We start from the raw sequence: 144,179 nt of genomic DNA, 5'->3' as shown, positions 1-144,179 counted from the left end.
GTCTAGTCAGGAGGATGCTGACCACACAGGATGCCAATGGCCTGGATGTTTAGGCTAATTCAGCATTTGACCTTAGAGGAAAGGGAGGGTCTTCCTGTTGGACCTCAGTTTGCTCACCTACAAGATAAGGTTGTTGAATCAAATAACCTCTAAGATACTTTCCACGCTTGCATTTTATTGCTTCTATTGCTGAAATCCTGTCAAGACCCAAAGGAATTAATTTTAACAATTGAATTTCAGGCACTGTGTGACTGTGGGAGGGATAATTGGGGGCATGGTCAGTGCCTTTCAAATCAATTTACTTGGTGACCCCTAACTCTGCCTAATTGTCAAGAAGGGCCCTTCAACCAATCTTTGAATATACTGAATCATAAGTTAGACATGTCCATATCCAGAGGTACATATTAAATAGAGATGTTTTATAGACCATAATTGTACATGGACAATACAGTAAAAGCTAGTTCACCTGCCATTCTATAACCAAAACCCTTTATTATCTGGCAAGTTTGAATATGCCCTGTCTACATTTTGCTTTTATGCAAAAGTGAAAAGAAAAATATTATGAGTCAACAAGCTGATATCCTGGATTTATCTTGAGAAAATACATTCCTTGACATGTCTTGGGGTCAGTATATATTTAATTCAATTCTATACACCTTCAGTAGTCACTTCCATAGGATAGTAATGCTATAGAAAGAGACTAAAGGAACTGAAAAATTCTGGAGTGCTGTTGATTCACCAAGAAAAAAGTAAAAAGGCTCAGCTCTAGTGGATATCTACAAAATAATAGCATAAAAATTAGGATCAAGGCTTCACCATTTCTTTAAAAATTATTTAAAAATTTATATGTAGTCACTTTGGGGACCTTTATAACAACTCACAGAAGTGGGAAAAGCATTACTATCTTTAGCATGCAAATGAGGAAATAAAACTTTAGAGAAAAACAATTGCTAGAGGTAAGTTGTTTGACACTTTACATGTGTGATTTCACTTAATTGCTGTAATCATCATGTGAAGTTGGTATTTTTATCTCCATTTCACAGATGAGGCTGGAAAGTCTTGAGGAGGTTAAGAAGAAGGCTCAAGTTCACAGTTTACTAATATCAGAGCAGGGTTTCACGTGAGGCATCCTTTGACTCTGTTAATTCATGTTCTTAACTACTTTCTTACCCTGTCTGGTGACTTGTCCAAGGCTTCACCTCCAGTACCACGGTAAAAGTTAAATTCCAGCCCAGTCACTTTGTCTCTTATTACTGTTTTCCATCTCATTTAATACATTGTGCTCTCTCTTACATATTGTGTGCTAAGTCTTTGAAAAGCAGTAAGAGTTATATGGCATGCTTTGCATTTCTCTTGTAACCAGAACATTTTTTTATTCCTTGGTCATTCCTGATAGCAGAGAGCTTACTTTTAATTTTGTACCAACCAGTAAAGGCAAAAGAAAATAGAAAGTGCATTAGTATTCAGTGTGTTAAGTGTCTGCCTCCTGGTATGTTGTGGTTCCAGGCACGCAGAATAACTTAGCTAGGAGAAATTCTGGGTAAAATTCATCAATATACTTAGTTTAGCCAAATTAGAAGGAAAGCTTACTTGTATTTTTGGGAGAATGGAGCAGGTTTGGAGGTAGGGGGTTTTCTTTGCCTTCTCTAGCATCAGGCCCTTCATCACTTGTAACATCTCTCCCATCCTTCTACTTATTTCCTTCCCATTGCCATTTTCTCTGGCCATGTCACCATTGTCTCTTTCTTGAACTGCGCAACAGCCTTCTAACCAGCTTTTCTGTAACAGCTATTACCCCCTTTGATGCATTATTTGCACTGTAACCAACGAGCTCTTTTCAAAATACAAATATGATCATGTCTATCTCCTGCTTAAATCCCTCCAAAGTCTCCCCAATGCTGGCCCAAATCCCTATTTTGACTGACTTATAGGGCTTTGCATTTTTAAACCCTGCCTCCCTTTTAGACCACTTCTCATCCCACTCTCTCCCTTCACTTTCTTCCATCTTCTGAATTTTCCATATTCAAAGTTCCTTTCTGCCCCAGTACCTTTGCATGGATCTCTCTTTCCCTGGAGCTTTCAGATTATCTTTCCGTTTTAGCCACAACCCTTTCCAACCCTTTTAACCCTCAACCTCCATACATATACCCATTCATTCAGTCATACTTAAGAACCTCACAAGCTCAAATTTCACATCCCTTTATCAAGGAATTCCTCCTGATCTCCTTGATTGGACCTTATACAGTTCTTACACAGTTCATTTCTTCTCTGCAGCATTCATCCTAATTTTTATTATTTTATTGTGTATTTAGTTACTTGTTTAGTTTCTGTGATCCTCTCTATACTGTAAATTCTAGGGGAACAAGGGACCACATCTTTCTTCCCTAGTGAAATATCCTTTGTGTGTCTGGCACAAGGCTTAGCATACACCAGCTATTTGATGATGCTGCATTTATTTGTTGGTGGAATAAACAAGTACTCAGGATTATGCAGCTTTACCTTCAACTTGATTAATTCCAACCCAGGACCCAGAGATCATCTGACTGCCTCTATTGCCCCATCTTTGCTCACCATGGCTTCTTCTTTTCTAGTATATACACACTCAGTTCTAAGACTCTATTGATTTGAACTTAGCTTTAGTTCTTCTAAAGGTTGCTATGCAAAAATAAAGTCACTTTTATTTTTTCATCCACTTACTTTCTTTCTCCCTTTTCAATCCACAGTATTCTCCTTTACCAAACCACCATTAGCATAATGTATCTGACCTATGGAAAAAAAATAACGTATGACTAAAAAAAAAGCAATCCTGTCAGTAAGTATCTGGACTCTCAGGTTAATTTATGCCTAGGTAGGAAATAAATCAAAAAGGTCATGCCTCCAGAAAAGTGCTGCATTTTGAGAAGGTGCAAACATTTACAAAAGCCTCAGTGAAAGACAGAATATTCCCTAATTGAATAGTTGAAGTTTTTCTCTATTTTTTTCCTTTACAAAGGAAAATATTTTCAAAACATTTTTACCTTCCTAACAGTCAAAAGGTTGTTAAGCGGCTTCACACATTTTTCCCTCTGGGGTGTTCATATCCACCAAAGTTAATGGATGGAAAATTAATGTTTCTCTCCAAATGTTTCCACAATCACAAAGCAAATAGTTGATTCTGCCAAGATGAGAGTGTAAATCTGACCTCAGGAAATGGCTTCTGCCACCATTACCCACATCATTCAGTCTCAATCCAGAGACTGTCCTAATTATCATGATAATTTAGGAAATGTGGATTAAGATTCCTCAAAGGCCATACTAAGGATACAACTGACCACACCCTTTGATCAATTGTCCATCCCTCTGTTGTTTTAATGCCAGGTAGACTTAGTTTCACTTGCATACAACAAAATTTTTTTCAGTAGTGCTTTCCAAATATTGCGACTCAAGTCAACACTAGCTGAAATATTTTCTAGGCAAGTAGAATGGTTTAATTATAAATCACTGTCCAAGAGCTAGATTGCAACTAAAGCCCATATGTCCACAGAATGAATGGACTGTTACCAATTTATGCATTAGTGTCCTGTTTATGCTTCTGTTTCCAAGGATCATCATTTAATTGGTGTTGATTACAAGGGAGAGCACATCAACATGTCCCTTGAGTAAAATGCAAGATATGAAGAGTCTAAAATTAGCAAATAGGCCGCTTGCGGTGGCTCAGGCCTGTAATCCCAGCACTTTGGGAGGCTGAGGCGGGTGGATTGAGAGGTCGGAAATTCCAGACTACCCTGGCCAACATGGTGAAACCCTGTCTCTACCAAAAAAAATACAAAAGTTAGCCAGGTGTGGTGGTGCGCGCCTGTAGTCCCAGCTACTCAGAAGGCTACGGTAACAGAATTGCTTGAACCCGAGAGGTAGAGGTTGCAGTGAGCTGAGATTGTGCCTCTGCACTCCAGCCTGTGTGACTGAGTGAAACTCCATCTCAAAAAATAAAATAAAGTAAAATAAATTAGCAAATATATTCTGATTTACTGATTGACTAAACCTATAGAAAATCCATACTCACACAAATGGTCATAAGGATAATTCAAGTGTAATAAAGATTTTTGCTGGAGGATTATGTTGTTCCTTAGTCTTTTTTCAATTCTTAAAATTACTACTATTTTTAATTGACAGATCATAGTTGTATATATTTACAGAGTACAATGTGGTATTTTGATACATGTATATAATATGGAATGATTAAATCAGGCTAATTAACATATCCATCATATAATTTACATATCATTTTTATGTTGAGACATCTGAAATTTACTCTTAATTATATGGAAATATATAATCCATTATTATTGACTGTGATCACCGTCCTGTGCAATCAATCTCAAAACTTGTTTCTTCTGTCTGAAATGTTTTACCTTTTGCTCAACAACTCCTCTTTGCCTTCCTCCCACCTCTCCGGCTGCCCTGCCTCTGGTAAACATCATTCTCCTCTCTACTTCTGTGACTTCAACTTTTTTAGACTCCACATGTAAGTGCGATCACGTGGAATTCATCTTTCTGTGCCTGGGTTATTTTACTTAGTGTAATGTCCTCCAGGTTCGTCCACCTTGTCCCAAAGGAAAAAAATTCCTTCTTTTTAAAGGCTGAATAGTATTCCATTGGATATGTTTACCACATTTTCTTCATTCTTCTGTTGGTAGACATGGGTTTATTCTACATCTTAGTTATCGAGAATAATGCTGCAATAAATATGGGAGTGCAGATATCTCTTTGACATACAGACTTCCATTCCTTTGAATATATACCCAGAATTGGGGTTACTGAATCATGTGATAGTTCTGTTTTCTGAGAAGCTTCCATATCATTTTTCATAATGGCTGTACTGGTTTACATTCCTGCCCCAAAGTTATAACTTTGTTTTTTGAATTTTAGAGACAAGGTCTCACCCTGTCACCCAGGCTAAAGTGCCATGGCATGATGGTGGCTCACTGCAGCCTCGACCTCTTTGACTCAAGTAATTCTTCTGCCTCAGCCTTCTGAGTAGCTAAGACTACAGGCACATACCATCATGTCAAGCTCTTTTTAAATTTTTTTTTGTAGAGATAGAATCCTGCTATGGTACTCAGGCTGGTCTTGAACTCCTAGCCTCAAGCAATCCTCCTGGCTTGGCCTCCCAAAGTGTTGGGATTACAGGTGTAAGCCACACTGCCCAGCCTCATCTTTTTTATAAAAGTCATTTTAACAGATGTAGGATATCTCACTGTGGTTTTCATTTGCATTTCTCTAATGATTGGTGATGCTGAGCATTTTTTCATGTACCTGTTGTACTCTTGCATACCTGTTTTTGAAAAATATCTGTTCAAGTTCTTTGCTAGGGTGATTTGTTTTCTTGCCATTGAGTTGTCTGGGTTTTTTTCTATTTTGAGTATTAACTCCTTATCAGGTGTATGTTTTGCAAATATTTTCTCCCATTCCGTGGGTTGTCTCTTCACTTTGTTAATTGTTTCCTTTGCTGTGCAGAAGCCTTTTAGTTTGATGCCATCCCATTTGTCTATTTCTGCCTTTGTTGCTTGTGCTCATATAAAAAAAATGTTGCCCAAATCAATGTTGTGAATCTTTTCCCTATTTATTTTTTTCTAGTAATTTCACAGTTTCAGATCTTATATTGAATTCTTTAATCCATTTGAGGTGATTATTTTGTTTGCCTTGAGAGAGGATTGAATTTCATTATTATGCATGTGGATATCCAGTTTTCCCAGGGCCATTTATTGAAGAGACTATCTTTTCCATATTGTGTGTTCTTGGAACCATTGTTGAAAATCAACTGATCACAGATATGTGGGTTTATTTCTGGGCAATCTATTCTATCCTATTTGTCAATGTGTCTGCTTTTATGCCAGTATCATGCTGTTTTGATTATAATAGCTTTATAATATGTTTGGAAATCAGGTGACCTTATCCTTTTGAACTCCAACCAACTACTATCAAGGAACAGTGAGCATGGAAATAACTAAAAAAGCAAACATTTAATGGAACTTCCTGAGAATTACACACTGTTCCTAGTAATTTGTGTAAATTAACTTATTTAATCCTCACAATAACTCACAGAATTAGGTGGCTAGTATTATTTCCATGTTACAGCTGCAGAAACTGAAGCTCAGAGAGGTTAAATGACTTGACCAAGGCCACACAGCTATTTAGTGATTCAAAAAACATGGCAGGATTCCTTTTGAACCTATCTATTAACCATTAGTCTATAGTGACAGATAAGTTCTAGAAAAATGAAATGGTAATAGTTCTTGTTGGAGGATCTGCCTTGAATTCTGGTTTCATTTCCTGCCCTAGGAATAGGCCTGGGCCACCTAGAAAAAGCCCAATAACATGGTCCTCTCTATCTTTGGCCCACTTAAGTCCAGTGTGCAGATCTTCTCTAACCAGGCCTGCATTGTCTCTACCCATCCCTGAGATAAATGCATATCCTAAACAGAAGGTGATTCCTGGACCAAAATAAGGCAACACAAAGAAAAGGAAAAGACTTGTTTGATAATCTAGTGACCTTTAGGAACCATGGGATATTGAGCTGGCTCCCGCTTATACGTGAAAGCTAAATGGTAGGAACTTATAAACACAAAGAAGGAAACAGCAGACACTGGGGTCTACCTCAAAAAAGTGTTTCAGCGAAAGTATTTTCAAACTTCTCACACACTTCTGAATTTCTCATGCTGTCAATCACTGTTCCGTAGGCTTTGCCTCTTAGTCACTGCTATCTGTACGTCAACAGAAAAGCAAATAAGATTGGCCAAGCCTTATTGCAGGGGTAAGGTAATTTTCTCCTCCTTATCTTTCTCCAGCTCTAAACACCACCCTGCGCTGACTTAATGTATACTTGTACCTTTCTTAATGCCTTCTGCTACAGCAACCAAACCCTCATGTCCATACCTGTGGACCTTTGGCTGCTTGGGGTTACATGAAAATATGGACCAATCAGAATTCTAGGGTATTTTATTGCTCATATAATATATCCTTTCTATAGAGCCAGACTAAGTTTCAGTCCAACTTTCTCTCAAGAGAGATTGTCTTACCAAAATTTCATAAATAAAACTTACCAGTCCCCTTTCTCAATTCAATCTTATTCCCACAAAAATACTGTCACCACCCTTATGACAAAGGGATACATGTGGAGAAGGAATATTACCAGGAGAGTTGGAATTATGAATTTAATAACTTGATATTCCATCTATAGAGCTTTTTGATTCCATTGTGTCTAATGACATTTCAAAAACAAAAGCAATAATAAGACTGCCCATGCTAAGCAAAGCAATTCATTATTTACCTGTATTTCATTCCCCACAGGAGAAAGTAAACATACTTCCCCTTTATGACATTTTTATCATGCACTAGGGTTTACATCTGGCTCCTAGGTTAGGAAACACATCTATTTAACAGAATAAGTCTAATTCAATTACCCAGGAAAGGAAGGAGCAGAAGGAAGGTCATATATATATATATGTATATATGTATATACATATATATACACACACATACATGCATATATATGTATACATACATACATATATACATACATACATACATAAAACCAATCAGAGTCAGGACCATAATGACTTCAGAAGGGCAGCAGTCAAAAATTCATTGCTTAAATTACTGGACTTCTTTATAGCGAATGAGTCTTTGTAGGTATAATAGACATTATACCTCAAATGTTTCATCATTTGTACTATTTCTTGATTGCAAGGGTTTCTTGCTAACGAGGTAGCTATGCACATGTAATGATAACTGACAGGATATTCATGTTATAACAAATATTTATTGAATACTTACAATGCAGAAAACATTATATTAGGTACTGTTGGTAATATGAATATGGTTTTCATGTGCTTCCTATGTCTAAAAAGCATGTAGTTCAGCAAGGAATATAAAACAAATACCATAAATATGTAGTTAACAAACTGAAGTGTAATCAGTACTATATGAAAAATATATTTAAGTCGCTATGGAAATTTGGAATAAAATGAAATCTTATTTAGCTGAGGGATCTTCAATATAATAATAAAAGAGACAGTTTTTAGCTAGAATTTAAAACATGTATTTGGAGATGTGAAAGGTATCCCTCCTTTAAAAAAACAAAAAACAAACCAAAAAGAAAAAAAAAAAACGAAACAGCTTGAACAAGTCTGATGTCAGGAAATGCAAGGTCCAGGGTAGTATTCCCTGTAGTTTCAATAAAGTAGAATGGGAAATTATGTTGGAAGTGTAGATTGGGGGCAGTTAAATGATAGTTTTGAATGCTGAGTTAAGGAATGTGAGCTTTCTGCAATCAGTGGAACAGTAATAGAACTATTAGAAGAGCAGTATGAAAAAATCAATTAAGCAATATTATTTAATATGGATTAGAATGGAAGGACTGGTAACAGAGATCCATGTTAGGATGAGAAAGGGAAGGTAACTAATATTTGTTGAAGTCCTACTCTGTGCTAGGAGCATGGCTAATCACTTTGCACATGTAAACTCATTTTATTTTCACAACAAATCTGTGACAGTTTTATACTCACCCTCATTTTTATATCTAGGACAACTTAGATGCCATCAGAATTCACACAGTGGTAGTTAGTGTAAGAGGCAATGTTGAAACTCACACTAGTGGGGCTTCTTGGCTTGCGTTCCTTCTATTATACTGATTTACTTCAAAAGAACAGGCAAGAGGCAAGAGAAAATGAACCCTGACATAGGGTAGCAGCACTGAAATGGGCGTATGGAACTTCTTTTGTGAAGTAGAGATGCTCTCCAGCCTTGGAGCCAGACACAACAGTGCGATTATGGCGACTAAAATCTGGGTAAGTAATGAATTGTTTTGGTTAACACAGAGTCTTATTACAGGGTCACATGAAAAGAACTTGACACTTGTTTAGTTGTGGGAGAAAGAAGTAAAGAATAACTTCTAGGTGCTAAAATTAGTTTATCTAAAGGAGGAAAGCACTACAAAAAAATGTAATTAAGAGACAAAGAGTTGCAGAATTTTAAAGGGAATATGAATAAGTTTCATTTCAGACATATTTGAGGTACCAGCCACACCTGATTTAAAGGATCTAGCAGGTGGTTGGAAATATGAAAACTTATAGCTAGGAGGATCGTCAGAAATAGAAAAAGAGATTTCAGTGTCACCTCTACAGAGGTAATGGTCCTAGAAGAGATTTTCTCTGTAAAAAAAAATTTTGTGTGGGTACATAGTAGGTGTATATATTTATAGGTTTCATGAAATATTTTGATACAAGCAGGTAGTGCATAATAATTATATCAGGGAAAATAAGGTATCTATCACCTCAAGAATTTATCCTTTGTGTTTCAAATAATCCAGTTATACTCTTTTAGTTATTTTAAATTGAATAATTAATTAAATTCTTTTTTTACTATAGTCACTCTATTGTGCCAACACATGCTATATCTTATTTATTCTTTACCTATTTTTGTACCCATTAACCATCCCCTCTTTCCCATACCCCCCATGCCCAATTATGCTTCCCAGCCTCAGATAACTACTCTGCTACTCTCTATCTCCATTAATTCAATTGTTATAATTTTCAGCTCTCATGGATAAGTGAGAACATGTAATGTTTGTCTTTCTGTGCCTGGCTTATTTCACTTAACAAAATGAAGGGATTTTCAAAGAAAAGAATATTAGTGTAATTTTAAGAAATTAATGCAAACAATGTGCTTTGTGGAAGACAAATGCATTTAAAAGGTAAAAATAAGCAAAACAGGACTGAGCAAGGTGGCTCACGCCTGTAATCCCAGCACTCTGGGAGGCTGAGGCAGGTGGATCACTTGAGGTCAGGAGTTCAAGACCAGCCTGGGCAACATGGTGAAACCCCGTCTACTAAAAATACAAAAATTAGCCAGGCATGGTGGTGCAAGTCTGTAAACTCAGGTACTCAGAAGACTGAGGCAGGAGAATCACTTGAGCCTGAGAGGCAGAGGTTGCAGTGAGCTGAGATCATGTGACTGCACTTTAGCCTGGGAGTGACAGAGAGAGATCCTGTCTAAAAAAATAAATTAATTAAAGGCAAGAGAATAAAAGGAGAAAAGGAAGGACTTGGGAAAAGGCTATAGATTAACAATAATATGTTATGATGGTGGGGGAAAAAAGAGAAAGAGAAAAAATTCTGCCCTATAGGGCATAATCACTAGTCCAAATTTTCAGAGAAGTCACAGAACTTAAAGACTGAGAAAATGATTGCTGGTGTTGCAATTGGATGACTCTTGAAAGATCTTTTTCAGTGTTCAATGATGTCATGTAGCAATGTAGAAATCCAGATTTCTGGAGAGTAAACATAATAAAATACTTTTTAAAACTTCTTATTAAAAATCTCTAATTGCTTAGCATGAATATGAGGAGTGTGCCATTCAATAGACTTCAAATACTAGCCAAATTTCTATTGGAAAGAGATAGCATTGCATTCATTTTTAGACATTCCTGATGGAAGGCCAGCTGTTGTCCACGGTGCTAAATGAGTCATCTGGCATTATAATATTACAGCAATGTGACCAGTATAGTTGGAGTGAATTAGGTGTTTCATTACATGCCTCTATTTGGGGGATTTATTTTTCATTGAGATGAGATTTTTCATATATATATCCCATCTGGAAGGTTTTTTCAAACTCCCCAATGGTTAACGTCTAGAAAGCAATTGCTTTTTTTTTTCTTCTTTTTTAAAGAAATCCCTTGAAACATGAATATAAGAAATCAAGAAGAGGGAAAAATAGAAAATAGAAGACATGTTGAAAAGGTTATACAATTTCTTCTTTCAAAATATCTGAAACCATAAACTGTCTACTCAATTCTACTCCTCCCAGAAACATTCTAATTAAAGCTATTTGGAATTTAGGCATTCTATTGAAGATCACAATTAAAAAGTGAAATGGAAGAAATAGAGTATGGTTGCTATGAATAATCACAAAGTATTAAAGTGGTTGATAAGGGAGCCACAGTCGTACTTCTTTGATGTTCCTCCCCAAAATGCATTTTTGAATCATCAGAAAAACAGGCAATACAACAATACTATTTCCATAATATTCCCAATGAAGTCAACATAGCTACTATTCAAGGCCACATAGGTAGGAAGCACTTGGTAGAGTTGCCGATGAATTTGTGAGCTTGAGTTGAGTAAATTACCAAAATATGTTTTTCTGCTCAAATATTTAGTAACTTGACTGATTGGAAGACCAAGTTAATTAGGAAACAAAAGGTCTGACTCTCATCAAGAAATTTGTATTCAACCAAATGTAATCAGTAAGTCCATGATGTGTCACAATAGAGAAAGAAGGGTAAATAGAATTCACTATGAAGAGCTGAATGATGCATTCTTGGTTTGTTTAGGAAATAAGACTTTTAGAGAATGGTATAACCATCTACAGTTGTTCAGTCAGTACCGGGAACTGGGTGTTTTTGATGCTGTGAGTAGCTGCAGTAAGAAAAACTAGGCATGGCCGTTTAGAAAGATAAGTACTTAATATTATACTTACATAAATCATTACAATGTTAAGGTGGTATGCTATGGGGTGCTATGGGAGCATATGAAGAGATAATTACCTAATTCCATGGATTACTGGGAGACTTCTCTGGGAAGTGATGTCTACATTAAGACCTGAAGAATTCACAAACTGACAAAAGTAATATTTGGGGCAGAAAGAAAATCATGTGTATAAATATGGAAGCTGTTGAGTGGATACACTTAAGGACAAAGAAAATAAAAGGTCATTGTGGCTGAAGAGAGGAGAAGAGTGTGAGAAGGAGAGAAGTCTGTAATGAGTCAAAAAGGGCAAGTAGATCCTATCATGCAGCCACTTCTCTAGACGATATTCATGCACATAAGGCATTGATCTTTATGCATTAAGGGAAACCATTGAGGGGTACATTAGTCATGGTTTGGTCAGAGAAGCAGAGTATTTATTATAGGGACTTGACCTTATGCAATTGTGGGAGCTGGTTATATAGTCATGTGCAGTGAGGTCTTGCTTCTGTGACTGCAGATGAAGCCTGAAGTCAGCAGAGTGGGCAGTTGGGAAGGGAAGATGGAGATGAGATAGAGAAGGCAAGAATAAACTGAAACCTGTGAGGATGAACTGCCATCCACGGGTACTGGCTGAGAATCACGTCCGTCTCTCATTGCCTCCAGTCTTCAACTATGACAAGGGAGTGTCTGGCAAGAGAAGCTGGCATCCTTTGTCCTGGCCAAGCACACCTGTTCCAGGCATGGGAGAAGCTAAAGGAGGAGATTTATGAAAGCTGGAGGAGCTTGTAGGCCTGGCTGTGACCCCACAACAACGACGTGAGTCAACAGACAAACACAACATGCATGAGATGTGTTTTAGTCCAAGTTCTTTAAGGAAACAGAACCAACAAGATGAATATGTATATATAGAAAGAGATTTATTATAAGAAATTGGCTCATGTGATTATGGAGGCTGACAGGGGCCAAGATCTGCAGTGAGAAAACTGGAGACCGAGGGAACTGATGGTGTAGTTTCAATCTGAAGGTTGGCAGGCTGGAGATCCAGGAATAGCTGAAGCATCAGTTAGTCTGATAGCAGGAAAAAAAAAATGCCCCATCTTGAAGGCATTTGGGCAGGAGGAGTTCCCTCTTACTAGAGGGAGAGTCGGCCTGTTGTTCTATTCAGTTCTTCAACTGATTGAGTGGGGCCCACCCGTGGGGCCCACCCGCATTAGAGAGGGCAATCCACTTTACTCAGTCTACCGATTCAAAAATGTTAATCTCACCCAGAGTCACCCTCACAGAATCATCTAGAGTAACGTTTGACCAAATGTCTGGACAACCTATGCTCCAAGTCAAGTCAACACATAAAATTAACCACCAAGAATACCTTGGGCCCTGTAATAATCTTCCAAATGTAAAATGAATATGAATGCTTCTTCAGTTCTGCCTTCCAAACTGTACAAAATATGTCTTCTGGCTCTGCTCATTCTAAAGTATTTAGTAAAAAATATTCTGGAAAATGTAGTGCCAACTCGCCAATTAAGTTGGTATAGGCATCTACCACTAAAGGGCTTAAAACAGAGGTGTTCAATCTTTGGCTTCCCTGGGCCGCATTGGAAGAATAAGAATTGTCTTGGGCCACACACAAAATACGCTAACACTAAGGATAGCTGATGAGCTAAGAAAGAAAAAAATTGCAAAAAAACTCACGATGTTTTAAGGACTTTTACAAATTTTCACTGGGCTAGATTCAAAGCCATCCTAGGCCACATGCAGTTGCGGGCCATAGGTTGGACAAGCTTGGTTTAAAAAGAAGTATGTTGTTACCAGAGCTGAATTTAAGAAAGATTACACTACGGACAGTATGAAGAAAGGGTTAGAGTGAGTCAAAAGTGGATATCTTCATCTTCCAGTGAGAAAAGGAATTAGGATGGCATTATGTGATAGCAGTCTTCAATTGCATCATATGACAGAAATAGTCTTAAGTGGAGTGTTTCAGTCAGAGATATCAGAGATAGGAGGTGTCCCATCACTGAGAAATATTCAAGTACAAAAAAAGATAATGTCTTCTCACAGATGCTTCAAGGTCATTTTTTAGTTGCATGGATATTTGGGCTACGTTATTGCTAGGTTGTTTTCTAACTTTGAGCCTGTGATTCCTGTTCTTAAGGCATTTTCGCATATCACAAACAAGTAAGGCTATCACACTGAAAAAAAGTATAGAATACTTTAAACTAATGGGTTGTGAAGCAAAAAAAAAAGTGGGGGGGATTGGTAGATACCATGGACAGTGAGAGAGCTGAGATATGTGTATGAGGAACAGCTTCAGGGATTTACTAAGGAGGTGGAATTCAAGTTGAGCATTTGTATATCGATAGGACCTTGTTAGGTAGAACATTTGAAATGCAAATTCTGACCACATCATCCTCCAGCTTAATTGCTCTAAGTGCTCTCAGGATAAAGTCCACAATCATTAACATGGTCTATAAGGCCTTGATGGATATGGTCTCTACCCCACTACCAACCTCAGCTCACACCACTCTATACCCAACACCCGCTGTTATTGCTATACTGATTTTCTCTTATTTCTTGAAGTTGTCAAACTCCTTTCCACCTAAGAGTTTGTCTGGAAGTTTCTGTTGTGGCCCAAAATGCTCTTGCCCTGCTCTTTATCTGCATGAATCTATTCATGGTTCAATCTCAGGTTCACTATCCTTTCCCAGGGAGGTTGTTCCTGTTTCTTTCTCCCCACCTCTCAACTAGGTTAACCCCCTAGTTATATAATATTGTTGCTTCCTTTGCCTCTATTTCATCCCACTGATCATAATTGCAACTCCATAGTTATTTTGAAATCATTAATTTCCTTACACTAAATTGTAAAGAAAGTGAGGTCAAGTGCTGCCCCTCCATCACCTCACATGACATTTTAGGGTCGTTAGGAATTTTTTGAAGGAGTAAGAGAAGGGAGAAGATAGACTTTTTGAATAGTGAAATACTGGGATCAATATCTATGTATATTAGTCATTTAATTTAAGGGGAAAGGTGATATCAGCTCTTGATGCTGAAAACATCATCTTGTACTCCTTTCAGCTCTCTCTCTATTGAAGCCAAAGCAGTTTTTATTTTGGATCTACCAAACACAGTCTAAGCGTCTGCAGCATCAGAATAAACTGAGCACGTCGCTCGGCATTTCATATCTTCCTTGGATTGCCCAGGAATAGTTCATCATTTTCCTGCTCTCATACTTGAACATTGCTTTGCAAACATCTGCTCTGAGTCCAAATTCCTAAGGAAACAGGATTTAAGACAACATTGTGTCTCTATTTCTATGTTTATCTCATTTCCTCTCTGAAGACTTTTTCCCTTGAGTTCCCACAAGCTAAGAACATTCTGCAAATCCTCATCTGGGAGTTGGTTGTAGAAGGAGTTCAGAGTAAAAAAAATATCTTGTCTGGGGTGTTGAGAGTTTGGCCTCATCCCAAATACTTATGCCTTCTCTGTAAGAAATAGGAGAAGCACTCTGCATCTCTTTGGTTTAATCTGAAGAAAGAAAGTTAGGGAGTAAATCAAGCAATTAGTTGGTGAATAGAAATGTCTGTCTGAGTTTTTCAGTCTATAATTCCTCTTGCAACTAAATATAAATATAACATGGACAAAGAACAAGGCAGGCAGTTTTTGATTCTGCATGATAGAGCCAGGGAAGGCTTTTGCAGAGAAGGTGTCATTTGAGATAGCGCTTGAAAGGTAAGGAAGATTTTGCCATACAGTGGAGAGGTAGAGGCATTCCTTTCAGAGAAAAAAATATCATGCTAAGAAAGAGGACACTGGATGCGTGCAGGATGGATAGGGTGAGATTAGGGGGATAGTAAAAGCAATGGGTTAAAAAAATGTGCATTTTTTGTTATGACTTCTGCATTGGGGATGGTGAGGACAGTTTCCTCACCAGGAATGGGGCTTGCCTACATTACTTGTCTGTAAACAGCCTCGGGAGTGAGGTGCCATGTAAGCCCACTTGAACCTCCCTTTTCTATCTCTACGGAGTAAGGTAGAGCACCTAGCTTTCAGACATTATCCTTTCTCTCTTTCCACCTCCTAGTTTGACTCATTCTCTAACCTTGTAGAAAGAGAGTCTTCCTTCATCTTTCTGACATGGACAGGTCAATTTCTCTTTCTCCTTTTTGTTATGTCATCACATCGATTATTGCAAGAGTGAAGAGGCACTATTTATCCCTCTAGGTTGATGTATCAAGAAACTTTGCAGAGCTCTTTTGTTATCAGTTCCAGTGGCTAGGCTATTAAATCTTTTGAATTTTTCATGTAAATTATGATAGCTTTATGAAAAATTATGTTGTCTGAGTAACAGCAAATGATTATGTAGAAGTTATGTTTTCTAAGCATTTTACAAATATTAACTCATTTAGTCTTTACAACAATAGCTCATTGCTATTTACCATAATCACTGAAATCTTAATTTTATAGGTGGAGAAATGGAAGCATAGATGAAGAAACTTGCCCAGGATTTCTCAGATAGTAAACATGAAAGCCAAAGTTTAAACCTGTGTGTGGCTTCATCATCTGTTCTCTTTGCCGTTAAGTCACCTGCCTCTCTGTTACTATTTTGTCTCCTTTCCAGGATATGACTCTTAGGCCTTTTCTTATACTTTTGCATTGGTTAATATCCTTTATGATAATGTTGAACATTAGGGGTACATCTAAACTTAAGGGTGATTCTTACAGTTTCATCATTAAGTGGAACGTTCACTCTCCCAGTAGGAATTGCATGCATGCTGAGACTTTCCTTGAAAAATGAAAACAAAACAAGCCATGATAGTGATTTCAACTAGTCACTGAAAAATCAGACTCATGCAGGAACTGCCATAGTTAAATCCACTTCTTATATGCCTTGTGCCTTTTTCTTTCCTCTATGCCTTTAATACTTTCTTTCATAGTAAGTGAATAATTTTTAGTGTAACATTTTAGTTGCTTTAATTTTTCCCAATGTATATTTTTGTTATTTTCTGAGTGTTTGCTCTAGGGCTTACCATATATATCTGATAGATGGCCTATTTTTTAAAGCCCCTTCTTGATTTAACATTCTCTTATTTTAAGACTAGAAGCAGCAGGCCTGCTGGGCACACAATCACAAGTGCTGAAGGATGACGGAGGTTCATTTTGTGTGCAAAATCACCCTGATTTTGACGGAGAATATAGTCATCTGCATTTATGAGGTATAAAATTCCTTATTTTAGGTTGGACCTTTAGGTCTTACCTACAATCCTCAAGTAGGGCAGGGGATCCAATATCAGTGTTACAACAAGCTTGCTGTCGATATAGTAAAATTTCCTTAGTTTTTGTGTTGGTAATTCTGAATTTATAATTTTCTTACACTCTCTATGAGTGAAAGGATTTGCTAAGCAAATGTATAAAGAAGTAGCAAGGGAGACAATTTACTTACTTACCTAAACCAACAGCTTTTAAGAAATTGAGTACATGGTTGGAAAGTAAGTGGATGCTCTTTATGAAAAATGAACTATATCTATTCATTAAAACAGAGTTGAGGCTAGGGATGCTATCTTCATAGGCAATCCTTCAAGGGTCTTCTCCAATGACATCTCTTCTGGAAAATCTACCTCAATTACTAAGAGTAAAGAACAGAACATAGACTCTGGAGTCAGAGAGAACTGAATTAAATTGTGTCTCTGCTCCTTGAAAATTGAGTGAGTTTGGGTAAGTTATTTAAGCCCTTTTTACCCAAAGTATGGCCCTCAGACCATCTGCATCATCTGGAAGATTGTTAGAGACTTCGAGTCTCAGGTCCCATAGACCTGTTGCATTTTAAAAAGATCCTCAGGTGATCCATTTGCACACTGAGGTTTGAGAAGCATTGGCTTAAGCTCTCTAATCCTTAGATTTTCATAGGGTTGTTGGGGAAGGTGAAATGGTACAGTTATGTATGGCGCCTATAACAGGCTGGTACAGAGAGGGTTCTCCAGAAGTGCTGGTTTTTTATAACTACTGTTGTCATTAATGTTTCTGTTGCAGTCATTGCTCAGTTCTCTTCCTCCCCAGCCCCCATCACCTGAAGGCATGCACTGCCTTTACTCTGTAGAGTGCAACCTTGCCAAATCCATGGCAAGGGAATTTACAACTTCCTCTGAGCCTGCTTCCTAGTCTGTAAAATGGGATGAACATTCCCACTGAGAGGGTTGCTGTGAGGATTAAGTGAGGTGGTGCACAACATGGTTTCCAGATGCCAGGTGCCATGCTCAGCACTTTACATCCATTCTTAATTACATTTCATTAAATCTTCACACTGCTCTTACGCAGTGGAAAAACATTCAGAGAGGTGACAGCATGTGTTCAAGGAAACACAGCTAGTAAGTGGCAGCACTTTGTACTCAAATCTGGAGCAAGTCTGAGTCCAAAACCTTTACCTACTTGGTTCTGGGCATTTCCTGTGGCATGAAAATTGTGATGCTCATCATCCAGATGTCCTACAAATTATCAGGTGTCCCCTACCATGAGGAATTATCAACAACCACTGAGTGGTGGGCTTTGACTTTCCACCCTGTTGTGCCTACCCCAGTTGGAGGCAGCTATTTTGCTCCCCTGCCGACTTGGCTGACACCCTCTGACCAACCCAATTCCCTCCATCACTACCCTATTTTTTTCTCCAATGGCTCAGACGGCCAGATTCAGAGTCAGTTGCCACAGGGAGTCAGGTGTGACCGCTCTTGTTAAGGAGCCAGCGCCTGAGCTAATTATAGTGATTAAAGCTTCCTATTTACATAACACCTCTCAGGCAGAAGGAACACAGAGCTCTTTTCCAGGGCTCTGTAGAAGAAGCTGTCCAGCTCCTCACACTGTTGTGTTTCTTCTTCCCTGGAGACCTGGAGCAGAGACTTGGAAGTAGCATATGTCTCTGCCACATTGAAACACCTCAAATACAGGATAGGAGGAAGCACTGCAGATCCAGATAAGCAACAAACAGGCCTCTAAAGTATCTACAAAGTGGATTCCTTGCGGGGTCCAACAAATCCATAGCCTGAACCTACTCACTGCCATGTTATTCAGCGGCCCTTGTATAATGAGTGTCTTGCATTACAAGGACAACCTTCTATCAAGTTTTCTATCATTGCTATGTATCTTATGTCCATAACATTTAACTTTTATGAGAGCCAGATGAGGTAGGAACTACTATTTCCATTTTACAGACAAGAAAAATAAGGTTTAGAAAAGATAGGTAATTTAATCAGTGTCATACAACTAGTGAGTGGGGTAGTTTATTTTTCCACCCAAAATATGTGGAATTGCAAAGCCCATGAGTGATCCACACACCATAACGCTTTCTGAAGTTCACCAATCACCAAGTGCTTTCATCAGTACTTACTGTATATAATCTTATGATGTGGATGGATATCACCTCCATTTTATAGACTAAACACGCACATATGCACCTGCACTCATACACACACTGGATTCAGAGAGACCTCACCTCTCTTCCCTGTTCATAACTCTAGAGAGTGGTAGACAATGCTTCCAAGCCTAGGTTGTTTTTTTCCACCACAGCTTGCCGTTTCCCTTGGTCTAGAAGTTTTATTCAACTAGTATGGTCTTTTAAAAAATCAATAAATGGTTAGTGATGCCTTTAATAGATATTGAATGAGTACAAATCTCATGTTATTTATCACAGAAGTGATACTTTAAATATTTATTCCCATCCCAGTAACACTGGCTATATCCAACATGCATGATTGTTGTAAGTGGAACCCTACTACCTGATGTCTGGTGTTGAGGTCAGTCCATGGTAATCACTCATCAGATAAGTTATTTCTCCTCTGCCATGAGTGAATCATTACCTGTTAACATAAACCTACTTGTTCAGAACCACACAAATAGCAAATGGCAAAGCTAGATGTCTGAATCAATGATTTTTCTATTTACCTATATCTGAAATAAATGTAAGACTCCATGTTGGCCTTCACTTAGTCAATAAGTAGTTATAGAGAGTCTATTGTATGTCAGGCACTGTGCCAGAGTTTGGTATACAGCCCTAAAGGAATTTGTCAGAGTTTGGACCCTCCTTGGAAAGAGAAACAATAAGCAAGTAACCAAACACATATACAAATCCAAGCTGAAATTGAGACTGAGAAGCAACAAAGGAGGGTGCAAGGGAATGATGGGGGAGGTTATTACGTACAGTAGGAGAAAATGTTTCTAAGGAAACGAACATTTAAGCTGAGACATAACACGTAAGAGGAGTCAGCCTAGCAAAGATTAGAGGTTAAAACATGCCAGACTTATGGAACTGTATATATGAATTTCCCAAGAAGAGGAAGAATTTGGAAAGTTCAAGGAGCTGACATGAGGCCATGGTGGCTGGGGCTCAGTAAGAGAAGGACTGAGTAGGAGAAGATGAGGGAGGGTGGAAAGATGTGCAAGGGAAAATGATGTAGGGTCCCGGAGAACATGGCAAGGACTGAGATTCTACTTCAAAGTAAATGTAAATTACATTTTGAAAAAAGATTACTCTGGCTCCTTTTCTCAGGATGAATATGAATTTCTTTATATTTTACATTTCACAGTGGAGAAAATACTGGACTTTGGAGTCAGAATGATCCAGGTTTAATCCTGCCTTAGCCAATTATTTGCTGTAAATCCTTGGTGAGTTACTCATTCCCTGCTGAGCCTCAGTTTCCTCATTAGTGAGGTCAGGCTAAGTACGACTGCAGTGGCAACAGCAACCAAATTCCCAGCATCTCAGTGGTTTAATACAACAGAAACTGATTTTTGCTTAAAGTCTACTGCAGATGTCGAACAGCTAGCCAGGGCAGGCTCATCTGTGTGTTGGCCCAGCATTCCAGATGCTTCCATCGGTGGCATCTCCAGTTTGGTACGTGCTCCCACCACTAGCTGTGCAGAGTTTGTCACCATGATAAAAAATTTCCTCCCAGTAATGAAACCCATCACATGTGCTCACTCCTGACCAAGGGACTGGGTAGAGGTTATTTATTCACTGGAAGACAAGTGGTTCCAGATTTCATGACATAGTGACTATAATACACTTTTTTACCCATAGAGTGGCAAATGTTAGAAATGATATGTGCAAAGTGCCTATTCCATGTCTGACATAATGTAAGCTCAATGCATGGTTATGATTGAATTCCTGGTGCTGTTCCTCCTTGGGATCTCTTCCAGAGAGCTTCATTTTGGGTGCTGTGATGGTCTAAACATGATAGAATAGCCTAGTATGGTAGGAGGGAAATATGGAGTCATCACACACTTTAAATTAAGGATCAACAAACCATGGCCTGTGGGCCAGACCTGGCTGGCACCTGTTTTTGTAAAGTTTTATTGGAACACATTCATGACCATTCACTTATGTATTATCTGTACCCACTTTTCACACACAATGGCAGAGCTGAGTAGATGCAGCAGAGGCCATTTGGCCTGCAACATCCAAGATATTTACTATCTGGACCTTTACAGAGAAATTTTGCTGACTGCTGCCTTAGATGATCTTTCTAATTGCCTGCCCCATCCCATCCCTACACCTACCCATCATTCAAACTTCCCTTCTCTGAAATATTCTCAATTTGCTCCTTAATTAAACACACTATAACATTTTAACCTGCAGCACACACTCTTGTCTTAATCCTGACTGCATTTTCATGTTGTTTTCCCCACATAATTAAAAGAGAAAGAAATCAATGAGGAACTTGAATTCACCCTGTACTTCTCAGTTTTCTTCTCTTTTCAGTGGCGCTGGCTATAATGTGAGCATTGAAAGCTAAACAGTAAACTTCCTCCAGAACCAAATTTCTGATCCCCCATGGGGGTGGGTGCTGATAGCTGCCACTCCCTCTTTCTTCTTTATCTATGACACCAGTTTCACACTACAATTAGGATGCCACTTTTCACCTGTTTATCTCTTGATGTGAGCACCGTCTAATGGGGAATGGATCCTGAAAAGATCAGGGGAGCTTGTCAGCAACTGTTGAATTTTTTATTTTTTTAAACCATGTTAGGTGGGGAAAATCTGCCATAAATCCTGTCCAAAAATACTTTATAGAGTCCATCTGTCCACAATGGATAAATCAATTGCTCTAAATTAAATTCTCTAAACCTGAAAGGTCTGGGTCTGGTACTGGATTTATTCAGACTCTAGGAAAACAGTAATTTTCTAAGTCAACATCCTGACCCCACTTGAGTCAGCTACTGATCATGATAAAACCTTTCCTCACCACTTACAACTCCTTTGAAGGAGTGAGACACACGTCCCAGGGAGAAACGTACCCAAGTCCAAGGGATAGAAACTAATCAAGATGTGTCAGCCGAGGCAGGAGGCACACTGTGTCACAGACATCTACTGCCAGGTTCAGCGGCTGCTGGCCCCTGCCTGGTGTGAGCATGTCACAGCCAGGAAGCTGCAGCTGGCCCGTTAGCTCCTCTGCTCATCAGTGCTGATGGGTCATTAATTAAGCTTCCTTTCTTCACCTTCCACTGGTTTCAAGGGCATAATCGTTTGTCCTGTGGATCCCCTTGTGTCCTGCTGTTCATTCTCTCCCATAAACTTCACACAATCCAGGATCTGAGACAGGTGTGGCAGCATTATCTGGTGCCAACTCTGAGCTGTGACTCCAGAGGGAAACTTTGACAGTCATAGCCACCCATGTGAAATCACTTTAGCCTTCTAAATGCCCCTACCTCCCATACAAATCCACTTTTCCAGCTAAGAATCAGAGCTTAGTTGGTAGATTTGATGTGTGATCATCTGTTTCTACAGCTGGAAGAAAAGAACATTCCATATTGATATGGTTTGGCTCTGTGTCTCCCACAAATCTCATCTTGAATTGTAATCTCCACATGTTGAGGGAGGGACCTGGGGGGAGGTGATTGGATCATGGAGGCAATTTCCCCCATGCTGTTCTCCTGATAGTGAGTGAGTTCTCACAATAGCTGATGGTTTTAAAGTGTGGCACTTCCTTGCACGCTGTCTTCCTCTCCTGCTGCCATGAAGACGTGCGTTGTTCTTCACCTTCTGCCATGATTGTAAGTTTCCTGAGGCCTCTCCAGCTATGCAGAACTGTGAGTCAATTAAGCCACTTTTGTTTATAAATTACCCAGTCTCAGGTAGTATCTTTATAGCAGTGTGAGAATGGACTAATACAAATACCATGTGGCCTGAGTTTTTTTTTTTTTTTTTTTTTTTTTTTTTTTTTTTTTTTTTTTTTTTTTTGAGACGGAGTCTTGCTCTCTTACCCAGGTTGGAGTGCAGTGGCGTGATCTCAGCTCACTGCAACCCCTACATCCCCGGTTCAAGCAATTCTCCTGCCTCAGCCTCCTGGCTTGAGTTCTTTATAGGAGAGAGGCTGAAACTCTGAGCACTAAGGTCACACAGCCAGTCAGGGGTGGAACCGTTTGTTGCCTCTTTTATGCTTCTTCATCCCAGTAAGCTAAAGTGTAACTGCTCCCCCAGGAATAAGACGGTTTTTGTTAGCTTGAGGATTTTGAAAAGTGAAAGGCTTTCACAGTGATAGGGAATCAAAACACTGCAAGGAATGTTTAAGACCATCTGGGGTTAAGCTCCTCCAGCTGGGAGGTGTGCTCCCAGTAGGAGTCCTTGTGATGCCCCAGGGTACAAGTAGGATCTGCACCTTATGCTTGGGCTTCTAGGAGCTTCAGTGAGACCTGGGAAGATTTCATAGGTTTATTTTTTAACTTTTAAAGTTTGTATAAACTTATGGGATACAAGTGCAATTTTATTGCATGCATAGATTGTGTAGTGGTGAAGTCAAGGCTTTTAGGCTATCCGTCACCCAAATAAAATACATCGTACCCATTAAGTAATTTATCTTCCACCTTTCTCCCACCTCTTCATTCTTCTGAGTCTCCATTGCCTATCATTCTATACTCTATTCCCTGTGTACAAATTATTTAGGTCAATAGATGGTTGGATAAAGAAAATGTGGTATATATACACCATGAAATACTATTTAGCCATAAAAAGAATGAAATGATGCCTTTTGCAGCAACATGGTGAGATTGGAGGCCACTACCTTAACTGAAACAAGACAGACACAGAAAACCAAGTGTTGCATCTTCTCACTTATAAGATTTTGTATTTTTAAAGCCCTCTCTCAGGGCCATTCTAGTCTCCCATGCTGTGATCAAAGTAGTTCCAAGGATTGAGGAATTTCCTTTAGGAGACACTCTTGGGATGAGGACTCACCTTACTCCCTTGCAAAAATTTGCCATTACATTGTAATCACAATTTGAGGCTCCCTGGAACTTGAAGTCTAACATGAAATGATTTTGCTCTTCTTTCTCCCCACCTTTATAGATCCTGGACACCACTTCCTGAAGCATTAGTTTTATTGAGCGCTTTAGGAAGAAAAATTAAGTAATTTAGCTAATGTGGAATTTAAGACTTGTATATTCAAGCAAGGATATAGTATAAAGAAGACTGCAAGAATTTTAAACATAAAACATATGACTTCAAATAAGTATCTGTGGCAGGCCACTTTATTCACTAAGCCCTTCCCCAGATCTCCACCTCACTTATTCTCTGCAGTTTAGCTGCATTGTAGGAAAAAAAGTAAAAACTTTAGACTGATATAACGATTCTGTTTACAGATGAGAAATCAAAGACTTGGAGTTTAGTTGATTTGTCTCACAGGCTACATCAGACACTGGGGAAAGCTTGGACTTTGGGATCCAGAAGAATGGATCTTGCTTTTGACTCGTGCCTTTTTCTACTGAGTGACTTTGGGCAACGTTTTGAACCTCTTCCGGATGGTTTCTGCAACTGTGAAATGACTTAAGACAAGATTGTGTAGATTTTTTTATAATCCAATAATGTAATTAAATAGTATTTTTAATTACATGCAAAATATCTAACACTTAGAAGTTTCCCAATAAATGCTAGGTACGTTTCCCATGTGGCAGAGGAAAGACTACAACTGAGCTCTTTAACTTTTTTTTCCTTTCAATAAGTCAACTCACTGGGTACATTTTTCTATATTTTTATGTATTACTGTTTATTCTTACATTTAGTTTGTCTTGATTTTTAGAGGTGGTAGAGTTTCTATTTTTATTTTCCACATAAATTAATTCCCTCATCCTAAGAATTCTACCACTGGTAGAGTAGATTTCTACTCATTCATCTTTTAAATTGCAGCTCACATTCTAACTTCCTTACAAAATGTGCCCCTGCTTTGTCCCCTGCCCCAAATCTCTATCATCACTCACCTTCTCAGAGCATTTTGTAAGTTTAACACTTACATGTTGTGTTGCAGTGATCTCTTGTAGGTCTATCCACCTGACTATGAACTCACACAAAGCAGGGACTGAGCCCACTTCCCTTCTGGATCTCTGCCCCTAGCATTGAGTTTGGGGTGTGTAGGTGCTCAATAAACAGATGAATGTATGAACAGATAATAGAGTTTATCACTTTGCTCTGCTCCCTTGAAGGGAGAAATTAAAGTCTAAACTTCCCCTCAGTGTCTATGAGAAGGTAGACCCTTAATTGTAGGGGAAAACCTGAGACTAAAAAGTGAATGTGCCTGTGACTGGCCTCCCTGTCACCTTAGTAAAGAGCAGCTCCACCCCCACTACTGCCATGACTGATCCAGCCCTAAGTTCATTTCTATCCCACCGCACACTGACCTTTAAGGTTGTGATTCCCTGTCTCCTTCCCTTCTGTGTAACCCGCCCGCCCGCCAGTTCACCTCCCCTGCAATTAGCACCGCCAACTCTGTCTTAAAAGCCAGGCCAGGACCTGGAGTAATTGCTGCTCAAGATTCCTCCTGACACAAATGTTGACATTCTGTTGGCATAACTTGCAATAATGTATGCAGATTGCATCCTTCCAGGGCCATAATTATTACTTCTCGGCAAGAAATAGTCAGGTTATTCCCTGGCTTGATTTCTAGGAGCCAATTTCACTTTCAGAGCCAACTTGTTTAGAGAAATGAGAAAGAAAAGGAGAAGGAGTCACTGGGATGCACCCTCAGAGAGCAGAGATGCAGGGTGGCCAGGTCTGGGCTGCAGGAGGTAGCTGGATGGTGGAGAACTAGGGCAAGGGGTCTTGGACGACTCTGCTACCAACTTGCTGTATCTTTTGTAACATCTAAAGCTGGGTCCCAGGAATATGTGTTTTGTAAAATCCTCAGATTATTCTAAAACACAGTAAAGTATCCCAAAAATTGAAGGCTCCCTCAACCCCTCTTCACTACCATGAGTAAGGAATTCTGATAAGGGATGGAGGCATAGTGAAATCCATAGGGACAATGGGTTGGCTCACAGTACTAATGTAGAGATTTTCATGGACCAGGTAAAAAAATTAGAAGCTATTGGTTTTCATCACTTACTTTGTATTCTATCATTGAGAAAATGTATTATCATGGGTTGGAAAATATTGTCAGCTCTTAATCTTTCCTTGTTCCAGTTAAATCACCAGCTCTTTGCATCTTTAGGGTGGAGAATTCTTGACTCTTGTACTCTGTAACTAGAAACTGGCCCAGTTTCTATATTAAAATAAAAAGACTGAAACAGATCCCAATACTCTAACAAAGTCTATCAGCATGTAAAGTTCTTTTTAGTCTATTTTATAACATTTACAATTAATATATTCTAGAATTGGAATTTATTATATTTGAGCTCAACTTCAGATTCACTGAGATCTCAGGATCTTTTTTTAATTTCTTTGTACTCGGTTATCTTTTTCTTTATGGATGAAAAGGTATGTGATGACGTCTAGCTTGATACCTGGCATGTAATAGGTGCTCAAATATAAAACCGTTAGTTGAAATGGAAAAAACTTCAGCAGGATTGAATGATCATACCCCTCAAGAATGAGATTGCTTTGCATTCTTTAATTTTTGTCCCATCTTCAAGCCTCAGAGGAAACAATCTGTGTAGGAAACAGTGGCCAAATCCTGAATTACTGCCAGAAAAAGAGATCATCTGTCACCTATTTGTGCTTTCCCCCTTGGGTCTTTGGAGAAAGAAGTGGAATCAGAGAAGTGAGAATGACAAACAGCACCTGGCCTGGATACCCATTCTGGAGAAAATTGTTCCCAGCTGAATGTTCAGGACACTCTTGTCTAATAAAGACTCATGGGTTCACCCATAATGTGTATGGTTTTTCACAAATGAGGACTGAAGGGTGGAAGTATGTCAAGTGTTCTCTTCTCCCCCTCTTTTCTTCTCATTTTACAGAAACCTCACCACATCATAAACTCTGCAGGATGTCTCCCTTGGGGCCTCTTCTCTTCCCACCTCCATCTTCACTGCAGCCTCCTAGTTTCTGGCTGCCACTGCTGCATATCTGTTGTTTAAATGTGTGAGGTGGCAGAGCCAAAAGCCCTCACTAAATCTGCTCATTATTTTGCCTCATGGCTAACTCCAGATGCAGCCAGACCCATCATGAGATGACGTTTTATTTGGTACATCGGCCATTTCACAATGAAGGGAGAATCTTTGGGGTCTCATGGCTACCTAGGCCAAGAACAGGGAATAGACAGCGCCTCCCTCCACTCCCTAGGGTTTAGCTCTCTCAGTGAAATGGAGATTGAACCAAAGGGACCAAACACCACCTTTCTCAGAATTATGTACATCAGATTTCCAGAAATGGATATTTCCACCATCCTTTTCTCATGTCAGTCCCATACTTGGAAATATCTGGTGGATCTTCAGCAATTCTGCTGCTGAGTATCTACACAAAGGAAAATAAGTGGTTATATCAAAAATACACCTTCATGCACATTTTTATCATGTTCATGAAGCACAATTCACAATTGGAAAGAGTGCCCACCAACCAATGAGTGGATAAAGAAAATGTGGTATATGTATGTATGTGTGTGTGTGTATATATATACATACACACACACACACACACACACACAATCATGGAATACTACTCAGCCATAAGAAAGAATGAAATACTGTCCTCTGCAACAACTTGGATAAAACTGGAGGCCATTATCCTAGGTGAAATAACTCAGGAATGGAAAACCAAATAGAGCATGTTCTCAGTTATATGTGGCAGCTAAGCTATAGGTATGCAAAGGCATACACAATAGTATAATGGAAACTGGGGACTCAGAAGAGGAGATGGTGAGTAAGGGGTGAAGGATAAAAAAAAATCACCTATTATGTACAATGTACACTAGTCAGGTGACAGGTACACTAAAAGCCTAGACTTTACCACTTTACAATTCATTTATGTAACCAAAAACCACTTGTACCCCTAAAGCTATTCAAATAAAAAAAGGGAAAAAAAGAAACATCTGGTGTCTCCTCATACCAGCCACAGAATAAAATCTGCACTACTGAGCATAAGCTGCAAGAACCTTTATGTCTGACTGCAAACTTTTCTTCCAACCTCATTTGCCTTTAGCTTCTGTTCTTACTCCCTACATTACAGTCAAATCAGACCCCCTTCTTACACTAACATGTGCCCTTTGCGTTCTCAACCACATGCCTTTGCAAACCTAATTTCCTCAACCCAGAATGCCCTCCCTAGACCTTACCATTTAAGTCTATCAAAATCCTACATAAAAGACCCAGGAAAATGTCATGTCCTCACTATAAAACATTCTTATTTTCTCTAATAGAAAGTAATTCCCTGTTATTATTTTTTCTCTTATCCTATTCAACCTGGACTTGGAATTGTTTAATTGTGTTTCTAAAAAGTCTATCAATACAGGACTGTAAACTGAAATGGAACCACTTCTTATTTTTCTCTCTTCTCCATGGTGCCTAATATGGAATCTTTGAGGTGTTCATGAAATACTTAAATTAAATACCATTATCTGCTCTTGTAGGGACCTAATCTATATGATAGGCCATGCCAGGACTACTCCAATGACTAACTCTAAAAAAAAAAAAAATGTGTTTTTCTTAGGGTCACCATCTTGGAGGTTTGAAATAGGTTCAAGGTCTTTCCAATTTTTCCAGAATAACTTAATATGAATCATCAAATTGTCTTGGATTTTTCTGGCAGATACCAACTGAACTATCCTGCAGGGGGGTTTACACCTCATTTTCCACCATCTTTGTGTCCCATATACCTAGAATACTGCTTCTTAATGATTGATTTATAAGGTAGCAGACGAGGCCTTTTAGTTTATCCTCTGGCCTCTAGCCTGAGCAGCAATGAAGCCATCCCTGAAAAATGACCCAGTCATATTTACCTTCTAGAGCTTAAGCTGCACCATCCATCCTCCCCTTTCCTTCCTGTCCCAGTAAGTAGATAATAACATCAAACATACTTTATTAGAAAAAAAAAATTCCTGGAACCTCACTTTTTAGAGATTCATTTACTCATTCTTACATTCAATAAATATTAATTGAATGTATACCGTGTGGTTATTAAATATTCTACTCCGCAGTTTTCTGAAGAAAGCCATTTGGTGACTTTGGATTGTCTCCAGGATAAAATTAAAATTTCTTGTCTTGCCACCTCTCTCATAGTAAATACATTGCCTCCTCTACAATCCACCATAGACAACTCTCTACGCTCATATTTTCTTGCCTATAAGCCATTGTGTCTGACATTTCCCCTTCCCCCAATTTTCCTCACCGCATCTCTCTCCAGTTTCACCATTCTTATGGCTGAATCCTACACTTTTAACATATAGGACAAAGCCTTTACTGAGTCCAAGAACTGGGGTAGTGGCTCCTTCTTTGTGTTTCTATAGCCCCGGTTATTTTTCTTTATTTTGTAACACTTAATCACAAAATATTATAATTTCTGTTTGCTTGATTTTCTCACCCATTAGATTGCAAATCCATGAGGAGAGTAATCAAGTTTTGTTTTTTCTGGTATGCTTAGATTGAATACCCTACCTGTAAATAGTAGGTGCTTAGAACATTTACTTAACAGATGAATAGTGGTTTCAGTGCTATTCTAACAAAGCAAATATAAATCATATCCCCTGCTTCAGGAAGTTCACATCTAGTGGGAGAAGCAGAATTTAAGCAGAATAATTATAATACATTGTGATAAGTGCTACAACGGAGGCTAAATAAATGGAAGGCTAGTATGTACCTGGCAACTTCTCAGGAAGGAGAAGGAGAATGGTGAGTGGGTTGTGTTTCAGCTCAGGATGAAAATTCAGCACCACGAACAGCAACATTGCATTAGTTAATAGGTGTGTGCAGAATAGCCCGGCTTCCTATAGCAATCTATGCATTGATCCCCATCTACAGCTTTTGTTCCTGTAACCCAAGTGTCCTTATGAGGTTGTGTATGTTTTTATGAGAATCCTACATTGAAAGATGCAATGCTTATCCCTAAATAGTTGAGCCTCTCGCTTCCTAGTTGCTTAGTTTTATTCTGAGCATCCTCACTCCTGCAATGTTCAGATACACAGAGTTCATCCTTCCACCTCATCCTGGTACCAAATATTATCTTGGCATTTCGGCATTGTGTGCTACCCACCTGGTTGTATGCCTATGGTGTATTTCAGTTCTCTAGGTTGTTGAATGGGCATAGGAGAAGGTCTGGGAAAAGGGATTAATCTCTGAAGTAACAGCCAGGGTTTTAAAAACACAGTTTTATTTCATGCCTCTGAAGGCCTGATGGACAGAGCAGCTCCTGGGTCATGAAAGGGGATCCCAAAGGCACCCCAGATCTCAGTGACTTTGAAAAAGATGATTCTTATAGTAATTGAGAGTTAGCTTTTTTTTAGTGTTACCTGTCATGTATTTAGCATCTCCGGACCATTTTCTGTGCCAGGGACTATATATAGGAAGTTCAAAAGCCAAAGAGACCTAATTTCTGCCACATAAAATTATCATTAAAGTATAACATATTTATGAGAATTCTGAGTTCTGCACAAGACATCATGAAGCATGTGTCAATTTTATGTGTAGGAGTATATGTTTGCAGAAAAGCCTTGCTGGAAAATGAAGGTAGAGCTCTGTCTTAAGGGATAAAAAGTCATACAGGTGAAGAGCAGGTAAAAGTTGCTCCATGAAGCAGGAAGTACAAAAATAAAGTGACAGAGGAAGGGAGCAGTGAGGTGTATGTTGTGTGTGTGAGTGTGTGTGTGTGTGTAAAATACAAGGAACTCTATCATATTGGACAGTACTATATGGTCAAGAAATGGAAAGAAATGAGTCTGAAGAGGATGCTGGGAGCCATTTAATGAAGGATCTATAAAATCAAGCTAATTAGTTTGTAATTTACAACAAGAGTAATGGGGACACACTGAAGCATTGTAAACACAGGGATACCTGGCCAGATTTTTTTAATAAAGGTAACTAGAGAGTGAGCCTGGTGCTAAGTCCATGTCTCTTTCTTTCTTCTGTGCCTCTTAAAAGTCACATCTCTCCAGAATTGATATAATTTCTCCTACACCTAGTCCCTAAACCCCCATGGTAGTTCTCCCCCTTTCTGGGTAGAAAGGGAGAACAGCTGGTCACCATCCCACTTGAAAACTATTCTTGAGATGTTTCCCAAAATGTGCTATATGTCTCATTCAAATTGGATTTATTCTGGTTTCCACAAGCAGCGCCCTAGTTAGCTGTTCCATCAGAGGTTCCTTGATAGATGCATTACAGTCTCAGGAATTCGAGACGCATTATATGATGACATGTATAGGATTATTTTTTCCTTAAGCACTGAATGCAGCCATCCCTCCAGCTAATCAATTAAAACTATCACCATCATTGCATCTTTAAATTCTTATGTAAACATTGGAATTTGTTCATTTTACAAGAAACTTTCTTATGATCCATATAAAAGAGCTTCTCAGGGAAGGCAATTTAGGAATATTATACCCATTTAACAAATGAAGAAAGCAGACATATGAGGTCACTGGAGACAATGGAAAGAAGACTGGATTGGGAAGCAGGGTTCCTAAGTCCCTGTCCTGACTTAAGTATCAGCTAGCTGTGAAATCTTGTTAAAATGAGAGCATATGTTTATTCTAAGACTACAAAATAAAGGACTTTTGTTTTATTCATATATTTAACATTAATTTCTTGACTACCCTCTTTGTGTCTATAACAAATTGTTATAGACAGAAGTAAAAGAAAAAGAACTATCCCAATGAAACATACATTTTAGCAAAAGGAATTAGACAAGAAACAAATAAAAAAAGTAAATACATAACACAATATCAGACATAAGCACAAAAGAAATCACAAAGCATGGTGATAAGACATTAAACTAGAGAGTGGTATCTTCGATACAGTGATAAGAAATTGTCTCTCTGAAGAGGTAATTTTTAACAGAGAATTAAGACATTAAAATTCTTAAAATTTAAGAATTTTAAACTGAATTAAGACAAAGGATGAGCCATGCATAGACCCAGAGAAAATAACTTCAGACTGAGCAAACTACAATTTCAAAGTTCCCGAGGTAGGCATGTGCTTGACATGCTCTTAAAACAGCAAGGAGGTCAGCATGGCAGAGGCCAGATCATGTAAGGTCTAGCAGGTCAGGGTGGGGACTTGGATTATGCACTAGGGTGATAGGAAGCCATCAGAGGGATTTGAGAAGGGAGTGACCTGATCAGATTTCGCTTTTAAAAACACCACTCCGGCTGCTGTTGGATAGTGGGATATTCATTGGAAAGGGGTAAGAGTGATAGCTTTGCAAAGAGACACTCTTCAGAGGCTGTGCCTTTATAAATGATTGAGCCTATGGGAATAATGAGGGTTGTGGTCCTGGGAAATCCTAAATTTCTCTATGTTTTCACAAGCTATACATGATCAAGTAAATAGTGGAATTCAGCTATTTTGAATTGTGGTCTCGTGTGCTCTCCTTTCCAATAAACTAGATATGGTTCAGATGAGCCAGTTTCACCCTCTGACCTATCCTAAGCCATCCAAGGGGATTCTTGTTACCATACTGTAACTGAGTATTTCAGAAAAAAAAAAATTGTGAATATATTTTGGAGTCCTCATATGTCTTTTCTGAAAGTGGGATATGAACGACGGGGCACATCACCATTATTACACCTTTGCTCACGCTGTTTACCCTGCCCAGAATGTTTATTCTAATCCTGCTTATCCTTCAAACCTCCGATAAAATAAATTATGCAACTTTAAGGGTGGATTTTGCAATTACCAGGGCCCACAGTCACCTCATTATATATCAAGTGCCTACTCTGTGCCATGTTTTAGGTGCTGGAGATTTAGCAGTGAAGGAAACAGACATAGTCCCTGCCCTCAAATAATTTCTTATAATAAAACTGATCATTAATATGCAAACAAATAAGCCAGATAATATCAGACAGTGATATATCAGGAAGGAAGAGTGTGCCATGAAAGAGAGTTCCTGTAAGAATACTTTAGATAGATTGATCAGGTAAGGTCTGTGTCTGTCCAGGTTTCTTATCTGTTTAATGAAAGTAATAGTCACAAGATTGCATTGAATGAAGGAAGCCACATGAAAGTTCTTAATCTATTTTTATGAATCATATGTGATTAACAAATGTTACTAGAATCTGAATGAGTGGGGATCAATAGCAGGTAGTGGTAGAGGGAAGAAAAGAAGGAACGAGAGAGAAAGAAAACAAGTGCTATATTGGTGCCAGAGGTATCTGTGAGAGCACATATTGTCACGCGAGTGTGTCCTATTTCTGCTTCTACAAAATGTGTTTCTGCAGCAGAGTGATGGTGGGATGCAGAATAGCCTCTGTCAATGGAGCTATGGAGCAGGTTTTCAGTGTGTCCCCACAGAAGTAGTCTTCCTGCATACCACAGAGGACCCACATTGCTCATTGGTGATGGGAAGCAGGGGAGGTGAAGAGGTTAAGTGTTGTCTCCTCTGTCACCTCAAATTATCTGGGGTTTTATATTCTATGGACAAAGTTGTGAGGAGGAGACTCTAATTTCCTCCAACAATGATTCCAGTTTCCAATTAATATGCTAGGAAGAGAAAATAGAGATGCTCCTCTGGGGAAACTGTCATTACTTGGTGGCATTTGTTAAAATTAGCAGATGGGCAGCCTTCTTTTTCCCTATAGAGACCATGAGAATCACATCTGCCTTCTTCCCTCTACCCACCCCCCACCCCATCATGTTCCATGGCTGAATAAAATGTGGCTTTTCTCCTAACTGATGGATGCTCTGTCTCAATCTCCAAAGCAGTATAGGCTTAGCAAACGAGATGGTGTTTCATCTTCCCTGCTATTGGTTCTAATGAAATATCCCCAGATAGGCTGATAATTTTTTAAAAGGAGGGTGGTTAAGATGGGGCCCAGTGTACCTTATGCTTACTAGGCCTGAACCTCTATCTCTGGTAGCTCCTAGTTAGAGAGGGAAAATGAAGGAAAGAAGGATGGATGGGGAGAGAAGCCAGGCCGTGGCCATATTCATTCACTCACTCACTTTCTCACCCACCCGTCACTCACCTATCCACCTGCCTATTTATCTTTTTTTGTTTTGTTTTATGAACTGACCTATTCATTTATTTACTCATTTAGTCACCTGCTTTATCTATCAAGGTTTTTTGGTTGTAAGTGACCCAACTTTGAATAATTTAAGAAGACAAAAGAGGGGCTATTGAAGTAATGCTGAAACAGCTTATAGTCTGTAAAAGCTGAAATGACGGATATGGGTTGGATTTTGTCCCCCTTGCTCCTAAGTTATACAATCTTATTTGGAAATAGTATCATTGCAGATGTGATTAGTGAAGATAAGATGCAGTTATACTGAAGTCTGCTGGGCCCCTACTCAATTATGACTGGTGTCATTTTAGCAAGGGAAAATTAGGACATGCATAGAGAGAAGTTGATGTGAAGAGACACAAGAAGAAGACGGCCATCTACAAGCAAAGGGGAGAGGTCCAGATCATATCCCTTCCTCACATTCCTCAAAAGGAAAATCTCTGCTGACAACTAGATCTTGGACTTCCAGCTTCCAAAATGGTGAGACAATAAACTTCTGTTGTTTGAGCCACCTAGTTTGTGGTACTTTGTTATGGAAGCCTTAGCAAAGCAACCCAATGCTACATGTATAAGAATTAGCAAAAGCAAACAAACAAACTCCAAACCCATGAAACTAATAGGACAGCTCCAGGAACCTCAGCAATTAGGCCTCTGTGATCTTCCTTGCAGAGCTCACCATGAAAGGACTCAGCTCCCACTGTCTTCTGTCTCATGTGTCTTCAACGTAATTCCCACAGCAAGCAAGAATCTGAGTGGCTTAACTTTAGTCCAGGGGGGGTCTCTGCTTTTGTGTCAATTAGCCTTGGCCAGTGCAGAATGGAGTGGCACACATGTAGCCACTGAGGAATCTCCAATAAGTTGGCAGAAACCCAAGTAAGATCTATTAATCTCACACGAGGCACCTGCTCTGGGCCTAGGTCTAAGCGGAGTTCTAGGAAAACTGTTCTCAGGGAAATTTTCTTGTGTCTGTGTCTGATGGAAGAGATAAAATATGTATACTTTAACTAGATAGAAATGGAACTGTGATCTATAAGTGATGCAGGCATAGGAATAGAAGTTCACAGATGACTTTTACAGGAGTTCAAGTCAAAGTTTTATTAAGAAGTGGTACCAAATTAAGACCTTGGGGCCAGGCGCTGTGGCTCACGCCTGTAATCCCAGCACTTCGGGAGGCCAAGGTTGGTGGATCACTTGAGATCATGAATTTGAGACCAGTCTGGCCAATATAGCGAAACCCAATCTCTCTTAAAAATACCAAAATTATCCAGGTGTGATGGTGCATACCTGTAATCCCAGCCACTCCGGAAGCTGAGGCATGAGAATTTCTTGAACCCAGGGAGGCGATGGCTTCAGTGAGTCAAGATTGCGCCACTGCACTCCAGCCAGGGTGACAGAATGAGACTCTGTAGTAAAAATAACAAACAAACAACCAAACAAAAAACCTTGAGGTGTGGGTGGGTACAATTTGGATGTGAAGGTATTAAGAGAAGGATTTTCATATGGAAAGAAGACCACAAATTAGACATGGAAACAACCAAAGGATTACTCATGATGGAGGGAGGGAAAGTCTACCTAGCAGGGACTAAGTGACACAGAGCAGTGATAAGTTTATTCATTCAGAAACACTGTAGCCAGATCACAAAGGCTTAGGTTGCTTGACTTTGGGGCTTTAACTTTATTCAGCTGATAGTGAAGAGTCAGCGTATGCTTCTGACAAGGGCAATGCCATGATTATAACTGTGCTTTAGGAAGATGAGGCCAGCAGTAGTGGGTAGAATAGATCTGCTTGGGGGAAACCAAAGCCAGTGACACTAATTAGGAGTCAGCCTAGCTTAGGTAAATAGGCTAGAAGAGAGGATGAGGCGCTCAGAAAGAGGTCTGTGCACTTCACTAACACCTTCCTGCCTCCGTGACATCGGCCTTGCTGAAACTACCATGCAGAATGTCCTATTCTCATCTTCTCCCCTCTCCCTACTCCATGGGTCAACCTTATCCATGAAGAATTCTCTGAGTTTCTCAGCTAACATACATTTCTTCCTCCTCTGGACTCCTGGTGTTTTAACTGCACTGCACAGCTCTTCATGGGGTATAGAAAACTTTCATTCACAAATTTATTCATGAAATAATTAGCAAATGTTTACTGTATGCCACACACAGCACTGGGCACTGGGGATCCAGAGTTGACTGGCCAGCCTCTGTTAATGTCCAGAAGCTATTTTTGTCCAACTTCAACCTCTCCATCTAGACTGTAAGATCTTTGAAGAGAGAAACCATACCTACTTCTAACCTCGGTGACTCACGGTGGCTTGCACAGTGCCCCAAACACAGTGTCAACTCCTCATGTATGGACTAAATAAATGACTAATAGCAAGGCCTTTTTATTTCAATTGAGAGTTTTATTTCATCTTAAACATACAAATGCACAAATATATACTCTGTGACCTTGAATGTAGCCACTTGCCACTTGCTTGGGCTTAGTTTATAAAATAGAAAGGGTAGGTTGATTGATTCTTTATCTTAATTACAAATCTTTTTATGCTTTTCTATGCCTATAATATCATATTATGTACCTGAAATGTCTGCATACAAGTACCTCTCAATGGTGATTGAACATTCAGCACTGAGCTCGGAGGAGCGACAAATAGCCTCATTATTCCTTTCGGCATCTTGGAGAGGCAGTTTAGAGACTGGCATAATTTTCTATGCTTCCTAAGTGAAGAAATAGAGGCCCAGCTAGATCTGGTGGTGGACTGAGGTCACAGAGCTGCTTTCACTTTAGAATCCAGAATTATTTCATGGTAGATCTAGAAAGGTCCTGAAAGACCATGCATAGCTCCCTCTTTACAGATGGGGAAGTTAAGGGCCAGGATGATAAAATAACTCTATATCCAGAGTGAGTTAGTGAAAGTTTTAGGACCAAAGCTGTTTCTTCTCTTCTGGTCATCAAGAAAATCTCACTCCACACCCTTCCTACTCAACAACCAGAAGTTAATAACTTCCTTTGCCTATGGTTTTAGTTATCTACACTCCTACTTTATGTACATATTTTTATCCTTCTCCCCACCTCCAGGTCCCTAGGGGTCTCTGATCAACCCTAGCTTCTAGTGCCAGGGAAAGACATAGAATCAACTAATTTTTACTAAAGTGTTAATGACCTCAAATTTATAGACCTTTAAACACTTCAAACTCTTTCACTCAGCCTTGCACTTAGTGAAGGGATTTCTCCACTGTATCTTTAACAGGTGATCATCCAGGTTCTGCTTGCTTACCTCTAAGACAGTGAACTCACTACCTTTTGAGTCAGCTTATTTCATTCACGGATGACTTTTACCTTTTGATGGATACATAGAAGGGAACAACACACACTGAGGCCTTTCAGAGGGTGGAGGGTAGGAGGAGGGAGAGGATTGGGCCAAATGACTATGGGTACTAGGCTTAATACCTGGGTGATGAAATAATCAGTACAATAAACCACCATGAGGCTGGGCATGGCGGCTCACATCTGTAATCCCAGCACTTTAGCAGGCTGAGGTGGGTAGATCACCTGAGCTCAGGAGTTCAAGACCAGCCTGGTCAACATGGCAAAACCCTGTCTCTACTAAACAATAGAAAATTAGCCAGCGTGGTAGCGCATGCTTGTAGTCCCAGCTACTGGGGAGGCTGAGGCAGGAGATTCACTTGAACCCGGGAGGTGGAGGTTGCAGTAAGCAGAGTTGCACCACTGCACTCCAGTCTGGGTGACAGAGTGAGTCTCCATTTCAAAACAACAACAAGAGCAACAACAACAACAACAAAACCCATGATATAAGTTTGCCTATGTAAGAAATCTGCACTTGTACCTCTGAACTAAAAAGTTAAAAACACAAAAATTGTAAAGCTAAAACTTGCCAAGAGGCCTCTATCCATCGGACACACAGAATAAATTTGCTTCCTATCCACATGGAAACTTTTACAGTATTTGAAGACAACTATCAAGCTACTTAGTCTTTGCTTTTCCAGGCTAAACATTCTCACTTCTTTCAAAAGACTTTCCAGTGACATGGGTTCTATCCTTTCATGATCCAATGCACTTCTCAAGAGCTCAGTCTAGCCTTTCAATACTCTTTTCAAAATATGATCACCCAGAACTGAATCTGCAATTCCAGTTGAGAAATAGAGGCCCAGCTAGATCTGGTGGTGGACTGAGGTCACAGAGCTACCAGTTGAGGTGTGCCTGTGGCTTCACTTCCTTTGTTCTGGTCCTTATGACATATTATTACTGCCCACTGTGCACTTACTTTGTTGGCCTATGAACTCATGTTGATCTGGTGGCTAAAACTGCCAGCTCTTTTTCATAAAGGCTATTACAAAGTTGACTTTTTCCATTTAGCTGTAAGAACTTCTTCCAGGGTTGTTTGCTTTCGGAGGGACATCTGCATAGTTTGAATAACATTCTACTCTAAGGAATGGCTTTCTAATGGCGCCATTTAGACACTGTGACCCTGAGGAGAGGTACTTTTGACAGCAGTTGTCCTATACCATTTTTTCTTCTGTTTCTCCTCTTTTCTATCCCCCAGTCTCCTTTCATTCACCTCCTTTGTGCACCAGAGGAATGATGGGAGAGTCCACAGAGGCTTTGAAGCCTTTTATTCAAGTCATCTTTTCAAACATGGCAATACTGGTTCCAAAAAATATATATAATTAGCCATAAATCCATGTAACTGTCTCCCAAGTGGCCTCGAGTCCTGCATTGCTCACAGTCATGGATTTTTACGGATATTTCATTAACACTGGAAGATGGCACTTCCTTGCTAATGATTGCCTAACATTTAATAAACACAGCCCAAGAGTTTTACAACCTGTTAACTTGCAAGTGGCAGTAATTAACCAAAAATGATAAATAATTAAGGCCTAATTACATGGTATCAGTCATTTCATTTTCCAGCCTGTGCAGTAAGTGGGTTTGAACTGCCTACCAGGGCTCCTTCTCCATCTCTCTGACATCGTCTGAGTAGGGCAGGGGAACACTGGGGCTGCACATGCCTTTATGAGGAGATGAGAGGAAAATTGGCTCATTAAATCAGTAATTGGACTGTTTCCCTCTCCAAAGCCCCTTCCCATGGAATTGGTTGTGTGCCCTGGGTTTGGAAGAAGAACAAACGGCCACACATGAGATCCCTGGCTTCTATGAGTGGGGCTGAGGAAGAAAGGGGCTGTTTGGAGAATGCAGTCTATGAGGCATAGAAGAAAATCATGGCCATGAGAGGCAGGCTATTGAAGCTCTCATTTAATAGTGTGTGGGGCTGCAGCAAGATACCTCCCCTCTCTGGGCCTCTTATGTGTGTGTGTGTGAAAGCACAAAAAGTTAGGGGATGACTAATTGAAACATCCAGAAGTTAAACATTTTCTCATGTGGCTAGTACAGTTGCCTCCAAAATATCATCAGAATCTCTCTTTATCTCTCAATTAGGCTTATTTTGTGTTGACTTCCTTGACAGATTGAATGTCCCCTTGTATTCACAAGTTGCTTCCATCACATTTTGGGGCCGCTTTATTGCAGGTTCATGTCCGGGGGAAAGGTGGGGAACTAGATCTGTTTTCTCAAAATGAATAACAATTGAAATAAATATGACAGTGGTGATGAAGACAATGGAGAAGAAGAGATTAAAGCAAACATTTGTGAACACTTCCTACAGCCCAGGCAATTAGAAAAAAATGTGTTATACATGTTATCTGATCTAAGCCTCACAGTAAGGCTGGGAGATAGGTGCCATTATGATTCTCATTTTGTAAATAAATAAACTGGTCTAGAGAGATTCATTCACTTAGTTACAGAGTAGTGGAACTGGGGTTTAAACACCACTGTGCTGGTGCACAGATATGCATGGTAGTTAGAATGCTTTGGTATTTGGGAGTTCTTCAGGCACTCAACAAGAATCCTGTAGAATGGGCATGAGCATATCCATCCTCATTTCATAGATGGATCTGTAGGCCCAGAGATGAAAAGACATTTGCAAGAGGTTATATGCAGACACATGGCACAACTGCTTCTATAAAATGAGGCATTAGATCAGATCAGCAATTTTCCAACTGTCATCCTTGGCTCCTAAAGTACCTCAAAGAATTGTCCCCAGGGAAAGGCGCCTGGATAGAGGTGGCCCTTAAAGCCCTCATTCTTCAAGTAAGTCAGGGCAGCTTAACTTTTGTCAACTTTACATGTCAGTGTTTTACTTCTGACTTCTCTAGCAAAATAGCTTGGTGTTGTTAAAAGAAGAAAAGGTATGATGAATATTCCAACTGATTAAGGTACCTTCAGGCTCTTGAATGCTGAGAGTCCATAAACATTTCTTGGGCCTGTTCATCAGGGCCAACTCCCTAAGTCCTTATTCCACCTTCAGAAGTGGCAGGGGAGAAACACCTAGCATCTGTGGTTTCATTGTTAAATAAATGGTAGGTAAGCAGGAGAGCGGATTTTGAACTTTTCCATGGCAAGCACTACAGATGGAGGAGGACCGGACTCAGGGAATTCCTGTAACTGGCATAGAAGTCTTCTTCCAGGTGTTAGCCTAAGTTATCAAATATGTAGTCACAGACAACAACCCCGAATCCTGGCTCTGTTACAGATTTACTCGAGGACACCAAAGGCATCACGCTGTCTCTTTAGGTTTCAGTTACATCACATTTAATTAGTTATTATAATAGTTTCATTTAATGCATCTCTTCCTCTCCTAGACTTTAAGTCCCACGATGGGGAGGGAGGCCTGGCAGTCCTGGTGTTCTGTGCAGGGCCCACACTTATCTGCTCAATAGATATTTGTTGAGGATTCATCTAAAAGGAAGGGGTTGTACCATGATTTGTGGGGCACTTCTCAGCTTCAAATCCTCCAGGACAGTGTGGACTCTAGTGAGTATGGATAAGTCTTGGGAGTTTTGTTGATACTGTTAAGTTGGGGTGAAGCCAAACAACATTGAAGGAAAGACTGGGTGCTGCACTCCATCCTCAATGGATGAAGGAAGCAAGTAGAACCCAGACATAGCCTGTGGTGCTGTTGCTGACAGTCCTCAGGGGTGGGGTGGGGGTGCGAGAGGATCAGGGTTCCAGTTCAGAAAGGAGCAAGTTCTGGGTGCCTCTGAGACTGATCCCTACCACCTCTCACCAAGTTCTAGCTCAAGCTCAAGACTGGGTGAAAAAAATTAGATGATAATGGGTCTCCAGAGGATGAGGCAGGACATCCGTCTGTCCACCTGCCTCCCTGGGGTCCTGAGGCCCCAGAGGTGAAAGGCTTAGTTGCATATTATGCATGAGGGGTTGGAAGAAATTGTGCTGCTTGAAGTAAACAGCATCTGTTGCTGAGTTCATGTGAGGACTGCAGCTTGTCCTTGGGAAGGAGGTTAGGAAATATTTTGCTTACCGTGAAGTGGGGGGAAACCTACCACAAAGATTGACCCTAGTTTGCTTCTCCAAAACAGACACCTCCTCATCCCTTCAGGAGAGGAAGGTTGGACAGTGGTATGGTTAGAATCTGTGCAGAGAATTCCAGATGGTCCTGGAATCTGGCTCTGCCTTTGTTGTGAAGGTGCTAGGTGACCTTGGGTGGGCTGTTATCACTCTCTGGTGCAATATTTGTCAAGCGAGAAGACTAAAGCACAGTGTTCCTCTACCTTCCAGGAAGCTAATTAATAACTCAGCCTGGTAGAAAAAATAAAATTCTCCCACCCACACCCCTGTTTCCTCACTCTGCTACTGTCAGCCTTAGCTTCTCTCTAGGGGAGTGGGACTGACAGATGGTGGAAAGAAACAGGGAGCAAAGGGGGCTTAAGTCTATTTTTGGTTCCTCTTTTTAAGTTCTTTAAGGAACTTCAGGAACAGCACTCTCTGCTCTGCTTTCTACTTGCTCTATATTTCACACAACTGGAAAGATGTACATTCTCAAATGCTAGAAATACATGCGCACCTACATTCACACATAGCGTTTCCCAATGCACGTGTATGTTGGCTCTAATTATCATTTATTAATCCCTTACCTTGACATCCAAGACCCTTTGAATTATCACCTTGTGGATTCCTTCCTGATGCCTCTGGGTCTCTCTATTCATAAGACTTTCCATTGAATGAGAAGAGCCAGACAAATAAATAAGTGATGACAATGTCAGCAAACCACCCTTCATGACATGACCCAGAAACTGTTCCCTCTAGGAAGTCATCTCTGGTTTATCTTCATGTTTCCATAACTCTCTCCTGGTCCTGTGATACTGCTAATTACACTGTATGGTGATTTCTGCTATAATCTCTACTGCCAATGGTAAGCTCTGTAATTGCAGGGACACATCTATCCTTATTCACTAGCACTAACATAATCTTGGCCACATCCTGGGCTCAAGAAAAATGAAATCTGTTCTTAGGCTATCCTGCCAAGTGCAGTGGCTCTTGCCTGCAATCGTAGCACTCTGGGAGGCCAAGGTGGGCAATTGCTTGCACCCAGGAGTTTGAGATGAGTCTGGGCAACATGTCAAAATTCTGCCTCTAAAAAAATACCAAAAAATTAGCTGGGTGTGGTGGCACACACATGTAGTCCCAGCTGCTCAGGAGGCTAAGGTGGGAGGATCATTTGAGACCAGGGAGGTCAAGACTGCAGGGAGCCATGATTGTGCCACCGAATTCCAGCGTAGGCAACAGAGTGAGACACTGTTTAAAAAAAAAAACAAAAAACAAAAAACTCACAAGAGCTGTACCATCTACTTCTCTTTTTGAATAGGTACCCCTCTCCCAAGTCAGAACACCCACAAAAATAACTGTGACCTCTGAAAGGAATGCCCATCTGATCCTACCTAGGTTTTTTGTTTTGTTTGTATTAATTCACTCAATGGTTATCATCTTCCAAGTAAACAATCTAATGCTATCTTTCAAATAAATAATAAAGGTAGTGATAATAAAAATACTACCTCCAGTCATTTCCACAGCAGTTCACATTTTGAAAAGAAGCTCATCTATTCTGTTATTGAAACAACCAACCTGGTTTCAAAGGAGATCCAGCACCCCTTAGAGAGACTGATACTTGTTGGACTTACCTCCTACTCAAGTTCCAACTCGATTGTCTTACTGTCTAAAGCCTCTTTCTCTCAGCACAACACTCACCCTGTATACCTTGATATTGCCCCATTAAATATTTATGCCAAGATTCATTATTTTTCCATTAAATATTTATCTGCTTGTGAGCCTATATCAGACGATATATATTTCCTTCTCCAGCAATAGTCTGATAATGAAATCCAAAGTCCAAGAGTTTCAAGGCAGCCTATATTGTTTACTTTCTGTCCTATCCCCAGAAATCTAGCCCATTATTCACAAAGCCATTTGACTACCTGCCCCTGCTGTTCCTCTTTGTCAGGTGATTCCTGCCACCTGTGGATTCTTCAACCAAGGCAGATTGGTTTCTTCTCCAAGGTGGAGTGTTGGAATAGGCAGATAGCCTACGCTGCAATCCCAGATGTTCTCTGGGAAAGGCTGGCAGTGAGCTCCCTTTTTAAGTGAGATTTATGGTCTGAGCATGCACTGAATTCTGTGACATTTAAGGACAGAATCCAAAGACAGAGGGGACTTTTTTGGGGGGGGGTTGGGGGAGCGGTCCATGAAAGTAAAATATCGACATGCCCATGGATGGACATTACAGGGAAACAGGATTTCTCTCAACAGAAGCCTTTTGGGTCCCTATAATGACCAGGATGGACCAGAAGCCATTATTTCAATTAGAGGGTTATGGGACTCAATCTTCACATCACCTTTTTCCCCCAAGCCTCCCTTCCTCCATAAAGCCTCTCTAGGTTACTTGGAGAGAGGTGACCTGGGCAAAAATCCTCTTCTGAGTGTACCGCAGTAGCACTGTGGGCTGTGCATTGGGAATGGAAGTAGGATCGTGAGGACATTTGCAGTGTGGATTCGGGGTCAAAGATGCTGGGTTTGGTACCCATTTTTCCCCTTTACTGACTCCATGACCTCTGTCAAGCTATTGACTTTCTCTGACCTGCAGATTGGGGGCTTACTATGTGCTGGGCACTCCGATAATCACTTCACTTATATTATCTTATGGAATCTTCACAACAAGATGTCTCTTATCTCTTTTTCACAGATGACAAAACAGATGCTTAGACTTTATATGACTCTCCCCAATGTCAAGCGGCTTGTCAGAGGCAGAGTTGAGGTTTGAACCTAAGCACTCTGATTCCAGATCTCCCATATCAACCAGACTCTGAGCCTGAGTTTGCTGATCTGAAAGTCAAGGTACTCATACCACCTCGTGGTTGTGGGGGTTGAATGAGATAGTTTACTTGCCACAGGTAACCCCAAAGCTGAGGCAGAGTTCCCAAGAAATGCTTGCTGGTGCTAGTAGCATAAATCATCACTGGTATAACAATGTTTTAACTGAGTGATTTGTCCCTAGATGAAATGGATTCCTGAGCTATGAACTTGTTCAGGAATGCTACAATCAAGTTAGTCACAGTAATTGATGGAAGTTCAGTAAAAGATATATAAGTATTAATCAGGGGAACTTTAAGATCCCTCAGGCTCTGTAGTCCCAGCACTTTGGGAGGCCGAGGAGGGTGGATCACAAGGTCAGGAGATCGAGACCATCCTGGCTAACATGGTGAGACCCCATGTCGGCTAAAAACACAAAAAAGTTGGCCAGGTGTGGTGGCGGGCACCTGTGGTCCCAGCTACTCTGGAGGCTGAGGCAGGAGAATGGTGTGAACCTGGGAGGCAGAGCTTGCAGTGAGCCAAGGTCGTGCCACTGCACCCCAGCCTGGGCGACAGAGCAAGACTCCGTCTCAAAACAAACAACAACAAGAAAACATCCCTCAGGCTCATTGCTCTATGATTCTAAGAATGAAGCCCTAGGAAAGTAAAACAGCACTTAAGTCATTTTACCTTGGGTCTCCTCCAGCATAAGGCAGTACTCTGGGAGGAAATTTGGCTCCAGAGACCTCTTCTCCTCTTCTGCTGCAGCTGACCTGAGCATTCAAGTGGCCCTTTTCTGACCCAGGACTGTCTTTTTCTGTCCTAACTAGCTCTGCCCTTTCTAGCATTCTGTATGCAGGACTCTACTTTCACACCCCCAATTCTAATAAAGCAAAGTCCTTCTGGTTGGAAGTAGAGCCTGTACCCTGAAGCCCATCTGATTTTAGAGTAATTGATATAAGGATGTTGAGGAAGTAGCACGATTCCTCACAGGTGCTATGTTGGGTTTTAAAGAGGGCTGCGTAAACATAAAGAGAATCTTTTGTATAGAGGACCTTTAGGCTACTTTAATCACATGTAAACATTTGCCCTATTTTGAGTGTGTGAAGGATCAATTTATTAAGTAAAAGTTATTGAGCATGTACAGTGTAGCAAATGAATGAGGCTACAAAATCATACGTGATTTCCATTGAATCACATGTAAAGTTTATAGTCTGAAGAAAAAAAATTTTTGGCCGAGTGCGGTGGCTCACGCCTGTAATCTCAGCACTTTGGGAGGCCAAGGCGGGCAGATCACAAGGTCAGGAGGTTGAGACCATCCTAGCTAACATGGTGAAACCCCACCTCTACTAAAAATACAAAAAATTAGCTGGGCGTGGTGGCAGCGCTTGTAGTCCCAGCTACTCAGGAGGCTGAGGCAGGAGAATGGCGTGAACCCGGGAGGTGGAGCTTGCAATGAGTTGAGATGATGCCACTGCACTCCAGCCTGGGTGACAGAGCGAGACTCCATCTCAAAAAAATAAATAAACAAATAAAAAATTTAAAAAAAAATTTAATCATAGAACCTTAGATTGTAATAATCATGACATCCACTTTGAGTAGGCATCTGTAGAGGAACTTCAAATGTATTAAATCTAATTCTTTCAAAAGCAAAGTTGTTTTATGTGGTGACTCTTATCTCACAAGAAAAGCTAGCCTCCTTTAATTACTTAGAGTTAAATCTCAAGACACATTTAAAGTGTACCTGTGTTAAAAACAAGAGGAAATTATATATTCTCACGTAAATGGATAACCAGCTTATGATATTTAGCTCTTTAGAGAAGAAAACATCTCTTTTTTGTCCCTTGGTGAATGAGTTGATTTTTACTTTGACACGTGCTAACTGGCCAGGTGTGCAGTGGGATAAATGAGACAATGTATATAAAACTCCTGGCACTATGAGTAAGTTCTCAAAAATACCAGTTCTATTTAATCTAGCCAACTCCTCCATCCTCCCACCCTGGAATCCGTGTCCTAAATATTTTTACTTTCTAGTTGCCCTGCAGTTGGAGCAACTTGAGTGCTGAGAACTTCCACATCCGGGAAGAATACATGTCCTTGGATCAGCATTAGAAGCACCTGGGACCTTATTAAAAATGTACATTTTAGGGCTCCACTCCAGACTTACTGAATCAGAAAATCTGGGGGTGAACCCCAGGAAACTGTTGTAATAAGCCTGCCAGGAAATTTTGGTGCATATTCAGGGTAGACAACTACTGATCTACATTATGAGAGAACCCTTTCTTTCCTTTGTATATTTTTTAAAGTTATAGGGTACATTAGTCAGACACTGCATGTTCTCACTTACAAGTGGGAGCTGAACAATGAGAACACATGGACACAGGGAGGGGAACAACACACACTGGGGCCTGTCAGGGGTGGGGTTGGGGAGGGAGAGCATTAGGAAAAGCAGCTAATGCATGCTGGGCTTAACACATAGGTGATGGGTTGATGGGTGCAGCAAACCACCACGGCGCATGTTTACCTATGTAACAAACCTGCACATCCTGCACATGTACTCCAGAACTTAAAATAAAAATAATTTTTTAAAAAAATTATAGGGTGCATGTGTAGTTTTGTTACATGGATATATTGGGTAGTGGTGATGTCTGGGCTTTTAGTGTAGCCATCACTCAAATAGTGTACCCTGTACCCCTTTAAAAATAAGTCTTTTTAGTGCACCCCTTTTCCCCCATCCCATATCAACTACTAAAACACCTTAAATAAACCAAACTGGCAGTAACATTACTGTACTTTGCAGAGGCTTCTAGAAGGCACCAAAGTCATGAAGGCTTCTCCATGATTACACGAAAGAGAGCAGTTCATAGCATTCGGAACTATCTGGCAACCCACTGTTCTTTTCTCTCTTATAGGCTGACAAGGAGGCAGTTATCACTCAGACCTATTGTGTTTTCATTAGCTCCTCTGGACCCACAAAAATTTGAACTGCAATTTTAACACCATTTACTTTTCTTGGGACTTGGAGTCAGGAGAGGAGGAGAGGAGAAGGCAGAGAAAGGGCCTCTTTCTATGTCGCCAAATTTGTGTAATTCCTCAGGCACACTCTTCAGTCATGTTTCAGCATAAACAACCCTCTCATCTAAACACACAGACAACTAAGCACTGTTCTGATTGCCATTTATACCCCACGCCTCTAGCATGGTGTCAGGTACATAGTAGGTGCTCAACAAATACTTTTGAATAAATGAATTATGCTATACTTTTAATTATTATCTTCAAGAAAAGACCGGAAGAGCATATCAAGAAGCTGGTAAAATCGTTCTTTTTTTTTTCCCCCTCAGGCAAGGTCTTACTCTGTTACCCACGCTGGAGTGCGATGGCATGATCTTGGCTCACTGCAGCCTTGACCTCCTGGGCTCAAGTGATCCTTCCTCCTCAGCCTCCTGAGTAGCTGGGACTACAGGCATGTACCGCTATGCCTGGCTAATTTTGTTTTCAGAGAAGGGGGTCTCACTATGTTGCCCAGGCTGGTCTCGAAATTTTGGGCTCAAGTGATTCCCTCACCTCAGCCTCTCAAAGTTCTGGGATTGCAGGTGCAAGCCACTGCCTATGATCTTTTGAGAACAAAGAGATCCATCACCAGTAGCTGACCTCTTCAAACAAGTCAATTGCTTTTAATAAATTGAGCAGATGTCTATCCTCCAAATAAAATGCCAATTCCTAAATAGAAATGTCAGCATAGAATTCCATTTGCCAAATGTTGACTTATATAACTTATTGTACCTTCATTCTGATAGAGGGAATTTTTTTAAAAAAAAGATGATTATTTTTCATTATTATTTTTAGGGGTACATAGTAAGTGTATATGTAGTACATGTAATATTCTGGTACAATCATACAATGAGTAGCCATCACATGAGGGTAAATTGAGTATACGTCACCTCATTTATCATTTCCATGTGTTAGGAACATTCCAATTCCACTCTTTCAGTAACTTTAAAATATATAATAAATTATTGTTTGCTATAGTAAACAATAGTTGTGCTATCAAATACTGTCTAACTATATTTTTGTTCCCATTAAGCATCTTCACTTTCCACACTCCTCCATGCAACCCTTCCCAGCCTTTGGTAACTACTCTTCTATGCTCTATTTCCATGGTTCATTTAAAAAAATTTAGCTCCCATGAACGAATGAGAACATGTGATATTTGTCTTTTTGTGCTTGACTTGTTTCAATCAACATAATGTTATCCAGTTTCATCCATGTTGTTGCAAATGACAGATGTACCACATTTGTTTATTTATCAGTCTGTTGATGAGCACTTAGATTGGTTCCAAATCCTGGCTATTGTAAATCATGCTACAATAAACAGGAGAGTGCAGACCTATCTTTGATACACTGATATCCCATCTTTTGGGTATGTACCCAGTAGTAGGAATGCTGGATCATATGGTAGGTCTGGTTTTAGTTTTTTGAAGACTTCCAAACTGTTCTCCATAGTAGTTGTACTAATTTGAATTCCCACTAACAGTGTATATGAGGGTTCCCCTTTCTCCACATCCTCATCAGCATTTGTTATTGCTTGTTTTTTGGATAAAAGCCATTCTAACTGGGATGAGATAATATCTCACTGTGGTTTTGATTGCATTTCGCTAATGGTTAGTGATATTGAACATTTTTTTCATATATTAGTTGGCCATTCTTGTTTGAGAAATATCTATTCAGATCTTTTATCCATTTTAAATTGGATTATTAGATTTTTTCCTTTCAAGATGTTTGAGCTCCTTATATATTCTAGGTTTTAATCCCTTGTCTGATGGATAGTTTACAAATATTTTCTCCCATTCTGTGGGTTGTCTGTTAACTCTGTTGATTGTTTTCTTTGCTGTGTAGAAGCTTTCTAACTTAATGTGATCCTATTTGTCTGTTTTTGCTTTGGTTGCCTGTGCTTCTGAGGTTTTACTCAAGAAATCTTTGCCTAGATCAATGTTCTGGAGAGTTTACCCAATATTTTTAGTACTTTCATAGTGATAGGTGTAATTTTATCAAAATGAAGAATTTAACAAAGAACTATAGATTCTGTTATCATAAGAATATGTTTTTTAGGTTCACGAAGAGCATAATTGTTTAGAAAATATAATCTCTCATATTTTAAAAAGAGGAAATGAGTGGGAATAAATGGAAATTTTTCTAGCTTAAGGAGTAAAATAAAGCATCCAACACACACACACACACACTCTCTTTTTTTTTTTTTTTTAAGAGATAGCTGCTAGAATTAACTTTGTTAAACAATTTAGAAATCATGTACATTCATAATGGAGTCTCCAGTTGTGATGCCACCAAGCCCTTCTAGTTAGTGAAATGGCAAGGTTTTGAGACCTACTGCAGGAAGGCCCTGTGAGATGGGAAGAATTTGCTTAAGAAGTCAGATAGGCACCAGTGTAAGTATAAGTAAATAAAATGAGAGGAAACATTCTAGGAACATTCTTGAGATGATGGGCTCACCCTTTACCCAGGACAGAGCAGATCAGCATTGTCCTTAAGTATATTCCTGGGAGAAGCTCATTCTTCTTGAAATAATCTGCAGCAAAAGAATTTCTGTTTGATTGGATTTGGAAGACTTTCCCCATGTTGGATAGCCACAACTTGTGCACGTGCTTAATGAAAGCTTATAGAAGCCCTGCAGGAAAGACTTTTTCCTACCCAGTGATTTTCAAATGTAATCGATCAGTGAAACCTTTTGCACATGTACCACCTACTAATAGTCTGCAGAACTGGTTAAATCCACTCAACACACTTTGGCAAACAAACTATATCCTGATGTCATTGATCTATGTTAATATCCTTGGGAAAAACCACTTGTACCCGGAAAAGTGATAGGATTGCAGTTTCACCTGTTTGGATTCTTCACATAGAGTCAGGGCTGCACTCTATCCTCTTTGTGTTGGGAATTTCAGAATCTATCTCACAGCGCCTGACAAGCTATAGTTACACAACAGAACTTGAGATGAGTTTGGTAAGCACCGGTCACGAGACAGAGACCATGAAGTCCTCCTCAGCACAGGGGGCAGGTGTGTTTCCTGAGCTCTGGCTGCTGCTCCTCAAAATGAATTTATTTTAGAGAACAGTGATTAAAATGGCCAAAGGGAAGGAAGGGATTAATTACATCCTCTGGAGGGAGAGTAACACTTTGTTTCAGAATGGTGAAGATTTATAGGAAATAATGATTAATGAATTTGGACAGCACTGAGTACATACTTTGTGTGAAGTACTGGGAGCAATATCTAGATGAATGTTTGAGTTCCTCCTGTCATGCGCGTCCGTGTGAAGAGACCACCAAACAGGCTTTGTGTGAGCAACATGGCTGTTTATTTCATCTGGGTGCAGGCGGGTTGAGTCCAAAAAGAGAGTCAGCGAAGGGAGATAAGAGTGGGGCCGTTTTATAGGATTTGGGTAGGTAAAGGAAAATTACAGTCAAAGGGGGGTTGTTGTCCGGCGGGCAGGAGTGGGGGTCACAAGATGCTCAGTGGGGGAGCTTTTTGAGCCAGGATGAGCCAGGAAAAGGGATTTCACAAGATAATATCATTGCTTAAGGCAAGAACCAGCCATTTTCACTTCTTTTGTGGTGGAATGTCATCAGTTAAGTCGAGGCAGGGCATTTGCTCTTCTTTTGTGATTCTTCAGTTACTTCAGGCCATCTGGGCATATACGTGCAAGTCACAGGGGATGCGATGGCTTGGCTTGGGCTCAGAGGCCTGACACCTCCATTCTCTATCTCATGTGCTGCCCGGTGTCTATAAGATTGTCAGGATAACCAAACACCACATGTTCTCACTCATAAATGGCAGTTGAACAATGAGAACACGTGGACACAGGGAGGGGAACATCACACACTGGGGCCTGTCGGGGAGTGGGGAGCTAGGGGAGGGATAGCATTAGGAGAAATACCTAACGTAGATGATGGGTTGATGGGTGCAGCAAACCACCATGGCAAGTGTGTACCTATGTAACAAACCTGCATGTTCTGCACATGTATCCTGGAACTTAAAGTATATATATATATATATATATAAAGAAAAAGATTGTCAAGATGAACAGAGAATCATGCTTCACATCTTATATTATAGAACCTGCATAAATTTGCCTGAAACAAAAGCTTTGATTTAATAAAAGGATAACTGCCACCATGCGTAATACACACATTGACTTTATTTCTCCAACAAATAGACCGAGAAAAAAAGGAGGTTCACTAGCAGTTCATAGCAGATAGAAGTTGGTAAAAGAGTTCCGGTATCAGACAGCACTAAGCTATTATCCCCTCTTTGTGGACTCATCAAAAACTAATCCTAAAATTAGAAAAAAACACAGAACAAGACTCATGTTCTTCTCACTATTTGTTTAACAATGGAAGCAGTTGTAATGGTATACCCTCATTAAAACTTCCTGTTACCATGAGTAAAAGACATACAAGGCTCTTCACTTAATTCTCAGAACCATTTCCTGTCTCTTCCCCTTTTTGCTGCTCTCTTTGCATCCAAGATTCATTGAGTTAACTCTATTTTCATTACAAGAGACACTCTTCTTCGTCTTGAAGCATGGTATATGCTTTGCTTGTAAAGCCCATGTGATAGTTAATACTGAGTGTCAACTTGATAGGATTGAAGGATGTGAAGTATTGTTCCTGGTGTGTCTGTGAGGGTGTTGTCAAAGGAGATTACCATTTGAGTCAGTGGGTTAGGAGAGGTAGACCCACCCTCAATCTGGGTGGGCACCATCTAATCAGCTGCCAGCACAGCTAGGATAAAAGCAGGCAGAGGAAAGTGTAAGGACTAGACTGGATAAGGCTGGCCTCCATCTTTCTCTTGTGCTGGAGGCTTTGGACTCCAAGTTCTTCAGCTTTTGGACTCTTGGACTTACACCAGTGGTTTGCCAGGGGCTCTAGGGCCTTTGCCTTCAGATTCGGCCTCAGACTGAAGGCTGCACTGTCAGCTTCCCTACTTTTGAGGTTTTGGGACTTGGACTGGCTTCCTTGCTCCTCAGCCTGCAGACGGCCTATTGTGTGACTTTACTTTGTGGTTGTGTGAGTCAATACTCCTTAATAAACTCCTTTTCATATATACATCTATCCTATTATTCCTGTCCCTCTAGAGAACCCTGACTAATACAGCTCATCTGGTGAACTCCTTGTCAGTCTTCAAGACTTCGCTCCAGTGCCCCCTCCTCTTCAAGTTATATGTATTTTGTAAGACTCACACTCTTCTAGCTAAAGGGGATTTTCTCTTCTCTATCATACTATAGTACTTTGTATATATCTCCACTCAGGGGTCATCCCAAGCACTGACTCATTAGAATGGATACCAACTGTTGATCTAGAATAGGGTCCTGGTAACCTCTGCTGGACCCTGAAGTCTGAGGTGGGGAGAAGGTAGGGTTGGCAGGGACAGTGGGTGAGACTGGAGGCTACTGATGGGCTCCAGAAAGCATGTATTTATAAAAGCATTTCAGTATTTTATCAACTTGTATGGTCATACCAGTGCTCACTATCTCAATATCAGCTCTGCTTCTACTGTTTCTCATCACACAGATTTAGAATTATTTACTTGTCTGCCTTCCCCATTAGACCAGGACAGAGACTTCGGGTCTTATTTATCTTTGTGTCTCCAGAGTCTAGCATGGCGCCTGGCATGGAGCAGGCCTATTGATCTCTGAGAAGAACTTAAGGGCTTTCCCTAATCAATCAAGAGGAAAAGCATTTCCCTCCACCCCTGACTGAACTCAATTGGTCTTATATAAACTCACTGATTGTGCTGGGATTGTTGTTGTTGTTGTTGTTGTTTGTTTTGCTTTGTTTTGAGTAGACTTTTATTTTTGGTTTTTTTTTTTTTTTTTTTTTTTTAAAGACAGGGTCTTGCTCTGTTGCCCAGACTGGAGTGCAGTGGCAAGATCTTGGCTCATTGCAACCTCCACCCCCTGGGTTCAAGCGATTCTCCTGCCTCAGCCTGCAGAGTAGCTGGAACTACAGGCACAAGCCACCACATCTGGCTAATTTTTGTATTTTTAGTAGAGACAGGAGTTTTGCCGTGTTGGCAAAGCTGGTCTTGAACTCCTGACCTCAGGTGATCCGCCTGCCTCAGCCTCCCAAAGTGCTGGGATTACAGGCATGAACCACCACACCCAGCTAATGTGATTTTTAAAAAATGAGTTATTATGGTGATAGTCACTGTTTAATTCATCTTCCTACTTATTGGAGGGGTGGGTTGGACGAACTTTTTTCTTACCTCTTAGTGGTAAGATCCAAGGATTAGCTTCAGCTGTTACAGGTAATAAAATAGAGTGGACCCCATAATCTGCTTTTATCTAAAACTCTTTAAGACTAATAAGATTAGGATAAAAGAAATTATTGGGTTTAGCTTCCTAGAGTTTTCAACATTGAGGTTTTGGGGTAGAGCCAGAGTTAACAGTAGTGTCACTTTGCCTTATATTTTATCAGACATTTTGTGATCGTGGATTTGGTGCAGCATTTGAAGGTTCTCAAGTTTCCTCGTCATAATACTGGTTTCACACTACCTTAATAGCACCCAAATATTACCCTAATATCTGATGCAAAATAATATATATTAAAAAAACAAAGGAAGAAAGGAAGGAAGGAAAGTAGGAAGGAAGAAAAGGAAAAAAAGGACAAGTTGAAGAAGCAAGTCATCTGTCAGGCATCAATGAGCTAATGAACAGACTGAAATGGGGGTGCCATCTGAGAGTGTTCTAACAGCCACTAAGCCAGGTCTGATTTTGGAAAACAATAAAATTTGTAGTGGGGAAAAAATAAATCTTGTTTTCTCTGAGAGACAGAATATTGGTATTCCTTTCAGAATCTAGGAGCTTTAGTTCTGTTACAGGGTAGTGTTTTTCTCCCAAATAATATTTTCAACATCATAGCCCTTGGCTAACATTGACTGGCCCAGATATCTCATTTTCAGGTTGGCAATGCACCCCCTCCCATGCAGAACTAAATGCAAGACTATTGAAGGGACATTGCACCACAAACCTGGTCCTGTGGAGTCCAGTTAATCAGTTTGCTTTGTAAGGTTGGCTGTGGGACATGGGAACGCCACAGTTTTGTGGAGCTGCAAATGAGCAGAATTCACTTGTTGAGTCATTAATAATGGACCAAAGTGGGAGAGAACCCAGGGATCTGACAGACGGTAAAGTTAGAGGCTGGATTTGTGCTTAAGTAGTTTAAAGTTTAGCAGAAAAAGTAGCCAGACACATATGTAATTCAAGGCAGGAAGAGATAAGAGGCACAGAAAAAAATTCAAATAATCTACTAGGGGGATTCCAAGAAGGGGAAGAGGGGCCTCAAATCTTCAAAAGGTAGAGAGTGAGATTGAAAAGGGAGTTCAGAAAGGTAGACACATTTGAATAGACTTAGGGGAGTAAAAGAGATTGAAATAAGTGATTATTGGTTAAAAAAAAAAAAAGGGCACCCAGATGAAGGGAAAAGCATGAGCTAATGCATGAACTACGAAAAGTGTAAAATATGTTTAAAATGTTGTAATATGACTGAAGAGCCAGAGCTATTCTGAATGACTTTTTCTCAGAAGAGTGATAAGATAAGAACTGTATGTTGGAAAGTGTTCTTTAATTCCAGTCAATGTATGCATCTGGAAACCAAGATGAATCTAAGGGAATTACTTTAGATAATGAGGAGATGATGGATCAGTAGATTCATAGATACATAGATAGATAGTCAATTACAACATAGAGAGGTAGAATATTGAGAAAAATGGTGGTTCGCCATAGTGTAGCAGAAAAAGCTGTGACTCGAGGAAATTTATAGTTAAAATTACAGTTCACATTAACTTCTTGAGGTTTGGTTTTCTCATTAATAAAACAAGGATATTTAAAAAGATTATTCTTACGGTTATTTTGAGAATTTTGGTGTGTGTTAAAGGATGAAACACGTAACGTAAGTAATTAATATATTTTTGCTTAATCCCAGTCTAAATATCAGATGCTTAAAGTTTAGACATCAAGAATGTCAGCATTAGTAAGAGTTACACAAGAATTGTTCAGCATCCAACTCATTCCATTCATTCTCTGCAAACTAATTGAAGACAAAGTGTTGAGTTTAGTTCTTCAAAGACTAAAAATATTTCATTAAAAAGACCACCTGAAGGAAGATAGAGTTATTGAAGGTAAATAAACTCATGGGAAGAAGAGACCTGGCAAATCCCTTGGTTATGTCTGTACAGTCAAGATTAGGTAGGCAGGCATTCTTCTTTTTGAAATAACCAAACTTAGGCAGACACCCAAGGGCCCATGACTCCACAATTAACATGATATGTGGCCCTTTTAATATTACTCCAAATTTCTTTGATGGGATGAGTCCGGTTGATTCCATTTTCAGGTCCAGACTTGAAACTTCTGAGCTCTCAACCAACAAAGACCCAAATGCATCTTTCCTTAGTATAATGAGGCTTTTGGCTTCTGCTTTATGACAAGTAAGTGAATTTGCCCTTTTGGTGACAAGTCCTTCAAGGAGTGATCTGAAGAGTTGTGCAACAATGCCTTCAAGGTAGTAGGTCATTAAAAACAGTTGTCCAACTATTAAATTAGTTATCGATTAATATTCCAACAAGAAGATCATTACGTTATGAAGGAAAGGGAAGTAACATTTATGTTCTTGGCCACATCTTACTGAGGGCTTTCAAGGTAGAACATATAGAATTATTGCTACTTGACAAGAAGAATGATAGTTAGAATGTTCACATGCATTTAGGAGAACTAAATGGCCATCTCCAAGAATGATCATCTGTAATCTTAAAGAGATATGTGAGTGTGTATGTGTGTGAGCCTGTGTGTAAAGTAACTAGTCCCATTCTGCCCTAGTCTGGAGTTAGATATTGACATTTATTTTAGTACCAAATTATTTTAGAACCTGAGTTTTGCCATCATTCTCTGCATCACCACGAAAATAGTATATCTGCCTGGGGTACATTGTGAAATGTTTTCTGGAACAAAGTTCTAACTTTTAGTAATAAAATGCATTGTGACCAAGAAGACTCTGTAGGAATTTCCACGACAGCACTGAAGAGGGAGTGAGAAGTAACCTGGTGGAATTAGAAAGACTTTTCCCAAGGTAGTAACATTGGAGCTGGGCTTTGACAACAAGTAGAAATTTGCCCAGGAAAGGGGACTAAAAGACAATTAAGTAAAGGAAATAGCATTAGCTAACAGATAGTTGCAAAAAGATGATGGTGTTACAATAGGAAAAGAACCTGATTACAAACAGCTAAGAAACTTAATCTCATCTTGGTGTGAGGGGAGACCTTCCTTTGTAGAAGTAAGTCAGGCAAAGAGTAGTGAGAGAGTTAGATTGCAGACAGAGGAACCAGCAGATGGGGCAGGGTAAAGGAGAAGTCATCTTGTCTGAGAAAGGGAAATTCTGTCAGCTAGCCTGAAGCATGCTGTGCAGAAAAGTGAATGATGCAGGATGAGCTGAGAACAGTAGTTAAATGATCACGAAAGGTCTTGCAAACCCTATTGAATAATTTAGATTTTGTGTTAAAGGCAATTAAAAATCTTTAAAGAATTTTAAGCAAGACAAATATGATTGAAGATACATGATTAAGAAAAGTACTCTGGTCGTAAGGACAATGGATCAGAGTGAACCGAGACTAGGGGTGGGTTGACTAGTCAAGAAACCCTCTGAGTAATCCTATGAGGTGAGTGATGAGGAATTGGAATAGATGATGACAGTGAGATGGAGCAACGTGAAATATGGAGGTGGAAGCAACAGAATTTGTATGCATATAGCACAGAAGAGCCTGCTGCATATGGAGAATGTCAAATGGCTCATTATGGATTGAACACAGGGTCCATGAGGGTGTGTGAGGGGAGATGAGCTTGCAAAGGCAAGTTGGAATCAGACTATAAAAGGCTTTGAATGTTCTGAGGAGTTTGGCCTTATCATCAGGATTTATGAGCTATGCTCTCTAACTTCTTGTGTCTTGGTAACCTAAACTGTTCTAAACATCTATTATAGGATTCCAATTTCATTAGCATTTTAACACATTACCACATTTTCACCCTTGAGCGGCCAAGCATAGTTATATCTTCATATTGGAGAGTAAGTCATCATCAGACAATCCAATACTTTCCACTCCATAAGGTTATTTTCTCGACATTTCCCATTGTGTAATCACCAGCTATCTGCACAGTTCATGTTGAGGTTTCACTTACCCACACTGGCAATTTCCATATTGTATCACTGCACAACAGAGCACTCGACGTGGGATTACAGAGTGTCGGAGCTGCAGGTGATCACAGAGAACAGTCTAGTCCAATCTCTTTATTTTATAGTTGGGGTTCAGAGACTTGAAATGATTGGTGCAGGCAAATGCAACTATGCAGGTTCAGGTAAGATTCACTTGAACCTTTCTCCCAGCCACAATTCCTGGGAAATACAATGTCTGCTAGGCCCTGCTTGGGTCAGCTGTCCCACCTTTGTCTATCTGGGACCATGGAATAATAATTCTGGCTGAATAATCTTTGGGAAGTTTCCTACCAATCTACTTTGTTGCCTACCTTTCTGTTCAAAGTGCATAGCTTTCAAACTATTCTCCACTCTCTAGTGTTGGGGAAGTTTTAAGTGAACCATTGAACCCTTTGGGGAGAGTATGAGCAGAGTCCTTGAGAAGTAACCATGATCATTAATATTTAGTAGGGCTCTAAATGTGCCAGCCACTGAACTAAGTGCTTTTAGCTGCGATTAACACATATAGTTCTTATAACCACCCTACAAAGTAGGTACTATTATTTATCCACTTTATAATGTGGATACTAAGGCATTACCAATCTGCACAATGTAAAATTGTGACTACATGGTGGTGCCAGAATTTGCACCTAGGCAGTTGGATAATCCAGTCTTATACACTCTTCACACCACAAGATAGTGCTGATAACCACTATGCAACAAAACATTTAAAGCTGAAATGGTGATGCCATCTCATCACACATTTGTATTAACATTTGCATTGCCAGCTAACTTCTTTAGAAGCTTATTAGAACAATATTTATTATCTCCAATATTTCTGCCTTTGGAATAGTTGACTTCTATGAGCTTATGATAATAAATGGACAGTCTTGTGGAGTTGGAGCTGGGTAGCTGTGCCTGGGTCATTTAGAAGCCAAGGAGATGAAAGTAGCCTGCGATAAAAGAGGAGAGTGAAGCTAATCTGAAGCCGTGACCTCAGGGAGAGAAGTGGCCCTAATTTCTGATGGCTTTTCAGTCTATGAGTACACTCCTTTGTGAAGGCCAGTTAAAATTTATCTTCATAGCTTCTGTGGGCCACCTTAGTATCTTGCCTCTTTGTTCTAGAAACTTTAACCAACTCATCTGCAACATTCTCATTTCAGAACAGTGGAGTCACATGGGACCAAAATTGGCATCAGGAGCCTTTCTTAGTGATGTAGGAAAGAGACTAGTTCTCAGAAAAGGGATTTTGAATTGGAGCATTCCTCAGATGTATCTATCACACAGCATACATAGTGACTGTCCCACCTCACATAAGAGTAGAAGCGGAAAAGCACTGACATTTAGCTTACTGCCAACTGCTGCTGGAAATACAGATAGGGATAATTTATCTACGGATAACGTTAAAAAGGCAGGCTTTCTCTTGAGGCAATACTCTGGAAATGAGGGAGATGTATAACAATATTAATCAATTATCCTTCATATCAGTGTAGTATTTTTTGATGATTTTTTTCAGGCATTGCTGTCTTTCACAATGATCTTATAATATAGTATTTTTATTTTGTGCACAAAGCCTTATAGAGATGAAATAAACATTCAAAAGACATGCAAATATTGGGAATAATGAATACTATCCTAATAAGCTTCAAATATCAGAAAATTGATAGGCAGTGCCAATGTGAATGCAAATGTGTAATGCCAACGGTATTTCAGTTTTGGATACTTTGTTCTTGGGAATTAGCAGCATGGTAAATTTTCTCAATGCTTTATTTGTGAAGATCAAATAGTCCTTTATATTGTGATATTAACCTCTAATTTGTTTTTATTTAGGGAAATAGAGTTAGTAGATTGGAAGTAGATGCTTTAGGGAGTCACATCATTCATGGTCTAGCCATGACTACAAGCATTCCAGTCCTATCTAGTAATCCGTTACCTCCAGATCTTATGCCCATTAGATAGGAACAACAATAACTGAACATGTACAGCGTATTAATTTTGTGCCAGTCACTCTCCTTGAGTTCTTTATGTGTCTCAAGCTGATCTAATCCCCTTGCCCCTGAAATTGCCCTTTCAAATTCCTTCCCAGGGCCATCTAATACTCCTTATCTATGCCTCACAATCTCCTCTCTATCTATTATCCGTTTTACTGACACACTGTAATTATGCATATTTATGGGGTGTAACTTGATGTTTCAAAGCATATACATATACAATCAGGGTATTTAGTGTATCTATCATCGCATGCATTTACCATTTACTTGTGGTAATATATCTATTATTTCATTTTGAAGCATACTGCTTTCACCCCCTTGCCTTACCTGAAATGTGTCTGTCCTGAAGGTGTTGTGTCTCTTACAACCCTTTGAGGAGGGCAGTTTTTCTCTCCTATGTTACATACTCCCAGACCAGTAGTTGGAGCAGCTGGATTTCTTCCATGTATTGCTCCTTCTCTGCCTTTTGCAACAGTTTGTGTTCTTTAAGATACACAAACTGCTTTCTGTTTTCTTATTGTTGTCCACCAACATTCTCATCATTCTTCAATTTACTTCTTGGGTCACAGTCTATCTGTCTATGCCCTTATCTATACTCGTTCTTGGAAATGTCAAAAAGCCACATGGCCAGCTCATCCAGCATTCACAATGATCTGTTTCTTGACCTCCTTACTTCACATGAACTTCTCTTCCATTCCACCTCAGTCACTTACTCCCATGGCCATACTTTAGATCCACATCACTTAAAACCACACTATCTTCACAGCCTCCCTTGCAAACATCCAGTTTCCATGGTTCTCAGTTCATTGACACCACCACTTTAACTTTCCATCAATACCTCCCCCTTTGTTCTTTTCTCATCCCACTTGGATTCTGCAGGTCATCGTAATACCTAAAATATCATAAAAATACTCAATGCTGGTGTTCCTCACTCCTTTGTATTATCTCACATCTAGATGGAACTCATAATAAATACCTCTTCAGTGCCTGTGCACAGGCATCTGACAAATTCTAGAAGAAACCGCAGTCCTCAAACCTCAAAGGTGCTACAAATTCTGGACCAGATCCCTTCTACATTTCTCTGGTCATCTTGCTTCTGAAGACATGGAGATCACTACATTCAGCCTTCTAATCTTTGAGATATGGTCACCATCCACTCCTTCTCAACTTCATCAATACTTCATTAATAAAGTACACAACCTCCACAAAATATTTAAGCCTGCATTTGTACTTTCTCCTTGCCTCCCGCTACAACCGAGGAAGGCTTTTCTTTTTTCACATCAGAGGTACCTCCCTCCACAAAGATCTCTGATTCAACCTCCTCTCACTTCCTCACTTCTTTCTGTCCCTTACCCATCTCGCTCCTATATTATCAGCCTCTCCTTGCTAGAGATCTCTTCTCTCCCCATACAAACATACTCTGCCATTTCCTCTCTCAGTTCACTTTCTTCCTGAGTTCTGCATCTCTCACTAGTTATCACCTTACTTCATATCTTACCATTACAGCCAACTTCATGAAAATGTTTCTACTCAAGTCAACTCTCCTTGAACTCCCAAGTATTCCTCAATCCACTCCAATCTGGCTTTTCCCCAACAGTCCACCAAACCTGCTCTTGTCAGGGTCAATACTAATAACCTCATTTGTGTCAAATCTAATGGTCATTTTTTTCTGTTCATATCTTATTCAATGTCTTAGCAGCTTTAATCAAAGTTGTTCACTTTGTTCTCAAAATAATACATTTTCTCTCTTTCTGGATGTTCTTTCTTGATTTTCTTTGTATGGTTTATTCCTTCTATCTGATGTGTAAATGCTAGAACTTCCCAGGGTCCATCCACCTTCCTTCTCCATACACCTCCCTTTGCAAATATCCAAGGGCCGGGCGCAGCGGCTCATGCCTGTAATCCCAGCACTTTGGGAGGCTGAGGCAAGTGGATCACGAGATCAGGAGTTTGAGACCAACCTGGCCAATATAGTGAAACTTCGTCTGTACTAAAAATACAAAAATTAGCGGAGCATGGTGGTAGGCGCTTATAGTCCCAGCTACTCAGGACGCTGAGGCAGGAGAATCACTTGAACCTGGGAGGTGGAGGTTGCGGTGAGCAGAGATCGCACCATTGCATTCCAGCCTGGGCAACAAGAGTGAAACTCCATCTCAAATAAAGAAAAAGAAAAAGCTATCCATTTTAATTTCTTTAAACACCATCTGTATGCTAATAACTCCTAAACGCAAAACTCCAGCACAAATTGCTCCTTGAATTTGCTCCAGATTTATATATCTGTCTACCTGATGTGTCTTTTTCATGTCCCAAAACTGAATAATCTTGCTCTTTCTCTGTCTTTCCATCTCATTAATGTCACTACTATTATCCAGTTGCTGAAATCCAGAACCTTAAAGTTATGCTTGACTCTGCTTTCTCCTCAACACTCAAATACTTATCAAGTTTTCTGTCATTTCTACTTATAAAATGATTTCAGGTCTTTCCTTCGTGCTATCCCAGGCCCCCATCATCTCTCTCTTGGAACACTGCAATGGACACTCCTACTCTGATCTTTAACTAATCCCTTCCTCATAGAATGGTCAGAGGAATACTTTAGATACATAAGCATACCAAGTCAGTCTTCTACTTTAAATGCTCCAGTGGCCTCTCTTCATACTTAAAATAAAGCTCTCTACCTTCCACCCTACATAATCTGGCTTCCACTGACTTATCTCACATTATCTTGTGCATTTCCTCTCACTTCAAGACCACAGAGAAAGGACTGGGCCCCAGAATAAACTGTAGGGTATCTATCTGGCAAAGGTGAACTCTTTTGTTAATCCTCTTCACAAATCTTTGTTCATTTTCATCATAGTACTTACAAGTTATGATCAGAAATTAAATATTTGTTTATCTCCTTCATGTTTTCCCTCTCATTAAATTGTAAGCTCCATGGCTGCAGGGTTTATGTTTGTTTTTGTCACTAAGATGTCCCAATAGACGGACAGTTGATATTTTATAAATAATCATTGAGTGAGTAAATGTTGATGGAGAATAATGATAAGAGATAGAAGTAGATAAATGGCATATTTGATGCCCAGAAAAATCAATTTTTAGACTGTACTTTGCCTCAGAACACATTTTGAGTTAATTCTAAGTTTCATGCCACACACACTACTTTAAACCACCTAATATATTAAAAGGACAAACATGATTACTGGCGGTTTAGTATAATCATCATCGCTGTCATTGTTGCGGTTCCCATCACAATCATCAGCAGTTTATGGAGCATATTTATTGAATTCTAAGAACTGTGCTAGGTATAAAGGTGAAAAAAAGGAGGTGACACATTCCTTGTCTCGAGTATATTTATGAAAGAGAAAAGAGAGAGACGTTAAAAGCCACACAAGTACATACAGAAATGTGTTTCTGTGAGTTGGACTTTAAATCAGGTTCCCTTTGATGAAATAGAAATGAGGACAAGTGGATCCAGGTACTTTGGCATGCAAATATTATCTTCATGTACTAAAAGCAGCACTTTAAAACCAGAAAACAAAAAATTAAGTCACGGTCTCTTGTCTCAAGGAATTCATATCCTGGAGAAATTAACTCCAGCATTCTTATTATATTAATCTACACTCCAAATAGAGGATGTATTTCTGTTTTTATCCGTAACATTGCTGCCAGATTAATAAGAATTTTCAAGATGTTAATGGATTGATTTCAGCATAATTGTAACTATATTAATTCAGTGCAATTACCTCTCAGTAAAATTTAAATGAAGCTAAATTGAAGAAATTAGAAATATTTGAAATCTCTAGTTGGAAGCCTGAAGGCATTGTAACCTTGCCTATTTTCATCTCAGAGCATCCATAGGCAAGCTCTAGGACGATAGCAAGTACTTTTCTTGCAAGTTTCAAACCCTACCAGCACTTTAGAACTTAGATTGAGCAAACCAATCAAGAGGGAGTAAAAAGTCCCTGAACTGCCCAAGGGTTGAACAAATGTGCCCAATCACTCAACACATGTTTGAGTGCTATACTGCAAGCAGATGCCACAAGAAAATACCTCGACATAGAGAAGTTAATATATGAGCATAGTTCAGGCTGAGGCTATAGAAAAATTGAAAAAAGAATCTCAAATGGTAACATCTTAACAAATAACTTTATTAGAAGGATCAAGATAATGTGGTAAAAAAATATCCTGAGCCCAGACTTAGAGGATCAGCTCTGCCGTTTATTGGTTGTTCAACTGCAGACAGGTCACTGTGTCTCTTGTTTCTGTTTTCTAATGATTCCTGCTCTTCTTACTTTGAGGTGCAATGGTGAAGATCAAATAAATGTTGAAGCACTTTGTCAACTATTGAAAACTTTACAAATGCATCTAAAGGGGATGATTGGAAAAGCACTTCAAATTGTAATTAAATAAGTGGAAAGAATCTGGTAGCAAAGGCTTCTTAAAGACAATGTCAAATTTATGAAGACAGGCTCAAATATATTCCAGAATCTTCTGGCATTGTAAATACATGTACTTAATAAAGAATGTTGACTCAACTCTTTTATTGCAAATCTACCATGTGCAAGTCTTTATGCTAGTGTCCATGACAGCTGGTAAAATACAGAACGTTGATGTTTCATGTTCTGTGCAAGTTCAGAATCAAATTGGAAAAGCAAGGAAGGAAAAGTATTATTTAAATGCTTGCATTATGGTAGATGTTCTGCATACTAAATTTCACATAAATGTGATAAATTAGAGAGGATTTTTTCTATTTTACAGATGCAAATAAAGTCAACAGATATTAAGTGAATGTCTAAGTGTGAAGTTTAATAAAAAATCAGAGTAATTTTTAAAGCCATATGCTTCCTGCTATACTCAGTGCCCTCCACAAGTTAAAAAAAGTTATAAGCAAAAATATTTAAAGTAGATATTAACTATCAAATCAGTGTTAAAAGTAATAAGCTCTTCCCCTATCTTGCACTGTATGCCTGGCTTGCACCTTGCATGGCTGTTTTCCAGGTTTCTGTTCAAATATGACATTCTCAGGCAGAACTTCCAGCCCATCATATGTAATGTCAGGTCCACCTCCACCCACTTATTCACATGTCCTATTATATCACTGTGTTATTAATACCAGAATGTCCATCACTCTCCTCAGTTTTCTTTTTATATGTTTCCCTTTATTAGAGGGTAATATAATCATTAGGAGTACAAAGTATAGACCAGTGCTATCTAATAGAAATGTAATGCATGTTACATGCAACTTAAAATTTTCCAGTACCTGTATCTTTTAAAGGTAAAAAGAAAAAGGTAAAATTCATTTTAATAATATAAATTTTTTGAAACTCTGCAAGTACAAAATATTATTATTTCAACATGTAATCAATATATACAGAAAATCAATAAGATATTTACATCTTTTTTTTATACTAAGCCTTCAGAATTTTGTGTGATTTTACACTTACGGCACATATCCATTTGGACTAGCCATTAGCCAAGTACTCAATAGTCAGATGTAGCCAGTAGCTATCACATTGACAGTCCAGCTATAGAGTAAGGCTGCCTGGCTTTCATCCCATCTCTGACACTCACTAAGTATTTAACCTAGAAATTAAGCTCCACTAGAAAAGCGACCTCATCTGCTTTATACATCTCTCTAACCCAAACACCTCTGTAACAGATACAGTCAATGCAGTAGAAGATATCAATTGCAGCCAATGCTCATGGTGAGCATCCTGGAACAGGTAAGCTTTCAGCCTAGTCTTGAAGTGTGAGTTAGATTCAGACACGCATAGAGGAGGCAGGGAGCAGATTTAGAAGTTTCAGGGGCATGGGCAAGATTAATGACAAATGACCTTGTTCATATTTAACAAACAATACACAGAATCATCTTTTGTATGAGGAGATGGATAGGCAGAATGCTTTGCATCTATTTATAATTCGCTGCTTTTAATTGATTGACACTGCAAATTTTGCAGAGTGATTGTGATTCTGAGCAGGGAATTTGGAATCAGGACTAAGTTTGAATCCCAATTCCATCTGTGTGGTCTTGGTGGACAACATATTTGATCTGTCTGTGCCTGAGTTTCCTTATGTATAAAATAAAGACTGTTAATCTTTAAACATCTAAGGATGAAATAAGATATCACAGGCAAAGCATCCAACATATAGCATACATTTAGCAATGCTAATCAGTATTGCTGATCCAACTGTCATTGTTATTTAACTAATATTATTATGCGAATGAAAAGAGAATTTGAAGCCTTCAATGTGAAGCTACAGAATCTGGTCTTCATGTGCTAAAGCTTCCACAGTCATGTTTTGATCAATGCCAATCTGCCCTCAACCCTTCCTCAACTCCTCATCACTTGTTGATTAAAACCTAAACTACTTCCCAATGAACTTAAGATTCTCCACATCTTGGACTTCACCAGCACCATTTTTCCTTTAACTCTTTACATACTACAGTCTAACCATACTGAACTGCTTAGAATCTCCTGAATAGCCTATACTATTTCACACAACTTCGCTTTTGCATGTCATTCCTCTCCTTTGGTCATTCAGCTGTCTGTATGGAAATCTCTTGCATGCACTCCCAAATCCACATCAAATTTTCCATCTCTGAAGGAATACAGGAATATTGGGCCACATGTTCCATAGAAAACATTTTGTAATGCAATTTCTTATTCATATGTCAATCTCCCATCCCTGCCACTGGATTGCTATACATTTGAGGGGAAAAACCAAGTTCTACTTACCTATGCATTGTCAGCATGCAGCACAAAATATATGTTAAATAAAGACAGTGTTTGTTAAATAGATGAATGTCTGTGCTTCAGGCAATTAGGAACTCTTGAAGACTGCTGGACTACTAAGGTATTTTTCTAAAAATATAGTGGGACTACTATAATTTAATTTTTTAATTTTTTGAATGGCTCTTGAATTGATTATCTAGGAATCCCATTCTTTCTGAAACAACTACTGCCAGTGTCTCACATATCAGAAAAAATTAAAACCAAATCCAGCTTTCCTGTTATTTATCTTCCTCAGCAAAGCATTAACTGCTTCTGGCTTATAAGGTGGGATTTCCTAATTGTGTTTAAATCTCCTATCTACTGCTGGTCATAGATGTGCTAACAAATGAAAGTTTCTGTATAGGGGAAAAAAGAAAGTTTTGCCTCTTATAGCAGGGAAATAGTTTGAGGCTATGTTTTAATTAAAATGAATATCTGCGCTATCTTAATGTTATTGCCAGTTAAGTGTAGCAGGGTGATTTAGAGTTCTATAACACAATTATACTCTGGTAATGAAGCTCTGCAGAATTATCCTCGGAATTTTGAATGCAGAAGGGAGCAGTAGCTCTCATTTGTAACCATGTTACAGCCTTTATTGTTACAGTATTTTCTGTTTTCTTCAAAGATTAACTCAATCGTATTTAAGTCTCTGGCTACATTACAGAGAGGGAGAAAACGGGCAGTGGGAACTGTTTTACTGTCTCTGCAGCCCTTCTTAATGCTCTACTGTCAGGACAAAGTAGCAGGGAAATTTCAACGTAGCATCACCATTCATATTGTTCTACCCCTGGCACTCCTGATTAAGCTCCCCTTAGGCTGGTCCATGCAGTTTTTGGCTGATTCACTAGGGATTGTGGGATATGGACACAGAGATTAGAAAGCAAGCCAGGGAAGGCTACATTCCAACCAGAAGAAAGGCAAGTGTGTGATCTGTGCTGTCTGTTCTTGGTTCTGAATCCTCCTAAGACATTTGAGGTGGGATGATGGCTGATCTGGCTCCAAATAAGTATCAATAATGATTAAAAATGTGAAATCTGGAAACAAATCCAAAATCTATCATATATCATTCATGGGACTCCAGGCAAGTTATGTAACCTATTCAGGTCTCAGTTTAATAGTGTATAACATGAGGTAGTGCTAGAAACGACCTCACCGCATTGTTTTACGAGCTAACCAAGAGATGGCAGACATGTAACTTACAAGAGCAACTAGTGCTTGATAAGTTCTTGATAAGTAATAGCCAACTTAATTACTAGAAAAAATACTCACTCTTGAGCAACTAGTTTAGAGCTTTGTTTTTCTCAGGTGGTATCATCTGAAGTCTGGGCAGAGACTAAATCATACATGTGTAACTTCTCTACAACTCACATTTCTTTGAAACACTCAAAAATAAATTTTAATTCAATTTAATTCAAATTTAACATCTATTATGTGCAAAACCTCATACTGTGCATTTCAAGTAAAACAGAGATGAGGTATATGTTGCTTTTGTCCTTAAGGATCGTATAGCATTATAGGGAAAGATAAGCATGCACAAAGACATTCTAAATAAAGGAATATGATGGACGATAATACAAGATAAGGATTCATTTGTCTTGGTTAGAGTGAATTTTAATGAAACAGCGACATGCAAATTTAGTCCTAGGGGAAAAATAAGATTTTTATAGGCAAAAGTATTGGGAAAGTGTTCCAGGTTGGGAAATAATCTGGACAAAATTTAGATCCATCAAAGTACAGGGGAGGATTAGAGAACAGGAGAAATCTATTGTGTTTGTAGCATGGAGTTTGTTGATTTGGAAAGAGAAGAGGAGGCCTGTGACATGGATGATTTTGCAGTGATCAAAGTCAAATCATTTTGGCAGGTGAAAAATGCAGGTGAAAGAGTTTTAACATAACTCTTAGGAAGTTGAATAATTTTTAGGAAAACCAGCGCATGTCCTGACCTCTTCTGTACTTGCTTCTGGACTGACTTAGGCTCAAGGACACAAGATGCCATATAATCCTTAATGCTCTCTCTACATCAGAAGTCTCAGCTTTGAACGATCTGGCAACCTTACTTTCCTCTTGCTTCCCAGAAGAACAGATGTTAACTTAAAGTTATTTTAAAAAGTTCCTTTCTTTTCTCTCCCCAAAACTTCTCTTTCTTCTTTCTCCTCCATCATAATAATTAACATTTATTGAGTATTAACTCTATTTGAAACATTGTACTTAGCTATTTACATATGAATAATAGATGACTCTGTGAGTTGGGGGAAAATAAAGTTTTCATAGGCAAAAATATTGGAAAAGGATTCCAAGTTGAGAGATAATCTGGACCAAGTTTAGATTCAGCAAAGTACAGGGAATGACTAGAGAACGAGGAAAAAACTGTGTGAGTTTTCTATATTATTGTACCTATTTTTCAGATAAGAAAATAGATGTTCATAAAAACCAACTGGCCTACTATTAACTCAACCAGTGAGTAGTAACACCCAAGTCAAGGTCTGATTTCAAGCCCCTTAGGCACTACTCTGTGCTACCACAAATGGGATCAGGTAGTTGGCAGGTCTTGAGGGTCACAAAGGTAGCACTTTGTTGGCTTCGACTTGAGAGCCAAGAGATGTGAGTTATGTAGCCAGACAATACCAACTGGCTCTGTGACATTTTTCAAGTCATTTGACTTCCCTAGGTCTTCACTTGTCCCAACAGTACAATTAGATAATGAATCTAAAACTTTTATGTTTTTATAGAACTTGGCTGTTTGTTCTTTCACACTTGTTGACCTATTGGCTTTGATTTCCGCCATAATCCATAATAATCCAATAATCTACAAGAAGCATTGCCTTCATTTTATATGTAATAGAACTCAGACTTAGAGAAGTGACTTTCTCAAGTCCCTGAGTCTGGGAAGTGTCAGAGCCAAGACTTGAGCACAGGCTTTCTGCTAACCAGCTCAGTGCTTTCCCCACCACTCCAAACAGAAGGCCTCCCCCAACAAGATTTCTGCCATATTTAATCTACTATCCCATGCAATCATTTTTGGAAAAGTCTGAATATTAAATTATCTTCTACATCATTATTATTATTATTATTACTATTACTATTATCTTGAGACGGAGTCTCACTCTGTCGCCCAGGCTGGAGAGCAGTGGCAATCTCAGCTCACTGCAAGCTCCGCCTCCCAGGTTTACGCCATTCTCCTGCCTCAGCCTCCCGAGTAGCTGGGACTACAGGCGCCCACCACCACGCCTGGCTAATTTTTTCAGTAGAGACGGGGTTTCACCGTGTTAGCTAGGGTGGTCTCCATCTCCTGACCTCGTGATCCGCCCACCTCGGCCTCCCAAAGTGCTGGGATTACAGGCGTGAGCCACCAAGCCCAGCCTCCTAAATTATTTTTAAATGCCACTGACCCTTTTAAAATCAGCATACAGCACCAATCTTCAAGTTACCTTTGTATAAGCTAAATAAAGGCACTCTAATGAGTTCACACAGAATGCTTTTCTCCAGTGCATATTCTCTGGGAGGAGAGTTATGCACATTTCTTTCCATGCCATTGAATGGATGGAGTTAATCGTGATGCCCCTAGATATTTACATCACAAATCTCTTTGGTGTCCACCCTCCAGTCAAATGATATTAAACCAAGATTTCTCAGTGGTTTACAGTGATGTCAGAGGGTGTAGTCTAGACACAATCAAATCCTGAATTATAAAAAATTACCCCAAACCATAGCATTAGGAGATCTACCTAATGTAAATGATGAGTTAATGGGTGCAGCACACCAACATGGCACATGTATACATAGGTAACAAACCTGCATGTTGTACACATGTACCCTAAAACTTAAAGTATAATAAAAAATAAATAAATTTTAAAAAATTACCCCAAACACCCCAAGGCAGTGGCTGGGTAGAGCATCTCAGCTACACAGTTGTTGGCAATAGCACGTGCAAATTATGTTTCCTGGATGGAAGAACATAATCATTTGTCTAGAGAAATTCCCTTGAGCTCTAAAGTGGACATGCTGTAAATAATTGGAGTTTTAACAAATTACAATGAGAATTTGCTTATCTTGTGGGGACTGCCCCCCGCCTTGTTCTCCACCTGAAAACCATTTCCTTTATGGTGATTTGAAGAATCTCAAATGTTCTAAGTTGGCATATGAAAATATATGGTAGTTTATCTTACCTGGATACCCGAAACGTTCTCTCCCACAGAAGCGGTCTTCTCTGCCTAGCTAGTACAATATGACCTGGCAGCCTACGGTCAAAGCTGATTGGACCTGATAGGTACACAATGAGGAAGCCAACCTGAAGGGTGGGCTATGCTATTCCAATTCTCTCTCCTGGAAATTTGGAACTGGGATACAAATGAGTCAATGAGATAAAGATCAGCAGTCTCTTGTCCACTGAGCAACTCAGACTGCCATCTGTGCTAAGTCCATGGTGAATGTGGCACAAGTGAAAGAGTTGGCCAAAGTGAAATGTGGCACATGGGCTCATGAAGAGAATAATGAAGCAAATAAGCAGAAAGAGACAGACGTGAAAAACCAAGTGACCTTGGAGAGAAAATGAGAAAATACATGTCCTACTTTCTGCCTCTGAGACTTTGATGCACTTCCTGTTCGTGAGCAAAGGAAAGAACCCTACAGAGCTTTTCAATACTTTTCATTGTCTTCTTGTTTTACTTATGCTAGTTACTGTGCTGCTGGTAACATGTTCTCTTTTTAATAAATATTCACATATGCTCTTATACTCTTAATAAACTTTCATTTTAATAAATAACAAATTATTTACATTATCTATAAATAACATATATGTTTTTATATATTTCAAGGACATATCTAGCATATATCCCTGAAAAACTAGCTTAAGAAAACATGATCTAATTTCATAACTCCATTAGAATCATGTGAAGCTGAAACCATAATAACCATTTCACAGAAAAGGAATTTGAGACTCAAAGAGGTCAAGTGACTTTTCCAAGGTTATACAGCCATAGAAAGCTGAAAGGAAGGCTTAAATCCAGTTCAGACCCTTTACCATCTTGACAGCTGACTGAGAGAAAAACTGTGGAAGACTCACATGATCTGGCCCTGTGATGTGCTTCCAGAGGACTGAGCGAATGAGGCACAGGGAGAGAGCGTGTAATAATGACAGTGGCCCACTTTATTTTCTACCTGGAGAGGTTCAGAGATATCGTAATCAAGGGAAAATTTATCATAACATCACTTGGGACTGTCAGAAAAATTGTGAAAGACTTTAAAAAGGGCAAAAGGGTTATTGGAGGTTCTGCCTAGTCTACTCTTCTGGGTTATAGCTATTGTCTTTATGTTGGGTTATATTTCATTGTCTTTGAGCTATCTTACCACTTCATAAGTCAAGGAAAACTAATATTAATGCAAATGATGATTATTCTCTAGGAATGCAAATGTGTCCAGTGGAAGATATGATTGATTACTGCTCTCTGGATATTGATCGATTTTGCACCTATTTGTAATTCTATGTCAGCCTCCTGGTTGCCTATGTGTGTTCCTTAAATTTTCCTTGTAGTGGTTTGCAACATCGTATTGGCTCCCTCATTAATTCATGAGTTAAATAAAATATTTGACATGTGTTCATTTCATATTTATGTGAAAGTCATGGTATTATCTTTTGTTAAAATTGTTCTTAAATAGGACAGATCTCCCTACTGCATTATACAATAAACCCAACTAGGTATAAGCAACTGTTACAAAGGAATAATCAAAAGCTATCCTTGGTTTCACAGATGCAATCAGACCAGAAAGAACCCCATGCACTAGGTGGAAGAGAATGGAAAAACTAGAGCTATGAGAGACAAGAAAAAAGGCTTCCCTTTCTGTTTCCAGGAGCTGGTTATGGAGCAGCAAATGCTACAGCTGCTTTAGTGACAGCTGAGCAGCCTGAGGAGGCAGCATGAGGGAGTGGACAGACAATGTGACCAGGAGTCTGGAGAGCTGAGATCTTGGTCCAACTCTGCCATTAACCAGCTGTGTGACCTTGGGCAACTCACTTAACCCTTCTGGCTCTCCATCTGCAAAATGAGAGGCCAGAACCAAATTATCTTCAAGGTCCATTCCAACAATAACTGGCTATGGTCTTGTGATTCTAAAGACACTAGGTGGTCATGGCTCAATGCCTCCTGAGCAATTCTTAGCTCTGAAATTAGCAGACTTGTGGTAGAAGCCAAGGACTTGATGGTCTGTGGAATCTGGAATGCACTTCTCCCTTGTAAGCTTTTCTTCCATTAAGAATAATGGTCTCTGGCTAGGAGAAGAATATTGGGTGGGAAATACTGAACCATCCATGTGGAAGAACTCAAACTAAAAAAATAGACTTTTTACAGGATATATTTTTAAATCACTTCAGCCTACTGTAATAGAGAATATATTTTAATTGCTTCACAAAATAAAATTGAAAGTCATAAGTTGAGGAAAAAACCAATGCTTTTGAGAGGTTCTGCTATTCACTGTTTACTTTTACCTAAGTTTACCTGGAATCATCCCACAATTCCTAGAGGTTAGCTGGAGTTTGGATAACATTTTTTTTTTTTTTTTTTTTTGAAATGGAGTCTCGCTCTGTCGCCCAGGCTGGAGTGGCCCAAGATCGCAGTGGCACGATCTTGGCTCACTGGAGCGAGCTCCGCCTCCCGAGTTCATGCCATTCTCCTGCCTCAGCCTCCTGAGTAGCTGGGACCACAGGCGCCTGTCACCACGCCTGGCTAATTTTGTGTATTTTTAGTAGAGATGGGGTTTCACTTTGTTAGCCAGGATAGTCTCAATCTCCTGACTTTGCGATCTGCCCGCCTCGGCCTCGCAAAGTGCTGGGATTACAGGCGTGAGTCACTGCACCCGGCCGAGTTTGGATAACTTTTTGGCTGAAAATATGACAAGGGATTAAGCACCAGTTGAAGAGCTAGGTAAGATGTCACCTAATGCCCCCTATACCACACCTAACCCAAGTATTATGATTGGAAATAGTTCCTCCTTGTTTCCTCTTTTATCTCACTTTCAATTCCAGTGGCTGTGCATTGAGCTTGGAATATAGAGATTTTTGTTCAGAAAGTCACTTCATCTTTCTAGGACTTATTTCTGTACCTGTAGAATAAGGGTGTTGGCTTTGATACGATTAAGGCCCTCTATGTTCTGAACTTTGTTAGCACCTACAGTGTGCCAGTGGTCTGACAGGAGGGCAGAAAACAGAAATGAAGAACAAGATTCTTGACTTCATGGAGTTTAATTTCCCAGGAACACTTCTGCCCATTGGCTTTGTGCCTGTGAATTCAAAAGGATTTTATTTGACCTTGGAATCTATTTCCATAGTTCTAGATTGCCTGGAAATTCTTCCCCAATCCTCTGCAATTGTTTTTAAGATATGCAATTGATACATTTCTACGAATGTTTCCTGCACATGACATCTAGTTCTCCATGGTTCAAAATGGTATTATATTCCATTCTGTGAAGATCAGTGGGGTGAAACCTTAGACTTTTCAGGGTATGAACAATGATAAAAGAATTTATAAAGTAACAACAAATATCTGGTGTTGTCTCAATCTGAAGTAGTAGCGTGATATTCATCAGATAACCTTATCATCCAATGTCACAAAGTAGCTAAACCCAGGAGGTCTGGAGTCAGCCAGAACAACATCACAATCTATATTCCTCTCATTACTAGCTATGTGACTTTGGGCCATTCCTTTACCTCTCTGAGCTCATTTTCTCATCCTAGAGTTTTCTATGAATTAAATGAGAAAGTGCATGTAAAGCATTTAGCACAATATCTGGCTCACAGTGAACACTCAATAAATGATTGCTATTATGAGATTAATAGCCAATAGCATGAAGATTCACAAGTCACCAGAATGACTCTTTTTCCAACTAGCCATAGTTTCAAAATATGTTGATCCTAGACAAACCATTTTACTCTTCTAGACTTCAGTACCTCTGTCTGTAAAAGTGGGGAGATAAATGAAGTGTTCTCCAAAAATACACCTTTTAGGAAAAGTGTTCTATAATCATGAAAGCAAAGAGATTTCATTACATTAATCACTTCTGTAAACTCCAACGGTTGATAAGTCAGTTTTCTGGGATGTCTTCTTAGAACAGCATAGTGATTAAAAGCACAAATTCTGCATCCAGATTGCCTAAGTCTTCATTCCAGTTTTCTAGTTTATTTACCAGGTATGGCCTTAAGCAACTTACTCAATCTTGTTGTGCTTAAGTTTTCCTATCTGCAAAATAAGAATAATATGAATACTTACCTCATAAGATTGTTGTGATTATTAACCGAATTAATCTATTAAAAGCCCCAGGTGTCTCCAAGGAGCGAGTGCTATATAAGCATTTGTTTGTTGTTATTACATTGTTGCTGCTGCTGCTTCTATTTTGAAGGATTCTGAGGTCAATTCTGAGTTCAAGAGAAACAAACACTGTCATTGGCTAGCTGTGTCTAACAAAGACCTGGAAGAGGAAATGGCAACATATGTGACTGAAACAAAAAGTGCTATCAGCAGGTCATTGGGTAGGTCATTAGCTCTGGAGGAGAAATGGTGTGACCTGCTATACAAAAAGTTGGCTTCATTGGAGATCGGAATCATTTGAGAGATTAGAATTAGGCTCATGAGGGAGAGGCAAAGAGGGAGGAGAGAGCTTTTGGACAGAAAATATGGTAGAAATGGTTGCATCCTCAAGTCTTTCTGGAAATTTCCAAAATATGTTAGCGCCCAGTACAAGGCCTTATTTTTGACAGAGGCTTTTTCTATTCCAGAGATTGAAAAGATTTAGCCTCTCAAGTCACTAATTACCAAACTGGGTACAGTGTAGAGCTTAAAACTCCAATCCTAGTTCTGCGCAGGAATAGTGGTATGTTTTATTTTGTCCCATTTTATTTCAAGGAAATGTGAATTCTAATTCTTATTTGTCAGTTGCTGATGGTGTTAGGATTAACTTAAATATAGTTATTCCTAAGTACTTGGTGAAACTTTGAATTTACAGTAAAGCTTCACTAATTTGGTCTTGTGTGTATAGTATGGGGGAGTATGGTTTCTGGAAGAGGGCATTCAGAAGGTGCAATGCTTTTAAACATGCAACTTCAATAAAATTTTTTCAAATAGAATCCCTTTAGTGAGAATAACCATTAATGGAATACTTACTACAGTTCTCTGTGGTGTTAATATTATTCCCATTTTTCAGATGAGGAATGAAGGAATCAAGACTCAGGAAAATCTCTAACTTACTTAGGGTCTGCATTAGTTTTATATTGCTGCATGTAAATCACCTCCAGACCTCAATAGCTTAATCAATACTCATTTATTATCTCTCATAAGTCTTCCCATTTGGGTGGCTCTGCTGATCTGAGCAAGGCTCTACTAATCTTGGCTGCGCTCACTCATGCCTCTTCAGTTAAGATGGCAGACCAACTGGGAACTGGCAGGTCTAGGATGACCCCACTCACATGTCTGTCGTGGTCTGGTCAGCTGGGTGATGAAGGTGACGGTCTCACAGCTTTCATCATCTAGCAGGTGAGCCTAGGCTTGTCCTTATGGTAGTAGCAGGATTCAGTGCACATGTGTGCAGAGAGAGAGGAAAAAGAGAAGGAAAAGGAGGAGGAGGGGAAGGAGTGGCAGGAGAGCAGCCACTATCCACTATCCGCCCTAGGCTTGGAGCTGGTACATTGTTACTTCTACCACATTCTATTGGTAAGTCCAGATTCAAGGGAGTGGAGAAACAGACTCTTCCTGTTGATGAGAGGAGCTACAAAGTCACATTACAAGGGCATAAATATAGTGGGAAATGAAGACTTGCAGCCTTTTTGTTTGTTTGTTTGTTTTGGTAATCTATCAAACACAAGTTTCTGTCAAGAAGATAAGAGTTAATCCTTGACTAAGGGTTACTCCAGAGTTTAGGCTTTTTAACCAACTAGCTGTGTAGATTCGACACAATTGTAATTAGTATTGGAATTGCTGGCAGCCCTGTCTTCTGTGAAGGCTTCATCTCAAAGTTTTTTATTTCAACCATGGAGTAGAGGGTTAACTGTCAGCTGCAGCCACTCTAGTATAAACAGCTTGCTCACACTGATAGATTCTCCTCTATGTCTTTATTTTTCCAAAGTAAGAAAACAAAAACAAAAACAATCGACAAGAATCCCTGTAGTCTGGCAGAGCTCCGTGTAGGAGGACATGTAACATATTAAAACAGGGTTCAGTCATCAGCGTGGGGAGGAAAGGCACATGTGTCCTTTCAGTTGATCTCTGGATTGGGATACCAAATACCAATCCATATTTAACTTCACCTGGTGAACCAGCCTGTCTTACACCAAAGTATTTATGAGAAACAGAAGACACTATTGCCAGAAAATGGCCTCATTCTTTTCTTACAGTGGAACTACCATTAGGAAGTACAGTGTGAGGGGCACAGGTGCCTCTACCATGGGAAACACAGAGTTTTGGTGTCTTGTATGCAGGTGTTTTGTTCTTATAAAACCAATTTCAGTTTATTATCTCATTTAATTTTTACAAGCATTCTTAAGGGTACACAGCATAGAAATTAAGATTCCCTCGACAGTTGAGGAAACTGAGGTATGGGAAAAGGAAGGAGATTCCCAACATTGTAGGTTAGAGATGAGCTGAACAGAAGAAACTTGTGAACTTAAAAACTAGTTGGGTTTATTTTTTTCCTGATTCCATTACCTGGGGATAGAGACGAACGACCAATTCACACTTGTTCTTGTGAATATGGAGGCAGCTGGGTGAATAACAGGCAGGTTAAAACACCCGCATAGAAAAGCCTTCAAACGAGAAGTTGCAAAATAGCAATCTATGAGCCATACCTTCCCTGCTGATATTGTATCTGAATCATGCAGTGTTGAAAAACAAATACTTTAAAAACATTTTGAAATTATGAGGTCTTCTATAAAAACCTGGATTTTGTATTCCCTTGAAGGATAAAATCTAGAAATACTGGGCTCACTCACATTCCTATATGTATGATAACAACATACCAGAGTGCAGAAAAGGCAGACTTTGGGATGGCCATTCCTTCTTTAACTTTCATAGTCTCCTTCTGACCAGGTTCATCTTGTTCCCCATAGGCATTTATATTTACAGCCACTTTTGACAAGTGACACTTACAAAACAAACAAACAACAACAACAAAAAATAAAAACAAAAAAACATAATCACACCTTGAGATTCCATTGTATTTTTGTAGAAATGTATTTCCTCATTCTGTAGTTGAGAACAACTTTTCCTTCCACCTTAATATGATAATTATCAGAGCAAATTAACTCACCTCTGAATAACAGGCTGTATGCATCTTCATTTTGATCCCAGGCTGAGGTATTTGGAAGGGTTTCCTCTAAGAGACATGTATTAGTCTGTTCTCATGTTGCTATAAAGAACTACCTGAGGCTGGGGGTGGTGGCTCATGCCTGTAATCGCAGCACTTTGGGAGACCAAGGTGGGTGGATCACTTGAGGTCAAGAGTTTGAGATTAGCCTGGTCAACATGGTGAAATCCCGTCTTTACTAATAATACAAAAATTAGCCAGATGTGGTGGCACATGCTTGTAGTCCCAGCTACTCGGGAGGCTGAGGCATGAGAATCACTTGAACCCAGGAGGTGGAGGTTGTAGTCAGCCAAGATCGTGCCACTCTACACCAGCCTGGGCAACAGAGTGAGACTCCATCTCAAAAACAAAACAAAACAAACAACAACAACAAACAAAACAAAACAAAAACTACCGGGGACTGGGTAATTTATGAAGAAAAGAGGTTTAATTGACTTGCAGTTCTGCAGCCTATTACAGAAAGCATGGCTGGGAGGCCTCAGGAAGCTTACAATCATGGTGGAAGGCAAAGGGAAAGCAAACACGTCTTAACGTGATGAATCAGGAAAGAGAGTGAAGGGGGAAGTGCCACACACTTTGAAACCATCAGATCTTGTAAGAACTCACTCTCAGGAGAACAGCAAATGGGAAATCCACCCCCATGATCCAATCACCTCCCACCAGCTCCCTCCCCCAACATTGGGAACTACACTTCAACATGAGGTTTGAGTGGGGACACAGAGCCAAATCATATCAAGGCATCTCCTGAACTAGGTCTTGAGAAGTAGGTAAGAGTTAGCTGTGTGAAATAAAAAAGGCAAAGATATCCCAGGTCGACAATATATGCTAAGCAAAAGCAGAGAGACTTGCAACAGACTGTGTATAAGAGGAAATCCAAGTCAGCTTCTTTTACTGGAGGAAAAGAGTAGCAAGAATTGAGACCTGACAGATAAATGGTGTCTAAGTCACACAGGCCCTGTATGTCATGTGAGGAAAGGTGACAATTATTTTTTTAGACAATGGAAAAACAGTTAAGGGTATTAAGCAGAAAATGAATTTACCCAAACAGCTAACGGTGTTAAGCAGAGGATGAATTTATTCACAGGATGACATGGTGATATTTGCATTTTTAATAGATTATCTGGCAGCTATGTAAAGGATGAATTTAATGGCAGGCAAAACTGGAAGCAAGGAAACCATATCAAAAGTTACTGCAAGAATCCAAGTAACAGGTCGTGAGGGACTCATTTGAGAAATCCTATAGGAAGTAAGACCAGCAAATCAAGAGATATATTATTTGGACATTTATTGAACACTAATTGTGTGTAGAATACTACGGGAGAAATTAACTGTCTAGTCCTACTTTCTATGTAATGCCTCAGTTCCCAGTAAGTGGTTCCCCAATCTCTGATTGGATATTACCAATGGCAGGGAGCTAACACCTCATGTCATAGTCAATTCCTCCTTTAGTTATTATAAACTACTTTCTTATATTGAAAATTTAACCCTCCTCTTCCCCAAATTTCTGGTTTTGTCCTCAAGCTGCAGTGACGAAACTTAATCCCTATTCTGCATAACAGCATTGCAGGTATTTGATGGCAGGAATCATGTTTCTCAAAATTTCTGCCCTTTTCAACTAAAAAGTTATTTAGTTTTTTTGTAGAAATCAATACATACTCCACCTGCTTCCAGAACACAACATGTTCGAATTCTACCCATTGTCTAAAGGCTGGCTTCAGTGTCACCACATTGCCTCTGTGTATCAATGGATAGATCCCAATTTCCAATGGGCTTCTTAAAATGTAGCACTCAGAACTGAACCTCATTTTCCTGAGTGGTCTAACACATTTATTTGAACAGGCTCTCTTCTCTTCCACCTTTTGGGATACAGTGCTGTTACTAATGCACTTAATGATACAAAAGGCCAGAAGGTTCCATTGAGATAGGATTGTAGAGCAGGAGTGCTCAGCATCTGGTGCTGGAACCAGCAGCATCAGCATCATCTCAGAGCTTATTAAAAATGCAAATTCTCAGGCTCGCCCCGATCTGATTCAGAATCTGTGGGGGATGGGCCCAGGAATCTGTGTTTTCAAAAGCTTTCAGAGCAATTTTTGCACATGCTAAGGTTTGAGATGCTATAAAGGGTCTTTGAGCATGTATTTAAGGAGATTTTAAAAGACCAGGTGCTTATCTTTAAATAAACGCTTTGTCTTCTCTCAAATACAGGCTTACGCAACCTTTCTTAGGACCATGGACAGTGCCAGCAAACTATGAACATTATTAAACGCTGGGGAAGGGAAATACCACGTGGCTAATTAAATTTTACAATCCAGTGGTTGTGAGAAATACAAAAAAAAAAAAAAAAAAAAGAAAGAAAGAAATAAAAAGAAAACAAAACAATATGCCTTTGGTCAATCCATCACAAAGAGGACTGAGCTGCTGACCTTTTCATTCTGCCTGTGCTGTGCGCGCAGCAACTCTGTAACCTTTTCCAGCTGGAATAGAAAGTTCAATTAAGTTTGTTGGCTCAGAAATCTGCCCGTGTCCCGGAGAGCAGATTAGGCACTTAGGGGCTGCAATTATCCATCTGCTGCTTCTGCAAAACTGAAAAGAATGCACACGTGCCGTACCTATCTCTGGGCATATGCAGAGGCGGATATGTGTATATCTGTATTCATGTGCACACGCGAGGGCTACAGACAGGCAATGGCTGCAGCTGAGAAATTCAATCGTTTCCAAATTTGGGTTCTTTATGTATTGTTGGTGATGATTTTTTAAGTTAGACAAGAGCCTGATAGTTGGGACCTACCCAATTCCTGGCCACCACATTCACCCTCCCTTTATAACTGGATCTTCTGACCAACACCGTGGACCTTTCCCCAGGTTTGAGGGCAGAGCATGGCCTTAGTCATAACTAGGGACATTTACTGAAGCTGCTTTCAATATTCAGGTGACTAAATATCAAAGTCTACCTTGCTTGGTAAAGTAATATGTGTAGTGATTAAGAGTACTAGCTGCAGAAGTTGTGTCTGCATCTCAGCACAACAATTTAAAAACTGAAAACTTGAAGATGTCTTTTTAACTCTCTGAGCTTCAGTTTCCTCATCTGTAAAATGGAGATAATAGTATTAACCTCATAAAATGGTCATTAAGATTAAACAAGGCAGCATATTTCATTTTCTGGTACATAGTCTATTGAATAGATAATAGTTATGTTTCTAATGATATAATTGAGAGTCACTTTGAATTTAGGCTGTGGTTTGCTGGGTGGATTTTTTTTTTTTTTTTTTTTTTTTAAAGACCCAGGCTGGAGTGCAGTGGCATGGTCAAAGGTCACTGCAGCCTTCATTTCCTGGGCTCAAGGGATCTTCTTGTGTCAGCTGCCCCAGTAGCTAGGGCTATAGACATGTGCCACCATGCTCAGTTGTTTTTAATTTTTTAGTTGAGATGGGGGTCTCACTACATTTTCCAGGCTGGTCTTCAACTTCTGTCCTCAAACAGTCCTCCCACCTTAGCCTCCCAAAGTGCTGGGATTACAGGTGTGAGCCACAGTGTCCGGCCACTGGGTCTTTAAATTTCTCCTATAACACCTATGTCCTATGTCTAGAAACCGGGGAACCATCTTCCCTTGCCTTGATAGTATCTGTAGTACCTCACTACCTATAGGATTATGTCCTGTCTATTCTCTTGTCATAATCTATGGTCTTCTCCAAATTTGACAACCACTGTAGCATGTTCTAGTGGTTATTCTTGGAAGACCAGGAAAGTGAGCTTTTAAAAGTGTATGTTAGATCTAATCACTTTCCTTAATCTCATTCTATTCCCAAGCATAAAGCTCTCCAATGGCCTTCCATAGTCTTTAAATAAAATCCAGACTCTTCGCAGTGGACTATAATGCCCACTACAATCTGGTCCTCGCCTAATCTCATTTTGTATTTATTGACTTCTGGCTCACAATTCTCAGGACACAATAGCTTTCTTTTCAGACCCTTAAATATACCCAGATTCTTCAGCCTCAGGACTTTTGCACTGCTGCTTTGTCTGCCTGGGGTGCTCTCTCCCTGGGTCTTCCCCTAGACCTTAGCATCCATGGTTCTTTCTCATCATTTAGTACCATCTCCTTGGAAGGTCTTCCTGGATTACCCTTTCTAAATTAATACACAGCTGCCACCCCACCCTCCAGTCACTCTTTATCCAGACTCAAGATTTATTTTCTTCATAGTTAACTTGTTATTGATGTGTTACATATTTATTATCTATCTCCTCACCAGTAAATTACAGACTTCATGAGAGGAGGGACTTGGTTTGTTCCGTTTTACACTCTGTCTCCAGCACTAGAAAAGTTCCCTACTCGAATAAAATATAGACAATTTAGCATTTGTCAAATGAATACATTAACAGGCTCAAGCCTAGGGCCTGGTGCCCTTCTTTGATGACATTTGCTTGGGTCATATATTGTTCTTCACTTCTGGACCCCATGTTGCTTGCTTGGCTCAGACACATCCCACTTCTTTTTGGATCTCCCCAGTCTCAATCACCTCACTAATTCATTTCCAGGTATTTGACATCATAGTTCCTGAATACCATGTTTTGTGTGCTCTCTTTAACTTCTTCATCATTTTTGCACATAGGTGTCTGTAAGCCAAACACAAAGTCAACTCCAATTGGTACATCTGGAGCAATATTCCTAATGAAGTCTAAAATTCTTAAGGCAGAGATATTTGCTTCTTTTCTACCCCTGCAGCCTCACCCTGCCCCTTGCTGCCTGAGATACTGAATATATAATTGGAAAATGGCCAGACTGCATTTGGCAGTTGTATTAGTCCATTTTCATGCTGCTGATAAAGACATACCCGAGACTGAGTAATTCATAAAGAAAAAGAGGTTTCATGGACTCACAGTTCCATGTGACTGGGGAGGCCCCACAATCATGGCAGAAGGCAAAAGTCATGTCTTTCATGGTGGCAGGCAAGAGAGAGAATGAGAGCCAAACTAAAGAAGAAGCATCTTATAAAACCATCAGATCTCATGAGACTTATTTACTACCAGGAGAAGTCTATGGAGTGAAACCACCCCATGATTCAATAATCTCCCACCAGGTCCCTCCCCCAACACATGGGAATTATGAGAGCTACAATTCAAGATGAGATTTGAGTGGGGACAAAGCCAAACCATATCAGCAGAAAAACTGACTCACAACCTCTGCAGCAATTGGCCCCAAATGGTCAGGATTTGGTTAATCATTGCCACTTCCTTAATTTTTGCCCCTACTTCTAAGTCAAGACCAACCATAGGAAGTCAAACACTCTTCATAAACAAGTCATATAGGATGCCTGTTTCTACTTTCTTGAGCCAACAACCTCCACTCTGAGCACCTGAACCCTTAGTTTTTTCCATAATAAGCTTCTCCCACTCCCCTGCCTGCTTTTGAGTCTGTCAAACACTAGTGATGTTGACTGACTGCCTTGCTACAGAAAGTTCTGAATAAAGAACCTCGTCCTCTTCTCATTTGAGTTGTCATTCTTTATATCCACATGTATGGTCTAGGTATCTACTGCTGCAAAACCAATCATCCCAAAATGTAGTGGCTTAAAATACTCATTTTGCTCATAATTTTGATGTCAAGAATTTAAGAAGAGGTCAGATAGGTGGCTTCTCTCTGAGCCATCTGGTATCAACTGTGCCAGCTGGGCCTGGAGGATTAACTTCCACCGTGGTTTCTTCTTGGTCATGGGTGGAGGCATATCTGGTAATTCGGTGCACTTTGTCTTTTGTTTCACTCCATGAGGTCTTATTCTTCAGGGCCCTAACATGTGATATTCTCAGGGCAGTCACACTTCCTGCATGGGAGCTGGCTTCCAAGTGACAAGAAGCATATGCTGCCAGGCTAGTTAAGAGCTACACCTAAAATGTCCCACGGCAGTATCCATCATATTTAATTGGTCAGATCAATCATGGGACGCGCTGGGATTTTAGGGATATGTGGCAATAGTCTCTATCTCTTAATGAGGGAAGGCAACAATGTATTATGGAAGAGCATGTGGGATGGGAGATATTGCTGTGACTGTCTTTGAAAATACAATCTGTCATGTTTCCCCTTCCTTTCTGTTTTCCAGCCTTACTAGTATGACTTTGTTATCGCAAATACATGACGTTCAGGATCTTTGCAAACACTGTTACTTCTGCCTAGAATGGCTTCTTTCCAAATCCTTGTCTAGTTATATTTAACTTCCACTGCAAATTTTAGCCACAATGTCACTCCTTTCATATCCTCGGGGGAAATATTTCTTGATACCCCCCTTTAAACCCACACACAGGAACTAAATCAGATCTCCCCAATTTTCTTTCTTAACAGCATTTGTCAAAGTTTCAAATTATGATCTTGTACTATTCCTGAGTTAATCTCTATTTTTTCTCTTCCCCACATGTGGATGTAAGCTTCAGGGGAGCAGGATCTGAGCTCCTGCTCCTCAACATTTTACCCCAGTGCCAAGTACAGTCCTTGATGCATAGTAGGTGATTAATACACTTCTGTTAAATAAATCAGTGCTTGAACTTGCTGTTAGGGACTTGAGCCCATTGAAGAAGTCAGTTCATGGGGAAATTACACCTGCTTAACGATGTCAAAATGTAAAGATTTTTCAGCAATCATTGTTCTCATTTAGTGCCTCCTGAATATTGACCAATCGTGCTAAAGGCTCCAGGTCAGTCAAATAGAGTGAAAATGGCCTTGACTTTGTCTTCAGGAAGACTTGGGCTTGAATTTCTATGCTTACTAACTGTGAATTTAGGGGATTTATTTAACATTTTTGACCTTCCTAATTTCTCCATCTGTAAAGCAGGAATAATAATATATGGCTTATAGAATCTTCTTAAAGATTATGTTAGATAATAATCACATAATGGTTAGCATAATGCTTGATCCAATAATCACCCCCAAAGTTTAAACTTTATACAAACAATTGAAAATGCAAGCTTTAGCATAATGCCTTACCCTTTTTCCTTGATATATCCTATTGGCAGTGGATGATGCAATTTTTGCTTATACATGGTATTTCATCTTTAGTCTGATTTTAGTGTGCTTAAGGTAACCTGTAAATATTTCACTATTAAACATTTTAAAAATTCAAATTGACTTCTAATAAAATCAGCATAATTGATTTATTGACTCAAAAAAAATTAAAAATGGTCTTCTATGGCTATTTCAGCTATTAATTTATTCATTCACTCTCTTTTTTATCATTGGGTAGAACAACAAAGAAAACATTTTGAAGGGGATTTCCTTATCTGAAGGAACTATAATACATTTTGGAAATAAGTGATGTTTAGAAAAACTAAGTTGTTTGGGAATAGTAGAGACTGAACTCTAAAAAAGCTTGCAGCACCAGTGATTTAGGTTGCATCAGACTCCACAGACAGGAGTTTATTACACAGATGCCAGGGACTTTACATACATGACCTGCAAGCATGTTCCCAATTTACAGATGAGGAAACTGAGAGTCAGAGAGAAAACAGTGCACTAGCAGTAAATGGTGCAGCAAGAATTTGTATCCAATTTTGTATTAGTATTAGCAGGTTCTCTTTCTCGTCTGAATCCTTTCACAGCTTTTTTCCAGCCATGAAGAGATAGGCAAAGCAATAGAGAGCTATCACAGCAGGGAAATTAATTTCAAGTTGCCTTAGTCATTGCTGTCAAATTCAAAAGCCCTGACATGGATTAGCGGCCTGTCCACTTCCTCCTCTGAGAGGAACTACCAGTCATGCTCGTGTGTGACCAGGGTGGCACCCCCAGAGCCTCTGCCAGCCCCGCCATCAGACAGGACGTGTCTGGGAAGAAGAATTTGCAGCCGACTGCTCTGCCATTCAGGTCCCCATCTGGGTCAATTGAGTAATTTATGGATGCACTTTTTCCTGCACTGCAAAGGAGATGCACAGGACCTTTGGAAATAATTCAATCTCTTTTAAGGAAACACATTTGGGGAAATTATTGTTAATGCATCTGAGTAAGAGGTGCTCAACCCCAGCAAATATTTCATGCAATTATAGCAAATATGAGACAGTGACAACCAGTGACCATCAATCATTCCCCAGATCAATAATAACCATGGAACATGAAATCAAACCTAATCAACACCCTGTGACGAAAGAACAGGGCCTCTTTTCTTTGTTCATAGGGTCATAGTCCCTTGAAAGGATTGGCCTGGAGTCCTTGAGATTGTACAAAATGCAGAAACAAACATAAAAATATGGGCTTTAATATTAAGCAAGCCTGGATAAGACACTATAAATACTTGCTCTCAATATTGAACAAAATTATATAGTATAATAATTAATACTCGCTGTATACTTTTTCTTGATACCATGCATTATGCTAAGAACATAATCTATTCTCTCTCATTTAAGTCAAATAATGTATGTGTAGGTTATGCACCAGTATGTCTTCTTTACAATGAGGAAACCAAATCTCAGAGATGGGCTTGCTTACTTATGGTGACATTCACAGCAATTGACAGAACCAGTACTCAAATCCAGTCCTGTCTTACCAAAGCTTTAGTAATTTTTATGTTGGTTGCACATTAGAATCACCTGGGGAGATATTTTAAAGAATCTCTGTCTGGTCTCCACCCACCTTACAACATCTGAATCATCACCTTTTGAAGGTGGGGATTCAGCATGTATTATTTTAAGCAAACATCTTGATAAGTTGTAGCAGACATACAGAAAAGTATACAATGATATGTGGCACAGCATATTGTCACAAAGTAAACACACACCCATGTATGTAGCACACAGTTCAAGAAACAGAACATTATCAGCACCAGAAGCATGCTGGGGGCCCCTTATGCCCTTTTCCAATCACTACCACCTCATTCTGTCACAAGGATAATCATTATCCTGACTTTAAGCAGAGGTTTTTTTTTTTTTTTTTTTTTTTTTTTTTTTTTTTTGAGATGAAGTCTCACTCTGTTGCCCAGGCTAGGGTGTAGTAGACCAATCCTGGCTCACTGCAACCTCTGCTTCCTGGGTTCAAGTGATTCTCCTGCCTCAGTCTCCCAATAGCTGGGATTAAAGCATGTGCCATGTTGCCCTGCTAATTTTTGTTGCTGTATTTTTAGTAGAGATGGGGTTTTGCCATGTTGGCCACGCTAGTCTCAAACTCCTGACCTCAAATGATCTGCCCACCTCGGTCTCCCAAAGTTCTGGGATTACAGGCGTGAGCAACAAGGGACTCAGAGCCCAAGAATGAGCAGGAGCTGTTCTTCCCGGGCCAGAGGTGCTGCTCTGTCCTCACCATTTCTAGGAAATGATTCCCGCAAGTAACTGAATGGCAGGCCAAAGGATTCCAAAATTATCGAATCTTACTCCTTAGAGTTATCCCTTTATCCTGGTCTCCCACTTGAGACTACCAATGGATGGGCCCAAAGGGGTGGCCAAAATAGCCACAACAATGATTAAAGAGTTGATACTAGAAAAAAAAAAAAGACAGCAGAGATTTATTATTTTTCCTATTTCTGAACTTTATGTAAATGCAGTCATACAATCAACATGCTTCAGTGTCTAACTTCATGTATTTATGGGATTCATCAGCATCTTGGGGTATATTAGGGATTTGTTCATTATTGTTGCTGTAGAGCATTTCATTGTCTGAATCTATTACAGTTCATTTAGCCAATCTGCTGTTGATGGACATCTTTCCCATTCTTGGCTATTATAAATTATGCTTCTACTAACATTCTTGTATCAATCTTTTGCTTATCGAAAGTGTTTTCCTTTCTGTTGAGTGTCTATCTAAGATTGGAATCACTGGATCACAGGCTATAAAAGTATATTCAACCCTAGTGAATCCAGGCATGTGTTCTTTTTAAAGTTCCCAGGTAATTCTAATGCACAGCAAGGGTTGAAAAATCCTGCATAAGCCTGTACTGCTTCCTTTATATAGAATTTAACTGATATTGCTTTATGGAACAACATAATAAAGTCATACTAAAGTTCTAGGTAGAACATTTTATCATCTTACTAAAGAGAGCCCCTTCTGGTCCCTCTAATCCTAAATACCATTTCCCTGAACCACGGCTTCCTAACTTTTTAATGTCTAAGCCTCAAAGCTGGCTAGTCCTGGAAGAGAAAAGAGACTGGAAGCTTGTGTCTTTTATTCTTAGAAACGGGAAGATTTTTGTCATTGCAAAGGAGAGTATAAATCTAATAGTATCATTTTGGCACGAAATCTTGTAGTCATTGAAGACCCATGAAAGGAACTAATGGTGTTAGGAGAGATAATAAACATACAAAGTGCTTAGTACAGAGGCTGGCCCTCAGTGAATGGTGTTGTAATTATGATTATGATTATTGCTATTATCAGTAGCAGCCACAGAAGTGAAAATATGCCAGAGTTGTGGTTTCTTCATGAAGCAGACTTGCTCAGTCATTTCTGAATACTCATACGTGTACTATGGGCCAGAATCTGTATGTGGCACAATAAATTCAGGGAAGAACAAACCAAGCTGTCTTGAAGACACTCACTGTCTACCATTGTCTAGAGGGTGAGGGTCAGCTCCAACTTGATTTCACTCTACTTCTTGTCTTGAACTGCATCTCAGCTCATTCTGCCCATGAGTGCCCTATGTGGTAGAGAAGGCACGTTTAAAATGGTAGATGACTCAGAGAAACTGCATTCCCATTGTTCCTGGAAAATGGAAAAACAAATACCTGCTAGGCATAGGCCATGAGCTTTATTTGATGCCTGAAGGGATCTGCACACATAGATCTCCTCCCCCAGACACCGCCTGCTTTTGTCAGGGTGCTTCTAATCTCAAATGAGAGAATAACTCAATTTGACTCAGGAAGAAAAGGGTGGGAGAGATTTGGGTTGAAAGTTTCCATGCGCACAGGAGCCCAGCAGTAAACTGCACCATGAAGCCTCCAACAGGGGGAAGTAAGTAGCTCCAGGAATGAATGGGTCTATCTGTTTTGGTCCTTTGATCTCTGTGTTTGCATTTGACTCTGACCGTCTATCTTTTTGTCTCTCTCCACCTCTCTCACATTCTCTGTATGTCATGGGTCCGCTTCATCTGTCTATGCCTATACTACTTTCTCCCCTCTCTTTTCCAGATTTCTCTCTTTACTCACAGTCTCTGCCTCACAACTTTGGTGTGCACAGGCCTTTGGCTTGCCATGTCCTTAAATCTGTCTCAATTTAGTGTTAGGGTTTTTGGAATTCCAGTGTCCCTGTATATTTGCAGTTTTCTTCTGAGACTCTTCATTCAAACTTCCACAGCATCTTATTGGCTCAATTGTTTAGTGCTATCCACTTGAATCACAGGTTGACTCACTGGCTTTTGGAAGGGTGTCCTCCTCTGTGTTAGGGACCTAACTCCAACATAATCTGCTGTAGTTAGAAGAGGGTTTCTTCATCTGAACTACAAACTGTTCAGTTAAAAGATGGACAATGTGTTTAAAGATGCGTGCAATAGGCCATGAAACACAATTTAAAAACCTGTTAATCTTCAGAGTCTTAACATTTGAAACTTGCTTGGCCAGGGGCTCCTGAAAGCCAGAAATTTTGTTTTAGACCTCTTTGAATATTCAGCAATTTGTTCATTAGGCTCAATAAATATTTCTGAAATAAATTAGTTTACTTCTCCATACTCTGCCTCTTTTATAAGTGTTGCTTCTCTTCATGTCTCAAGACTAGGGTTTTGTACTTTCACTTACTCGTTCAACAGATCAGATATTTACCGAGCATCTGCTTTGTACAGCACACTATTTTAGACACTTGAGATTTAACAATAGATAAAATAGGCTAAAACTCTGCCTTGTGGAACGTAATAGTAACTGCTAAGAAAAATGATAAAGTAAGGTAATGGGATAGTGATGAGGAGAATTGTTTATTTTCAGCTTCGTTGAGGTATAATTGACAAAAATTATGTCATTTAAGGCATGCAATGTATCTTTTCCAAGCTATTTTATACAAATAAAAAATTATATATATTCAAAGTGTACAATATGATAGTTTGACATACATATGTCAATATGTACATAGTACATATGTACTATGTACTATACAATATGTACTAATTACCACAAATAAAGTGATTAACACACCTTCCCTACATGTAATTATCATTGTGTTTGTGTGTGTGGTGGGGGAGGAGGGTTAAGGAGACTTAAGATCTGCTCTCTTAGCATACTTTAAATAAATAATACATTATTAGCTATAGTCACCATGGTTACATTAGATACCCAGAACTTATTCATCTTATAAGTGAAAAAGTGTGTAACCTGTAACCAACATCTCCCCATTTTCCTCACCCCCATTCCCTGACAACCCCCATTCTATTTTCTGCTTCTATGAGTTTAACTTTTTTAGAATCCACATATATGTGAAATTATACAGTATTTGTCTTTCTGTGTCTGCCTTTATTTCACTTAGCATAATCTCCTCCAGGTTCATCCATGTTGTCACAAATGGCAGGATTTTCTTCTTTTTTAAGGTTGAATAATATTTTATTGTATGTATACACCACACTTTACCTATTTGTTTGTCAATGGACACTAAGGTTGATTCCTTATCTTGGCTATTGTGAATAGTGCTACAATGAACATGGGCTTGCTGGCTCCAGCCCCTCTCAGTTGCATTCTAAGGGCAGTCCTGCCTGTTCAGAGATCCTTGGAGGATGCACTCTTCCATGCCTCCAGTGGTAGGCCCACCAAACTGACCTCTATTCCACTGTGGGTTTTTACAGGACCTCGCAATCCCTCTTCATACTTTCCCATATATATTTATATACACACAGGTACACACACATATACATATTGTGAAATGCTTACTGTAGTCAAGCTAATTCACATATTCATTACCATGCATAGTTACAACATTTGTGTGTATGTGTGTATGTGTATGTGTGTATTTAAGATCTACTCTCTTAGTAAATTTCAAGTATGTAATACAGTCTTATCAACTATAGTCACCATGATGTGTACTGGATCTCCAGAACTTGTTCTCACTGTATAGCTGAAATTTTCTACCCTATGACCAACCGAGGGAGACTATTTTAGATAAGGTGGTGTGAAAAGCATGGTTTGAAGAAATAATGTGAAGTAATTAATTGAATAAAAGTGGGGAACATTCTTGCACAAATTGAAGGCGGGAGCTTTTCATTCAGAAGGAACAAGCAGTAAGTAGGATGAGCTACCACATACAGGTCTGTAAGACAGCAAGATGGTATGATAGCTGGGTTCTGTTAGGGCCCCCAGTGACCCTTACTTCAGGGTATGTCTTCCCTTGTATAGTGTCCTTCCATGCACCTTGATTCAGAGTTAGTCTGTGTGATCAATAGAGTATAGCAGAGGTGACAGTGTAACTTCCTCTAATAGGTGAGAAGAGGCACTGGCGATTCTGCCTAGGTCTCTTAGATCACTCACTCTGGGAGTAATCAGTGCTATACATTGGAACACACAGGAGTCCTATAGAGAGGTCCTTGTGGAGAAGAACTGAGGCTTTTTGCTAACAGCTTGCATCAGCTTGCTGGTCATGTGAGTGAGACACCCTACAAGTGGATATGCCAGCCCCTATCAAGCCTTCAGATGAAAGCAGCCTCTGTGGACAACTTGAGTGCAACCTTGTGAGATACCTTGAATTAGAACAGTTCAGCTAAGCTGCTCCCAAACTCCTGACCCACAAAAACTGTGAGAGATTCTAAATATTTACTGTTTTGAGCCACTGAGTTTTGCAATAATTTGTTATGCAGCAATAGATGGTAACTACAGGCAGGCAGTGAATCTAGAACAGAGTGAGCTTTGGAAGAATGTTGAGAATTAGCTTAGAGAGGGAGCACATGTTAATATCATATATGACTTTGTAGGTTATGATAAGGAATTTGAATTTATTCTGAATTTGATGGAAAATCATTGAAGGACTTTGCTCATAGAAGCAGCATTCGGTTTTAAAAATATCATCCAGACTACTGAACAGACAATTAAACATAGGCACAAGAGTGCAGGCAGGGAGAGCTGTTAGATATTTATGTGATTTGTCCAAGTGAAATGTGATGGTGGCATGGACTTTTCAGGCTCTGTTTGAATGGTTGAATTGATGGAATTTTCTGATGGATTGGATGTGAGATTTGAGAAAGTAAAAAGTCATGGTGAATTCAAGTTTTTTTTTTTAAACTATCAGAAACTGGGAGGAAAAGATGCCATTTGTGGAGGGGAGGGTCACAGTGGTGGTGGTGGTGGTGGTAATGGGGGCAGATTTGAAGGTTAGAGAATGCAATATTAGAGATCAATAAGAAGAAGAGGAGCCATCCATGAAGACTGAGAAGGAATATCCTGGGAGGTAGGAAGAAAATCAGGGGAGTGCACAGTCCTAGGGGCCATGGGAAGGAAGTGCTTAAAGAAGCAGGAGTGAATGACTAGATGAGAGTGTTTTGGTAAGATGAGCTGTGAAAACTAAGCCCCAAATTTGGCATAGTGAAGATTGTTGATAAACTTAGGGATAACAAACTGTCTTGCAGATACAGTTATAAATTAATTAATCCCAAAGTATATTTTGTTAGGTTTTCTTTTCTGTGCTATGAGAAAATAAATGCAACTACCACTGTTTGTCCCTCATCTGTCATGTTTATGCAGCGATCTTCATTTTATGAATCTCCTCCATATCAACTGACGTATCAATGGCACCTGAATCTTTATGCTTGGAGAACTGTAGTTACTAAGAACTTGTCTTGCATTGGAAGTTAAGAGTCCTGTGTCAATTTTTGCTTTTGTTGCAATTGCTTTTGGTATCTTCGTCATGAAATATTTGCCTGTTCCTATGTCCAGAATGGTATTGCCTAGGTTGTCTTCCAGGGTTTTTACAGTTTTGGAGTTTACTCTTAAGTCTTTAATCCATCTTGAGTTGATTTTTTGTACATGGTGTAAGAAAGGTGCACAGTTTCATTCTTCGGCATATGGCTAGCCAGTTATTCCAGCACCATTTATTGAATAGGGAGTCTTTTCCCCATTGCTTGTTTTTGTCAGCTTTGTTGAAGATCAGATGGTTGTAGGTGTGTGGCCTTATTTATGGGCTCTCTGTTCTGTTCTGTTGGTCTATATGTCTGTTTTTGTATAAGTGTTATGCCGTTTTGGTTACCGTAGCCCTGTAGTATAGTTTGAAGTTGGGTAACGTGATGCTTCCAGCTTTGTTTTTTTTTTGCTTAGATTGCCGTGGTTGTTGGACTCTTTTTGGTTCCACGTGAATTTAAAATAGTTTTTTTCTAGTTCTAGTTTCTAGAATATCAATGGCAGTTTAATAGGAATAGCATTGAATATATAAATTGCTTTGAGCAGTATGGTCATTTTAATGATATTGATTCTTCCTATCTAAGAGCATGGAATGTTTTTCCCGTTTGTTTGTGTCATCTCTGATTTCTTTGAGCACTGTTTTGTAATTCTCCTTGTAGAGATATGTAATTTCCCAGGATAGCTGTATTCCTAGGTTTTTTATTCTTTTTGGGCAGTTGTGAATGAGATTGCCTTCTGATTTGGCTCTTGGCTTGACTGTTGTTGTATAGAAATGCTAGTAATTTTTATTCATTGATTTTGTATCCTGAGACTTCACTGAAGTTGTTTATCATTAACAAATGGAATCTAATTAGACTAAGAGCTTCTGAACAGCAAAAGAAACTATCAATAGAATAAACAGACAGCCTACAAAATGGAAGAAAATGTTTGCAAATTATGCATCTGACAAAGTTCTAATATCCAGCATCTATAAGAACTTCAACAAATTTACAAGAGAAAACCCCAAACAACCCCATTAAAAAATGGTCAAAGGAGATGAACTATGAACTGACACTTCTCAAAAGAAGATATACATGCAGCCAATAAGCATATGAACAAAAGCTAAACATTATTGATCATTAGATAAATGTAAATCAAAACCACAATGAGATACCATCTCACACCAGTCAGAATGGCTATTTAAAAAAAAAAAAAAAAAAAAAAGATGCTGGTAACTTTTTGGAGAAAACGGAAACATTTATACACTGCTGGTGGGAGTGTAAATCAGTTCAACCATTATGGAAAGCAGTGTAGCAATTCCTCAAAGAGCTAAAAACAGAACTGTTATTCGACCCAGCAAGAACTACTATTCAACCCAGCAATCCCATTGCTGGGTATATACCCAAAGTAATGTAAGTCATTCTATCATAAAGACAAATGTATGCATATGTTCACTGCAGCATGATTCACAGTAGCAAAGACATGGAATCAACCTAAATGGCCACAAATGATAGACTGGATAAAGAAAATGTGGTACATAAACACAATGGAATAATATGCAGCCATGAAAAAGAATAAGATCATGTCCTTTCCAGAAACATGGATAGAAGTAGAAACCATTATCCTTAGCAAACTAATACAAGAACAGAGAGCAAAATACTACATGTTCTCACAAGTGGGAGCTGAATGATGAGAACATATGGACATATAGAGGGGAACAACACACACTGGGACCTACAAGAGGATGAAGGGTGGGAGGAGGGAGAAGATCAGGAAAAATAACTAATGGAGACTAGGCTTAATACCTGGGTGTCCAAATAATCTGACAATAAACCCCCATGACATGAGCTTACCTATAGAACAAACCTGCACATGTACCCTCGAACTTCAAATAATAATTAAAAAAAAAATAGGAATCTTAATGCCTAGTGTAAAGAAGAGCTAAAGATGAGGAGGCCAGGTGGAGCAGGGGTCAGGTAGTAAACCCTTGGTTTAATCCTCTGGACCTCATGGAATCATGGAAAGTTGTCCTATAGGTATTTGATATTTTCACTTTGTACTTTATCAAGCCACTGGTCAATAGAGAGTTGTAAATGTAGGAAGGAGATGCTAACTGCATTTAGGAAACTATTGTGACAAAGCAGGATTTGGGTCATAGAGTTGTTAACTAGGAATAAAGAAATGTTTTTGCTAGATTTTAGGGACCTATAAAAAGTGTAGGAAGTGGAATGGGGGTGGTGGCGTCAGAGGACTTGTATGATTAAGAATCACAGATCCAAGAAATTCCCTTTCTTCTGTACTAGAAAATTGGAAAGATAGGCCTATTTTAAATTCCTTGCCTCAGTTTCTCTACCCAAAGATGCTTGTTGCCTTAATCTGTGATGTTTCCATCACAGGCTTCTCTCAAAGAGGTCAAGAGAGCCCCTGCCTCCTCACATCTGCAAATAGCCATCCACTCCCAGAGGAAGCGGCTGTTTATGCAGGTGAGCAAAGCAAACCTGAGGAGGAAGTGAAGTATATCTCCTCCTCTCTGCAACTCTACAGCTTTTGCTTCTCTTATTTGGAACTTTGAAATAAGATTACATACATAAGGTGCTGGCAATTAGCGGGTGCCCAGCTAACACCACTTATCAGAATTGATGTTGTTTGCCTTATATTCTGTGTATTGGTTCCCTTCCGTCTGGACTTATCTCCCTACCAGGTGAGAGCACCTTGAGGGAAGGAGTGCTTTGTATTCACCATGTATTCCCAAAGCCTAGTGCAGTCTTACGTAGTCAGTACATGAGGCTTAATGCTGAATTTAAATTTAAACTCAGTATTTGTCTCTGTGACTTTTCAGTTTTTGTACCTCCCCACAGAGCCCACTGACTTTAATTAATTTTGACTTCACAGGGGATAGTAAGCCAATGTGGTCATTCATTCATTCCTTTAATTGCTATTAGCTGGTCATGCTAGATATTGCACCCAAGTGAGAAAGACAGACATGGCTTCTGCTCTCTCAAAGCTTACAATCTAATGCCAAAGCTCCTCCATCAGATTTACCTTGGGAACTTTTAAAAAATGGAACTCCCAGGACCATATTTCTATCCTATCGATTAACAAGTATTCATACTGGGGACGGGGGAATAGCAAGTACTCCTGTGTGATTCTGGGACTGCACCTTTGGATGAAACACCGAGTTATGTCAGAAGGAATGGCATATGTATTATTCCTGATTCTACAACTTACATTGAGACCTTGGGGAAGTCTCTTAACCCACCTGACCCTCAGTTTGTTCACCTGCAAAGTGAGAAATATGTCTCTCCTTCCTACCTCCAAGGGCCGATGTGGGGAGAATATGAGATAATCAATAGTTGTGTGCTTTGTGTACTTTACATTTCTATATACAAGTTATAAATCATTGTTATTAGGTATTAACCAGTATTTAGGACTTACATGTAGCTGAACCTTACTTACTAATTTAAAAATACGTTACTGGAGCACCTACCATGCAAAAGTTAGAGTCCTTTATCTCTCTTGGACTCTGGATAGGGATTCACTAAATTGGCTGTAAAATTAGTGGCTGATGACATTTTAATGTAGTACCTCTCCAAGTACATTTGATTTTAACATCTTGAGGAAAATCATGAAATAATATAATTGATAATAATAATAGCAATCATTTTATGGAAATTTTACCATGTGCCACGTGCTGGGCTAAGCGCTTTACCTAGAGCTGAAAATAACTTTTGGAACTGTCTGAAAGAGGCCACAAATCAATGTATATTTGATCATTTTTTTAACCTTAATTGTATTTTAAAAGTCAGTGCAACTAAGAACAAGACAAATTCAAGAGAAATATAAAAATCATAATCTATTATCTCACAAAAGATTGATAGCAGACACCACTGTCACCTGTTTGAGCCCCTAACTTAGGCTCAACCCTCCCATTTCACAGATTAAGAATCTGATGCTTAGAAAGGTGACATGGCTTATGGACAATCTTCACATCTGTCTGAGTGTGCTGGCTTTTATATGAAATTGCCTCTTCCATTAAGCAGCCATCACATTCTCCAGTTCAGTCAATTAACCTGGTGCCTCAGCCTTCCACCAAGTTGCCTACCATAGACTGAGCACAGCCACCTCCTTCATAGCATGACCTGCCATGATCTCTAGTCCTTGGTGTCTCTCAGAAGGCTCCCTCAGGCCCTGTGTCTTTCATGTGTTCTCTCCTCTGCCCCAGTGTGCATCACAGAGAAATCTTCCACTGGGCACAAACTCCTGGCGTTTCCGCTCATGATCTCCTCCTCACCTCATTAGCCACTTGGTACCCTTTGTCTGGAAGACAGGTTTCCGGCACGGCAATTTAAGCAGTCAATTTAATTGGAAAATTAGGAAAAACCTGGTGTCTCGGCCGTCATTTGAGAATAGACTAAGCGATGATCCGTTTTAAAGCATATTCAGGCTCTCAATTTCTGCATATTTTTCACAGTTCTCAAACTCTTCTAAATAGTTATGGCACCACTGGTCCCTTCATACGTTCATGTCTGTGTCCAAGCATTGCCTCTGCAGAGAGGCCTACCTGACAGTCTTGTCCTTTGTGGCCCTCCATTGCTTCCTGTGACTCTGTAATATGGTAGTGGATTGACTACTGGCTTCAAGTCCTAACTTGCTTCTGTATCCATACCCTTTGCCGTGTGATCTGGCAATTTCTCACTCTAAAGGGGATATAGCAGACAGACTGTAAGGTCTGAAGGTCTTAACCAGTTAAGACCCCAATACCTTACCTCCTGGTGTTCATGCCTGTGTGTAATTCCCTCCCTTGGAATATGGGCAGGACATGTGTCCTGTTTCTAACCAGTAGAAGATGGCAAAGGTGATGGGGCAAGATTACAATGTGAATGTGATTACGTGACTACATTTTGTCATAAAAGACCACCATCTTGCTGACAGACTCACTCTCCATTGCTGGCAGTGAAGAAGCGAAGCCACCATGAAGCATTGCCATGTTGGAGAAGCCCATGTGCAAGGACTGCCAGCAGCATCTAGAAACCAAGCAAGAAACTGAAGTCCTTCGATTTACAGCCATAAGGAAATTAATTTGGTCAATAACCTGAGCAAGTTTGGAAGTGGGTCCGTCTCTAGTTGAGTCTCCAGATGAGAACAGAGCCTTGACTGACACTTGAGTTGCAGTCTTGTAGAGAATGCAACAAAGCCTTGACCTGCAAAACTTGACCGCAAAAGCTATGAGATCATAAGCGTGTTTTTGCTTAAGTTGTTGTTTTTAGTCATATGTTATACAGCATAGAAAACTAATGTTGCATATTTCCTTACTTTTTCACTTTGGGTTTGGCTGTGTGACTTGCTTTGTCTCACAGAATTTGGCAGAAATGCCATTATGCAAGTCCCGTGCATGACCGTTAAGAGGTTTCATATGTTTTTGCCTGCTGTCTTAAATTTTTGTCTTTTTTGGGAGAAGCATATGCCTAGGCTAACTCACTGGTTTCAGAAAGAGGAAAAGAGACATAGAAAGATAATCCCCAGACAACTCCAGCCTAGACTGTTCATTCCCCAATGGACCTGCAGATATGCAAGATACACATGCTATGATTGCTGTATGCCACTGAGTCTGCATCAGTGTGATTCACAGAGTATCTGGCAGACCAGAGGCAGGAGCCCAAGTCTTCTGACTCTTAGCTAGTGAATTTTCACCTGCACCACATTTTAGTACAAAGCAACCAAAACTAAAGGCTGGTATTTATATTTGCATAATACTTCAGGGTCTGGAGTTAGACTGTGGGATTTATAGAGAAGAGTCATGAAGGCATTCTTTAAAATAGTTAAAATTATATACTAAGTTTTATGTTTTGTGCATTTTGTGGAAGACATAATCTATAACGGTGCCTCATATTTTAAAAGGGATTCGTAACATTCCACCTGTTTAAGAACCACTGATATTAATGGAAATCATATTCTCCCTTGTTAAGTTCAGGGAATGGTATAGTTCACTGAAAAAACATGATTTCCAGACCCAAGCCATTTCTCTTCTTAAATCTTTAAAAAAATTTTATGGATTCATTTTTGGTGACTTTCAGGCAAGACACTATTTCTTTATACCCGTGCATTTTCTTTCTCAGTTTAAAAATAACAGTATCCCCCTAAGGAGACTGATTCTAATAAAGACATTTTTAAAAATCCAAACACCAAGACATATTAAGAATGTGAATTCTGTTAAGCTATTTCAGTTCTCTGACTCAGAAAGATATTATTTGCCTCTACGTGAGTATGGCAATTTGGTAGGAAGCATGTGTCTCCACCTCTGCTCCTTAGTTTTCCTAAACTCTAAGTTGGGAGAATCATAGCTATACTGACAGGGCTGCTGAGAGGATTAAATGAACTAAGATGTGGAAACACGTTTGGCACAAAGGCCACAGTAACTGTTGAAAGTTATAATACATTACACTTTACACAGCCTCTGCTTGATTTGCAACCCTTCAAAGTGGGAAGACCCCCCTCTTTGTCTCAAAGTGGTCACAAGAGGAGTAGAAATAGGCTGTTTGTTGACTATTCACCCATGCTTCTCCCTTTGGGAGCAATATTATTATATTATACATCTAGAACTATTACTTTGGAGTGTAAGCGGCTGTTGTGGTAAATACATTGAAGAAGGAAGGACCCCGGATGGTTTAACAATAAAAGTAACAATTAGCATATTTCTTGTTTTGCTAAAGACTTAGAGTTTAAGAGGCACTCAGAGAATTCTCAAATATTAAGGAGACTTAAAGATAACTAATCCACTTTTCTCCATTCCCATTGAGAATGCCGTAGTCTCAGCCATCAATCCATCTCTTATCAAGAGCAATTAACTGCTCTCCCTGCCTCCAGTACTGTTCCCCTTTAATTTATTCTCTTCACTGCAGCCAGAATAACCTCTCTAAAATACAAATCAGATATATTCTCTTCAAGGCCTTCAGTGGCCCTTCAATGACTTTAGAATAAAGACTAGACTTCATAATGTATTCAAAGCTGGGCATTTTCTTCTCTCTCACTCCACCCCTCCTCATTCTCTGTATCTGATACTTTAAATTTCATCTATTTCTTCCAACCCCTCCCAACTCTCTCTAATGGAGGTAGTTGAGGGAGTTCAGTACATTTTATTCCTTTATTTCATGCCTGGCTCTGTAGGAAGATGAAATCGACACAGGCTATTAGGATATCACCCTTCTAACTGATGATGCTGTAAAAGAAGCAAGTGGTATTAGGACCATTTGCCAAAGGGGCTTCTAATCTTTCATCCCTGAATTACATGGAGTCACCCACCCCCATTCTTGGTAGAGCTGAGTGGTCACGTGTCTTCCATAATGGAGAATTTTCCCTGTCAAAACTAGGGCATGGAGGAGCAGAGCAGAAAATCTTTGAAACTTGACGGGTAGGCAATGATTTCTTAGATTGTACACAAAGTCATAAGAGAAAATAAATCATTAATTGTATTTAATAGAACTACCACTCTTCAAAAAACACCAGTAAAAAATGAAAAAGCAAGCCACAGACAGAAAACAATAGTTGCAAAGATTTAGCTGGTAAAGATTTTGTACTAGACTATAAAAACAACTCTCACAACTCATTAATAAAGAAATAAACCAGTTAAGAAATGGGCAAAAAATTTCAACAGGTGTTTCACCAAAGAAGAGATGGTGATAAATAAACACTTGAATAAATGCTCAACATCATTAGTCATTAAAGAAATACAAATTAAAATCACAATGAGTTGTTACTGTACACCAATTAAAATGAGGGGTGGGGGACTAATAATATCAATAGGAGGGTATATGAAGAAACAGAGACTCTTACATTGTTTATTGGAATATAAAATGGTATCACCAATTTGGAAAATATTTTGTTTTTTATAAAGTTATACATGCACTTATTATATGTCTTAGTTTCTAGGAATGCCATAATAAAATACCACAGATTAGTATTTTATTGGCTTAAACAACAAAAATTTATTTTCTCATAGTTCTGGAGGTTAGAAATCCAAGATCAAGGCATTAGCAGGTTTGATTTCTCCTGTGGTCTCTTTCAAACTATATCTTCAGTACAAATTCTGTCTCAAATACATTCACATTCTGAGGCACTAGAAGTTAGGGCTTCAACACATGAAATTTGCGGGGACACAATTGAGCCTCTAACACTATACGATCCAGATATTCGAGTTGGGTGTTTATCCTAGATGAATAAAAACATATGTTCACACAAAGACATGTATCATAATGATTATAGTGCCTTCATCGAACATCAAAAACTGGAAACAACCTTGGTGTCCTTCAACTAATGAATGGATAAACAAGATGCAATGTACCTGTAATAAGGAATTCTACTCAATCATGAAAAGAAGCAAATTATTAATGTAAGAAACAACATAAATGAATCTTAAAAAGCATTATGTTAAGTGAAAGAAGTTGGACACAAAAAGCTACATGCTGTATGATTCCATTTATGTAACATTCTGGAAAAAGCAAAACTATGGGAACAGAAATTAAATCAGTGGCTGCCTGGCACTGGGGCTAGGGGAGGCGAGTGAATGCAGAGGTACATACAGGAGCTCCCAAGGATGATAGAAATACCTACACCTTAATGAAGTTGTGTTTACATGATTTTTTGTTTGTCAAAACTCACCAAACTGTACACCCCAAGATGGTGAATTCTACTTAATGTAAATTATATTTCAACAAATCATACTTTAAAATCACACTTAAAAAGAGAGAAACTGATTACGGATCAGAGGTTTATGAGCTTGCTCAAAATCTCCCAGGAAGTTATTTATACAGATTTAACTGGCACTTAGGACACTGTTCTTAGTATAATCATTGTTTATCGAAATGTTAAGGAAAAAAAATTGTCCCATCCTACAAGCAAAGAAACCTCATTAACCACCCTTTCTGAGACGGAATGACAATGATAAGAATCCGCTGATCACATCACTGCCCTTCAGAGTCTGCACTGGCGACAGTCTTGCAAACTATCATCTGGATAGGGCTAGGCCTCTGGAAGGAGAAGGGCGTGTTCATTTGAGAAACTCTGTGACTTTGCATTCTACTCTTGGGGAAGTCACATACATTTCACCGCTATGCTGTCTAATTTCTCCAAATGCGACGCTGCACATTCCTGTCTCTCCAATCCTAGGGAACATAAGAGCCTTGAGTTCCTCAGAGTCATATCCAGTGTTTGTTTAAAAAGACATAATAATCACTGACATTTTAAAGATGCTTATCATGTGCTACCCACTGTGCTAACAATTTACAGGTGTGATGAGTGCCCATTCCATTTCCCAGACAACCCCATGTGCTACAGAGGCTGGGGCATAGTAGATGTGGTTGGTATCCTTTCCCTTTCCCTTCACTCTGACCACTTCAGTGCTCTTGGCCTGACTTCCAACTTCCTGAACTCTTCCTCTATTAAAAGTTATTTTTCTCAAATATGCAGCAGGATGAAAATAGCCCCACTGCACAAGCTTCCTTAACTGGAGTAGGTATGCAAATCTCCCAGCTCCCTGGCCCCATGGGTGAGATGACTCTGAAGTCTACACTCTCTACTGGCTTCCAGAATTCCCATGGAGAGTTTACTCCTCAGGCGCCCACCCTTTACTGGCTGCCTTCCTTTCATGTTTCTAACTTCTCCAGTCCACTATTATGGGGTATTGCTTCCCCATATAAACTACTTGTACTCCAATCGTTACCTCCTGTGGTCTGCATCTAAAGTAACCCAAACTAGGAGCCACAATGGCACCTTGAAGAATTACTGCAGTAATAACCATGAGAGCCTGTTCTCAAAGGAAGCTCAGAGACCTCATGTGGAATTGAATTAAATTCTTTAAAACATAGAAATAATGTCCTAAATGTCAAAAAGAATAGAGTTCATGGAGAGTTGCAGTGAAAGGAAGAGAGTTCATGGAGAGTTGCAGTGCAGAGGAAAGGCATCTGGAAGTGGTGAGAATTGAGTTCAGCATTTAACCGTGAGTTAGAGCAGAGGTGTCCCTTTAGTTGCATAGCACAAACCTGTGGCTGAATTGTCATAGTTGCAGGAAGAACACAGTCATAACACTGGTCAAGGTGAACAGGTGCAGGATGTAAGCTATGGCCCAAGGTGGACAGATTGAATCTGCCTGGAAGTTTAGCTTCTTTCCACAATACCACCACTCTACAAACCAGTCGTCCTCCTTTCACGAACGTGCAAGAAAGCAAATAAATTGTGTGGCCAGCTCATGTGATGATAACTGATGGGTAACCCCAGATTCCTGAGTGTCTCCAAGCTCCTTGCCAGGACCAGGGTGGGCAGCAGTGTCTGAAAAATATAGTGGCTCCAGGAGCAATTTCTTTATGCTGATTCCAAAGAGATAAACTCAAGTGGTGATGCACCAAATATGATTACCTTTGTGAGTATCTTTTGCATATGAGTAATAATACCTATGTCATGGGACTGTCGTGGGTAGTGGCAAAAGGGTGATCTTGTACTTGGTCCCAAGGCTTGGCCCTTGGAGGAGTGACTTGCCCCCTATGTCAAAACCATAAAATGAAGACCACAATCTCTACTTCCTAAGGTAAAGGTTTTACGAGCTGCTGCATGTGGAGTGCCAAACTGATGCTCACTAAGTACCATTAAATTGCAACCTAAAGACATATGGGGAGGGCCAGACTTGGAGAGAAATGAATCACATCTTTTTCTGAGTCACCTCTCCCTACTCATTTTACCCAAGGACACAGTTTCAGGGTGAAGGAAGATTGGTCTTGAAGCTAATTAACTTGCACTTCAGGGCTCCACAAAGCCCAGAATTTTGTATTGATGCTTTGACTTATTTTTGTTAGATAGGGCTTCCTCTCCCAACTGAACAAGCTTTGGTCTCTATACCTGGATCTGCTTCTGACTAGGGGCAAAGGTTCTTGATGGGAACATTCTCTGGGCTCACCTTGGAGTACAGATGAAACTAAAGAATGAATCCCACAAGAATCATCCCCATAGGTCCACTGGGCCTTCTTTTGGTTTCCTCTTCCTTCCTTTATCATATTCTCCTCTGTACCTCCCTTGCATAACAGAGTCACAGAATGTTCAAGCATGGAGAGCAGCAAGTTTTACTTTCTGATAAGAAAGAAGAAAGAAAGAGAGAAAGAGAGAGAAAGGAAGAAAGAAAAGAAAGGAAAGGAAGGAAGGAAGGAAAAAATGAGGGAAGGAGGAAGAAAAAGAAAGAAAAGAAAAGAAAAGAAAGGAAAGGAAATGAGGGAGGGGAAGGAAGGAGGGAGGGAAGTAAGGAAGGAAGGGAAGGAAGGAAAAGAAAGAGAGAGAGAAATAAAGAAGGAAGAAAGAAAGAAAGAGAAAGAAAGGAAAGGAAAGGAAGGAAGGAAGGAAAGAAAGAAAGGGGAAATTTGCTCAATGGCTGGATCAGGCTAGAACTTAAGTTTCCTGTATTCCGTTCGGAGTGCCTTTCTCACACTGTGCCTTCCCTCCCTTCCTTCTTTTCCCCCCTCTTTCCCTTTCTTCCTTCTTTCCTTCATTCCATTTATGTCCTAGAAGTAAAGAAGTTTTATCTTTTCTCTACAAGGAAGTAACTTCATGAAAGTAGCCAACAAGGGACTAAGAGTTGTCTAATTTTTTGGCATCCTGCTTTGGGATTCAATTGTTTTCACTGGCCTTTTGTGCTCTTAGTTTATGAAAAATCAATAGTTTAATATAGGAAAAAAAGTCCCCTGGCTATTTATTTAGAGCCGTATTGCCTTCATTGCAGGAGTCTGTCTCTGCCTGCCTGCCTGCCAAGAATCCCTAACTCAGATTGTCTCGTGCAACGTTGGCCCAGTTCTCTGGAGCCAATCCACCAGGTGCAGAATGGTAATAATAATAACACCAGGAGCAGAACCCACACACGTGTCCATGGTTTAGCACTTCTCAGAGGCTTTTCATGCATAATGACACTCATGTACATAGTTGACAATCAATAAATGCTTAACTAAATTGCTTCAAATTGATAAATATAGTGCCCAAATAGAGTAAGTGCCATTAACCCTATAATAGTAAAAGAAGCTGCTATGCATTGAGTGTCTACTGTATTTCTCAGTATTGCTATTAGTTTTATCATTTTTTCAGAATATTCATCTAAGGAAATAATTATTACCCCATTTTATAGATGAAAAAGCTAAAGCGAAGAGTTGGTATGACTTGCCCAAGGTCACTGTGGAAGCATAATTGGTATAGCAGCATCCCCTTAATCTGGATAAAGCCCACATTTTCTCTGCTAACCCTTAGGCTCCCTTCTCTTACGGAGTGATACAACCCAGAGAGACTTAGTGCTGATCTCCTAAGCAGCTATACTTTGAATCTTTTCCATTGATCTTTCCCCAATCTCAGGTATCTTAGTCCATTTGGGCTGCTGTAACAAAATACCATAAACTAACCAGTTTATAAACAACACAAATTTATTTCTCACAGTTCTGAAAATTAGGAAGTCCATGATCAAGGAAGATTCAGCATCTGGTGAGGGCCTGTTTTCTGGTTCATAGATACGACCTTCTAATGGTATTCCTGCCTAGTGGAAGAGGCAAGGCAGCTTTCTGGAGTCTCTTTTGTAAGGGCACTTATTCCACTCATACAGGGTTTACTCTAATCACCTCCCAAAGGTGCCTCCTATTACCATTACCATTAGTGATTAGATTTGGGCTCTTACATTTTGGGGGAGCACAAACACATAGACATGCATAACCTTTGTGCTCCCCCAAAATGTAATGTGCTCTCCCAAAATGTAAGACTGTACGTAGCATCAGACAACAAAGACTGGATTAAGCAATGTGCACTCTTCAATGGAGGGACACAAATTCTTAGGCTCTATGGTGGCCCATGAGCTGTGCTCTGATTCAAGATGAGGCAGGCCCCTGGGTTCCTTCTTGAGGAGTTTGGACTTGGGAAACTCAGGGAATGAACCAGTTGGTAGCCACTTCAGGTGCTGGAAAGTCTTGTAAAAACCGTGACTGGGGCAGCCCTCATTGTCAATGCTTAAAATGAGACAGAAGCTGCTTGGAGATACTGCCTAAAGTAATTTATATATTCAATGCTATTCCCATCAAACTACAAGTGGCAATCTTCATAGAATTAGAAAAAAACTATTTAAAATTTCATATGGAATCAAAGAAGACCCTGTATAGCCAAGATAATCCTAAGTAAAAAGAACAAAGCTGGAGACATCATGCTGCCTGACTTCAAACTATAATACAGGGCTTCAGTTAGCAAAACAGCATGGTACTGGTAGCAAAACAGACATATAGACCAATGGAGCAGAACAGAGACCTCAGAAATAACACTACACATCTACAACCATCTGATCTTTGACAAACGTGACAGAAACAAGCCATGGGGAAAGGATCTCCTATTCAGTAAATGGTGCTGGGAAAACTGGCTAGCCATATGCAGAAAACTGAAACTGGACTCTTTCCTTATACCTTATAAAAAAATTAACTCAAGATGGATTAAAGACTTAAATTGTAAAACCCAAAACCATAAAAACCCTGGAAGAAGACCTAGGCAATACCATTCAGGACGTAAGCATGGACAGAGACTTCATGACAAAAATGCGAAAAGCAATTGGAACAAAAGCCAAAATTGACAAATGGGATCTAATTAAACTAAAGAGCTTCTGCATAGCAAAAGAAACTATAATCAGAGTGAACACACAACCTATAGAATGGGAGAAATTTTTTGCAATCTACCCATCTGGTAAAGGTCTAATATTCAGAATTTACAAGGAACTTAAACATTAAAAAAAAAAAAAAAACTCAAAAAGTGGGCAAAGGATATTAACAGACACTTCTCAAAAGAAGACTTTTACTCAGCCAACAAAAATATGAAAACAAGCTCAACATCACTGATCATCAGAGAAATGCAAATAAAAATCGCAATGAGATACCATCTCACACCAGTCAGAATGATGATTATTAAAAAGTCAGGAAACAATAGATGCTGATGAGGCTATGGAGAAATAGGAATGCTTTTACACTGTTGTTGGGAATGTAAATTAGTTCAACCATTGTGGAAGACAGTATGGAGATTCCTCAAGAATGTAGAACCAGAAATTCCATTTGACCTAGCCACTACTGGGTATATACCCAAAAGGATATATATCATTCTACTATGAAGACACATGCACACGTATGTTTATTGCAACACTATACAAAGACATGGAACCAACCCAAATGTCCATCAATAATAGACTGGATAAAGAAAATGTGGTACCTATACACCATGGAATACTATGCAGCCATAAAAAAGAATGAGATAGTTTCCTTTGAAGGGACATGGATGAAGCTGGAAGCCATCATCCTCAGCAAACTAACACAGGAACAGAAAACTAAACACAGCATGTTCTGACTCATAAGTGGGAGTTGAACATTGAGAACACATGGACACAGACAGAGGAACAACACACACCAGGGCTTGTTGTGCGGTAGGGGGTGAGGGGAGGGAACTTAGAAGACAAGTCAACAGGTACAGCAAACAATCATGGCACACGTATACCTATATAATAAACCTGCATGTTTGGCATGTGTATCCTGTGTTTTTTTTTGTTTGTTTGTTTTGTTTTTTTGTTTTTTATTTTATTTTTTTAAGAAGAAGTAGAGAAAAAAAAAAGGAGAAGCTTGGAAAGTGAAGTAGGAGGAGAGAAAGTGAGCGAGAGAGAGAGAGAAAAAGGTTATGCATGTCTGTGTGTCAGGGTGTGGGGCTAGTGGGGAGAGAGGCATCATGCTACCTGACTTCAAACTATACCACAAGGCTACAGTAAGCAAAACAGCATGGTACTGTTACCAAAACAGACATATAGGCCAATGGAACAGAACAGAGACCTCAGAAATAACACTACACACGTACAACCATCTGATCTTTGACAAACCTGACAAAAACAAACAATGGGGAAAGGATCTCCTATTCAGTAAATGGTGCTGGGAAAACTGGCTAATCATATGCAGAGATGGCAGGGGCAGAGAGAAGGAGAGAGAGGTGGCCAGGCTGCAGCTGCAGTCCCCAGCTGTTCCTCCTGAAACCTGGTGTTTCAGCATTTCCTGGAGGCCTAAGGAGATATACCCTTTGAAATTAACCTTATTCCCTACTTTCTGATAGAACTGGAATTAAGAAGCCACATCCAAACAAGTGATTTGGCTAAATTCAAAGAATGAGTCCATTGTGGAGCCAGGAGAACCCCAATTTTCTGAAACCAGCACAGTGTCCCCACTACCAAGCTGGGCTCAGATCAGCAGACTACAGCCCACAGGCCAAATCTAGTAGCTGCTTGATTTGTAAATAGAGTTTTATTATAGCATAGCTACACTCTTTTGTTGGTATATTGTCGATGGCTGTTTTCAGGCTACAATGGCAGAGTTGGGTAATTGCTACAAAGACAAGATGACTCACAAAGCCTAAAATATTTACAAGCTGAATATTTACAGAAAAAGTTTGTTGACTTCTGCGTTAAGCCCGAGGAATTCATGGTACAAGAGGACAGGACTTGTGTTCATAACTAAGGTCACTTTAAGGTTTTATAGACCCTGGACATTCTTATTTTGGGAAACCTTGTGAAATGCCTTCACACCTCACATTACATATATTTCCTTAAAACTTAAAATGGACTACAGTTGACATAGTTAACATACTGTTACATTTTAGAGATATTTTATTAAACTCTTGATTTTTATTTTATAGGTTGCATTTGTGTGTGTCTTTTGAACACACTATTTACTTCTCCCCCTCCCCACAGAAGCTCATGAACCCTTGAAAATCTCAGCTTCATGCTTATTCCTATAGACCCTTGTAGATAAAAGGGGCTGACTCATAGCAACTTAAATGTCACTCTTTCCCTTTATTCTTTCAATTCTATTGTTTTTAATAGCTTCACTGAGGCATAATTTACATGCCATAAAATTCAATGATTTTATAGTTTTGACATTGAATTGTACAATTCAATGATTTTTAGTAAATTTATAGAATTGTGCAACCATTACTATAATCCAGTCTCCATCTAGTTTTAAGGTAACTTTAGATGTTATCTTGTAGTATACCTTTCTTTCCAAATAACTTATCACCCTCCCAAGATGTCATGCTCCTTGAGGGCAGGCATGATCACCTTAATCCTGTATGCCTTCATATTAACTTGATGATATCTACAAAGACCCTATTTCCAAATAAGAGCACATTCTGAGATTCTAGGTGGGCCTTAACTTTGGGAGGACATTTTCAGCCCTGTACAATCATCATCATTATCATCATCATCATCATCATCATCATCATCATCATCATTACAGAAGATGAAATAAAAAGTGCCTGGTAAATTCTAGCAAAGCATAAGTACTCAATAAAAGGTAACCTTTAATAATAACAATGACAACACTAATAATGATAATAATAAATAAGACCAGTATATATAATGTCTAGTATCACGCTTAACATATAGCAGGACTGTTCATTCTCTTTTTCCCCAGAGCACCTAGCACATAGGGATACACACAGGAGAGCGCTCAATAAATATTGGTTGAACAAAGAACACATTTTCGTTTCTTAGTAAAAGCCCCTCCATTTTTCTCCAAGAAATTGCCATCTGATGTGGGATGGAGCAGCCAGTGGGGCTGTCACCTGTGAGCAGGAAGTGTGAGTGGATGATGGGCAAGCTCCCCGCTGTAGGCGCTGATGGCCACTCCTAATGAGACAGAGTGAGAAATGAGCTTGGTCCATGGAGCTGGAGTTTAATCTTCCTGAGCCCACAGGGTCCCCGTGCAGTGACACCAGCTGTTTTCAGATTCCTTTCTGGAAAAGCCACGTTGGTTTTTGTTTAAAAGTACAAGGGGGTACCCTTAGGACCCAAGCTAGCCCTCTCAACACAATCTCCAAAATAGCCAGGCAGAGAAGGAAGTGGGAGGGCTTGGATTCTAAGCCTGACTCTGCACCCAGGATCCGAAGGGCCATGGGCTAGTTCTTTTCGGTCTATGACCCTCAGTCTCTTCATCTGTGAAGCAGGCACAATTTATCTACCACACTGAGCTGTCTTGAAGATTAATGAGATAATCAGTATAAAGAAATTTTATAACCTGGAGAGAAATGTAAACATGTCATCTGTCTAGCAGTCTCACCCTACCAGATCTAAGCTTTTCCTCCCACCTGGCAACTTTCCTGACTGATATGAATTGCTTGTTCCCTGTTCATCAAACTGCATGCTTAGAAAAACATACAAGACTGACTTAAATTCTGATATCCATGAGTAATAACTTCAAGCATTACTTCCTTAGGGGTTTCTTTCCAAGAGGGACCAAAACCTTAAGCTAGATAAATTTATTTATTAATTCATTCATCCATTTATTCATTCATCTATGCATTTATTCATTTGTTCTTAGATCTAGCATCCATTTAGCCATTATTTATTGAGCACTTGTTCTATGCCAGGCATTTCCTAGGTACAGAGATGAATCCAGGAGGTACTCAGTTTTCATGATTCTCAGAGGCTCAGGTGGGAAGTATGATATAAACACCAATAACTCCAAGTAACTACAGGGTTTTGTGATTTGGGGCAAGTCTTTTCTTCTTTCTGGACCTCAGTTCCCCATCTATAATATGAGACGGTTGTAGCAATTGTCCCTAGAAAGGTCTCCTTCCTCTATCTATCTAAAAAAACAACTGTGCTATTGAAAAGAATGCTGAACTGGGAAGCAGAAAATTCCAGTTGTGGTCCTAACCCTGCCATCAACTCACAGTGTGAACCTGGAAAGTCCCTTTTTACTTGGTGTGCCTCAGTTTCTCTGAGTGTACATGATGAAACAGTTTAAAATAATCACCAAGATTCTTTCAGCTTGGAATCCTGAAGTTTATAAAATCACTCAGCTCCTTCTCTTAGGTTCAGTGACACAACAGTAGCAGCTGAGCAGATTCAGAGGAAGATACTGAAGGAAGACACGAGGATAGAGCTCCTGGAACCCTCAGTTCTTGGCAGCCATTTCCTGGGATGATTGGCATCCTGATGGGGCTGATGATCTCTGTCTTCCGCTCTCACAAGCTGAGCATGAAAATGTTCGAGGCCGACAATAGGTATTTGCTTTCCCTCACTGAGGCCATCCTGGCATCACAGCTCTGTGTCCTAATCCAGGTGATGTGATCAGGCAGGATACAGGAAGGACCTTAACAACCTGTGGTGTAGGGAGTTGGAGGGGACCAGTGGATGGAGCAAGGTCAAGCTGAATCGACCTTTCCAGAGAGGAGTTTTTTTTTGTGGTGGTCAGCCCACTATTGATTAGTGTCTTGTTTTGGCAGCTTTTTGTAGCCGAGGAGGCCCAGTCCCAGAGGTAGGGCAGGAGGCTAGCAGGAGGAGTGGCAATGGTTGGGTGATGCTGGCTCATCAGCAGACACACAGCTGCTGATGATCAGACTAATACAGCAGTTTCCAAGCCAGTGACGGGGTGAAATCTCAAGGAACTTTGAGAAAACATTTTTTCTACTGTCTGGGCTTGTGGAGCCCTGATCCTTTGAGATGCCTCTGATGACCAAGTGGTTAAAAGCACCATCTTGAAACTCATCCTGCCTACATTTGAATTCTGTTTCTCCCACTTCCCAGTTGTGTAGCCTTAGGCAGATCTCTTAACCTCTCAATGCCTTAGTATCCTCATCTATAAAATTACAGCAATAATTCAGGTTGTTAAAGTCATTAAGTGAGTTGATGCTTATAAAACACTTAGAATAGTGTCTGGTGCATAGTAAGCAACAAGAAACTGTAGGTTCTATATGATGTGATGGAGAGAAGAAAACACTGCTACTACTAATACTAATACCAATAATAACAACAATAACTTCCTCTTAGAACTTCCCAGGTAGTAGCATGGTCAGGGTTTTCAGAAGTGGTCTTACAACACAGAAACCCAATTAGCCTTCTCAAGTTGGAAATTTTTTTCTCTTATACAACATCTGTCAGCACCTCAGAAAATGTTCAAGCCCAACCCACTCATTATAGAGATGGAAAAACTGAGGCCCAGGAAGGGGAAGGAGTTGCCAAAGGTGGCTGTGTCTAAGTTTTGCTCATAGAGCCACAGCAGCACTGATGTGCCTATGTCTCCCAGGATGAGGTGGCTGAAACTCAGGAGTGGTCAGACTTACTAGAAGAGCTGGGAGAGGAGCAGCCCTGAGCTGCCCAGAGGAGGGAGGCATCCCTCTTCCTGCATGATGAGTACAGCAGGGCTGCTTAGAGGATGTCACCTCCAACCTGAAATCTGAAAGATGAGGAGCTGTCAGGTATAGGGTGTTGGGGAGAAGCACGGGAGAGAGAGAGAGCAGAATGTGCTCCAGGGACTGAGAGAGGTTCAGTGTGGCTGGAGCACTGATGCTGTAAAAACTGAACTTAGATCTTGAAAGCATCTCAGAAAACATGACCAGCACTCCAAGTTCAGTTCAGCAATGAGCTCACAGAGTAACCTGGGTTGAGCTTTCAAACCTCTCAATGAGGAACATTTTCTCTAAATGCTAGGCCTCCTTTAGTTCTCTGGTTTGGAGGAAGCCTCTCTATGGTATTTTCAAGATGCTGCATATGTTTGCTCTTTACACACTCTGCCGCCTTTGGGCACTGAAGACTGAATCTTGATTTGAGCTCAATCAGACACCCATCTGGGTGACAAAAAGGCAAAGATGATTAGATGTGTACCCCAGAGGGAATTTTTCTCTTTGCCCATCTTGCTTTGCACCATCCATTTTTCCCAAGTATATTTCAAAAAGATGTGATGAGTAAAACCGCTGAGAGGAAGAGGATGAATAGATGGCCAGAGAGATTAGATTAGAGAAAAAATGATCTGTGTTACTTTTAAGGTTAATGTGAGCAGACAAAAGAGGGTTAATCTGGAAAATTGGATCACAAGTAAGGAGATAAAAGAGGGACACGTTAATGGGGACAGGGTGGGGAGTTGTAAGGGACATTTAACAAAGAGGAGGCAGACAGGAGGAGCTGGAGGGATTACATACAGGTCCTCGAAGTTCATCAGGAGAGATAACCACCTCCAGGCCGCCTGGAATGGGAGCTCCTCCTGGAATATCTTCCCTCTGCTGGGCTCCTCCCTCCTATCTATCTCCACCATGCAACCAGAGGGGTGATTCTAAGACACAGGTAGGCTCCATACTGCCTCAAATATAAGGTCTAAATTCTCTTCGTTGGGCACCAAAGATGCTTTACGATCTGGCCTCTAGCTGTCTCATCTCCCTGTGATAGTTGTCCCCAACCACATAGTGTACCTGGATACTTCCTGAACATTTTGCATCTTCCAGTGTCCCCGAAGTTTTCTCTCTGGACAAATAATCCTTTTTCTCTAATTGGTTGCTGTTATGGCTTGAATGTGTCCCTTAAAAAGATATGTTGAAGTCCTAACCCCCAGTGTCTATGAATGTGGTCTTATTTAGAAATAGGCTCTTGGAAGGTGTAATCAAGTCAAGATGAGGACATACTGGATTCGTGTAGGCTCCAGCAACGGCTGGCATTCTTATAAGGAGAGAGAAGAGAGGAGACACATTTACAGGGAAGAAATCTGTGCAGGGGTGGAGGCAGAGATTAATTAGAGTGATGCAGCTACAAGCCAAGGAACACCAAGAATTGTTCACGGCCACTAGATGCTAGGAAGAGACAAGGGAGTATTCTTCCCTAGAGCCTTTGAATGGGGCATGGCCTTGCCAACACCTTGATTTCAGATGTCTATCCTCCAGAACTATGGGAGAATAAATTTCTGTTCTGTTAAGCCACCTGGTTTGTGGTATTTTGTATCAGCAGCCCTAGAAAACTATTACTGTTGATTTTTTTTTTTTAATTTTCTCCAAAGTGGACAGCTGTCATTTTTGTCTGCTCAGCATCTCCTCTCATCAAGGGTGCCTAAATGCACTTTGAGAAACTGACCCTGCCCTATGTCAGCCAAAGAGTGGATGAGTGACCTGTTACACCATTCAGGTACTCCCTCTTGGAAATCTGAATCTTACAAGCAGAGTGGCACCCAATGGATGAATGACTGGAGCTAAGTTCCCCTTTTGCCTTTGTTCTAAAGAGACTGCCCATGTGTTCCTTCTCCCTAGGTCTCCAGAGCAGCCTTTGTTTACCCTTCTTCAAGACCACATCCTTTCAATAATTTTTGTTTGCTTGTTTTGTTTGTTATCTTCTTGAGTTAGCTAGAACTGATTTCTGTTGTTTGCAGCCAAAGAACCCAAACATCATGCAAGCCCCAGCTCAAGTTGTCTCTCCTCTCCAAAGTCTTACCAGACTCAGGGAAGTAGGTAGGCTCTCCTCTGTGTCCCGGACACTTCACATGTGCACTGCTACTCTGGCACTCACATGGTGTTCTGTGTGTGACTCTGTGACAAGCTTCCCCACCTTTCACTTCAAGAGAAAGGACTAGGTTTCTCTTTGTATCAGTAGTTCTGGGGAATTAGAGGCACTCAATTAATCAGTGTTGAATGGCTGAACGAAAGATTCCTCTCCAGAGTCCCCCATAGTGTTGTGCATGCATTAGGTGCTATGAAATGATAAATTAATGTATTTAATATTATCTCCCATCACAGGCCCCACAGAACTCCTTCCACAACTCAAATGAGACCAAAACAAATATGCTCCAAAGCCAGGATTAGAATGAAGGCAGTAAGGCATCCTGGTAGGCAAAATTTAAGGAGATGCTCACTCTAATGATCAGAGTGGTACAACTGCTACCCTTGAGTGTTTCCTTAAATTTAGAGCTTATTCCCTGCCCTGATATACTCTCTTATTAATTAAACTATTCAATATCCCAGAGCTTCAACATCAAATTCTCAAGACCCTCAGCCTAATAACCCAACCACCGGTTGCATTCTTCCATTTCCCTAAGGAAAGGACCAGATATCTGAAAATATGTGATAGACACAATGGGAAAAACTCTAGACTAGGAGGCAGGAAAAAGTGAGTTTTATTTCTGTGCTTCCTTTTAATAGTGTGATTTCAGGGACTTAAATTCCATTGTATGTCAATTCCGTCATTTCTAAAATGGGAGTTGAATTATGTCTTATTATAATCATATTATGTTATAAAAATTAACTAGTATGTTTAAAGTAGTTAAAACATGAGCTCATAGAAAGCATGACATAAATGGTAGTTGTTATTATGGTTGCTTGACTGGCTTCATGATTCTGTGTTAATGTCTTTTTTTGTTGTCTTTATAAAACAGAAGGGAAAAATACTCATATTCATAACTTACAGTATTGTATATCTACAGATTTATTTTATTTATTATTGTTATTATTATTTTTTTTTTTTTGAGATGGAGTCTCACTCTTGTCACCCAGGCTGGAGTGCAGTGGTGCTATCTCGGCTCACTGCAACCTCCGCCTCCTGGGTTCAAGTGATTCTCCTGCCTCAGCCTCCTGAGTAGGTGAAATTACAGGTGCCCACCACCACACCCAGCTATACAAATTACAAAAAAATAAAATGGACATTTGGGTTGATTCCAAGTCTTTGCTATTGTGAATAGTGCTGCAATAAACATACGTGTGCATGTGTCTTTATAGCAGCATAATTTATAATCCTTTGGGTATATACCCAGTAATGGGATGGCTGGGTCATATGGTACATCTAGTTCTAGATCCTTGAGGAATCGCCATACTGTTTTCCATAATGGTTGAACTAGTTTACAATCCCACCAACAGTGTAAAAGTGTTCCTATTTCTCCACATCCTCTCCAGCACCTGTTGTTTCCTGACTTTTGAATGATCGCCATTCTAACTGGTGTGAGATGGTATCTCATTTTGGTTTTGATTTGCATTTCTCTGATGGCCAGTGATGATGAGCATTTTTTCATGTGTCTGTTGGCTGTATGAATGTCTTCTTTTGAGAACTGTCTGTTCATATCCTTTGCCCACTTTTTGATGGGGTTGTTTGTTTTTTTCTTGTAAATTTGTTTGAGTTCTTTGTAGGTTCTGTATATTAGCCCTTTGTCAGATGAGTAGATTGCAAAAATTTTCTCCCATTCTGTAGGTTGCCTGTTCACTCTGATGGTAGTTTCTTTTGCTGTGCAGAAGCTCTTTAGTTTAATGAGATCCCATTTGTCAATTTTGGCTTTTGCTGCCGTTGCTTTTGGTGTTTTAGACATGAAGTCTTTGCCCATGCCTATGTCCTGAATGGTACTACCTAGGATTTTCCTCTAGGATTTTTATGGTATTAGGTCTAACATTTAAGTCTCTAATCCATCTTGAATTAATTTTCGTATAAGGAGTAAGGAAAGGATCCAGTTTCAGTTTTCTACTTATGGCTAGCCAATTTTCCCAGCACCATTTATTAAATAGGGAATCCTTTCCCCATTTCTTGTTTCTCTCAGGTTTGTCAAAGATCAGATGGCTGTAGATGTGAGAAAATGTGGCACATATACACCATGGAATACTATGCAGCCATAAAAAAGGATGAGTTTGTGTCCTTTGTAGGGACATGGATGCAGCTGGAAACCATCATTCTTAGCAAACTATCACAAGAACAGAAAACCAAACACCGCATGTTCTCACTCATAGGTGGGAACTGAACAATGAAATCACTTGGACTCGGGAAGGAGAACATCACACACCGGGGCCTATCATGGGGAGGGGGGTAGGGGGGAGGGATTGCATTCGGAGTTATACCTGATGTAAATGACGAGTTGATGGGTGCAGCACAGCAACATGGCACAAGTATACATATGTAACAAACCTGCACGTTATGCACATGTACCCTACAACTTAAAGTATAATAATAATAAATAATAAAAAAAAAGAAAAAAAATAGAAAAGTGAAAAGTATGGAACATCATGTCTGTTCCAACAAGGATGTTTAGTCTGCAAAAATGAGTTTGGGTTCAGATGGTAATTAGAGATTCAAATCTCAACTCTGACACATATTTGCCTTCTGATTGTGAGCAAGTGAAGCTAACTTTCCAAGACTCAATTCAGCTATCTTTTAATTAGGGATACTAACAGCCCATACCTCATAGGATTTTGTGGAGTTAAATGGAGTTATAGATGTAAGCACTTTTCATAGATTCTGACACACAGGTAGTGATCAATGAAAAGTAATTGTTATCATTCTTGTTGTTGCCAATGTTTCTGTCAAAGTAAGGGTTAAAAAAGGCAGTTGCCTGTGACTCTGGAAGGTGATTTATAGAAGCCCATGGTTCTCGTCAGCAGGCACGAGAAGGATATCAATTGGTGAAAGTAAGCTGTAAGTGAAAATTGAAACTGTCAGATGGTGTGGACTCCCTGCTCAGTCTCTGGCAGTTTTTTCTCCCTTCTTTTAATTAAAAGTTTTTATCTTCTGATGTAGAAGTGGAATAAATCACTCCTGACCTTAGCATGGTCAGGCCCTACCTAGAGCTGAAGCCTGCCTTTGTGTGCTCAGATGTCTTCCTTCTGGGAAATCCAGTCCTGAGACCTGCTCCCTAAATTCACTCTGTTGGCAGGACACCCAGGGCAATAGTCACAATGGCTTTGGAACCTGACTTGAGTTTAAAACTCAAATTTATGACTTCATTCATGTTGGAGTTTGTCTGGTTGTTCTCAGACACAGTTTTCTTTTTTAATAAAATAAAGGTAATCTTATTTGTTTTAAAAGGTTTTTTAAAAAATTAAATCAGAGAAAGTATTTCTAGTACAGAAACTCCTTGATGAAACTTGGCCCTCTTCCCCTCCTCCCGCCCTCACCCTAGTCTCATATGCCATGTTCTCTGCAAACATCTAACATTGCTAACCTTATTAGCCAACATTGTTCACTTAAGGAACAAAGTATGGCCCCAAGTTTAAGAGTATAGACTCTGGAATCATATTGCCTGGATTTGAGCATCTGTTCTAACATCTATTACGTGACATTGATCAAGTGAGTTAACTTGTGACATTTAAAACTCCTTAAATTTAGCAGTTTGTAATAACAATTTTATTTTGAACACAATTTTGTGGATAAAATACTCTGGGGTCAGCTGGGCAGTTCATCCTGAATCCACATGGCATCAGTTGGAGTGCCTGGGGTAGAGGAATAGCTTCCGAGAGATCTTGTTCACACACATGCCTGGTGCCTCAGTGCTCCTTGGCCTGTGTGTATCTCCACATGGTAGCTCATGCTCCAGGCCCTCCAGACCCCATGGTCTGGGCTTCTCACAGAATGACAGCTTCAGGGTTATGGAATTTTAATGCAGTTTTTCAAGGTTTTAAGAGAGAAACTTCCAAAAAGGACTTCTTATGACCTACCTTCAAATTTCATCAAAAGTTACATCATTTATGCTGCATTCTTCTCATTGAGCAAGTCATTAAGATGTCCCAGATTCCATCTTAAGATGGGAATTAGACTCAATATATCTCAATGGGAGGAACAGCAAGGAACTTATAATAACCATATTTAACTTACCACACCCTTTAAGCCTTGACTGTGTACCTCTTGGAACTTTTGGAGAACTAAATGAGATAATAAACAGAAAGCAATTAGCATAAAACCTGATGCATAATAATCTATCAGTAAAAGATTAGCTATAATTATTAGTTGTCTCTTCTCTAGCCAAACCTTCCTTATGGCCATTACCTCTTCTGCCCATCCTCTCTCCCTGATACACATAAATTGAAGTTTTTTCCCACTCCTGAAAATGTATATGAAGGATGAATTTAGGAGAAGAAATGGGATATTCCAGTTTGGGATATTGCAATAATTCAGGCCTGAATGGTGATAGATGTTGACAAACTGGACAAGCTCAAGAGCTATTTAGGAGTTACATTGATAGGAACTCAATTATTGATTGATTGTGATTAATTAATTATTTAATGAAATGTATGTATAAAAAAAAAAGAAAGAAATAAATCAAAAATATTCCCATGTTGTTGACTAGGGTGACTGATTGGATGGTGGTGTTTTCACTGACAGAGCAAACACAAAATTTAGGTTCTTTTAGCCACTGCTTCATTTTGTTAAACACTTGTCTTCCCCATATCTGGGCAGCATGCAGGCATCCTAGAAATTTAGACATTGCTCTTTCAGTAACAGGGGGCCCTTGAAGCTTATTGATCAGAGGAGTGACATGAAACAAGTTGTTCCTTAGGAAGATTACATGGTTCATAGTGAAGTAAAACAGATGACTCTACCTTGTGTCATTTTGGTCTGTTCATGTCTAAGATTCTTCACTGCTGCTTACATGACCTCATCTTTTGCATGGATAAATTGCAATCCTTGTTGGAAAATTTTGACTTTAAAGGAAAGTAAAAACAAAACCGCTTTGTTCTCTTTCCAACTAAATGAGAAAATAGGCTGCCCAAACTCCCAGGGGGAAGGTATCTGCTAACTTTGTTATTATTATTCAGATATTCTATTTCTCTGTGTCTCCATCAGCTTACAGTGGCATCCCAAATGAAGACTGCCTATCATGTTGCCTTGTGTACTCCATTCAGCTTGATCTTCCCTTATACTCTTTGGTTCAAGTCATTGATCATAGCTCTTTGCACAGCCCTTGGCTTTTCCAAATACCCTCTGGCCATGGAGAGCTCTTCTGTGATATTTGATCTTCCTTGTGGCTCTAACTGGTGCCAAACAGGTCTAGTTTCTCCATAGAATAAATGCGCTACAGAAGAACTCTGTAAACAGCACATATCATGAAGTCATGAATTCAGATGTAACGTGATGGGCAATTTCCTCCCCTCTCCATAACTGCTTTATTCTAGTATTTTGTAAATATTTCCATAATATGATCCCACATTTTATGCCACTAAATGTTTAGATTCCACATGAAACACTATAGTGAAGTATTACTAACAATAATAATAATAACAACAATAAAAACAGCAACGAAACTGATAATAATAAAAATTATAGGCCAGGCATGGTGGCTCATGCCTGTAATCCCAGCACTTTAGGAGGCTGAGGTGGGCAGATCACAAGGTCAGGAGTTCAAGACCAGCCTTACCAATACAGTGAAATCCTGTCTCTAATATATATATATATATATACATACACACACACACACACACACACACACACACACACACAAATTAGCTGGGCTCAGTGGTGTGTGCCTGTAATCCTAGCTACTTGGGAGGCTAAGGCAGGAGAATTGCTTGAACCTGGGAAGTGGAGGTTGCAGTGAGCCAAGATCATGCCACTGCACTCCAGCCTGGGCAACAGAATGAGACTCCGTCTCAAAAAAAAAAAAAAAAAAGTGACAGCAACAGCCAGCTTTAAAGTGTGCTTGTTACATACCTATCGATCGTTGTATTAAGAAATGACTATATGATTATCTCACTTAATCATCACAGGGGCCCTGTGCAATAGACCATTTTTGTGTGCATACTACAAATAAAACTCAGAGAGGTCAAGTAATTTGCCCATGGTCAAACAGCTAAGAAGTAGTAAAGCTAAAATTCATATCCAGGCTTTTCTGACTTGGTTTCCCTAGTTAATAGGAATATTCACATTATATTGTCCTGGAAGTTTTCTTGGATCCATTGGGTTTGACCTGAACTTCGTCTTGATGATCGAGAAACTGCAGTCTAGATTGGTTTACTTTACTAAGCACTGTTCAGAATCCTGATATCCTATTGGATGGAGTATGATAGGAATATATTAGGCAATTAAAATGTAAATGTTTCCACTTAAAAAGCAAGTTATGGAACACATAGGGGACTTGATATCCATCACATTGGAATTCAGCAGTAAGAGTAAGAGATCCAGGGTATGGTAATAAGTTGCAGACCAAGGGAATGGCTGAGTAGTGGTGATTTAATTACAGATAGTGGGATAGTCTTCATTCCCTGTTCTGCTACTGACACAGGCAAGTGGCCAGGGCTCTGGAGGACAGGTGACAATCAGTGCTATTCACTAGGGTACAGGGGAGATTTGCACAGACTTCTTGTCTGCACTCTTTTCTGGCTAAAATCTTAGACCCTATTCATGCAATTATTATGCCACAGGTGTCAGGCAGGAAATGTAAGAAGTGCAGAGGGCCAGGTATAAGAGTTCCACACAGCAGGCCAGGTATGAGAATACTGGGAAGTGGGGCAACCTGAGAACACATGCTCTTTCTGAAGGGGTAGCCTCTACTTAAGCTCATGGTTATGTATGGTTCGTTGCATAGAAGCTAGATGTCAGGATGTTTTCATGAAATTTGCAGATTTAGAAATATTAAAAAATCAGAAATCGAGAAAAAAGTCCTCTGGCCAAGACATCCCAACATCTTATGGCCAAATAGATCCCTAGCGTTTTTGGTTGGAAAGACAGGATTTATTCAAATGTCACTTCTTCTGGGAAGTCTTCTATATTAGTTTGCTAGGGCTGCCATAATGCACCACCAATTGAGTGGCTTAAAATAACAAAAATGTATTTTCTCATAGTTCTGGAGGCTCAAAGTCTAAAGTGAAGGTATTGGTAGGGCCATGTTCCATTTGAAACCTGTAGAGGAATCCTCCCTTGCCTCTTCCTAGATTCTGGTGTTTTCTGATGATCTGTGGCATTCCTCAGCTTGCAGCTGCATCACTTTAATCTCTGCCTCCATTTTTCACTTGGCGTTCTCCTCTTGTGTGTCTGTGTTCTCTTCTTCTCTTCTTACAAGGATAGTCTTGTAAGAAGTCTCTTCTTACAAGGATACCAGTCATATCAGATATGAATCCGCCTAATGAACTCACCTTAACTTGATTGCATCTGCCCAAATAAGGTCACATTCACAAGAACTGCGGGTTATGATTTCAACATATCTTTTGAGGGGCTATAGTCCAACCCATACACTTTTTATGGCACCTCTCTCCCTGTAGACTAGGTCACATATACTTATACATTAACCTGTGTTATTATTAGTGTTGTGTCTGCCTCTCCTCTGGATTGTAAGCTTATGAGGCAGGAGCTGTGTCTGTTTGGATAGCCATTATAGCTGTATAAGAGTGGAGATGCCTAGCAGGTGTTTTACAAATATATCTGGAATAAATGAATGAATGCAGAACCCACATAATCTGGATGTTGCCTACTCCCTCAACCTCATCACTCTATTACTCTATTCCAGCTGCACTGGTCTTTTCATTTCTCTAGTCTGCCAAATGCCTTATTAACACAGCCTATCACCTCTGCCTAAAATGCTATTCCTGGACTCTTCTTTTGATCAGTGGCTCCTGCTCATCCTTAAGCCTCAACCAAAATATAACTTCCTCAAAGAGGCCAGCCCTAGACACTTCTCTCCACATAGAAATAAAGCTATCCCATTTTTTTTTGTCTGTTCTATTACTTAACAAAACATATCACAATCTGTAATTACATGTATATTTTTGTCTTAATTTGATTGGTGTCTCTATCCTCATTACAATATATGTATTCCAGGAGGACAGGGATCATTCCTGAGCTACTTGGGCTGCCACGTCAAAACTTGACCAACCAGTAGGCATTCATAGGTGATTGGCGAAGGTTACTGTTAAAAGTTCTGTGACTGTTTAGAAATGCTATTATACACTAATGACATAAAAGACACTGTCCCTGCTCTTGATCCTAAATAGGGAGAAGAATTGTAGGTGAGTATATTAGGAAAGCTCTATAAAGGAGGTGGCATTGCCACATCAACATCAACAACATGGGGCTTTAAAATCATAGCCCAAGGTTGAATTCTGGCTCTCCTCATTAATAACTCTGAGACCTGAACAAGTTGGTACTTAATGCGTGATAGTATGAAATAAAAGATTATTTCGTCTCCTTCTCCTCTTCCTCTTTGGCCCCATCCTTTTTATCTGTTGAATAGTGTTTGTTATGGGAACCAGAGGGAGATAAATACCTTGAGAGAAGAGGCTCTGGAGGTCTTTACAGGAGAGACATTTATACTGAAGGGGTGTGGTCATGAAGGATAAATAGAAATTTAGTAGATGAGGAAGTGCATTTAGGGAATAGAGGTATTCTAGGCCAAAGTAAAGGGTGTATGCCAAGGAAAATGAAACTTTCCCTCAGGGAAGAGTTTTAAGGGTTGATAATAGTTGGTGTGGCATTCAAGGCCAAGAATACAGTGCAGTTCAAACCATGGGGGTGTCAGAGAACAGAGTGACTTGCAAAGCAGGTAGCAGCTGGGGATGCTGGGACATGTGGGGAAAGGAGAGAGAGATAAAAATATGAAACTATTTTGTAAAGGGCCTTAAGTCCCTGTGTAAGGAGTCTGAATCAATGACGTGACCATGTGGAATAGGAAGAGTTAGATTTAGAAGATATTTCTCAAGTAGAATAAACCAGAGGCAGTATTTAGCCCACAAACTTGGGTGTGCAAGGAATAGGACTTTTTTCCCCACTTATAACTGGATGTAAATTCTACTTTAAGTCACCACTCTACAACAGGACAAGAGCTTATCAGGTCCCTGCTGAATCCCCCCATCTTTTTGGCCACAGGTCTCTTTGGGTTGATCATCTTCTCACTCCACGCTTGTGTCATCACCCAGAAGCGTTGTCATGATTTTTGGGTAACTCTAGTAGACTGTCTCAGTGCCATCTCCCCAGACTGTGGGGTCTTGTAAGCTTCTAGGTTTCTACCCAAGAAATATGAGCATATTTACTCTCCATTCTCAGAGTCCCTATGCCTATGATGGGCTCCTCTAATTCCCTGGTTACCTCTGAGAAGATAGAGCCAAGCACAGCTTCTTCAATAATATGAAACTCACTTAATTTGTTTCACTTTTCATCTTCCCTCTTCCTCCAACTTGGGTTATCATTGATAATCTCATCATTAAGAGTTAAGGGGAATTCTTTCTCTAACTCAGAGGTTCCTAATAGGACGTCTTACAGATTCCGAATAGCCAGAAACTTGAATGAAAAAAAAAATTTATCTTTATTTTTACAAATTTTGAATGTAAATTTATTATTTCCTTCTTTCCATTATAAATGTAAGCCACAAATACATTGGTTTTGGCAATACCTATGACTTTGTCATGCAGAGAAATGACAGATACTTTCATAGCCAATTATAGTCATCACAGATATTCTGAAATACTGTTGATTTACATTATTCCACCAAAATTATAGTATTCATTGTGATACTGTGTTAATTAACATGTTAGTAAATAAGTAGATATATTACTCTATCACAAAATTTTCAAGTGTTTTAATGAGTGTATTCCAAAATAATTAGTTTCCTCCCTCTTTCTATCTATTTTGCTAGGAAAAAAATTGTAAGAAAAACACAGAACTTTGAAATGGCAACAGAATGAATATTAGTTTCCTATAAGATGCTGGACAACCTGGAATGCCTCCTTTGGTTGTCTGACTCTATAGTGGACTTCATCTTTCATTGCCCTTGAGCTATTTTACAGCTCTGAACTTGAGAAAAACTGAGAGCAATGCAAATAATTCTTTTCCACAGAGGTGAAATTTGCTTATTAGAGCAAATTTTGATTTCCCCAACCTCTCCACTTATGGTCTTTCCCACTTACAAGCAAGTTTTGCATGCATTAATGCATGCATTTCAGCATCGCTGAGTGCCTGCATGTTTCTGCCATTTGAATTCCCCTTTGAACCAGTTTGTAACACCTAACTGATTTTCCTCATTCATTAGCAAGTTAAATAAAAACTTTGAAACGCGTTCACTTGATATTTGTACAAGAGTCATGATTTTACCCCTTAAAAACATTTTTAAGATGGTTTATGCACGTAAAAACATTATGCTAAGAAGGTATCCATAGGCATCACTGCAATGCCAAAGGGTTTCATGGAATAAAAAAAGGCTAAGTTGCTAAGCATTTAGTCCCCCTGAGTACCCTCTGGACCCTGGACTTCTGACACTAGGAAGCCTTTTCTTTTCTTCTGCAGTACTGTACCTTTGCCAAAGCAATGCAAGCCACATGGTTCTGCTACTGCTTGTGAGAGGGAGTGGTCACACTAGGAAGAAATAGAACAAGGGTGTGAAGGGGCAGGTAGAAGAAGGAGAAGCTACCAAGACTTCAAAATCATTATCTAACCACCTGAAGGAAGGCATTATCATTTTCATCTGACCGAAAAGGAAGGCACTGAGGTTTAGAGCCATGTTAGGAGCTTTGTTTAAAGTCACTCTAGAACCCCAGTCACCATTTCCCATAGACAGTATTTCCAGGGCATTTAGTGGGTTGGAGTGGGGGGGCAGTGTCACTGTCCACTCTCCTAGCAGAAAGGAAAGCTGAGAAACGCTGGCTACAGACAGCATCTTTGACCATGTGGTTGTTTAGGCTGAGCAGGCATTTGGCTTTTTATTGTAGCTGTCGTTTTTCTCAGTGGGGCCACGGCAGGGAACTGTCAAGCTGGTTCCCTATTGTACACATCAATGTAGCTGTGTTGTTGCTGGTGTATTTTTTTTTTTTTTTAATCACAAGTCTGGGCCTCCTGGTAATAGATGAAACATGAGCTGCTGCTTGCCTCCTTCCCTTTGTGGATGTCATCAATGTAATCAGGGAACAGGTGGGTACAGGCGATTAATAGGGTAGGAAGGGGAGGAGAGGGGATCTACTCAAGGTTGCAGGGGGGAGAGTTAATTTGACCCGCAGCTCAGATGTACTGTCTCCTCCAGCAAAGCTGCCACAGCGGTTATCGGTGGAAACAGCCTCTCTCTAGCCTCTCATTTCCAGTCTGGGCATGCTTGAGAAGCCATTACCATATTTATAGAGCTACGTGGCCCCACGGCACATGCATGAGAGGGTTAGAAAGACCTATCTATTTTTCCAGCTGTGCTGCTATCCTCAGCAGCAAGGCTGGCGGGGAATAAGGGAGGGCCTCGATCCCAGCATTAGAAGGACAGAAGAGGATTAGGATGCAGAGCCTGGCTGGAGAGAAAGTATGAGCTGGTCTTTTGCTTGCCCCTTCCAACTGGTTGGGCTGAGCCAGTGTGGCCAGCCTTGGATCTATCAACTCTGAGAGGTGAAGACTGGTGGACCCCTGGTTAGGGAAAGATTTGCTGGGAAGCTAGTGTCAATGTCTACTCCCTTCTCATTCCCAAGCTGGTACCCTTATTGAAATTCAAAGCTGTCAGTGGATAAGGAGGACTCTAGAAGCAGTACCTGAAAGCAGAAGAGCATGAGCTGAAGGGTCAAGGGGATTTTATTAGTTGTATAACCATGGGCAGATTATCTAATTTCTTTGAGCCCCGTTTTAGTCATCTGCACAAAGGAGCTGATAATGGATTATTGGAAGGAAGTCATTACAGACATAGTTAAACGTGTCTTAATAAATGCTGCTTTTCCTTCCTTGATTAGACCATTCTGTCTGACACTTAAGTTTTGACTTACATCACTGCACTGTGCTACGCTTTGTTGTAGTGGGGTCACAAATGCCTGTATAATAAATTTATCCACTGTTCACTACCATGCCTCCATTAGCATATGTTCTCTCTCTCTCTCGCTTTCTCTCTCTCTCTCACACACACATACGCACATGCACACACACACACACACACACACACACATACAGAGAGAGAGAGAGAGAGAATAGTATTTTTTTTTGATTACCAGTTGTGGCATGTCTATCCTATTCTTTACACTAGTAAAGTAGCTCTGAATCTCAGAATTATAGTTCCAAATAAGAGTACAGTGATATTTCTGATTGCTTGTGTCTCCTGGCAGCCCACGTTTCCATGACCATCTGTCATAATGCCAAGGTTGCAATGATAGCAATTAACAGCATGTTTTATCCCCTGCCTTCAGTTCAGCTAAAAGCCAACATCTTTAATAGCAATTAGATAATCTATTTTACTTGTTGCATTTGTTCCGATTGGCTAGCAAGGAAAGGATAGCAAGTATCTTGAAGCAAACACTTAGTTTTACAAGGACTCAACCTGAGTCAGTAAAGAAACTATGAACTCACCAAGTTGGGACGATTTTTGAGTGCTATTTACATATTTACAATCACCCCTTTCTCTCTCTCTCTCTCTCTCTCTCTCTCTCCCTCTCTCTCTCTCTCTCTCTCTCTTTTTTAAATAGGGAAAATAGATTCCAGGAAAAAGTCTCTAATTGTCTGATTAGAGGTGTGAGTAGTATATTAGTTAGGTTCTACAAAGAAATAGAACCAGTATGGCCAGGCGCGGTGGCTCATGCCTGTAATCCCAGCACTTTGGGGGGCCAAGGCGGGTGGATCACGAGGTCATGAGATTGAGACCATCGTGGCTAACACGGTGAAACCCCGTCTCTACTAAAAAAAAATACAAAAAAAATTAGCCGGGCCTGGGGGCAGGCGCCTGTAGTCCTGGCTACTTGGGAGGTTGAGACAGGAGAATGGTGTGAACCCGGGAGGCGGAGCTTGCAGTGAGCAGAGATCGCATCCCTGCGCTCCAGCCTAGGCTACAGAGTGAGACTCCGTCTCAAAAAAAAAAAAAAAAAAAAAAAAGAAAAGAAAAAAAAAGAATCAGTACAATAGGTATATATAACCAAGAAGAGACTTATTATAAGGTATTGGCTCACTCATTTGTAAAAGCAGAGAAGTTCCACTATCTGTTGGTTGCAAGCCAAAGACTCAGGAATGCTGGGGGGTAGCACAGTTTGAAAGCCTGAGAGTAAGAGAACCAATGGTATAGATTCTAGATATGAAAGACCGAGAACCAGAAGCACTGGGGACAATAGAAGAACGATGTTCAAGTGCAAGTGATCAGGTAAGGCAGGGTTACTTCCATCTTCTTTATCTATTCAGTTCATCAATGGATTTGATGATGCCAACACATTGGGGAGGGCCATCTGTTTTACTAAGTCCACCAATTCAAATGCTAATCTCTTCTGGAAACACTCTTACAGGCACACCCAGAAATAATGTTTAACTAGCTGTCAGGACATCTCTTGGCCCAGTCAAGCGGAGGCATACAAACCATCACAGGTAGGAATGCCAAATAGAGGAGTCAGGATGAAGGAGGACTAAATACATTCTTCATAAGGAAGAAGTGGTGAAACTGGCGAGGAACACACACAAGGAGGGAGAAGGCAGCCAGAAAAGGTATAGGAGATAGGGTAAATGGAAAGGCGATGGTGCTAATAGCTGCAAAGGAAAGGGGAGGTGACAGCTGCTACTGAGAAAACCAGGGGAAAGATTAGGAATTTTTGACATGCAGTATGCAGTGTAACCACCTTCTCTTCCTCTCCATAATCAGCAAAGTATATATTTGTCATCAATCCTTGGGAAGATGGGAGTGTGAGTGTGTGTGTCCGGATGTGAGAACTTCCGAACCTAGACCTGAGGAATTTGGATTGTAGTTGGGTGAGAGATCCATATTACTATATGGGCAGAACTCTAGCCTTTGACAACTTGCCTGGAGGGACTCTGAAAGTATGAGTCTCATCCAACATTGACAAGAAAAGGAACTAAGAGATATCCATGTTGGTGGCAGCAGAGTCCTCAGCCCACAGCTCAGCAAAACCTTCATCTCTGCTACATTCTACTATTTTATTAAACCTAATATATCTAGAGCTGGTAAACAAAAAAGAGGCTGGAAATATTACTTTTGCTTCTGGGAGCTCGAAATCAGACATGACTTCTCTGACCAACCAGGCAGGAGGTGAAGGAAGAGATTTGTGCTTTCAGAGACCCTCAAATTGGCATGAACTTCTCTGTCTACTCCCACAATATACAATATACAATATACATATGCAGCTGTAATGCCCTGTCTATCCAAACATACTTATTTTCTCAGACCGTATTCAAAGTCTCTTCCCCATAAAGAATGTCTTAGACACTAAGCTCTCACCAGGCTTTCAGTTCTCCGAGCAGCTACAGAACTGATGGTTGTTAGAAAACCCATCCGACTCTCACGGGACTGACACTCTTTTGTGTCTCTCTCTGTCCTAACTTCAGTCTAACCTCCCAGCCTTGTTTTCAATAACTACACTGCATGCAGGTAAGACTTCTTTTTTCTAAATGATATACCCCCAAAAGAGGAAGTCTACTTTTATCTTTGTCTTTACAAAGATTCTCTCAATCGTTTGTTTTGAATAATGAATTAATGTTTGAGTAAGACACATTTGTCTAAAATAACCTCAAGTAACATGAATTGTGCATGTTTGCAGAGGTTTATAGAGGCCATGTGACAGAATCAGTAACAAATGAGGCAAAGACCTTTAACATAGATTCAGTGATTATTCATGGCAAGTTGGCAATTGCACGTGTTGGATGTCATTGTAAACGAGTCTTTTAAAGATCACTCCAAAGGCAATACAGCAAATTCTGGGAAGATGACATTGATGAGATGGCTTTTGCATCTCCTTAAATCACCACTAAAATCAGAACTGGAGTGTCAAAACCAAAAACCTACTGATAATATCTATCTAAAATAACTACATAATCAATATAGCTTCTAAACCTCAAAATCATTCTGATACTATCAGATCTGAAAGTGTTTGAAAGTGATGTGGTGAGGACAACATGACATCACTTTCAGGTCTGTATAGTGTTAGCATCTGGAAGGGGAAACACAAAAGGGTGAAACAGGTTCTCTGATGGCCCTAAAAGCAGAAGAGCCAAATCTCCATTGGGTATTCAATGGAAGGCAGAGGGAAGAATTTGGGAGCAGCATCTTTATCTGCTGGGGTTTTGTACACTCTCATATGCATGGCACTGCAGATATCCCCAAGAAGGTCTAGAGGGGCTGGAATAGCCTGAGTTCAGTAAGCTTTCAAAAAGGTCTACCTGAGCTCCATTCTAGAACAAACTCCCACATAGGTGGGAAACTGCAGGAAATAGAATCCAAATTAAGCTGGATAGAGACAATAGGACGAAAGAAAGAAGATAAAAGTGGGAGAGCTCAGAAAACACAAGGCTGTATTAGCAAACAACAGAAGAGAATGCTCTAGTACTATGAAGCTAGAAAATCTGTTTTTACTCACTTCTTCCTCCCAAGAGCTCAAGAAAAATAATTTCGCATAAGAATAGGCAACAAAAAAGGATCAAGTTTGAGTCCCATACAAAGGTATTAATAAAGAAGATTGAGAATGAAATCTCTATTAGCAATCTACTAACAATAAAACACCATAAAAATTCCTACAAAACAGATGGAAACTGTAGCCTAAAACTCTGAAATGAACCAAAATAAATTAATGAAATTATGGAGAGATGAAAGAAAAGCATATATCAGAAAAATAAAAAGTTAGTAATGAGGTTATAGAATTCAAGAAATAATTGGCAATAAAAATGTCATTTCAGAAATAAAGATGAAACTGGAAAAACACACAAGTGAATACATACAGCAGACAGTGCCTTATGAAATAAAAGTGAAAAGGAATAAAATTTTAAATATCAAAACAAGTGAGAGATGAGATTTAAAAATATTTCAAAGTGGCAGAAATAGAAGATAAGTAAAGAACACACACACGCGCATATTGTATATAATAAGAGTTCACAGAGAAGAAAAAGCAGAGTGAATCAAAATAACATTTTAAAGCAGCTTTCCTAAAATTAAAAATGAACAATGAAAGATTGAAAACACATACTGAAAAAGAACACTGTATAGTACTTGAGAAAAATGACCCAAAATGACCAATGCTAAAACATCCTAGAACATATTCTGGGCTCTGAGGCAAAAGGAGTAAGTCACTTAAAAAAGGAAAGAAAATCCGATTGTCGTCAGACTTTTTGACAGCAACGCTTTATGCCAGGAGACAATGGAGTGACATTTTTAAGATACTCAAGGAAGGAAAATATGAGCTATATATTATAAATCTAGCCAAACTTACTTTCAAGTGTAAAGACTGCAGACAAACTGCTATCAACAAGCAAGAACTTAGGGAATATTGTTCCCAGGAGCCTTTCCAGAGCAAACTACCAGAGAATGAAAATGACTAGAGAGACACTAACAGGAGGCCTGGTGGTAAGCATTAAGTATATACCTGCCTGTGGAACTAAGTATAAATAATGGTTATAAAGGAGAAAGTATAGGCTATAACACCTATATGCCCTGAAACTGTAGGAACAATGCATGTATTTTTAAAAAGGAGGTAAAGGATAGAGCATATGAAAAGTATATTAAGTTTATGAGGTCTTTATAGTTATTAACTATAAGTAAATAAATGAGTAAAAGGATCTTGTTTCAAATTAGTTGCTGGGATATAAAAAGGTGAGGAAGATGTTTCTAGCAAATTTCAGTATTATTCATAGTACCAAATTGTACATTGGCAGTGGGGGAGACAAGAAGTATTATACAAAGGTATACAGAAGGTAATTAGGACAAAAATACAAACCTTCCTAACTGCTCCACTCCCTCCCCTGAAAAAATGCCTTAAAAAGATAGAAATACATAAAATAAATTACATTGTAAAAAACCAGTTGCCTAAAACATAGTATACTTATAATACTAGATAATATGACACAGCAGAGGACAAATATAACAACCATATCAATAAATGTCAGAGCTTAATTCACCTGTTTAAAAAAATCTAGCTTCTCTAACAAAACAAACTGTATACTCTTCTATCAACAAGAGATACAGCAAACTAAGACTAAGAGAGATAGACAGGTCAAAAATAAAGTAATATTTTAAAAAGAAAAAGAAAAAGAAAAGAATATATATCAGCCTAATGAAAATAAAATAAATCAAAGATCAGATGGTTGTAGATGTGTGGTGTTATTTCTGAGGCCTCTGTTCTTTTCCATTGGTCTATACATCTGTTTTGGTACTACTACCATGCTGTTTTGGTTACTGTAGCCTTATAGTATAGTTTGAAGTCAGGTAACATGATGCCTCCAGCTTTGTTCTTTTGCTTAGGATTGTCTTGGCTATATGGGCTCTTTTTTGGTCCCATATGAAATTTAAAGTAGTTTTTTTCTAATTCTGGGAGGAAAGTCAATGGTAGCTCGATGGGAATAGCTTTGAATCTATAAATTTCTTTGGGCAGTATGGCCATTTTCACGATATTGATTCTTCCCATCCATGAGCATGGAATGTTTTTCCATTTGTTTGTGTCCTCTCTTATTTCCTTGAGCAGTGGTTTGTAGTTATCCTTGAAGAGGTTCTTTGCATCCCTTGCAAGTTGTATTCCTAGGTATTTTATTCTCTTTGTAGCATTTGTGAATGGGAGTTTACTCATGATTTGGCACTCTATTATTGGTGTATAGGAATGTTTGTGATTTTTGCATCTTGATTTTGTATTCTGAGACTTTGCTGAAGTTGCTTATCAGCTTAAGAAAATTTGGGGCTGAGACGATGGGGTTTTCTAAATATACAATCATGGCATCTGCAAAGACAATTTGACTTCCTCTTTTCCTAATTGAATACCCTTTATTTCTTTCTCTTGCCTGATGGCCCTGGCCAGAACTTCCAATACTATGTTGAATAGGAATGGTGAGAGAGAGCATCCTTGTCTTGTGCTGGTTTTCAAAGGGAATGCTTTCAGCTTTTGTCCACTCAGTATGATATTGGCTGTGGGTTTGTCATAAATAGCAAACTTGATAAAAACAGGCAATGGGGAAATAATTTCCTATTTAATAAATGGTGTTGGGAAAACTGGCTAGCCATATGCAGAAAATGGAAACTGGACCCCTTCCTTATATCTTATACAAAAATTAACTCAAGATGGATTAAAGACTTAAACATAAGGCCTAAAACCCTAAAAACCCTAGTAGAAAACCTAGCCAATACCATTCAGAACATAAACAAGGGCAAAGACTTCATGACTAAAACACCAAAAGCAATGGCAACAAATGCCAAAGTTGACCAATGGGATCTAATTAAACTAAAGCGCTTCTGCACAGCAAAAGAAACTATCATCAGAGTGAACAGGCAACCTACAGAATGGGAGAATATTTTTGCAATCTATCCATTTGACAAAGGGCTAATATTGAGAATCTACAAGGAACTTAAACAAATTTACAAGAAAAAAACCACCCCATCAAAAAGTGGGCAAAGGATATGAACAGATACTTCGCAAAATAAGACATTTATATGGCCAAGAAACATGGGAAAAAAGCTCATTATCACTGGTCATTAGAGAAATGCGAATCAAAACCACAATGAGATACCATCTCATGCCTGTTAGAATGGTGATCATTGTCTCCATATGAACTTTACCTGACTTCAAACTATACTACAAGGCTACAGTAACCAAAACAGCATGGTACTGGTACCAAAACAGAGATATAGACCAATGGAACAGAACAGAGTCCTCAGAAATAATACCACACATCTACAGCCATCTGATCTTTGACAAACCTGAGAGAAACAAGAAATGGGGAAAGGATTCCCTATTTAATAAATGGTGCTGGGAAAACTGGCTAGCCATAAGTAGAAAGCTGAAACTGGATCCTTTCCTTACTCCTTATACGAAAATTAATTCAAGATGGATTAGAGACTTAAATGTTAGACCTAATACCATAAAAATCCTAGAGGAAAACCTAGGTAGTACCATTCAGGACATAGGCATGGGCAAAGACTTCATGTCTAAAACACCAAAAGCAATGGCAGCAAAAGCCAAAATTGACAAATGGGATCTCATCAAACTAAAGAGCTTCTGCACAGCAAAAGAAACTACCATCAGAGTGAGCAGGCAACCTACAGAATGGGAGAAAATTTTTGCAATCTACTCATCTGACAAAGGGCTAATATCCAGAACCTACAAAGAACTCCAACAAATTTACAAGAAAAAAACAAACAACCCCATCCAAAAGTGGGCAAAGGATATGAACAGACATTTCTCAAAAGAAGACATTCATACAGCCAACAGACACATGAAAAAATGCTCATCATCACTGGCCATCAGAGAAATGCAAATCAAAACCACAATGAGATATCATCTCACACCAGTTAGAATGGCGATCATTCAAAAGTCAGGAAACAACAGGTGCTGGAGAGGATGTGGAGAAATAGGAACACTTTTACACTGTTGGTGGGATTGTAAACTAGTTCAACCATTATGGAAAACAGTATGGCGATTCCTCAAGGATCTAGAACTAGATGTACCATATGACCCAGCCATCCCATTACTGGGTATATACCCAAAGGATTATAAATTATGCTGCTATAAGGACACATGCACACGTATGTTTATTGCAGCACTATTCACAATAGCAAAGACTTGGAATCAACCCAAATGTCCATCAGTGACAGATTGGATTAAGAAAATGTGGCACATATACACCATGGAATACTATGCAGCCATAAAAAAGGATGAGTTTGTGTCCTTTGTAGGGACATGGATGCAGCTGGAAACCATCATTCTTAGCAAACTATCACAAGAACAGAAAACCAAACACCGCATGTTCTCACTCGTAGGTGGGAACTGAACAATGAGATCACTTGGACTCGGGAAGGGGAACATCACACACCGGGGCCTATCATGGGGAGGGGGGAGGGGGGAGGGATTGCATTGGGAGTTATATCTGATGTAAATGACGAGTTGATGGGTGCAGCACACCAACATGGCACAAGTATACATATGTAGCAAACCTGCACGTTGTGCACATGTACCCTACAACTTGAAGTTTAATAATAATAAATAAATTAAAAAAAAAAAAAAAAAAAAAAGAATGGTGATCATTAAAAAGTCAGGAAACAACAGATGCTGGAGAGGATGTGGAGAAATAGGAACGCTTTTATGTTGGTGAGAGTGTAAATTAATTAAACCGTGGTAGAAGACAGGGTGGCAATTCCTCAAGGATCTAGAACCAGAATTACCATTTGACCCATCAATCCCATTACTGAGTTTATATCCAAAGGATTATAAACCATTCTACTATAAATACCCATACACACATACGTTTATTGTAGCACTATTCACAATAGCAAAGACCTGGAACCAACCCAAATGCCCATCAATGATAGACTGGATAAAGAAAATGTGGCGGCCGGGCGCGGTGGCTCAAGCCTGTAATCCCAGCACTTTGGGAGGCCGAGACGGGCGGATCACGAGGTCAAGAGATCGAGACCATCCTGGCTAACACGGTGAAACCCCGTCTCTACTAAAAAATACAAAAAACTAGCCGGGCGTGGTGGCGGGCGCCTGTAGTCCCAGCTACTCGGGAGGCTGAGGCAGGAGAATGGCATGAACCCGGGAGGTGGAGCTTGCAGTGAGCTGAGATCCTGCCACTGCACTCCAGCCTGGGCGACAGAGCGAGACTCCGTCTCAAAAAAAAAAAAAAAAAAAAAGGAAATGTGGCATGTATACACCATGGAATCCTATGCAACCATAAAAAAGGATGACTTCATGTCCCTTGCAGGGACATGGATGAAGCTGGAAACCATCATTCTCAGCAAACCAACACAACAAGAGAAAACCAAACACCACATGTTCTCGCTTATAAGTGGGAGTTGAACAATGAGAACTTGTGGACACAGGCAGAGGAACATCACACTCAGGAGCTTGTCGGGGGTGCGGGGCTAGGGGAGGGATAGCATTAGGAGAAACACCTAATGTAGATGATAGGTTGATGGACGCAACAAACTACCATGGCACGTGTATACCTATGTAACAAACCTGCGTGTTCTGCACATGTATCCCAGAACTTAAAGTATAAAATAAAATAAATCAAATAATGTTTTGGATTTTTCTGTTATTTTGTTATTTTTATAACAAAAAATCCCACACCCATTTGCAGTCAATTTGCATTTCTCTCCAACCCCCTAGTCCTAAGCAACCACGAATCTTTTTGTTTCTATGGATTTGCCTATTCTGCATGATTCATAACAACAGAAGCATATAATGTGAGCTCTTTGGTGACTGCCTTCTTTCACTTAGCATAATGCTTCCAAGGTTTATCCATGTTATAGTATGTATTAATATGGCAGTCCTTTTTATTGGCAAATAATATTCCACTGTGTGGTTAATTCATTTCATTCATTGGTTGTACAATTCTGTGAATATACTAAAAACATTACATTCCATATGTTAACTGGGTGCATTATATCTTAGTGAAGCTGTTACCAAAAAAAAAATAGATAGATAAAATGAATCAAGATTCATAATCTGAGAAAAGGTAGAATTTAGATAGGATGACTAACTTGTTCGGTTTGCCTAGGACATTCCTGGCTTTAGCACTGAAAATTCCCACTACAAGAAATGATAGAAGGAATTAAATTCATAGTGGTATCTAACATATCTAACTCAAGCAAAGGCACATAAAGTGGACAATATCTAATAATATTTAGAAGGCCTAAACCAGATAATCAATAAAATAAGTTTCCAAACTTTAATAACTCAGAATAAAAGTTATTTTCTAGTGTGCATAGAACATCCATGAATTTATGTTTATTTTAGGACATAGATGCATGTCTACATACACAAGTACACCCCCCGTAAATTCCATCAAATAGAAGTAACAAAAATTTATGATGATATTCGAAAAAAATAGAAATATATAAAAATTTTTAAAGGTGTGTCTCTACCAACGTATTTAGCAACACAGTTACTAAACAAATATTGAGGAAAGAAAAACAAAATTATAAAATTATTTGAAAAAGCTAATAACGATGAAAATATAACACAAAAAAATCTATGGAATAAAGCCAAAGCATTTTCTAGAGAAAAATAGCATGAAATTCCTATACCAATATAGTTTTTAAAATAAAAAATATAAAACACCTAATTCAGAAAAGCTAGTCAAACTGCAAGAAAGTAAACTAAAAGAAAGTTTAAAGAAGGCATTAATAAAGATAGAAATTAATTAAATAGAAGGCAGAAAAAATAGAACCAATAAATAATCCCAAAGTGGTACTTTGAAAAAAAATTAAATATAAAATAAGTCACTAGAAACCACAAATCAAAATCTAAAATGAGGAAAATATAGACATATAAAACTTAAAATAAGGTATAAATAACTATTAAAAGAAAAAATCTTAAGAGACTGCTTTGTATTTGAAAAGCCCAAGAAATTGATACTTTTTAAAGAAAATTAGAACTTGGTAAAACTGAACTCAGTAGAGACAGAAAGTCCAAACAGACCAATTGCTGTCTGTTCTAGAGGAGTTGTAGGAGAGACTGGGTTATCAGCTGTCAAATATGTTGTTCAAGGAAGTTATTTTTGTTTCTGAGAAGGAGTCTCGTGTCACTTTGTTGCCAGTTTGGAGTACAGTGGTGCCATCTGGGCTCACTGCAACCTCTGCCTCCCAAGTTCAAGCAATTCTCCTGCCTCAACCTCCCAAGTAGCTGGGACTACAGGTGCACACTGCCACGCCCAGCTAATTTTTGTATTTTTAGTAGAGACGAGGTTTCACCATGTTGTCCAGGATGGTCTCGATCCCCTGACCTTGTGATCTGCCTGCCTCAGCTTCCCAAAGTACTGGGATTACAGGCCTGAGCCACAGCGCCTGGCCAGGGAAGTTTTATACTGGCTAGAAAGTTAAGGACTAAAAGTCTTTAAAAAAAAAATTCTAGCCTAATAATTATTTTATCCATGGAATAATTGGCCAAAAGCCAAAAATAGCAATATTTTTGTTGTCTCCTATCCATTTTGTCTTCCCTCCAAAGAGTCTCATTCTGACCTTCACCTAGACTTTCCTGGATCCATCCTAGGACATTTCACAAATCGAATGTGTTTCATAAATTCCTATAATTCTGGAAATGATTGCAGACTTTAGACATTTCTCTCCTATGTATTGGAACATGTATATCCTATGACACATCACCTCAAAGTCTTTAAAGATGCTAGTGTATGACAAATTATGATCTCATGAATCAAAAAAAAAGGATAATATTTTTCTTCCCAGGAATTGTATGGTAACAGAGATCTTTAATGCCTTCATTGCTAAAGACAGAAGCACAGAATTTTAGAATTTGAACAGCTCAGTGTCCTCATCAAAGACGTGGGGAAAAAACATTGTGAATTGTCGTAGCAAGTAGACAATGCGAGTCAGGAAGGAAACCTAGGTTTCAGCACTGGATCTCCTTCTCAGAAACTGTGTCATCTTGTGAAAAGATCAGCTCTGCCAGAGAACAGGAAAAGGACAGGAAGAGAGGCACACACACACACACACACACACACACACACACACACACACACACGCATTATGTTAGAAATGAGAAGTCCTTCCAGGACGGAGAGAGAACAGGAGTTGTTGTGGAGACTTGCTAGGTGGTTTGGGGTCAGCCTGCGAAAAATATTGAATGTCTCATGAAGAATTTGACCTTAGTCTGGTTTAAAATGTGTTTTCACTGAAGATTCTCTAGCAAACTAATAGCATGATCAAAGTAGCATTTGATAAAAAGAAAAAGGACACTTCCAAAGTGGGGTTCAGATTTTCTTTGACAAAGACTAGGACCTAAGAGATCAAATAGGAAGCTCTAGCCCAGGTGAGGGGTGATGAGGTCCTGACTTAGGACAGGGACCGTATCTGTGGCTGTGTACACCAACTAAGGGCAGGTTCCCTGGAGCACCATTTAAGATTTTCCAGGTAAAGATTCTCATCAGTCCCTTGTGTCCAGGCATTCACTCCTGGCACAGTCAGTTGCATCCAGTGGGTGGAGAGTGGAATCAAATCCTCATTCTTTCTCATGGTTGGAGTGGTGGAAGAAACATTACCAAAATAATGAGTCTACTTGGATACCTGTCGACTTTGCAGAGCTGACTTTACAATTTTGCGTAAGCGGTGGATATACCTCCTCTGTCTATTCTTTCTTTGCTGGGCATAGGAACTGAAAAATGAGCCCCCCTTCCCCACCCCACCACCTTAACTCTCACTGTACTCCCATTTTAGGCTCAGGTGGCCAGATGACATCCTAGATACTTGGGCATCGGGGGGCTGCAGTGGTTCAGGCATGCCATCTGCCTGGGCCAGCCACCCTGCTACCACTTGAGATTCTGGGCAGAGCTGTGAATGAACACATTTCAAATGCTATCAATATTTTATGAATTTCCATCCACTTACTTTAATGGGGAACTGTAAAAGCATTTAACCATATTACACCCCATCTCTCAGGCACTGCATTATTCCAACAGAGCTGTTTTATTAGAGTCAATCACCAAGGTAGTCAAGATGCCTTTATGACCCCTTCCCCCTTAATCTGTCCATCTGCATATATGTAACTCTGTCTGTCTACCAACCTATCTCCAATGTATGTATATTGAGCAAATAAAGCTAACCGATAGCAAAAGGGGCATAATCTTGGTGATGCATCTGTACATGCAGCAACACGTGTGTGCACACATCCATACACACATGCTAATACACTAAGAATTGCTTCATCTCTTAGTGTCACTTAACTGCACTCATGTTTTAAAAGGACTTTCTGGCTTTGTGGACTCCCCTTGGGTTCTCATCTAGAGCAATAGCTTCCTTGTCTTCTGAAAAAACATGTTCAGGGACACATCTTACCTGAAGTTTAGATATCTGAAATTAATGCTTGTCCAGGCATTGAAGTCAGATAAAGCTCTGTTCCACCATTTACCTTTATGATCTTGGGTACATCATTTGACCTCATGGAGCCACCTCTGTAAAAGGGGGATTTCATACCTTTCAGGGAGTAAGAAAGATTAAATGAGAGAATATATGAAAATGCTTCCCAAGGTACCTGCACAGCAAGGTTCCATGATGCTTTTCTCTACCCACTTTCTAGGTATCTAGAACTTTTGGCCGGAACATGCAGCTCTTCCTGTCCTGACCTACTGGAAATAGTTTCTGCCTGTACCATACACCCAAGCAGTGCTTCCCTCCCATCACAGCTTGTCCTTTTCCCCAAACCCCATACTGCAGCTAGGTCACCTCCTTCAGTACTTCCCCCAATCCTCATCTCCTCTGGGAAATCTCCCTCAGTCCCTACAGCTCCCAGGCCCTTCTCTGAGCTTCCTCGTCACCACCCACTCTCTCTCCACATGGCCGCATTTATCTCACCCTGTTGTAATTGTCTTTCCCTTTATGGATGACAAACTCTTTTTTTTTTTTTTTTTTTTTTTTTTTTTTTGATAGGGTCTTGCTCTGTCACCTGGGCTGGAGTGCAGTGGTGTGATCATGGCTCACTGCAGCCTTGACCTCCTGGGCTCAAGTGATCCTTCCACCTCAGCCTCCTGAGTAGCTGGTACCACAGGTGTGCATCACCATACCCAGCTAATTTTTGTATTTTTTATAGAGATGAGGTCTCCCTATGTTGCCCAGGCTGATCTGTAACTCCTGGGCTCAAGTGATCCTTTTACCTCAGCATCCCAAAGTGCTGTGATTACAGGTATGAACTACTACAACTGGCCTGGGTAGAGTTCAGATCTTATTTCTTGACACAATTAACAATGCCCTTCAGGATCTGAGCTCTGCCAACCTCATCTCTGAAGGTTTATTCTAACTACCATCCCCTTCTTTGTCTATATCACATCCAGCCACCATTCTGTTCAGCACTTACTCTGTGTCCCACAGGGTTCTAACCACGGTATAGGCAATAACTCATTTAATCCTTACGCCAACCTTATAAAATAGGGATATTGTGATCCCTATTGTACAAATGAGGAGCCTGAGGCTCGGGGGAGGTAGAAAACTTACACAAGGTTCTCAATTAGTAAGGGACAAAGCTGAGGTCTGAACTCTGGTAGCCTCATTCTGAGCCTGCACTCAGCAGCACTATACACGATTCCCCATTTACATCTACTCTATACCATGGCTCCAACAAAACTGACTTCCACGCAGCTCCTCTTGTCCTTGCCGTGTTTGATCTCAGTTCCCTGCCTTTGCACATTCTAGCCCTTCTTTCTGGAATGCCCTCTGCCTTCCCTACTTATCTTCCACTTGTCCTTTATGAGTCAGAATGCCTTCCTCAATGCCCTGTGTTCACTCTGAACAAGGCACTTATCATAGTATATCAGGACCTATTTACTTGCCTTCCTGCCCATTAGACTGGAGGCTTCTTGAGGTAGTGGCTATGACTTACTCATGTTGAATCTCTGGTAGCTAATGTAGTTCTTGGTCCTTTAGGGGAAAATTAGTACCAGCTTGTTGAATGTGGCATTCCTAAGATCTGAAAAGCCTTTCCCAAAATTGTCATCTTTTTTAACCCTGACTTCTATATATATATGGTACATGTAAATCTCTATCTTCAATGATTATCTACATGCACAACTGAGATGCCAAATCAAATTAAATCACTGTTAGATCTACTGTAAAAGTAATGTGTTTCTGTCTGAATTGTTCAAAGACTGACCAGGTGAGTCCTGGGACTTCAAAGCCAAGATGGTGCTTCTACAAAGTGTTCTGGGTAAGGGTTTGGTATTTCATCGCTAATCTCCTCTGGAACTCACTGAAGAGGAAACAATGCTTATATGGAAAATGGTAAAATGGGGAAACAGAAGTACAGATTTTATGACTAAAAATATCTGGGCCCACAAAGCACTTTCCAAATGACCAATCATCTTTGCTAAGAGATGCTGGTATACAAGGCCTGCAATCACAAACTTAAGTATTCTATATTCCACTGAATCTAAATGGTAGGGTCTGCAGAACAGACTTTGAGTCTACTTACTCAGACAGGCTCTGGGACAAGGACTGTCATTCAGCAGGATGGTAGTCACTAGTGGGGAGGCAGCATGGGCTCACATATGCTTCATCATCAAAGCAATGACCCTGCTCACTAGTTAAATGAAGCCCAGTGAATATCAGGCTTTGCTATCCAGACCAGCAATTTCTCTTCTGGAGGGTATGTGTGTGTGTGTGTGTGTGTGTGTGTGTGTACACACGTATGAAGTGGAATATTCTTTTCAGGTTGAAATACCAGACAGAGAGTAGAAAGTTTCTTCTTCTCCCACTTGAATGCATTTAAAGTGACTCTTAAGAGTAAAGAATGCCAGAGCAATGGGTCTGAGACAAAGTTCCTTGATGGACAGTATTAAGTGTTAAGGTGGGAAAATCAAGCTAAGATATCAAAGGGCAGAATCAGAAGACATATAGTCTTGGAATAAAATGGTAGCTGGTGAGTAATGAAGAGAAGGGTCTTTGGATTTTCTACAATCAGCAGTGAAATTTGCCTTATCATCTTTCAAACCAGTAGATCAAGGTCATTAGCAAGTATAGGGCTGACGGGCACTCCTGGGAAGTCATGGTATTCTGAGTTGATGGGTGAGGGGGACCTTGGCTGAAGCTGATCTGCCTCTCATTGGCCCCTGTTCTCATCCATCTCAGTGGGTCTGGCGTGCCATCTGGGTGGGATATCTAAGCTTTCTTCCCCTCTGCAGTTCCCTAAGCTGCTCTATCCTTAGCACAAGAGTGAAGATTATTTCTGACAAAGAAATAAAATCAGCTGCCAAGCCCCATCAGGCACCTGTGTTCTTTCCCTCCTTATTTCCAGCAAAACTATTCTCCTGTGCAGACAGCAAACATTTCAGCCTCATGACAAACCCCTGTCACTCCGACGCCCTGTGTCTCACTGTTGACATGATAACCGAGTATGTGAGACAGACAGTGTTTGTCTGAAGCTGGAGGCTTTGTAGTGGAATCACAAGACTGAGATGAAGGAGGCAGGTTAGGGCTGGGAAAGCTGGGAAGCTGGGGCCCTAGGGAGATCTAGCCTCTTCTGTCCATCTCCTGCTTACCAGGCTGTTACAGCAGCAACAAGCGTTCTTGGTCTAGAAGAACCACATTCCATTGTTCAAAGAGTTTCAAGGTAAAAAGTTTCATCTCCAGGCCTAAGGGTTTTCAGTAAAACATCTGGTTCAACTCACTTGAACACAGATTTCCTGAGAAGATCCTACTTGGTGTCATGCAAAAGTGTTTGATGCTGAGAGGCTGCAAAGAGGAAGAAAAAGGAGAAAAAGAAAAAGAATTATAATGGCAGCCCCATTGAGCAAACATTATGTGCCGGGTTCTGTGGTTACTACTGCACACAAATTTGCATTTAATCATCTTGGTAATACTATGAGTATGATATTAATAGCCCCATATTACAGATGAAGAAACTGAAGATCTGAGAGGGGAAATAGTTTGCTAAACTCCCGCCAGCGATGAGTAATAGATCTGGAACTCTTATTTAGGTTTCTTTGGTTCCAGCACTTCTACTGTTAACATTCATGTTCTATTTTCTCCAATGAGTCCAGCAGGCTGGAAAGTTATATATATGCCACCCTTATATATAGAGCCTATAATAAAACAAAGTCTTATTATAACCAAAAGGAAGAAGCACAATATATAGGATTGATAGGCTGGCTTTGAACTTCTTCCTTTCCTAATAGCTGTGTGAGACTATAAACTCCTCTGAACTTCAACATCCCTATTTATAACATAGAATAATATCTCTGTTGTGGAATTATGGTGAGGGTTGAAAACGATAATATATATAAGTGTACGTAGTTAAGAAGTGTGTGTCTCACTTCATGCTAAGCCTTTTGATGCAAACTTGCTTGATCCTAATAACCTTGAGCAAGATACTATCATTATTATTCTTATTTTACAAGTTGAAAAACTGAGGCTTAAAGCGGACAAGAAGTTTGTCCAATGAAGTTAATAAATGGCTGTGTAGGAATTGAACTAAGTTCAGTCTGACTCCCAAAACCAATCCTAAGTGGACAAGTCAGGCTTCATTGATAGATAGAATGGCTTAAGATCTGTCTGAAGATTACTAAGGACTACACAATACACTCTTGCCATTCCAGGATGTCTTCTTTGACAGGAGAAATGATTGGGGAACCTGTGTTATTTTGTTGACTTTGTAAGAACGTTTTGTTATACATAGGAGATTGTTTGGAAATTGTCCCTAATATTCTCTTTTGAATTATTGATGTATATCAATTGCATACACATTGAAAGAAAATAGAGCCCTCTTTTTGGCATCCATGAATGTTTCCATAGCTTATTCTTCAGAGTAGAGCAGGTTCAATTACCAAAGATGTTTTTCTAAAAGAGGTAGATTAATACCAATTAACAGGTCGGGATAGGAGTTGAGACCTTAGCCAGTTCACCGAACGAGTTGTGATTTCATGTCATCTGACATATGCATAATTACACACACCAGGAAGCATCCACCAATGCACACATCACAATAAATGTGTGCTTAATTACAAGTCACCATGCATATATGCTTAATTACACATCCTGCTACCTGCAGGATTAATTACATGTCGTATTACATGCACACAATCAGAAGAGGTGACATTTGATGACATTAAAAGAGCTAGGAGAACATAAAGGAGCAATTTTTAAACAGTTGCATAATGTGTGTGTTTTTTTTTCTTTCCACAGAAGGCATCAGACATTAATTTCTAGTCAATCAATCAAGAAGCACTTATTGAACCAGCCCTGTCAATTTTACTTTTATAGTGTCTCTTGCATCGATCCTTTCCTTTCCATTTTCATGATCACTAATGTCATCTCTTGCCTGACAGACTAAGGTAATGGGAATGACAATGCATTCAAATGTTCTCTCTCCTAACCCTGGGCCAGCACCTTGGTCTAAGGCACTATTATTCGCACCTGTATTACTGCAGAGGTCCCTAACAGATCCACTGGTTCCTCCTGGGTCTTAAACTCTCCACCACTCACTAGGCAATATTTTGACAACTCAGCTTTAGTCATCTCAATCTCATCTAAAACCCCTCAATGATTTTCCCTTTTTCTAGAACAAAGTCCAACATTCTGAAAATGAATACAAGGCTTCATTTGTGTTGACCCCTGCCCACCCCCCACCCTGCCCCAGCCTTTTGTCATTCTCATCCTCCATCTCTAAGTTTCAGTGACTGTGCTTTCTCCCCATCCTTCCAGCAGACCATAACTCCTCCTACCTCAAGATCATTTCATACATATTGATCCTTCTGTCCAAAAAAAGTCCTCTTTTCACTCTATTTATCTAATTAAATTCTACCTAACCTTCAGATCTCAGCTCAAATATACCTTTCCCAGAAAATGTTTCACTAGTGGTCCAGATCAAGTTAGTTCCTGCTTTTACACCCTGTACTTTACCTTACTGAGAAATAATCACAATATACTGTTTAAAATTATCTATGCAGTGGTTTTTATTAATGTCTGCCTCAGTCATTTTAAGTTCCAGGAGGACAATGATTGGGTATATTTTATTTTCTAATATGCTCTTATTTCCTAGTAAAGTGCCTGGTACATAGTAACCTTATATATAGTAGGGTTGTCAGATTTAGCAAACAAAAATACAGGAT

This window comes from Chlorocebus sabaeus, chromosome 12, assembly GCF_047675955.1.
Source record: "Chlorocebus sabaeus isolate Y175 chromosome 12, mChlSab1.0.hap1, whole genome shotgun sequence".
Lineage (NCBI taxonomy): Eukaryota > Metazoa > Chordata > Mammalia > Primates > Cercopithecidae > Chlorocebus > Chlorocebus sabaeus.
Note: the sequence above shows the minus strand (reverse complement) of the source record.